Below are 125,075 nucleotides of genomic sequence, written 5' to 3'. Positions count from 1 at the left end.
CCCGGGTCAACGGTGCTCTGCACCGCTGTGTGTTACTGGTGTAACACAAAGTTAACCTGCGAACCCCGCGACAAGCAGTTGTGACACGAAAAGGCAGAGGGCAGCGTGGAAGGCAGCAGCAGGTCCGTTCACACGTCTGCCCGCTGCGCCGTGCCCGGGTGCAGGTGGGGCAACGTGCAGCAGCCGGTTGTTTAACACAACCGTTTCTTCATCTTCTGCTTTTCAGATCCAGCTTTTGCTCTCAGGTTTCAGGTGTGTGTGGTCTTACTCTCCCAGAACGCTAGCTGGGGCGGAAGAGGGGTTAAACTGTTGGTCACGGTTCCAGGCTTGCTGTCGTGCCCACGGGGTGGGCTCGCGCAGCCTCATGCTTCAGGGAAGGTCTGCGCGGGAGAGGTCACTGCGCGGAGCCAGGCAAAGCGTTTTCCTGAATCCCACACTGAATGAAAGGTGAGAAATGGGAAAAATTGGTCGGTGGTATTAATGAGCGAGCAGTGAAGTGATAAAGTGATTAAATGGACTAAAAGGTAAGTGTGAGCGTGTAGAGGGCAGGAGGCTGTGAAGGAGACGAGGGCACTGGATGCCACGTGAGTTCACTGCTGCTAAATGCAGGCACGGGATGCGAAGCAGCGCGGGCAGGAGAAGAGCTGGCGTGTGTGCAGCGCTGTGACTTCTGCTGGCTGGCTCCACGAGAAACGAGCGTTCCTTGAGTTCCCGTACGGAAATACAGCGACACGAGGCAAGCACAACGCTCGAGTGACAACGGAGTGAGCTGGAGGAAACAGTGCCGCAGCGGGGGCTGGGGGATGCCCGAGTACGGTTTGTGATGATGGGGAGCAGGAGAGCTCAGAGCTACAGGCTGCCTGTGGACAGGGAACCTGGGAGAGTAAATAGATGAGGTTTTAGCAATTTGGAAGGGGGATGATGAAGAGGAGCGTTTTGTTGCCATGGTGACTCATCGGCATAAGCAAGGCCTGGTTTGTAGTGAGGGCTGTCAGATATTTTATTATCCCAGGGATAACAGGAGAAAGTAAACTTGGTTTCACGTAAGCAAGTGGTCCTCCTGGTAAAAATACATAAATCAGACCTAAATACAGGTTGAGAAATTAGTTTAATAAAGGACAAAATGTTTCTTTGGGTGGCAGGAGCAATACAGGCACAGCTGGGAGCAGAGCTTGAGCTCAAGACAGGCTTCCCTGGGCTGGGATCCTGAACCTTGCGGGCACTGGTCCTACCAGCTGCTGGGGTGTGGACTGGATGCACCGGCTGGGGGGGACATGGTTGGGGGGGGTGTCTCAGCTTGAGGGGCAGCACCGAGGTCAGAGTCAGTCCCTGTGAAATTCCAGCGTGTTTCCTGCACCACTTTGCCCTGGCTGGGGTTGGCACGCGCAGGGAGGGGGCTCAGCCGGGGTGGGCCAGCAGATGGAGCCGGCGCTTTCCAGCTCTCCCGCACCCTTAGGGCTGAACTCCCACTGGCACCAACCCTTGGGATAAGCTCCCTCAGCGGCTCCCAGCTCTATGTATGGGTGCAAGCGTCCAGCTGGTCTTCAGCTCAGGGTGGGTCTCGCTGAGCTCAGCTCTGCTGAAGGTTTCTCCGGGGGGTGGTCACTGACGGAAAAACACTTCTCACAGCCGTGGGCTGAGGTTTCCGCCAGGCTGCCGCGCCGCTTGTGCTGGAAGTGCTGTACGTTACCCAGAAAACCACGGTCCTTGCAAGACAGCAGCGTTGTGCTGCTGACCCCATGGCCCCTGCATGGGCTGGGTGTGCTGCGCACTTGCACCCGGACACGCTCCTTGGTGAAGGGAGATGGAGCCAACGGCTCCTTGGTGGTGCCAGCTGATGTGGCAATGCAAAGCAGCCCAAAATTTTGATTTAGGGTGCTCAGAACTGAAAACTGGGATTTTTCCTTTTTTAAGCCAGGAGGGTGGTGCAGCTGCGGGATGAGGGCTGGGGAGGGGTGGCCGTCCGTGGAGGGTTGCAAAACGGAGCCACAGCCACGCTGGTGCAGCCTGGGGAGCTGCTGCTGCTGCCGTGGTTTATCCCCAGGTGGCAACTCAGTGCCGTGTGGCCCCTCACTCACCACCTCCCCCCCCCCCCCCCACCCCCCCCCCCCCCACCCCCCCCCATGGGATGTTTGCTTCAAAAAGTGACATATTCACACCCGGGTTGGGCGATGCTCAGCGGGATGGCCCACGCCTGGGTGGGCAGAGGCCGGTGCTGGCTGGGGATCGGGATGAGGCCGGGGGTGCGGGGCTGGGACAGACCCAAACTGGGGCTGGGGCTGCTCCCACACACTCCAGCAGCGCTGTGCTGGGGAGGAACCCCCGCACGGCCGTGCACCATCTCACACCGCACCGCGGGCACTGCCCACCGGCCCACGGGCCGTGCGGGGCCCCGGTGCTGCGCTCCGCGCCAGCCGCTGCCCACATCCCGTGCGCGGGCCGTGGCGCCCCGAGCGCCCTCGGAGCGATTTATTTTTAAGCCTCGTGCCCCCCGGTGCCCGGCTGAGCGCCCGGTGACACGAGACCCACCACCCCCCCCCCTCCGGTGCGCGCGCACGGCGCAGGAAGCAGCGGCGGCTCCGGCCCCGCTCCGCGCTCCCGGGAGCGGCGCGCCCCGCGCATCCTCCCGTCCCGCGGAGGGACGGGGCGAACCGGGCGGGGCGCGCGGGGCAGGAGCGGCCGTGCACGAGGGAGACCCGCGGTGCCAGAGGGCCCCCCCGCACCCCGGGGTGCCCCGGGCGGGGACCCACCGCGCTGGAGCAGCGCCCCGAGGGGCAGAGCGCGGCCGATGCCTGCGCGGCTCTGACGGCTCCCGCGCCATGGTGACAGCAGGGAGAGGCGGGTGAGTGGGGTCTGCACCGCCCCGCAGAGCAGGGGGTTGGGGGGTGTCAGCTCAGGACGGGGCATCGGGACAGGGTGCCCCACACACTGGGGTGGCAGCACCCAGAGCGGGGCGCGTGGCCAGTTGCTGCCCACCGTGGGCTCTGGGTGGGGAGGGCCTCCAGCTCGCCCCAGCTGTGGCCGCGAGTCCCCAGATGCCCCCCGGGGGGGGGAGGTGGGGAGGTGGTTTCCTCGAAGGGCTCCCCGGGGAGCTGCGTGCCAGGCTCAGCCCCTGCCCTTGCCCCTGCCCTGGCCCTGCCTTTCGCCGGAACCGCCGCGCTGGCATCGCCCCTGGGGCACAGGGTGGGTGACCGGACCCCGGAGCCCGCACCCGGCACGGCTGTGCCATGGGGCTCGTGGCCCCGCAGAGCCCCGACCCCGCGGCGCTGCCAGGGCCGGGGCTGAGCCGCTCGGTCCCGCCCGGCCGGCAGCAGCTGAGCACGGGGATGGGCGCGCTGCCCAGCCGGGAACCGCCGCGCAGGGTCCCGCCGGCGGCCGCCGACACGGCGCAGCCCCCGCTGCCCCCGCAGACAGGTAAGTGCCCGCAGCCGCCCGCGCCACGCACCGTCCTCCCGCCCCGGCGGCCCTGGGTGGTGCCGGGGAAGCCCTGAGCCCCCTCCCCTTCCCCGCAGCCCCCAGCAGCTCCGTGGCCCTCTGCGACTTCCCCTGCGGCGTGGGGGCAGCCGCCGTCCTGAGGATGGGGGAGCAGCTCCGTGTCCTCTCCGAGTAAGTCCCCACACCGCGCGGGTGCCCTCGGTCAGGGTGTAGTTTGTGAGGCCACAGCAGTGGCGCCCGTCTTGGGGAGGGTCCTCTCCCTGCATCCAGCAGCCTTGGCACCTCGGGATGGCTCATACCCCCTCCCCACAGGGACGGGGAGTGGTGGCTGGTGGCATCCAAGGTGTCCGGCAAGGAGTGCCACATCCCCAGCAGCTGCGTGGCCAGGGTCAGGCACAGGTAAATGCTGGGAAGGGTCCATCCCAGGGTGGGCCCCGGGGCACACGGTCCCACCACAGAGAGCCTGGCCCACCCCAAGGCCAAACCCCGGCCACTGCACTGGGCCGCCCTGCTCCGTGTCTCTCCCGGGGTGGTGCAGCAGCACCAGGGCTCAGCGAGGCAGCAGGGCCTGCGGGTGCCCCTCGGACATGTGCTGCTGCACTCCGAGCTGTCCCCTCGGCCCCAGCCGGGGCAGGACGGGCCCGGGTCTCCCTGCGCAGCCAGAGAGGCTCTGCCAGCACCCACTGCCTGCGCAGGTGGCTGTACGAGGGCGTCAGCCGGCAGAAGGCAGAGGAGCTGCTGCTCCAGCCAGGCAACCACAGCGGGTCCTTCCTGATACGGGAAAGCCAGAGCAGGCGAGGTGAGAGCCCTCGGGCCCCATCCCCTGTACCCCCTCCCAGCCATCCCCACGGGGATGCCAAGGGCATGAGTGGGGCCCCAGGGGGGCTGATCCTCCATCGCTCGCACCTGGTGGCAACAGTGGTTTCCTGGAGCCGCTGCTTCGTGCTGAGCCTCTGCCACGAGGCCCCAGAAGCAAAAACCACGGAGCGGGCTTCCTGCAGCGTTTGGTTAAGCAAAGGGAAAAGGCTCAGCCTTTGAAGCGAAACAGGGCCCCATGGTGATGAGGTGCCAAGGGGACCCCACGAGGGGATCCTGCCCAGTGACCCTGTGCGTGTGGCTGGTGCTCTATGGCCCCATGGCTGCCTGGGCACCAAAGGGGCCGTGGCTCTGGGAGTGCCCTGTCCCTGCACGGCACCTGAAAGCAGAGGCTCGGGCAGAGCCACAGCACCCGACACTGAGGGCACGTGGCAGGCAGCTGCCCAAGGTCATGCCCTGTCCTGGCACTCCCATATCCCCCAGTTCGGAGGTGCTGGTGGCACGAGGCTGGCACAGGGATGCTCACAACCACACAGCCCCGGGGGGAAGAAGGGTGCTGCCGGCCACCCCTGTGGGGTGGTAAGATCCCTTCCGTGGGAGAGCACAGGGCAGCAGGGCTGAGCAGGGCAGGTGCCCCCCGCAGCCCGGCCACGTGCCCCTCACCCCATCAGGCTGTTACTCGCTGTCGGTGCGCCGCGGCGAGCGCACCTCCTGGGACGCGGTGACACACTACCGCATCCACCGCCTGGAGAACGGCTGGCTCTACATCTCACCCGGGCTCACCTTCCCCAGCCTGCACGACCTGGTGGACCACTACTCTGGTAACACCTGGCCAGCACCCCCTGGCACCCCAGTCTGGGGTGGGGGATGCCCTGCAGGGAGGGAGGGGGGGATGATGGTAGGCAGTCCCCCACCTGCCTAGGTGCCCCGGGGTTGGGGTGGAGGTGGGGGGACGCTGCTGACACTGCCGGCTCCCTGCCCAGAGTTCGGTGAGGGGCTGTGCTGCGCCCTCAGGGAGCCCTGTTCCCCGGAAGGGGCGAGGGTAGCCCCGCTCCCCGCTGTGCCCACTGTTGTGAAGAAGCCAGCACTCAACTGGGACAAGATTGACAGGTAGAGATGGCTGGAGAAGGGGCTACGGCTCCCCCACTGCCCTGCCAGACACTGGGGGGTCTGGGGGGCTGCCTGCCCACCGCCCTGTCCACCCTCGCACAGCTCCCTCCTGTTCTCGGAGGCCGCGTCCCCACAGGAGGAGGACTCTCCCATCAGCCTGGGCCTGCGGGAAGCCATCAGCTCCTACCTCCTGCTGACGGATACGGCTGCCCCGGAGCAGGGGGCGAAGAGCAGCTGAGGGCACAGCCCCACATGGCCGCAGCCCCACGGCAGACGTGCGGCCCTCGTGACAGCGTTCACCTGGTTTCAGCCGATTGCTCACTGATGCCATGGGAGCCATTGGCCCGGACTGGGGACAGCTGAGACCAAGGCGGGTGGGGGGAAGGGACTACCCTGGGGCCCGTCCTCCCCGGCCGGGTGCTTTGAGATAGGGTGTTTGAGCACCCTGAGCAACACCCAGGGCCCAGGGGAGGAGAAGGCAGAGGCTGTAGCTGGAAGGAGCCCTGCCCGCCCCATGGGCTGCAACGGGGCCGCAGCACCTGCGCTCCTACAGCAGCGGGGACAGGGATGCAGACACCCAGCGCTCCAAAGGCTGGCCCCGGAGCAGGAACAGCTCGAGCCCGTCAGACCCCTCAAGTTCCTGCACAGACTTCTTTGGGGTGGGTGTCCATGCAGGACAGGGCCAGTGAGCAGCAGCTGCAGCCTCTCGTGCTCTCACCCATCTGTAACTCACCCTTCCACTTGTCGGGACCAGCAGCTGGGGGGGAACAGCCTCTTGCTGCACCCGCAGTGGCTGAAGCTTTTTAGCAGAGGACTCGTGCAGAGTTCAAGCCCCGTAAAACAGGATCCTGCTGGACACGCAGCAATATCCATTTATAATGTCTTAATTAAAGAGCATCTCATTCACAGTGGAGAGTTTGTGAATAAATGGTGAACGGGCAGCTGCCTCCATGGGGCAGCCCGGCAGGTTTCGCTCCTGCCGCAGCCATCGCCCCAGCTCTGCCACCAACTTTTCCCAAGCTGGGGCGAGCCGAGCGCTGTGGGTCAGCTCTGCTCCTCAATCAACTCTCTTTGGGCAAATTAACGAGCCCTACAGGTTTAAAAACGTTTAACATCCCAACTGCTGTTCTGGGAGCAACAGGGAAAGAGACGGGTCCATGCCAGGACTGGGTGATCCGAAAGGGCAGAATGAAACGCTCGTGTCCCGCCCCCACCTCAGCCGCAGCTGTAGGGACCCGAAAAGCAGCAGCAAACCTCGGCACAGCCGCACGCCTGAGCCTCTGCCCTTGGCAGCCCCTGGCAGCACAGCACGGCCCGGGGGGAGCGCCGAGGGCTCCTCCGCGCTGACAAGTGGGGGCAGAAGCAATTTCCCCCCGCTCCCTGCGCATGCAGTGGCCGCTGCAGCAGGACCCCCCTTCTCTGCAGGTTTCCTACTTCTGACACGCTCCAGTCTCCTCATTTTCATGTCTGACCAGTGTGCTATGGCAAACCCACCGTCGCATTCTCATTTCCTCCCACACAGCCCAGAGCTTCACCACCCCTGCCCCGCGGTCCGGACACAGGTCAGGGCTGAGCCCGCCACCCTACCCCGGGGCAGCTCAGAGGTTTTGCTTCCTTTGTTTCTGCCCTTAACCCACACTGGGTGAAGGAGGTTGGCTCTTGGTCCTCCTCCCTCCCACTCCCACCCAGAGCCAGGCTGGTGGATGCCTTTACACCAGTGATGGTTCTACCTCGGACTGGAGGCAGCCACAGGTGAGAAGCCACTTCCCTGGTATTTGGATCTGAGCCCTCCTTCTTCCCAGCCTCAAAAGCTCATTTTTCCAGGCACACGGTGGGAATCATCCTCAGGCACCCAACAAGGGGGACAGTGGCACTCCGGGCAACAGAGGCCACTGTGGGGGAACCCCCGGGTGCCCGGCCCGTGGTGCTGCCATCCCCATCACACACCACAGCCCGTCGCAGGCGCAGAGCCGCTGCCGGAGCAGGTTTCCAACAGGAGGAGGAGGCAGAGCTGACCCCACACCGCCCCGCAGACGGGAGAGGCTGTCCCGGACAGTGCAGGACTGGGACACGGAGGCTGTACGGGAACAGACCAGCCCTGGGGAGACCCACCAGTGCCAGCGCAGCAGTGGAGCCACTGGCAGCCTCAGCCACCCCCAGGGACCCCGCAGGGACAAGGGCTGCTGCCTGTCCTCCCCAGTGGTGTTCCCAGTGCCGGGATGCTCATGGGAAGCGGAGCTTCTCAGCTCCCTCTGCTGTGTGTCAGGGGCACAGGGACTGCAGAGCTGTGGCCACTTCGGCCGCATCAGCCATACTGTGGGCAGCACTGACCTCTGAGAGCTTTGGCACTGACTTCCTCCAAGCGACAGCACTTGGTGAAATCCAGAGGCACAATCCCACTGCTGAAGTCTACACTCTACCCCTTCACCCACCTGCAACCAAACTGTTTTGAGCATCTCTTTCAGAACAGCAGCTATGGAGCATTTGCTGGATCAAAGGGACTTCTGAAGATACTTGAAGGAGCTGCAAAACAGCCAAAGTATCTCCAAGAGCTTTGGATCTCTGTCGAGAAGACATGGCCTTTCTGGGAGCCTCCATTCTGTGTGGCATTCAGCAAACCAGAGCTCTGAGCGACACAGGAGGGCACAGACGCCCACCGCTTCGCGGGCCCTTCCCTCCCTGTCCCTTCCAGCGGTGCAGGAACTCGATCTGCACAACCACTGCGGTGTGAAAGCTCCGGGATGATACAACTTGCCCCCCTCCTCCGGAGCCCAGAACACCCAACATCCCTCATCGATGGGAAACGGGGTCCCCATGTCCATAAAACCTGGGTGTGGAGCGTTGACCAACAGCTCTGTGGCATCATTCAGCCTTTACTGACCCAACACCAGCAGAAAGACCCTGCAGGTAGAATATGATGAACTCCAGCTTTTTTGTGGTTTTGTTCTGGTTTGCTGTCTGCATGGATGTTCTAATAGGAAAAAAACGTGGTATTTTCTGGCTTTAACTACCCACCTATTTGAACACAGATTTTTTTTTTTGGGGTAGCTGTGGCAGGTGTTAACCAGACAGAGGCCGTATGTAGTTTTCCTCCCTTCACAAGAGAGTTGCTAAGCAAATACTACAGGATTAGTACTAAGATACAAAAAACTGAACTGTAGTAGCTTGAGGTGCTCACCAACACCATCGGAAAAACCAGAGCAAGCATCAGTCACGGACGCTTTCCCAATCTGATGGAACGCCAGTGCTGCCGGAGCAGGGATGGTACCGATGAGATCCACAGCCCAGATGACGATCAACAGTAGATCATATAATTAGGAGAGATGTTATTTTGGTCAAATAGCAGCAAGAACACCAAAATGGTTGTGTCAGGTTTCTCAGGCTGAGGGACTTCAGCCTGTCCACATGGAGGCTGACAGAGGACTTGGCGACTGCCTGCTGATGCGAGTTGGCCCCTACGAGCATCTTGAGATGAGGCAAGTAAAACAGGGAGCTGGGACAAGCTGAAATCAGAGGGCACGTGCTCCCAGCAACACAGCTGGCCACAGCACACATTTCAGTAAGTTATCTCAAATTCAGGTCACATCTTCAAGAACAGATTTCAGTGATCAGCAAAACCTGTATGACTTGACTGAACCATCAGTGGCAGAACCTTCACCAGGCTTCACAAGCCAGGCTCTGGCAGAGCAATGCACCCTCCGGCCTTAAAACCTGAGAGTTTTACGGGAATCTTGTTTTGAGAATGAAATCAGGAAGGGCAATTTGCTAGGACAAAGGAATAAACTTGTTTCCTCCTACTGGGAAAGCAGAGGGGAAGAGATGGAACCAGAAATGCATATGAAAGCACATGGCTGCCTGTCTCCGTGTCAGGCACATCCCCTGGGCCAGGCACTTCCCTCTCCAGCACGTCCCCGTGCCGAGGCGTTTTCTCTGCGTGGCTTTCCAGATGCACCTAAAAGCTCCTTTCTCTGCGCTGAGGCTGCAGCAGCAGCACTCCGACACCCGGCGTCACAGGCGCAGCGCCCACGCACCCCGGCGCAGCCCTCCCATGCCCACCTCAACTCCACCACGAGCCCACTGCCACCTGGGCAAAACGCACTTCCACCCGAAAATTGTACAGAATCAGGTCTGTTCCCCTCCGCAGTTGGCACTGCACAGCTGACAGCACTTGTCCCAGCTCCCCCATGTTAGGAACTGCTCAGGGAAGCTGCACCATGGGGCCTCTGCGCTCTCGGAACGAGTGCCCTGGCTGCACGCTCGCCTCCTGGCAGGGCAGTGCCACTCACACTTCAGGTGCCACAGTGCTGCGCCGTTCCGGTTAGAGCAGCCCCCAAGTCTTTTGTGAACTGAGTCACTGGAGGGGTGAGCCGGCCGCCCCCTGTCCCCACCGCGGCCCAGAAGCAGCCCTGGCAGAGAATTCACTGGAACAGGACAAAAACTGGGGTCAGACCACACATACTGGGTCCTAATGTGTTACGTGTACCAGGATCTGGGAATAAAATGTACAGGCTCCTCACTAAACCAATATCTAACACTGACCAATACATAACAGGTTACCTACTACGAATATTTATACAGGACAGATCTGGAAAACAGTATTTTCCACACTTCAGGAACAGTTAAGATCTATGTTCCTGTCAAACTACATGACCTGCATTTCAATACCATGTGAAGAAAAAAGTCCAAAATTGTTTTACTGAATAATCATTAACTGAAACAAAGACTTTACTAAAGACTTAACCAACAAAAACCTATTTATTTATTCCAAACACCAAGATACAGAAGTTTTCAAGTTTCGCAAATATTGCTCCAAAGCAAAACTCTATGTACAGCGCCCTCGGTTCTCATAGTGCATAAACACAAACACACTCATGTACCCACAGTGCAATGTTTGCTCATTTCACCAAGGCTCCACGTTGCATCCACTTACCAGTGATTTAAAGAAACAAAAAAGTGACCTGCCAGACCTGACCACTTGGTCCAGACTAAGAAATCATGTGGAAACTTGCAAAAACAGAGACAAAAATGAATCCAGGCAGAGCACAATAAAGAATCTTTCCCGAACATGAGAAACACTACTCTAATTTCAATAAATATTTTCAGTCTTTATCTGCAAGGGCTGCCCTGGCTCTACGAAAGGAAAACACGTCTCCGGTATTTGTCATGGGATTCGCCCATCACAACTGCCGTTTCTTCCAAATCTTCAGTACTGCCCTGAGCAAAAATAAACTGGCAAAGTGAAAACGTACAACGGACACACAAGAAGCAACTGCGTGGGAAGAAGTTCCACTCTGGAGTGAGACGTCTGCTCAGGAACCGAGCTGCTCGGATGCCCTCGCACTGCACGCGCAGCCGACTCGTTAACGCCAGGCCACGCGCTCCGAGGCGCCCGGCGGCAGCGCGTGCTCTGCAGAGCTCAGCCCGGGAACTCTTTTCTGGCCGATCTCACCTGGAAAACCCCAAAACCTCCACGGCTGTCCGGGGTGCTGCTCCCGATGCTGCTCTGGTTGTTCCAGAGCTACACGGCACCCAGGAACTCTGGTGTCATCACCAGGAGTGAGACGACGTGCGAGCACTGCTCTCGCCTTCAGAGGGTGAAGCGATTCCTAAATATCTCGTACGCTTTATCCCACCTGTGTTACACACCTTGTATTCCCTACATGCCAACTAGTACTATACAACTGTGAGACAAATTATTCCCTGAAATGAGGCTTGGCACAAAAGCCTTAGTTACTATCTAGAGTAGCCTAATTATTTTGTTTTCTGAAGGAAATAAAATATTCACTGTGTAGATACCGTTAACTTCTACGATAATATTGGATATTTCAAGTTTACATTATTCTTTGCAGTATACAAACATTACAGCTTCATATCCAAAAGTAATAATTTGTACAGTTACGGGCCTTTCAATTACAACTGTGCTTAAATTTTACCCTTTGGCGGTCCCACCACACGCAGTAAAACCAAGGTGACAGACCCAGCTGTTGAGGACACCCTCTCACCACAAAAACAGCTTACTATTTTCCACAGTGAACTTAACTCAGCAACGCTGGGGAAGGAAACCGAAGTCACCGTCGCTGTTCACGGAGCTCTGATCTGCCGCTGAAAGACTCGTGGCGTCTCACGTACTTACACCACCGTTTCACAAGGGACTGTGTGACGTGGCTGGAGCGTGAGCAGCATCCCCACCTCGCCTTCACAACGCAACACAAACCAGAAAATCCAAACTGAAGGTAGAAAAGGGACTCTGAGCGTACACCGCTTAAGAAGATAAGCCACTCGCTGCCTGCGAGGACAGCGCCTCATGCATAGATCGAGGCTTTATTTACACAGATATAGAACAAACCGATCCCCAACCACACACTCTCAGAGGGTTGTCACACCCAACGCGGTCAGGGTATGGAAAAAAGTCTACGTTTCAAAACAGAACCGGAATGGCCGTTATTAACAAACGGGCAGAGAACGACGGAGCGTCCGTTACAGACCTTGCTGAAGCCTGGAACGCCAGGCGCATCTCCAGTCTGTCACAGCGGTACCTCCCACCGCCCAAAGGTGTCCCACCAGCACTGCTCCAGCGGGCACGGCACGCTCCGCAACGCACGTCACCACAATGTTAACGGATTTCCCCGGTACCGAGTCACGCGATAGTGCCAGGATAAACATGGAAAACAATCATTTATTCTGAAAGTAAGTGCGACCCACCGGCGGCCTCCTGCTACGTCACTGAACGTAGCAGCAGGGGTTCAGGCCACTGTCACTCGCAAACCTGCACGTAACGGGTTACAGCCGACAGCTGGACATTGCCAAGCCTGGAAACTGTCACATTTCCTAGTGATTAAATACTGGGTGCTATTATGCATAAACCAGAAGGAACAAAACATGACACGAGTCACTTGAACTATGCAGAGTTATTTACAACCTCGGTCAGCTAAATGTTTTTGGCTCTTAGAACTCTGTTCTTCAGTGGCACAATTTTTAGTCAGTTTGACTATGAAAAAGTCGACCGTTCCAAGGAGCAACTTGTAAGGAGTGAACATGTAAGTGTAATTCATCAACCAACACCCGACCTCTGAACATAAGTGTCATCTCTCCCATCTCATTTTAATTGCCTAAGAAACTCGAAATTATGAGATAAAATAACTTTTTTGCCGTTCTTTGAACAGTGCTTCTTCACAAATCCCTGAAGTCCATCTGCATCACATGCAACCAGCATGCTCATTTCATGTAAATACACAGAGCTGTTGGCATCAGATGCTCCAACTTCGCACTCCGTCATCTCCCACGCTTCCTGGTCTCACGTGGAGCAGCAAAGCGCGATCTGTTGCACTTTGCCGAGGTCCGTTATAAGCTGCTTTATGCAATGTTTGAGTTGTGGGAGTCGAGCTAGTGGTTCTGGTGGTTCCAGCTCTCCCGTGTAATCCAGCCAGCTCTCCAAAACTGCAACGAAAAACACAACTGTCACTATTCCAGTTCTCAAAGAGACCACCTTAAGTCACAAAACAGGAATTCTTTAAAGCTCTTGTGAATCTTGAGTGCACACTGGGCAGTGTTTTTAACATGTGGTGTTTGAGAAATCAGAAATCCAGGCTCCTCACACCAGTCTGCAGAAAAAAAGCAGATGTTCCTAGGAGAAAGCAGGAAAGCAAAACTCAGGACTAGATATTGTGAAATCCGATGCTAAACTTCCTCTGATCTGCATCAATCCCAGAGCAAGAATACTGCAGTACAGGAAACTTCTACCATCAGAATACCTTTCAGATCAGCATTATATGCAACTAGGTGGTATTTCCACTGAAGATCCTACAAGGACAGGACTGTGCTAATGAAAGAGGCTTGTCGTCAATACAGAACACAACCGGCCAAGACAGAGCTCCGTAACAGAAGACAGGGATGAAATCAAAGCTCAGGCAGACTGCTGCACAACGCAAACCAATCCCTGCTCTACAGCTTCTCAGTGGGACACAAGAACCGCACGTACTACTGGCCAAAGACAACTCGGGCAGCAATGCAGCATGACCACCAGAACAGTGGCCACACTGAACTGGGATGGGTGCAGGGGACAGGACAGCACCACGGAAGGAGACTGAAACCTTGGGGACAGACCACGTCTGCCAAGACAAGCTGCAGGGGCGGTTGCCACGAACTAGATTACAGGCTAGATCAACCTAAGGGCAGCACCTGCTGAAGAACCAGTGGGCACTGCCCAACTACTGACACATCCAGCCTTGAAATCAGAAAATTCCTGACCAGAGCAGCAATGCTCCGAGCAGTCCTCCAGCTCAGCAGCAAATACAAAACACCTGACTTTTGCAAACTAGCTTCTTGATTTATGAAACAAGTATTACGATTACAGGCCTGATTGATCTTCATTACCTGAAATATTCCTTTAGTTGTTCAATTTTTCAGCACCTTACTGAACTACAAAAAGACGAGCTCACTTTGGTAAAGGTTAGAGAAGAAAGAAAAGCTTGCAAGAAAAGCTGCTGCTGTAACTACTATAAAACCAACCGTCAGACTTCAGACATTAAGAAAAAGAACTATCCTGGATTGTTTTAATGTAACACAGAGTTTAGAAGTTTCTCATTACTAGGAAAAAAATTTCAAGAGACATTTAAATAAAGAATTTGGAAGAGAAAGGAAAAGATAAGAGCCTCGTGCACCACAGAGGCCACCAAGAACAGGCTGAAACAGTCAGCAAGGTCCTGAAGAACAGGGAAGTTCATATACACAGAAGCACTATGGAAAATGACAAAAACCTGAAAGCAAAGATGACATGGAAGATATTCCAGTACATCAGCTGATGCAACTATTTAGAGGTGATCTAACCACAACTCTTCCCATAGAATTCTGCTGGTTTAACTTGATCTTTGTTTTAAAATCTGCCCCCCCATCAGTAGCATGTCTATTTTCTATCCGTAAATGCCGTAAATCTGACAGAGCAATGCTCGTCTCTGTCGGTCTGCAGAAGTAACATTCAAGGTAACGTGTTTTGAACAGGTAGTTCAGTTAAACCCAGTTAATTTTTGAAACAGGAAAACATTACCTACCATCTAGCTCCTTCTCAATGAAATCCATTCTGTGGATGACTTCATCCTGCAGAGATTCCACATGAGCTAACAGATTAAGCTGCCACTGCAGCTGTGAGTTCACAACTCCTTCTTTGTCTTTTTCCAGCAGTTTCATTTCAATAGCTTCCTCTGGAGACACTTTCTTAGAGGCAGACTCTCTTACCTAGCAGAAATGCAGACATTAATATTTATTATGGTGACACAGATTTGGTGAGCCAGACTGGCTGGAGCCTTAGAGCTACCCAAGCTAACTGCTCAACTGATCTTGGGCTAGTGGAGGACAGACACACGGACAAGAAATCATACACAAATATTAAGGCAGTGTGGGCAGGAAGATCCAAGTACAGACATGCTTTTATAGATATTTTGCTAAGACCTATTCGGTGCACTTCACAAGCACCTGATTTGGAAAAGATAACAGACACATCGCTGGTTCCCTGCCAACTTCCAGCTGGAAGATACGGCTTTTACTCTGTGCATCCCAGGGAACGTTAAAGCCATTTTTAACATGACAGCAATCAACTAAAGAGTGATTTTGCAGTGAGAAGGGATTTTTTCCTGAAGGAATCTAGTCTCAATTCTTCTAAAACTTTCATCAGAGCATCTAGAAAAAACCCACACTACCACCACTTATAAAACTTGACTATGCTGTCAGCAGTGTTGCTTCTACTCCCCTACTTTTTTCATCGTTCTGCTGAAATATGACAGGATTTACAAAAACTTTCCTAAAAGACCAAGGAACTGAAATATATGCCTTTCTGGGAAACATAAAGCAGTCTCAATTGATTCGATAGAGAAGTTAAAAAGAACAAATTACAGCTCACATATGCGACAAATAAAACCTTTTGATCTAAAACCAGGAGGTCGATATTTCCCAGAGGCTCCCCCACACGTGTCAGGCCATATTCCATATGACTTGGCACTAACGGCAGCACAATTTTTGCATTGTGGTGTAGAAAGGCCTCTGATAGACCTGAGAACAAGAACCAAGAGCTGAAAAGATAAAACTTGAGTGCTCCAGCAGGAAGAAGATACAGGACTTTAAGAATGATCACCATTGAATAAAGAAGATAATCAGTTCAGGCTATTTCCCCCCCCCCCCCCCCCCCCATGAAATGCTGCCTGAAGAACCCGGAATCAATTTAGTTAATGCTCCCATGTTTTTTTTTAGCAGTTACAAGACAGAAATAACTAAAAGCTGGAACACCAGTGTATTTGGTAGTACCCATACACGCTTGCCCTGTTTTCTATCGCGTTGCTAGTGTTTAATTTTACATTTAACACACATAAGAGTAAGCAGCAATTAACTACCAGTGGACCATAATGCACGTTCTACAGACTGTGCAAGTGATCTAAGGTCCAGAAGTCCTCTTCAACCTAGATTTTCTTGACTATTATTGGAAATGGAGGAGTTGATCACATGTAATATTTTAATTCATATGGGCAACCTAAATTTAACAGTATAGAAAAAAACTGCACACAAATAAACAACCTAAATACTACTAAAACGGTTAGAGTTTTGCACTTTGCCAGGCAAACACATCCTCTATGCAGAGAGGATTATTTTAATACAAATACCTTGGAGTAATTGTGTTTGGATTCATTTTCCATCTTGCAAATTTCTCGGTCCAGATTCCAGCCAAATCTCTCAGACAGGGCATCATCCCCGTTTTCCCTTATTCTGTTTACTCCATCATCCATGGCTGACCCCCTTGTTTCCACCACCAACCTCTGCTCTATGGCAGGGTAGTAGGCTCGAGGCTTCTGGTAACAGTGTTCACTCGTAATGTAGGACTCCTCTGCAGAAGGAACGGCTGAGGGTTTCTCAACTGTCCCGTTCCAAGTTCTATAACTGGCTGTCTCCTCTTTGCAACAGTTCTCCTCAATGTGAATGATGTGTTTGGCATGAATTTTTTCATCCACTGTGATGTGTTTCCACGGATGGCACCAAAGCTTTAGGTCAGGATGTTCTTTATTTCTGTTCAAACATAAAAAAAAGTAAAACACCCAACAAATCATTCAAAGTGACTGAGCAAACTATTCTATTACGTAAAGAAATGGAGTAAGAATATTGGAGCTACTACATGCTTTAGTCATCACAATTAGTAAAAAATACCCCAAATATTGTGAAATAATATAATTTCACTGACGTCCAATGTGCATCTTCCTACAATGTTCTGTTAGGTTCACTATTTTTATTTCTATAACACCGTATATAAGCCAAGTGTTGGCATTAAGAAAAAAATTGAAGAGTAAGTTTCAAATAGATACATACAACTTTTCACTAACGCTGCCCTTGAAGGAGCATTTTGCTTCAATATGTGCAATTTAGTAACAGCATAAACTGATTTCACTGGGATATTTTGGCAATATTTTGAACAGCTACATCATGTACACTGAAGCTAAACTAAGATTTTAACAATTTTAAACTCTGGTAAAACAAAAAGACGACTTTTTGTCTTACCAGAGATTAAAATTGTTAAAAGGTAAAACAAAGACTCCCTGGTTCTTGGTAAAACAAAACATGTCTGTCAGGCATGAAGACAGCAGTAAAAAGGAGAGCAAAACGGAATCCATCTGCCTGTCTTCCGAGGGCAGGCAGCTTATCTGCTAGAGGCTGCAAGAACACAGCAGCAGCAGCTCCTGACCCTAAAGCACCCGCGTTCAGCTGCGCAGAGAAGAAGGGGTCTGCCCCAAAACCCCACTCTGTGCTTCCTGGCAAAGGCAGATGGAATTACTCCACTAAGCTGATCCAGCTTTTTTCCAGCTATGAGCCAAACCACGACCATTTTACTTCCAGAGTAACTGCTTTCTCATCCCTTCTACAGTATCTAAGGTTACTTCAGTGCCTGTCAGAGGAAACTACAGTGAGAGCTGCAAGGACTTGCTCAGAGCACTTTACACAAGCACCTCTGCCTCCACAACTGCATGTCTACGGCATCCTTGTGAGCAATCCTGAAGGCATGCCTAGGGAAGCGAGAGCCAAGAGCTCATCTACCAAAGCATTCTATTCCAGCTCCACTGGTATTCTACACCTAAAGGCACTCTGGCTCAGCAAAGAGCAAGGGATAACTTTACAGAAGACAGAAAATTGCAAGATGAAGTGCCAGCTACTTGAGGATGAAAATTCAAACACTTCACACCGGAGCAACCTTCTACTGAAGGCTGGCTCTCCCTCCCATTGCACCAAAGCTGTCAGGGTCACCTCTGATCCTTTGCCACCTCCTTGAAACACTGAGCAACACTCCTAATAATTTCAGGCAGCTGCAAAGTCATCTCCTCTCCCTTAGAGGGTAGATCTGCATCAATATAATCATTCTTCTAATGCAGCAAGTTTTAAAATCCTTTCTGATTTACGTAACAATAAAGAAACTAGGGGCTATAGCTTTTAACAAGACCACCTAACAGGACCACAGCTCATCTTTAATCACGTCATCACACCAGACTTCAGAATGGGAGAGAAAAAGGAACAAAATCTTTAACAAGCATCACATATTTGCCCAGTGCTCCACACCTTAGTGCTCTGCACATCTCAATTTACAATAGGAAAGCCATAATCTAAAGTCTTGCTATTTAAGAAAATGCTTAAAGAGTGGTCTTACAATATTTCTGCTCCACCCTTGCCCAAGAACAAAGATACTACTTACAGATCTGACTAAAGGATACCATAATGGAAAAGCAAAACCTTATGTCAAAATTGCTCCTCTCTTGCTTTAAGCATTATTCCATTGTTTAAGCATTTCAGGTACTGCCCGTGGCCCTACTGCATCACCACAGATTACATTTAAGGGAAAAAGTGCTAAAGAACACTGGAAACGCTAAAAGCTTTGCTTTCCAAATAGCTGCTGCTGCGCAATTCGTCAACTAATAAATTATAAATATGGAACTCAATCAATTTAAAACTACTGGATTTGAGTCAGTAAAAGATTTTTGCAGTCCTCAGAACCCAAGGATGACTTTAAACAGGAAAGGATGGAGAAAACTTGATTTCCACAGTGAATACAGAATGTTATTTTTCTTCTTATGCATCTGCAACAATCTTTGCACAGAAATGAATTGCCACAGGTTGCGGAAGGTGCAGCTGTTCTCCCACTACAACAGAGCAACACATTATGCTGAACAAAACCATCTGATTTCTGCTGGAAAAGCTCTGATTAAGAATTACTGGAATGAAGAAGGTAAGTGTTAAAAGAATGCTGCCACAGGTTATAGGCCTATCCTCTTCTTGATACTTGAACCCATTTAGATCCTTCAGGCAAAGTTGTTATTAGTTATCCTCCTGTCTCCTTCATGCTTCCCCAACCCTTCTATACACAGTCAATTTACACCCCTCACCACGCTTAAATTTTTTAAAAAAAACAAGTCCTTTTCCAAGATCACATTAGCAATTCAAATTATGCTATATATCCACAAAGAAGCACAAAAATAGGACTGAATTTCTGGTTATTCTTCTACTATTTGAAATCCAATTCACATTGAGAACATGCCGACGGATACTTAAATACTGCTTACTGTAATATGCTCATCTTCAGCTGCAGTCCATGCAGTACTTCTATCACTCTCTGCACATCGCCAAGAAGCTGGTGAGTGGCTACTATCTTCTTGGCATTCTGGTGGGAATAATTTTCTTCCAAAAACGCTAAGCCATGCATGTGACCATTACTTAACCACTCCTTCTCATACCAATACTTTAAGCTGGACCTCTGACCTAGAGCAACAGTAATGAGTGTGTTAAAATGAAGCATTAACTAAGGCACATTAACATTACTGGTAGTAATTCTGATTATCTTAAAGTCTTGCAGTTGCGTATTTTTCTTATCAACAGTAGTAATAAAGATCCTATAATAGCAGACAAATCCATGAAGACACGAAGAACTTTGGAAGCGGGAAGTGAGATGATCTCAGTGAAAAACATCTGCCCAACTGTAAAAGCATTCAGATCCCAAATTCCAAAGGACATCCACACAGGTAATCACAGCTGATGCACAGAGAAAAGTGTATTTTTAGCAGAGCATCACAATCTAGTAACCATGGTTACAACTAAAGCCACAGTTTGAATACAGCTCTCTGCAGACAGAACGATGCAGCAAAAGGCAGTGAACTTCCCTTTTCCAGTAGTCTTGTTTTTAAGCATCGTACATGTATTAGTACAGTCATTCAAAAGTAAAATTTAAACAAATCAGTGATGAGGTTCTGATGGAGAACTTGTCCAAGACAGGGTATTAATAATACTAATTCTAGGTTAAGAAGTTGGAATATCAACAACAGCTGAAATGAAATCAGGTTCAATGTGATAAACGCATCAGTAAAAGTAACTGAAGAAGCCAAAGAAAATGGTATTAGCAGGAGAGAGAGGAATTTCAGATGCTTGCTAAATTGCAAAAACACAAACAAAAAAATCCAAGCTAAAAACCCAACAGAAGCCCACACACCCCCTGTGAAATGTATTGTTTCAACAGATGTTCTCAGAAGACCAGCTCAGCACCCGGAGAAACACCACACCGTTCACTGGCCCAGTTACAGCCCAGTCAGCACACCTACGAAATCAGAGGTAACGCTGGAACACAGACTCAGAATGATATCCACAAAGAAGTCTCCAATATAAGCAGGTTAATATTGACTAGAAGTTTCAGCAGTTAAGGAGAAGCTAAAAAAACACAGAGAGTTACTGGGCAGCAGAGTAAGAATGGGGGATCACACCACATGCGTATCAAGCGGCACCACTGCCCGTGCTGTTAATTTTGGCACGAGGAAGCAAAGCACATCTCTGAGAAACAAGCAGAACTCAGTCACAGGTATTTATTTATATGCTTTTGGATGGTAGTTATAGATTGGCAGCATAAATGGTTTCTATACCACGCCCTGTATGAACATCTGTGGCCATAAAGGACAATTTCAAACTTGAAAAACAAATTTTCAAGGCTATAACAGCTCAACTTTTCCGGCAGATATGCTGTTATCAAGCAAGAGATCTTCTAGGTACAGCCAGAACCACTTTGGAGACATTCCTGACATACCTGTATTAACCTATTTTTGTGTTAGAGAAGCTACTATCTGTGGTAGAATAATGAAGTTCGGTCCACGAGAATAAAATCGTGAATTTTAGAACTCCATGGTCATCTTAACACCACTGAGATGACCCAGCCTGTCCATGGCATTGTTTACTTGGTGATGTACCCAGACAAAAAGCGTAGGTGTTTAAGCTTCAAGAGAAGAAACAAGACAATACCCAACAACGTATGCTCTCTGTGGCTTGAGTGAACCCATCACATCATAAGCATCTTGGACAATGTTTAAGCAAGGGTAAATGTTAACAAATCTCTTAAAAATCCCACTGGACTCAAAAAAAACCTGTCTAAAATGACAGTTAGTACAGGTTTTAGGCATAATAATATTAAATGTGCTTTTACTTCCAGTAACATGAACAGTGATGTTACAAGTCCCAACACTAAACTGAGGAAAGCTCCTAAGTAAGAGTTTGCTGAATGGCTACGCCCAGTTTTAAAAGCAAATTATCTGCAGATTCATAAAGCCCATTTAGCTCATTTCAAGCCAACAGCAGATTCATCGAAATTGAGAAGCTGCTTTTGCAGTCAGAAAGTTGGATATGTTTTCCTTTTCTAAGAGAGGTAAAAATTATGCCCAAATTAAAAAAAGTTTCAGGATCTTCCAAGCAATAGTTATTAAAAGTGACTAAACTAATGAAGCAAATGAAGTGTTAATTGTCGTCAGTTTTCACCAAGAAGCATTCTGACAAAGTTTCTGAGTAAATACAAGCAGTTCCTGTGTGATGGCACAAGAGTCTGCAGGTGCACTTTAGTTTAAAAACTAACTCAAGTTGACACAAATCAAAGTGTCTTGAAAATAAAGGGTGAAAATCCTGGGTGCAAGATACTGTAAGAAAACTTAAATAAGCATTAAACTATTTTACTACTTAGATAACTGAATATAAACACAGCGTGTCTTCCTTGCTATGGAGTAAAAAAAACATTAATATACAAACTACACAAATCAATGAGTTAAGCTACCACAGACTTAGTAGTTTTAGCAAAAAAAAAAAGCACAGATCACAATCCAAAGATGTATATAAACCTAAAAGGTTTGTGATTAGACAGAGATCCCATTTTCTCACAATTTATGAACATGGACTCAAGCCTGAAACTCATGTTTCCACGTTCAGCAAGGCTTTATAACTTATGGAGTAGGAAGCCAGGAAAGATCCACATAGCGTAATTTTACCTGCTGCATAAGATGGACTAAGATATTTTAAAATACATTGACAGGAGTAAAAAATGTATTGCTTAATCTACCCTGACTGCGTTACCCAAGATAATTTGTATTTATATACTTGGATTGCAAGCGCCTTGCCATAACAAGCAGTAGCACATCACAGCTGCTGAGAACCAAGCCTGCTCTTGTTGGAGGAAAGCTGCAGTCACATCCCAGAGGATGTGCCCACGGGCAGTCTTTGCTTGAGTCTCTCCAGTGCTCCTGAATTCCTTTTCCACAGACAGACAGGACAATCCTTGTTAATGGTTAGTATGTGACACAGGGGCACCACAGCGAAAACACTCCTTTCCATCCCCGTTCAGTTGCAATCCCACGACATCGACTCCTGTACATTCACATAAATCAGACTTTCTGTATCTGTAACTCATCTCAATTAGCTATAGCAACAAACACAGGGGAGCAAAAAAAGTCGTTTAATCTTTGCAATATACACAAACTAATAAAATTACTACATATAAAAGAAGGCTCTGTAACCTTAAATTTCTGTACCTGGAGGATCTTGGCAAATATAGCAGGTGTATTTCTCAGGTACATTATCTTCCAGTAAACCCATACAGACTCCATGCTGCCAGCACAGACACTCTTCACACTGTTCAAAGCCAAGAAAAGCACATCAACAGAAATGAAGCCTACAGGAGCTCAGTAAGATTACCTCAATTAAGAGACACATCATCCACATATTTTAAGACAAAAAGGTGTATTAATACCCACCTCCCTCTTCCAGCTACAAGAAAATACATTAAAGAATCAGACTACAATAAAATTTGAAGGCTTCCCACACATTTTTCACATTGATTTCTGCAGAATGACAACAATTACGAAGTGGAAGCAGAGATATCCTGAAAGGTACAAAAACGTTCCCTTTGGAGATGAAAATCTTTCACAGGATGCACGCACACATAATCAGGACATAAAACAATATGCAATCAAGCTTGCTTTAGCAAAATATATCAAGTTTTCTGATTTAAAAAGTTCCCCTCTCAAACAGTAAATCACATTCAACTACAAAATCCAAGGGGTACTTACGTCAGATAGGACTAGTCAATATTGTGCTTTGCTGATCCTTGGATCTCTAACATTTTATCTACTTCAAAGGTAGCTCTACCAATATAAAACTCAAGTGCAGATGCAGTTGTACTAGCTTTAAAAACTTGACGTCCTTCCAGGTGTGAGCAACCATTCTGACAAAGACTGAATACAATTTGGCCATAATTTTCAGTGCAGTTATGCTATTTAAAATGCAATCATTGTACTTAAAGCCATATTGTTTTAGAACAGGAAAAAACTATATCCACATGTTCTGTTTCAGTCACTTCCTCCCCCTACACTTTAACAAGCAGACAAAACTTCAACTGCAGCCTAAAGACCACTGAAAAAAGGGACAAAACCCCAAATAAGAACATTAAGTCAATTTTGATTTGAAACTGTGATGTCGGTTCAGAATTACCATTTTCACAAGCAGTGAGAGAACAGATCATAACCTTTATTTCTCACAGCACACGCCACAAGTTAATGTAGAGATCTCGTCAAATCGGCCAAGGTTTTCGAAGTGAGCTAACACAAATGCAAACAGCAACTGCAAGCAACCTTAGACACGGCTCCATCTCCTAAAAGATGCCAGCTCGATAAACATCTCATGGGCTGAGCACCACTTACACCACTTTTATTAACGCTCTTCCTAGCTGCTGCCTTTCCTCAAGATAGGAGAGCCAGAAATGGATCACCAGTTTTTGGTTACATCATGGCAGTACAGTAGTGGTCTAGGTGTGGAGGAAATGGAAACACTGGGAACAGAGAATGTAAATGGGTGGAGAGAAATGAGTGTCCAAAGGACAGGACTAACAAAGGCCCTACAAAACAGGTACACAGTCCTACAGCAATAGAGAGACATTTCCAAAAGAGGCCAAGAGACCACACTCCTCTCATAAAGATGATTAGTAGGAGCCAGAAAAACGTTCTAAAAAACCAGAAAAAAGCCAGAAAAAAGTTCTAAAAGGAAGAAAACAGATTAAGAAAAATAGACTGTGTGCTAAAAATAAGAAGGGAGCTCCTGGACCTAGTTACACCTTCGTCCGATAAATCCCACCATGTAGCACAGGGCTACACGCAGTGATCTTTCCACGCAAATTTCCCCAGAACTCCAATGAAGCATCTCAACTTTTTTTATTTTACTCAACTCCTACTTAAATACCCACCCCATTAGGGCACAGGCCTTTCCTTTTATCTGCACGTCCTGCTTTGCAGAGTGGCTGCCCAGGCTCCAGGCTCTGGACACATCCTACATAGAAGCTACCCCCTGCCCAGGCAGTAGTAGGGAGGCTCGCAGCAAGTCAAGTAAGAGATTCTGAAGAGGAAAACCACGCAGACTGACACAATAACCTTTACATCAAAGTTCAACTGCAAAAGAAATAACCAAACCCAATGGATGTGCATTTAAAGCACTTTTCAGCTACCAGAACAAAAATATCCCAAGTCCATTTACGTCCATCACCTCCAAGGCCACCAACTCCAGCCCCAGAATTCTCTACATCACACACAACTTCAATGTTTAGGTATAAAAAACAAAAGGAAGAGACACTGGCAGTTTTTGTCTGGACTTTTTTGGGCCCAAGCTTCACCCTCCAAACGGAGTCCTGTGCCTTCAGCAGTAACGCGCAGCAATGCCAAGCTGCTACTTTCTGCAGGCTCCGTAAGTGAAACCTACTCCCCTCCTTGCAAAGTTAGAGAGACTGGAATGAAACAGCATTGAGCAATGAAAAAAAGTATAAAAAAATAATACATCCAGTTTTAACTTCTACTGAGGCAGGTACTCATTTTAAATGCAAACCCGTATTTCTGCACCCCAGTGTAAAGAATGGCATTCTTCATGCACAAATTGCTTGAGACAATTCATTTAAGGCAAGTTCAAAATAATGGAAGAAGTTTTTGCAAAATCTCTAATTTTCGGAGGTTTTATTATTAAAGACCTAAATGGAACAAACTCTCAGTTTAACTGTGTAAGAGTTAAACCTTAACGGACTCTGATCTTTCAAGAAAAATAAAGGTGCTGCTTATTTTTAAAATTAACATTTTTTCCTCATTATTTCTAAATTGGGCACATTAATGGAAACGAGCCCAGTTCAAAGTGAAAATGACTCATTCTCCTCTTGTAAGAGGGCATCACACACATATCCTGGGAGGAATGAGCCTCCAGTCACACGCATGGAGAAACTGCCCTAACTCTGATCCCAAGTCAAGGTCGATTGGCACAGAGGCACAAGCTCCAGCAAGCACCCCGAGTGCCAGCATGTTCCAGTCAGGTCTCATCCGAATAATAAGCAGGAGCAGAATAAATACCCCAATGGAGACAAGTGCAAAGGACGACAAAGTTCTTCTAAAAACCCACATAGCAAGAAAAGTTACACATTTTCAGGAAGATCGGGCAAGTCTAAATGCAAATTCTTCACGGCAGACACTTCCAAATTCAAGTGTCCAAGTGTCAAATTAAAGTCTGAGTAGGAAATAGGGAAGAAATCTTTCCTTCTTATAAAGTTATGACAGCCACACAGGATTCTCGCTCTACAAAGTCAAAGGGAAGTGTTAATCTTGGCACTACACCTCTGAAAAGCTGAAAACAGGTTCCCCTTGTCATAAATTCAGAGTTGTACGACATGGCACCTTTGCTTTGTATTGATGCACTGTACTTTAAAGAGCTAACTCAGGCATTTCTACACCTACAACAGAACACCAGATCGTTCAAAACATTTCCCCCAAAAACTACAGGCTGACAGAGTTTATGGGCAGCACAGCATCTGGCATTTTAAGAAACCGTTTGCCTAACCTACCTCCCCATAGTCTTGTTGCCAGTTCCTTGCTTCCCAGCTCCTATTGCTTCAACCCCTGTACTGAATGCAGGTACTCAGCACGCTCTTGATCTGTACCTCTTTTCCAGAGATAACCACCTGCTCTCCTAGGTAACTCTTTTATAACACAGGTAAACTGTTTAAAACGCTGGCTGACAGTTCTCTGCATTCTGCAGCCATAGACTAGTGTTGAGCTTACATTTGCCAGAAAACTCTTTTCCAGACCACATCTTCGTGTTTCTCATTGAGCCATCTCCTCAGCAGGCAGCCAGTCCCCTTTATTCCCAACCACCAGACTCCTTTTTCTCCTATGCACTCAGATACTATTTATCTAATTTTGGCCACTGCCCATCACTGCACCCTCTCCTGCCAAGGTGATCTTTTGTCCTGCGTTGTTCGGATTCAACACTGATACAAAGGTGTCCACTAAAATGAACTCAGCACTAAGGGAAAAAGTGTTGTACCTGCCAAAGCAAATCTCTATTAAACAGCACGGAAGGCCAAAGAAAACCACACAATGACGTTAGCTGTTAAACTTGACTACTGAGGACAAAAAATTTGGCTGCTTTAGCTAGCCCTATTAAAGCTTTTTACAATTGGGCTGTTGACGTTCAGAGCAAAACAGGCGTTTCTACTGTTCTGCTGCAGAATTCTTCACATTCTTCACTACAATTTAAGTGGTGCACCCTGTCTTCTCCTTAACAGATTTCTGCCTCATTCAAGCAATAAAGTCCAACAAAAAAACCCATCAGCAGCTGTGAGGTAGGTATAGATCAGCTTCTGTCTTTCCTCCTACTTCCAAACAGCAAAAAGAAACACAGTTCACATTAACACGCCAGCAACTGTCCCAGTAAGGGGTCCCATAAAGTCAGATTCAAACCTCACAAAAAGTAGCAACAGAATGCCTAGGAAAGTGAATTCAAAAGCTGTAGATGGGGGTGAGCTTCGCCTGCCAGAAAAATATTTCTGAGTCAGTGTCACGCCATATCCTTTCACAAATAAAACAACCTTATCAAAAGAATGCATTAATTACCTTAAAAACGAGCACAGTTGCCAAGCTATACTACTGTCACTTTGAACAGAGGTCCCACAACAGGAAAAGTTATCTAGACAGGAAGGGTGGGAGCCTTCTAAAAACCCCCAAAACAAACAAAAGAAAGGGGGGAAAAAAGGACAGTTTTTTCCTCATTTTTTCAGACAGGCAACTACAAAAAGCTTGTGATCTAGGTTCAAGAGCATCACACGCTTAAGCCTCTGCGCATGCTTCTTCTAAGACTTGGGAGGAATTACCAAAGGGGACCGTGCAGCTCACAAACGGCAGTGGCAAAATGAACTAGAGCAAAAAGTGCTGAAGTTTTTTACTTGATGTTTGACTTCAGTATTAAAATTAATAGGAACTGGGTGGAATAGCTCAGAGTAGTTATGTGGGGAATGGTTTCCTGATCGTCTACGAACAAAGTAAAAGTAAACAGTCAGGGCAGTTCCAAAGAGGCTTTTAGCAACAGCTTTAAGTGAGAGATAATAGACACTGCTCTGGCTGGAAACAGTTCTCTATAATGTTGGTTTAAAAAGAGCATGCTCATGGATGACAGACAAATGGCCTTCTGCTGATTAGGCACTCTGAATTTACAAACCACAGAAGAAGCTGCAGAATGAATGAATGCAGCTCTGCTTCAAAACAAAAGACTCAAGTCATGAGTTTTTGTTGTGCACCCCACCTAAAGGACTGTATGTTTAAGTTCAGCTTCCTGCCAATGTAGGTAAGTGGAAGGGTGCCACCATCTCAAGGCGATGTTCTGAACATGCTCAGAATTGGAGGGATGCAAAAAAGCCAGATAAAAAGTCACTGATTTTAAATATATATCCTCTAAACCTAGGAAGCATTCTAATTTTTAGAAAAATCCAAATCTAAAAGTGACAAGCCAACTGTTAGTGGTTTGTGTAGGATTGTCCCTCTTCCCCCACTTTCCTTTGAGTAAAAAAACCATACTGAAGATTTTTCACGAACTGTATCAAAAAGCAAAAGTTTTCCACTTTCATAGCAGCTGCTCACTCTGACAGGTTATCTTAAAAATTTTATGGTTTCAGAGGACCAGAACAATTTATTTCATGTATGGAATGTACCTGTGCATATTGCTGCAATAGCTTTTCCACTGACACCTTCCACTGTATTCACAGAAATGCTCATTCACCCTCCAACTTCTTACCTGGATCATGAAGTCATTTTCTTCTTTTACTTCACAAACACACCGAACAATCTCAAAATCACTTTCTTCAACTTCTTCGTCAGGGTTCGTGGTTACATCAACATCCTGACTGCAGTCATCATCACTCCAGAGCAAGCTATCCATAGATGACTCACTTAGGGTGTCATCCTCTGTACAAAAAGTAGTTGGATAAAATCCCAAGTAATTACAAAAAGGTCAAATAACTCAAAGATTTCATCCTGAGTATGCAGACATACAATTCTAAAAGCTTGAGTTCACCCGTAATTTAAGGAACGTTACAATGTTACTGCATTATGTAGCAAACTTCAATAAACTAAAGGTTAACTAAAGGTTACTACATAATTAAGTTTTATATTCTCATTATTAACTCCTTCAAATATTCCAGGTTAACAGCTTCTGTCATTAAATTGGTTTGAGGTACTGTATATTGACAGTACAAAGTCTCTTTAGACAAGAATAATAAACAAAACAAAATTTATGAATTCAAACAGGATTCATACTGGTTTCTGCAATTTGTATGGACTTGTGACTCATTACTTTAAGTGTAGAGCTCCCAAAAAGACACGGGGGTTATGTCTTAAAGAACCATTCGACCTCACAAAGTAATGTCTTCATTACAGAAACATCCAGAGCCCAACACAGATTTTAATCCTGCTTCAGAAATGATTTTCATTGAGACACCTGCTGAGGACACCTTTATCAACTCGGGGCAGTGCGCTGCTCAAGGTATTCTTTAAGCAAGCTCCCACGCTACTTAAAGCATTAATACATCTCTGTGGAGTGAATCAAAATGCCAAAATCTTTACTGAACATGCTAAATTGAGACGCTTACCTCAATAATACTAATGCAATGTCTATACCTTCCTTGGGGATAGAATGGGAGGGTCAGAGGGAGAAGATAAGGATTTTAATTATTTAGGAAATACTCTAATGAGCTGGATGGAAGTAGAAGGTAAAAATTTTAGTCACTCTTAACTAGGTCATGGTGTCTCACCTATATTTGGTAGAACTATTTTAAATACTTAGCCTCTAAAACAAGACTGCAGAAAAAGAACCACCAGTCTGTGGTATAAACGAGACCTTTTGGAGAAACATCTGCCTTCAAATGTAAGGGGCTGAGAACCCAATGCATTAGTTATTTTTCCTGTTTAAAAGTTTTATGCCACCTATGGGATACAACACTCTTTCCTAAGTACTTTGGAAGGAACACAACAGCCACATTTTTATGAGCTCTGTTTATGAAGTACTATGGAGACACTAATAAATAGTTACCCAAGAGCTTCTCATCATTACAAAGCTCAAAGTCATCATAACCGTGTATCATACTCTGTCTATACAGCTACACACAACCACAGCCAGTGGTCTCTCAAACGCAGTACACATACTCTATAAACTTGCATAGCATCTATTTTTAACTCTGAATGAGTTGTTACTTTGAGGAAACCTTAGGAAATAAATTTAATTACTGAAGTCTGAACATTGTTATTATAGAGTTAATAAGGTGCTGCAAACAAGTGTAAAATGAGTTTGAGTTCTGAAGTGAGGACAACAGTCTTAAGGCTTTCACGAAGACAAAGACCAAGAAAGTCAAAGCAAAAAGTATCAAGCTCTGGCAAACGAACTGGGTTCAACTTCCTCAGGTAGTGGAAACAACACACAGAGTCCTGTGTAAGAATAGCCAAATTTACATCAGGAGCATCAGCTCTCCTGTATATTAGTGCAGCTCACACCTTCCCTGGTAATGAAGGAGAGTCAGCAAACTGTAGAGGAAAGCATCTCACCATTTGTTTTCGATTTTCCTCTGTGCTGTCCAGAGTCAGAGCAGTGCAGCAGCGTGCTTGGGTGGGCAGATGATTTATTTGAAGAAATACATTTTGTGACAACTGATTTTTCAGGAGAAAGTTCCTGTGAAATATCTGTGTTTTCTTCACTGCCAGAGTATTCTGTAAAATTGTAAGTGTTAGTATCAGAAGCCTGTGGTCAGGAAAAGTTGACAGAAGAAAAGACAGCATCATGCAGGCATGTATAATTCACTGAGACAGTTTCCACCTCGATATCCTGGGACTCTAGGACTTCGCTATGCTGCTGAAAGCTTTGCAGGCTTTCTAGAGGCAAGAAAGTTATCATCAGAACCAGAAAAATCCTGTGCACTCAGTCATCCTTCGCTGCTGGCGTAAGTGAGAAGGGCTGAACTGGTTACTCAGACCTAACTGTTCTTCAGGGTGAGCGTGTCTACAAACGCTGCTGCATCACAGGCACTTCTACACACGCGTTGCCAGCTGGAGACCTCTCCCTCACATCCCACTGTTATTCACACGGGCTACACACACGTCCTAATCTCACAGACTACAAAGTGGACAGAAAGTACCTCTTCTCCTATTTTCCTAGTGTATGGAGGGAAGAGGATGTATGGTGGAAAGGAAGAGATCCAACTAGGAACGTGTGGGAGAACACCCAGGACAGCTCCTCTGCGAAGTACCACTCCTCACGCCCTGGACGGCACATAAACCCAGGCTGTCCTGCACTCTCCGGTCAGTTACCAGGGGAAAACCTTCAGCACTCCTGGCCTGAAGAACCACAAGGGCACCATCAAAAAAAGGTATGCAACATTTTAAAAGCCAAGGGCAAACGGACAAGCAGTTTGTGGGTACTACTTGTGCAAATATTGCCTAAGTTTACAAATCATACTTTGCATGTTACCAGTATATTTGAGGGCACCATATAATTATAAACTCACTAAAATTATTTGTTTCAGTACAATTCTGAGTCAGTCTGCCTGTGGTTCTTCCTTCTCCTCTACTCTCTCACGACAGCTTACCCTATTCCTTCATGGCAGCAAACAAAAAGATAAGGTATTTTCTTCCCCACCTCAAGCTCCTCCATAAGGAGTTCCAGTTTAACAAATCATGCATGCCGCACTGAACTGTGCTGCGCTAACGATCTCGGACACCCATCAATGGCGAGAAAGTTACCACGCTTGATCTGCAAACATTTCACTAGAGAAATCTTTCAACCAGTTGCTATTTTCAGAAGAGAAGAATCCAATCACCAAGAACAGCCGGGCCTGCATATGAAGTTCAAAGCGTAAAGTGGCCCAAGGAAAGCGTTCCCAAGCCTCCGTACAGGAAATCAACAGAGAAGGCATGTTCCTGCTACAACCCTGCTAACGTAGGTGGAACGGCATGTTCTGAGACACGACAGAGGGACACAGTGAGTAGAGACTTTAAATCAAGCTTTTACTTCATCCCTTCAGGAGACCAGACATTTATCCTTTATGAAAAACATTTTGGATGTGACAGGTTTAATAGAACTCATTGTCACAGCCTCTGAAATCCCATACTAAGTGAAGATGTAAGAAATAACGAGGTTAACAGCAGAAAAAAGACCCATCAACATTTCCAAACTCCATCATTCACACAGGACTCCCAAAACTAACTCGTATAACTGAGAATATCTGGTACATGAGGTATTTGGTAACAAATCAAAGGGACCTGCACCCCCTTTAAATGGTTAGAACTTGCATCCAAGCACACTTGCCAATGAAAAGCCAGACTTAGACTGACATAACCACTTGTATATCAACCATATCAACTGTTTCCTCTACTGAAGAAAAAAGAGCTTTACCAGGTTTAGTTCTCTTTTTCTTTTTTTTCTTTTTCTTTGACTTGGACCTTCCATAGTCTTTGGATTTTCTTTCTTTGTTCTTCTCATGTTCTTTAACAGCTGAAATTAGACAACATTCTAATTTAATTTTTAAGATGTATACACACTTATTCTACTTATTTACTTTCTTAAAGACCTCCATGGTTTCTTAAGACAATCAGGGCCAGTTCACTGCAAAAAACAACACAAAAACTTATTTGTAAGAATTTCCAGCTCTCATGATTAGAACGCTCTGGTTTAAGTTCTAATTTGGTTGTCCCACAACAAAATTACAATAGCATATGGGAGAAATCAACTCTACACCAATGTCCATTTACTGCTTACACGCTTCAGAGATTATTAATAAAGAAAATCCCGGGGGATTTGTTATATCCATTTTCTAAATCATGGCTGAACATTTCAGTAGCATTATGACAGGAGTCTGACGAGAACAAAACCACAAGCGTCTAAACTCTAGTACACTTCCTCAGTGAAATATTGTGTTTTCATTGAAAATGGAGTAACAACTGGTTCAGTTGGCTTCAACTGCTATTCTCCATCATGCTTTTGTGAGAATGAAAAAAACACCATAATTTTTGAATGATTGGGTGATATCTTTCAATCAAGTCCATCCTTAAAGCACGCTTCCAGAGCACTTGCTGTGAAATGTAACCCCAGTGCAAGGTAACGTGCACAAACCCTTGCTTTCTATATCCTAGCATTTGTTTACAACTCCTGTCTTTCAGATTCAGGTCTCCACAGCAGAATTTCTAGGTACTCATACAGTTCCTTAAGTAAACTATCCTGACTCAGCCAAGACTATACATGCAACCATAAAATCTGCTATGGAAGGATGCCTTGCATCTCAAAAGGGCTCTGCTCTTGGAGTGCTTGGCTGATTAAGCCACTCACCATCGTATTTAGAAATCTATCTTAATTTCTGACTCCTGATATCAGAATAAGCCCCTAAAGACACTCTATACTGTATCAAATCTTCATTTGAGAACCCTAGCTGGTCTGTAACCACTTGTGAAGCCAACAGCAGCATCAGTGTACTATGTTAACCTCTGCCCTACGTGCTAACAGTAGACTCCCCAAGTCACAGTCTAAGGCTACGGATTACGTACAAACAGCTCACTCAAAACCTGGAAATCTGTCACGTTTTACCAGCTATGATGAGCATGCAGGTGACACACCCATTAGCTCCTCCTCATGACAGTCTTCATCTCTGTATCTCCCCATTCTCTTAGTCCTTGAACATCTCCTGCTACTCTGCTGCTCAAGTTCCTCTTTTGGCTGGCAGCACAATGGGCAAACTTCACCCCTCCTCCATTACCATTTGTTGAGGGAGGTAAAAAAAAAAACGGAGAAAGAGGTTCCTACTTAAGTCTCAGCACAGAGCTTCCAACTTCCTTCTTACTTTCCTTTGTCCTCATCTCCTAGTCCTCCAATCATCAGGATCCTCAGGGCATCATTTCCTTCTCCCTGCTCATATACAGGGATGCAAATATGTTCTGCTATTTTATTCTTCTATAAAGGTAAAGAGATGATAACTGAGGTCAACATAGGTAGGAAAATTTTGCATCTTTTCACTTGGAAATTGAAATTGGCATGTCAGATCATCTGATTTGTTTTCAGATATCTGAGAGTGCAGAGTATGCTACTTCAGTCGCTATCAACATATCTGTGATAAATATGACAAAAAACTGTCACTTCATTCCACACATTTTCCCCTTGAGCTTGCCAGTATGTCTTAAAAATCTGAAAAAATCCAAGATTTGCAAGTTTCTGTATACAGCTGTCTTAACTGTACAACACGGTTAATGCTGGACTGTTTTTTCCTAAAAAAAGAAAAGCCTGCAAAGAACAAATATTGTAAGAGGGACTTTCCAAAGACCCTGTACTGAAGAACCTTTTTGCCTCAAGTTGTTTCTCGTAAGCACTTGTAAGTCTACTGAATTCTCACTGAAAAAAGACCAGATAAGGAGGCTACATCTAGCTTAGGCGCATCCTCACAGATTCATGTGATCAAAGAGGAAGGTAAACTGCCTTCTATGAGTTTAAAAATTCATCACACAACCACCACATTTTTAAAAAGGACTGTCTGGCAAAATCACCACAGACAAACTAAGTCCTCTCAATTTCCTTCAACAGCAGAGAGACTAATGAGGACCACGACGAGTACCCAGTCGCATTCTCCACTACCCCTGTGGAAGTCTACTCTAACCTCTCTGTGCCACACTCTCAAATAAGGAATGTCCTACCGAGTCAGCCCAAGGATGAAAACACCAACGGATCTCACTCAGACCTTCCTACAAGGGAAGGCAGCAAAGGGGCCCAGGAACCAACAGAGGTGGCAAGTACTGACTGACTAGAACAATTCCATGACAGGCAGGTAAGGTGACCTTCTCCAGACTGTCTCCAGAACAAAGCTCACCTGTTAGAGACAGAACAGCCTAAGCATGGGTTTTTTGTGTTTTCCTCATCACTGTGACTCAAATTCTCACCACATATCTGAAGGAAAGTGGTGATGGAGTAAATCTGGAAGTATGCTAAATATTATTTTTATATATTGCAATATTTTAAAAGATGTATTATTTAAATATAATAATATATATTATATAGCATTATATTTTATGTAAGAAAAATATAATATTTTTATATGCATATGTATTTATATACGGGGGGTGTGTATGCACACACACACTTCGCCCACTTTATGGCTGTTACTCACCTGTATTATAGTAGATTCCAGTACAAACAGTGTTTACACTATACCACTGAACAGTCAAAAGTTGTGAAGTAAAGTTGTTCAGAGATGTTTAGTAGCAAGGAATGTTGACTACCAGAAGGAGTCAAATACTATTTTTAAAAAACTACAAAAGAAGAAATCAGGTCACTCTGCCCCTCCTCCTCTTTTTTTTTTCTGCTTTATTAAGTTTAGGCATCTCAACAAGTTCAGAATTACTTAAAATATTTAATGATTTGGATGACCAAGAGTTTAACAGAATTAAGACACATGTATGAAACAAGCAAAAAATAAGAATCTTTTCATGCCCTTAAATACTTCAGTACTTTTTACATCTTAAAAATATCGCACGCTGACTGGGAAGATTAATCCCCAATGTATACAGCAAGAAAAGTTATAAAATTCCCTGTATTGATTCTTCATTTGAAACTACTGGAAAGAAAACCCCACTTACACTTTATACTACACATTCATAAAAAACTAAACTCTCTAAAAGAAGATATACAGACTACCTTCTGTCAATGTTATCAGTTCCTTACAATGCTTACAACTTTTCCAAAACTTTTCCAAGTTTAACTTTTTCATGTTAAACTAAAAAGGCCGTACCATTTTCAACTCTTCCTTTTTCTTGAGGCTTCCGCAGCGATCTCGCTATGTGGTTCTTGGTTTGATTTCTAACAGAATGTCGGAGACTATTTAATGCACTTACAGGAGTTGAAGTTCTTCTCTTTTCTATTTTTTCGTCTCTATATGGGGTATTCCTTAGGGCTATGTGTAGAGGAGCATCTACAAAGAGAATAAAGACGAAGTCCAAGCTTTAAGTACTTTCAAAATGTAGGTCTACTTCACCAGCAGCTGCTCTGCCAGTCCATGTGGAGTGTTTCTGATCAGAACTCAACTCCCAATCCTAGCAACTTGGCCACGGAAAAGCTTTTCAAGAGAAGCAGATTTAAAGGCTAACACCTGTAATGCTTTTGTTGGTTTGTTTGGTTTGTTTTTGATTTTTTTTTTTTTCAAAAAAAGAAACAGTGGACGCAAATGCATTCCCCAAAGTTCCGTTCTTCCAGAAATACTGCTGCCTTGAAGAAAGATGGAAAGAGAAACCATTTGGCAGAGATGTGGGTTAGGGAATTTTTATTATTAGAGAGAAAAGAAAAGGAGCCCTGTTAGAAGAACCACAACCTGTTCTCAGAAGCCTGCTTTGTAACGAGATACACAGAAGCAGCACAGAGAAGCTTCGCACACCCAAGGACAGGCCGATTGAAAGTACATTCCACTGAAGCAACAGTGTTTCACCTGAGTGAGATGTAAGAACTCAGGAACGCTATCTAAAACTGACAGCATCATGAAATCAGCCCTGGCTTCATCTGGGATTCCGTTTACTATTGAAGTCAATCAGTTCTCACCTTCCTGACTACAGCTAGCAACTCCTAATGAAAGACTCCAGGCACTGAAAAAGAGAAACAGAGCTGATAAAAGCTAAGGCTACATGGCATGTAGGACAGCCAGACTAAACGAGACAAGCACATTGCCATTTCGGAGTATGACATCAAGTATGTTGGTCAAGAAGACACAGTAGCCATGGTGAGAGCTTGCTGACCTTCATCAAGACTGTCCAGTTCTATCATCATAAGTTTCTCAAAAGTTCAGTGGATATGAAAGGCAATTTACTTCTTGTCTGAAGACTTACATGCTTCACTTGGACACTTCTAAGTAACTGTGAGCAGTACCTGAAAAGGCCTGAAAACTGAACGAAAAGAGTCCAAGAGAACATACTCAGGAGAAGAAACAAGATCAAGCACCCTGCCCTGACCAACATTTCAAGTTGAAGCTACGACAAGGCACAGTAAGAAATGTCTTTACAGAGCATTCAGAATCAAGTAGATCTCTTCAAGCAAAAGAAACTCCAAGATACAGAAATCTGACAGTCATCAGATGACTTTTCCCCTGGTCCTCTCACTCTGAAGTTGCATTAAAACTTGAAGGGGAAAAACAGATAAAGAGTCATTCGTAACTCTCTGTAACCAAGTGGTTACAGAGCAGTCACAACAGAAGACAGAAATCAGACCACCCCAAATCTCCACACAAGACTGTCTCCTCAAGGTACCTTTTGTCCAGCCAGGCAACTCACTGTTACCTTTCCCTGGGTGCTTATCTACCTCAAGAGCTGCAAGACTGTACAAAATAACATCCTTTGTCCACAAAGAATTACCAAAACCAGAAGATTGTCCTTGATGACATACCACAGTGTGCAAAAGTGTCAAAAATCAGAAAATAGTCCTTGATAAGATACTGCAGTATGTGTATGGCCTTCCGTTATCAACAGGGCTGAACTTACATTCTCTTGCAGGAATAAGTATAAAGAGGGTGGGTTTTGCTGTTGGTTTCTGTTGTTGTTTGTGCGGTTTTGTGTTTTTTTTGTGTGTGTTTTGTGGTTATTGTTTGTTTGTTTAAGTACAGGTCTATTGTTGTAGGACTTCTTGCTAACAGAATTTGCTTATCCGAGGACTTCCACGATTAGTGGCTTGAACAAGACATCACCAGTTGAGACAGACGAAACTTTTTCCATGGTACATGGTAGTTGAAAAATAAGATTAAGGTACTTCATAACCTGTTTGGGAACACCAGTGTCCTAACAAACTTTCTGAAATGTAAACTGTTTGAAGCAGCACAGGGTAAGAAGCCATGTAAATATCATTCTGCATTAAGTTCCAAAAATAATTACAGAACATCACCTCGGGGAAGGCCAAAATTACAACAGAAATACCTATACAAACCAGACAACCTTTAATCAGGCCTCCTGACCTTTCCCCCCCCCTCCCAACAGCTCAACTCAATTTCACGAATTAACATTTGAAAAAACCCACGGTCACCTTGGTCCCACCAGCCTAAGGCGTCCGGGCTTCCTATGAGCTGAAATCTGTGCACATGGTCTCTTGGTGGAACAAAACTGTATTTTGAGTCCATTAAGTTTTTTAGCTTTGTAAGACTGAAGTTTAAGGAGATTTTTGCCAAGAATATGTCATATCTTCTATGACATAGGAAGGTTAATACATTTCTGTAAGATTTTTCAGCCACCAGTAACACTATGCTGGGGGAGTTCAACGGTACTCAGGCATACACTGGATGTAATTTTCTTTAGTAACTGACAAAAAAATAGTTGTCAACCAATACGTTAAGTTTTGAAACACCTTTTGTTCCATTGATAGAAAAGTTTAGAGGGTCTGTGAGATCTTTGAGCACTCAAATATATTTTAGGAGTTGAGACTAAATCTGAGAAGATGAGATTAAAAAAACTGGAAAGTCACCCCAAACTTTGGCGAAAGTAAACGTTAAAACTCATGCCATGAGGAACCAAACCTGTAAGCCTTCTATGTTTAGCGTCCTGTTTCCTCTCAACACAACATTTTCAAGCATAATTTGGACAGGTCAATTTATAAAATCACCCCCAAAAGAATAAAGAGCAATTATTTACCCTAACAACTGCAACCAAGAACGTGTATTTAGGTATATGCGTTTAGAACTTGCACATTCCCCCAGTTCAGCCCTTCTGCTCCAGCAGCACCTGCTGAGTGTGCCATGGGCTTTCACCCTTCCAACTCCCTGAGCCAAGCTTCACCCTCCAGAAGGGTTTACTCCTCTGCTTCTCCCCAGTCACAGGAACTCCGAATTTGCAGTCTCAGTAAAGGCCAACACACAGCACACAATACACTGTTTACATGGACATCTCCAACTTTTTACATGGACACCTCCAACTTTTGTTAGCGCTGTAACTAACTTCTCTTGTGAGTCACCCCTCCCTGTAAGCACTCCACTGAGCCCTGCAGCAGCAAGATAACTGCACTGTGGTCTGTAGTGAGCAGCAGGACCATGCTCAGAGAGACTCCTGTTAGGAAGTGCACAGGAGACTCCTATGCGTTTCCTAAAGCTGTCTATCCAGGTCTCACAAAGACACCTGCACTTGTCTTAGAGACATCCCGAGGCATCTAAACTACAGCATCCCACACCTTCCTGATGATGCTCAACAAACTGATATCAAAACAGGTATTAGTACCCTTCAATACCTCTATGATCCAATATCATTAATCATCGCTAGAATTATACAATTCTCTGCAAACAGACCATCAAAGCCCTGCTGACATCCAGGGCAGTGAACAGTTTCACTGTTCTTCAACAGTGATGTTGGAATTAAATACCAGCAGATTAATTTCCAGCTCTGATGACACTACCGTTAACAGGAGATATGTTTATAAAAAAACAGAGATGAAGAGGCTGGCTGATGAACTGCCCAGTCTTCCGCAGAGTTCTTTCAGGAGGGAGAAGTATCCTCTTCCACACAAAGAGGTGGTCCAGAAGCCACGAAGGATCTTAGAAACTGACAAATGCGGATCTGAGATATGACACCACCTCAACCACGCAGAGGCCACAAGGACAGAGCCTTAAGAAACATTGTACGTAGCATGTCAAGATTCAGTGACAGATTAGGCAACAGCTTTCTGCCTGATGGAACATAAAAGATGTCAGACCTCAGCAAACACAGTTCAGCCTTTCCAGAAAGCAGAAACTGAATTCTCTCAAGTGTTACGAATCAAATAACATTCACCATCCACAGCTACGACATCATTTGCTGAGAACATCCATTGATACTTTCAAGAACGGAAAGCCCACAAAACGTCCTGGCTTACAGCTGAAGTATCTCACACAGTCTTCCTCCCCAGCCCGAACGCAGCATCTCAAGGTAAGCCACAAAGCCCATCAGCAGTTCTGCAGAACACGGAGGGTGTTAATGCAGATCTTCACCTACTCCCATGCGTTTGTAGGTCACCCACGCACACTCCACTGCTTAGCCAAGAGGCATCCATCAGCCAGTATCAGAGGAAACGGGAACCCCCGAAGGATCACCCTGAAAGGCCCTAAGCCACATGCCAGAGGTTCACATGGTAGCAGCTACCAGCTGACAGCTGGATGCCCTATATGTTTAATCTGTCAAAGCAAGTTTGCCAACCTGTTCCCTACGCAGGCAGTTAGGATCTTGTCAGCAACGTGAGTAACAACGAGACCCCTTTTTTCTTTACATGTATTCCTGGCATTAAGACACAATATGTCATGTTAATGCACAAGCAACCAACTTTGAGCGGGCAGAATTTTCCGACAATGAGGTCACATACAAAAATTTAAACCTACTGACAAAATGCATGTTTTTCTCTTGAAGTACCTCTTATGGACTCCTCAGTAGGAACAGATTTTCTACAGTCTCTGAACTGCAAAGTCACAGGTCTGTTGCTTTCTTTTCTTCCTTGTGGCAAGGAGCACAGCAGAGCCAAGACTGGCAGCAACTTGCCAGGCTCAGGCTGCCATTACATACCCACGTACCAAAACCGCAGCCTAATTACTGCACAGCGTTTTCAAAGTCTCAAAACCAGGTTGCCCTTCCCTTAGAGCAAGACACCTCAGAGGAACTGAACCATGTCCTGAGAGCGTGAAAGAAGTCAACTGATGAAGTCCTCACCAGTGTAACAGTTGTGCTGAGGTCAGTATCAAGTCTGTCAGCACCACTAAGTGGTAATTAAGAGCACACCAGCCACCTTAGCGAAGGTTTTGATGGCATTTCCTTGCACTCGTGTATCAACTTCCCTACTTGTTCACATCTAATGAGGTTAGAGTTTCTTGACAAATCTTCAGGACCTATGAAGTACAGAGCTTCTCCAAGGTCTGAGGTGAGGTGCATCAGCTGTGCAAGCACTGAAGTCTGGAGCATGTTGACTTTCAGATTTCAGAAAAACTGCTCAAATACAAGGGCATGAACTAAATTTTATTGTACCTCCAAATGAAAAGATTTTACTAAAACATGAAAGCCACCAATTCAGAAAGACTCCAACTCAAGGAAGAGACATTTCAGATGTTCAAATTATGAGTTGCAGGTACAAAGAATGAAATGAAGCTATTCCATGCCTTGTACCCTTGGAGTGGTCTAGGTCAGAAAACGATAAAACTTTATTTTTAATAACCTTTTGCAAGCACTTCACATGGACAGACAGACATATCTGAAAGAGCAAACAGGCACCTTCAGAGGAAGCTGTTTACACTAAGTGCTTGTAGGGCACAAGTCACAGTATGGCATGACATACTTCAACAGAAAACTAAGTGATTGTGCAGAGAAAGAGAAGGGACCACAAAGAAAAAAGCCTATCTGGAGGTTAATGCATGAGTGTGGAACATGGTTCCGCTCATTTTTTTATTACAGCAATCAATGAGTAACTAGCTGTCAAAAATGTTAACATAGTACACCACATTCAAGTTCCAAGTGATAAATTTGATAGAACATTTCAATCTGAACTGCCAAAAACTTAAGCAATTCTTTTCTGCAAGACAGGCTTTGAGAAGCCATCTGAAGCCTACGCTCAAAAAGCTTGTTTTAAGCTTATGTATCCACATACATTTGTGCAGGTCTTGATTCTCCTCTTTAACACAACAGCTGCAGGTGGCTCGATAACACACCTGAAGAGGTGTAGCAACCTAAGAGCTGAGGGCAGAAACGCCTGCATCTCCTATACTCCAGGGGGGCACAAAATCAACTGCCTTATTCTCTGTAAGGACAATTCTTTCAGTAAAAGCAATGGCAGCAATACTCATGGAGGCACATATTATAACGTGAGGTGGGGGAAGGTGGTTTCATCATAATGATCTCGTAATATTTCCTGATAAATTGAAGAGAAGAGGTATTGCATCCAGCAGCCATTTAAGTCTGCATCATTCCGTTCATAGTCAGGCACATCTAAAACACAAGCTAGGCAATGCTAGTTTTTTCCCCTCTGTTCAATGAAGAAACACTACAAAATTTAGAGAATTATCTGTCAAATTTGCCACTGCAAAGATCCTTCTTAAGGAAGAGAGAGAGAGGGCGAGAGGACGGATCAGTTCCATGTTAACCTTTCCACCTCACTCCAGTTTTGAAGCCAATGCCAAGTGGCACAATTTACATTTCAGATGTCAAAATTTCAGTCTCCATTTTAAAGTAATTAAATTGTTCCTTCCTGCATCCCACAACATGGTCATTGAAGACCACTTATATCCATCATCTTTTCTAAGGGTCAAAATTCTAGATTTTAAGCACTACAAGGAAAAGTTTCTCCTACTGTTCTGAATATTGTGTAATTTCCTAGAACTTTAGGAACAATAAGTATTTTCACTTTAAATCTAGCAGAGTCAAGTCCACTCCACCATTTATTTATACCTTAATGTGTAGCAGAAACAGTAAAGAGTCTCAGAACTCCAAAATAAAACTGGTGAGATAAGGACTTAAGTGTGATAAAGCTTCTAAAAACAAGAGTATCTCCAAGCTTATGCAATAATACAACTCATGATTTCTAAAGTCTTATCTGTCAGGTTTTAGTGCTTAAGAAAAGGTGGCAATTTCTATTTAATACAGTGAAGTATAAGAAAAGGAAGTTTGTACCAAAAGGTAAAAAGATTGAAATATATACACTTTGAACAGGAGAATTTTTGCTCACAAAAGCATTGTAAAGATGAAAAGCAAACCCACCATGTACCATACTTAATTATGTAAAAGGCCTCCGCTCTCACTAAGCGGTACATCCTGAAAAGCCTTTTAAAAGATGGCATAAAAGTGTTCAGTCAACACGGAAAAAGTCTTTCTTAGCAGGCTGTCTTCCTATACATGCCATTAAGAACAGAAAGGATGCTTGCAAAAAGACAGGAGAACAAAACACAAAATGCAACAGTATGAGCTTATAAACTTCATTAACTCTACTTTAGAATGTGTGGTACCCCCACAACAAAAATGAGAATTACGAACACATTGAGTCAAAAATCAAATGGCACTTAAATCAGACACAGGATACAACTGATACATCATGACATTACTTTTCTTCATCAAGAAAACCTTACTGTAGCTCCACAATAGCAGGCTTTGACAGTGAAGGTGACTCGTAAACTTCACGGTCCACCTTCCACCTTGATGCACTGTTCAACAGCTGTCAGCACAATCCAAGGGCTGAAGCACACCATCGAAAGAATCCGGGTTAAAAGTAACCATCCACAAACGAGGAATGAAAAGAGCAAGGGCTTAAAAATCAGCAAATCTGGTTACAACTCCAGACAATAAGGAATGACCTGCCAGTGCAGCCAAGATGATGACAGCAAGCCAACAGTGTGCACTTGGGGGAAAGGATAAATGAAAGGGTCAAGATCTTGAGTCACTAATCAATTCATTCCAGATAATCACAGGAAAACAACTTCTCAAACCAAAATAATTGTGTCGTTACAAAAAGCAGATGAGAAGTCTGTTTGTGCAAAAGCACGTGACAGGCAAGAAGCCTGTTTTGATCACTGTGCAGTTGTTAGCAGCTCTTCTTCACGAAGCCTCGTCTCAGTTGTGTTTAAGGCAGTACTCTGGTTTCATTTAAGCTGCATGCAAAGCATAATACAGGCCAGCTGGCACATCCTAATGCATTTAAGGAAAAATCTTCCTCTACTTAACCAAATCTTATGCCTTTGCATTATTCAAAGTTACAGAAGTATTTGATGTATACAAGTTTACATGTAGTAGCAGTACATGTAGTTAAGTTCCACTTATTTTGTTAGGAACAGGCATTAGCACTTCAAACAGAAAAAAACAAGTTTGCTGGACACATTAGGAAAAGCAGACATGAAGCAAAGTAAGGCTAGATATATTCTGCTGTAGTGATAGCTCAGTGAGCAACTTGCAAGACTTTGAAATTCTTAAAGAGAATATTAATGAAAGATCAAATGCAAAGACAAAAAACATCAGGGAATTCAGCAAAGAGAAAGCTGGATTTTGTATAACAGACTCAATGAGAAGACAAAAGAAATGACAACTTAACAAAGAGAAGTCAGTCAAAGAACAAAGTTTGTATAGGTTATCAACATCACCACCACAGTTCACAACTCGACCTAGATTGCCACTCTGGCATTATGCAAGATTAGGAAGAAAGTGCTTCAGAGAATGAGATGGTGAACCTGAAGTTAATGTGATTATGAAGGCTGCAAAGCAGTTAAAACTCAGAATTTATATACTTCCTAACCATTAAGTTTTTACCTCCTTCCACAACTACCCATCAGTTGTGTGAGGATCTTCAAGCACATCTGTAGCAACTGCATTTGTTATTAGGACTTTTCATCCCACAGGTCCAGCAATGAACTGTAAATACTGCAGAAAGCTGGTACTCGATTTCTAGCTAAGCATATTCTTGAAGTCAGACCAGAAAATGTGAAGACCATGTAAGAAATGGGAGAGAAATGGAGTTCCCGGACCGCTTCCTTAATATGGAAAAGGATAAAAGCCTTTGAACTATAATACTACTTAGATATTTGTCAAGTCAGGGAGGGAGGAAGATGAGAAACTCGAGGAATTGCGATTTCGAAAGAAGAACAGAAGTTTAATACTCAAGTGAGCTGTTACAAAGGAGTAAGACAAGCTGCACAGTCAGTTCATTACAGAACATGATCCGTATTTCTAGAAGAGGGACTTTCTTCCATTTTATCGTCTCTAAAACATCATGTTCAAACGTTACACTGCTTCTCCACAGAGAAAAACACTAAGATGGAGCCCTAAGGAGACTCCTTCGGCCCAAAGGAAGCATCGATTTCTGCTCTTTCCTGCTCCTCCTGCTTGCTGCTGTTTAAAAAAAGGAATAGATCAGCAACATACTTACACAATGAACCAGCTGTGGTCCGTCCTCTTTTTGACCTTTCTTGATTAGCTTTCTCAGAAGCCAAAGAAGCTCTGGTTTGAATATTTCTTTTTACAGGGTTCTGCTGTGATCCTGTAGCCTTCTCCACTCCATGAAAGTATTTCATGTGATAATGCAATAACTTGGCTTTGCGGAAGGATTTTGAACAGTCCAAGAACTTGCATCTAAACTTGTGATCTTGGTCAACAGTTGCAGCTTTTTTTGATGCAAGAAAATCTGCTCTCCTACAAGGTTTTGTTACTGTAAGAACAAAACAGATAAATTCCCCCATGCATTTGCTATATTTATCAAATGGTTTCCCAAGAGTTAAGAAACGGGCATGCATTCAAACATGTTAGCTATGAAATGCTAAAAAAATAAAATTAATGCTGTACCTGCCTTTAAGGTCAATATCTTTTAGGGGAAAACTCTATCCTACAGTGCTCTTTAAAACTGGTTGTCACAATGCCAGTGTTTTTATGAACGAGTTAGTGCCAGACAACAGCCTTTTGCTTCCAAGAGTTCCTTGCCCAACAGCTAATATCACTGTATACAGTGCTACTATAGATATGAGACTGAATTACTCAGAAATTGTGTATTTTAGTCAGAACAGTGAAGATTATGTTCTATCAAGTAGGTATTTAATTGTTTATAACTGTTCACATCTTTGGTGAAAGCACTTTCCAAAGAACACAGTTCTGCTGCTTTGCTCACAACTATTCTGCTACCTACTTTCTGGATGCCTTGTCCTGCCACCAAAGCCTGGTTACTTCCAAGAACAATGGAAGTGGTATGTCAAAACTACATTTTTCAAGTAAAATTGAAATTTATTTTACTTGAAATAAATGGAAACTTATTTCAATTTTCAAGCAGCAATGAAGGAATGAAACTAAGGAAAATCACTTACATCTGTTAAAAAACATCTCCTATGAGCTACAGTTAATCTCTTTATCAAAAAACTCCCAAGTCTTCAGACTTAAATATAAGAACGTTTTACATCTGTTTTGCAGAGCACTGCTGTACAACCCAGGGCTACACCTAAACTTAACCTGGTAAATTCCTATTTCTTCTTCCAGCATTTCAGAAATTCATGTTTAATTCATGTTTTTGCTAAGAAATACACAAAAGAAACATTTTGAACTAAGACTAAATCAGATTACTGTCACCAGTATCTGTACCCAATACAAGACAGGAGAGGCAGACATTTGGAAACACACAGATATAAAGACATCCAGGCAATTATCCATCACCAATATGGAAGCAGCATCAAAAAAACCCCTCACCAACTAGAGGACAATCGAAAGGTGGCGTCATTTTTACAAAACAGCTTCCAAAGACAATTTGTTTTGCCAGTACTAAAATACAATTTCCATATTTACAAGTATTTTCAAACTTGGAGGGTTAAGTGTTTAGAGCTAAGACCCAGACCTAGAAATAGTGATGCAAAACTGAAGGTACGCACATGAATGAAAATTAAGACATTATATTAGAAGTAGTTGAAAACAAGGAACAGAAAAGGATCCAGAAACATTACAAACAAGAGCAAGTGTAGAAAGAATAAGGCTTTCCACAAGTGTGCATATGCAGTAATGCATGCAATGGGAGTGTTAAAAGCTAGTGTCAACACAGCCTTGATGCCAGCACACAGGACAGCTTGTTCAGAAATTTTTAGCATGTAGCAACAAAAAGGTGAGTGTTACTGAGCTGCATACTTAGAGGTTACATCACAGTGAAGAAAGGCACCCTAGATAGCTGCATCTGAAGCATACACAGCTTCTAAGGACTGTGACATGACAAAGCAACAAAATTTGCTTTGAAAAGTCATTCATAGACAAAAACCAAGTAACTACTATCTACAGAGGCTGATGTACAGGGAAGGATTAAGAAGTCATGTGCACATCAGACTGGTTAAAAGAAAGTATTCAGTTAATTTTAAGAAGGAAACAGTAAAAAAATTAAGATATTGGTTTTGATTTGATTGGGTGTATCACAAAGATAACGACAAGGAGCAAGAGAAAGACATTTTGGCATAGCTGTATTACGAACATCCCAACAGGGATGCTGCTATAAGCAATTATGGTAATAAGACTGCAACAAAGACTGCCAATACCCAAACTGAAATATACTGTACGTCAGAAGTTGTGAAAAAACATTTGAGGAACAGCCAGTGAAATGGCCTGTAGTTTTAGTGAAAGCCAGTGCAGAAAGGTTCTCTGGACTATAAAGCTAAAAACCAGCGTTCAGGACAACGAAAGAGAAGTTGTTACTATTTAATAACTAACAAGAAGACAGCAAAACTTAACCGCTGCAGAAGGGGGCAACAGGGTCCGAAGACTTAGCCAAAAAATACTACAAAGACACAAGGGAAACTATCACACCATCACAAAACTGTGATGCCAAGATCAGTATCCAAGCTCAGAGCACCTCCCCTCCACTGAGATGGACAAATTCTTGAGAAGATACAGGGGAATGGCGTCTAACTGGTCAGCTACAAGTTAGAAAAGGAGCACAGCATCATGTCAGCTGAAGTTTAGAAACAAAGGTAGCAGAGGTATGGGGTAAGGGGAAGGAAAGAAAACAAAAAAAACACCTTACTGCAGCATGCAAAAGGAATCTATTTGGATTAATAAAACCACAGAAAATCCCACACAGCTGGAAACAAAGTTACTACCATCTCCATCACATCTGAGGGCATTTTCCTTCTTTAGGAGTAACACAATAGAACTCCCTGCTGCCAGGGCACAGCAGGAAGCTGATGCCCAGCTCCACCACCCCAGAGAGTCTCCAAAGAGCCTGTGCTCCCAGCCAAACACTCTGAAGTCGACTCATCACAGCAACACCTAAAGGAGGGAATCTCCACCCTTACGCACATATACAACACACGGTACTAAAACTGGTTTCTATGGAGAGAAGGTTTTGCTGTATCAGCTTCAGATTTTCAGGCACTTGTTTTCCAGAGAGGCTTGGTGGGCGCTTTCTCTGAGTAGAGAGGAAAGTTAATCAGAGACCTGCCACTTGCTATTTCTTCCATGTTTGTAACCAAAATTAAAACTCCTCACCTGGAATTAAATTAGCCATCACAATAGTAAGCACAGAAACTCAAGGCCAAACAATGCCCCCTTTAACTTTCACTACAAAGAAGAAAAAAAGAAAAATCCCTTCAGCATTCGAGTCAGTAACCTTTCCCACTTCTCACTGCACTATCCAAGGTTCAAACCAAGACAGTGCTTAGCAGCGAGTTCACAGTAAAGCATCACCATGCCAAGCTTCCGAGTCCACAAGAGATTTCCCCCCCATCACCAATTCTTGGTTTGAGCTGACTCCTGCTGGGCCAGGAATGTTTGGCGGCAGCAGCACAGTACCTTGACTGAAGGTCTGCCATCCTGAGGCATCTTCTGCACAGCACCAGTAAGCTATCCCAGAACACCAACAGATATAGAACACTTAGCATCCTCCCCCAAATAGAGTTCCTAGCCATTAGATCCTCACACACAACCGCCTGTTAAACTCACAAGACTTCTAGTCTCTATCTCCTGGTCCCCACAGAAATACTGAGCAAAGATCAAATTATTCCTTCACCTGCTGTTAAACTGAACACAGAGCGTCTCTAAAACATATGTTCCCCCATGCTTCCATCTGTATTATTTTGCTTGTTACCATTACCTTCCTTGAACTGCAGACATAAATGTTATGTATCTCAGGGGTAATCACAGCTGATTCTGGATAGCGATGACAAAACCTCATCTTTCACGTTTCCATCTATTTACACCAACATGAAGTTGACCTGTGAGGTCTAATATTACTGGTTCAGTGCCATCAGCCTCAAAATTCTAAGAACCATTTTGGGGCCAGTGCTTGGTTCAGAATACACCCATTCTCACAGCAGCCCACATTTTAAATATAGCTGCCTATTAGCCCAGCTGACATTTTTTTACACTGTGCTTTAGATCACACCACTGAGCCAGCTTCCTCACTAATTACTTATTTCTTTGGTCTTATTTTTCCTGAAATCTTTGTTGTTTTTCTTGAGCTCACCAAAAGCGCTCCTGTCCAACATTCTAGCAGTAAATTACGTTTCTTCCTTTATTTTAAAAAATCTCTGTCTTTAAAGATCTCAGTTGTGAAACAAAGAACATGTTGTCTAATTGCTCTTCTCAAACTACTTCAGGTAAGGACAGCATCCAAGAGTGTCCAGAATCCACTCAACTGCATAAGGCAGATGCTTGGTGTAATAAACAGATACAACACCAATAATCACAGATCATTACATGTTCACAAAGTGCTGATTTTCAAGCCTGAAACATTACTTGACACTGCAAGAACTACTCAAGACTATTTCCTCTGATCCTCCACTTGTCATTTTCTCCCTGTGCTGGCACTAGATTTGTAACAATAGAAACAGGGAGGTTTACACTGGACAAAAAGCTTGTAAGCATGCAGTGCACTACTGTGCAAACCTCGACGTACCTTCGGAGGGGGCCAGCAGCTGCGGGGATGTAAAGGCTCTACCTGCACTTTTGAGGTGTAACTGAAACTGTGTCCAGATCGTGGTGTCTAGCTGTAAGAGTGAGCAAGGCAGGATAGACTTCTTTATGTACTACATTGTTAGGCTTTAAATGACAACTTCTACGCTACCTTGAAGGAATCAAAGCCTACCTAGGTAGGCTGCAGGATACACAGCTGCTCCCTCAAACTGGATGCAAAGGTATTATGCTTCTCCTTAACTGAAGCCCAAAGCTAAAAGTGACAAAATGAGAAAACGTGGTAAGTATAAGGCTAATGGAAGCTCTGCTGCATGTTTATGCAAATAAAAAAGTAATGTTAAGAGTTCTGGGAAATACAACTACAAACACAATAGTACGTCTGTGCAAAGCAAAGGCAGCCCACCTTTGAAGTCAAATCCATTTGTAAGGGCAAAGCCACACGACCAGCTGCAGAGTGCTTCCAAGCCTGCTTTCACACATATGGAACAGAGCTTTAACTGGCTGCAAACGTTTGCCAACAGACTAGACACCTAGTTTTTTGAAAAACAACTTGATTTGGCTAAACCCTAATGACCAAGTCTAGTCCCTAAACATTAGGGGAGCCAAAAGCCAGCAGAATTGGATTTTTATCCTCTAGTACATGCAATTACTTAGAATTTTGCTGAAAATTTTAAAAAAGGAACTTGCGTTTTGACAAGCAATGCTATATTACCCTTTCAGAGCAAATCAGACATACACATTTTAAAATGTAACAACTATATACTGAAAATTGTATTTGCCACTACAAATGTCTGCAACTACTATAAATCTGAATCATCTACCAACCAGTGAGTGAGAAAACACTCTTTAAAAAGAACTTTTGCGCTTAAAAATTCCCGATATTCAAGCACTATAAAAATCATGTTCTTCCTATATATCATGCAAGTTAAAACTAGTACTCCCAGGGCGCATCACTGTCCCATGCCGTAACAACACTACTGCAACACATGGAAGAAAATAAAGGTTATTAATTTTATCATGTTTTGTAGTATTGTCCTAGAAGAAGAGAATGAATTCCCATCAAGTGACTAGACTTAAAGCCTACAGACAAATAAAAAAGTTAGTACTGAGTTACAACGTTGCACTTATTCTAAGTATAAGAAGTTATCTTTGACCTTAACTTCCACACATTATTTTTTGGGAATCTTGTACCAACGAAAATAACACCTTTTTGGACCCACACCACCTATTCTGACAATATACTTCTCCCCTTTCTAAACCTTAAATATCTTTAATACACATGGCAGTCTGAGAACAAAATGACACACAGTTAATAGTATTTGGAGAGATGCCTGTTCCCTTGATAGTTACCCACAAAATAACTTAACTCAGCTGTCAGCCTCTGACACCAGTTATTTTTAGGACAGCATGCTCAGACCTTTTCACCACCCCCTTCACGAGCAGTAAGCTACTGGTGATGTTAGTGTTCCCCCAGCAGGCAGCTCATCGGCACTGGAACGTACAGACATGATCCTACAAATAAGGCAGAAGCACGTACAGGAACGCATAAATCCACCTTAAACTACAGGAGATTCATCCGTGATAGGATCTACTAATTTTCTAATAACATTTTTAATGCTGGTTAAGTATAGAAAGGTAGATTCTTGTCCTTGGATTTCAGGTGATAGTATTAATTAAAAAAAGACCTTGTACAGCTCTTATTCCCCATCCTTAAGCGTTTTCTCCAACAAAAACACCTGTTTGCCATATCTGGATGTCCACCCAATGTCTGGCATTTCTAATGGTAAATGAGATGGCTTTAATGACATGAAACGAAATCCTCACTCAGAAACGTGGGTTTTCAGACACCACCACAGTGCTGAACTTCAGGTCACAATTCCATGAGAGCATATATTCCCGAATTAATCTAGCTCACTCCAGTGCCAACAGAAGCATCAGCATCAAGAGCACACGAGCTGTATGGGAGGCTTTGGGCAGGTGAGTGAACCAAGTCACATTCCCACAGCTTTATGTCCTGCATCCAATTAAGCAAGCTCAGGAGAAGCCCACACCCCATCAGCGTGACTGATACCACATATCTAGGTGTCACATATTCACCAGGAATTCTCCTCGGTTTAAGCCCAAATCAAATGTTCAGCCATATATACATTAGGAAGTCAGGTGGAAGTGGTAATAACAGCCAAAGACCTCCAAAGGTATCGCAGTTTTTTGAACTCCTGATGGTTCAGCTGCACACCAGCATTACACTGGTGTCCTGCCCCCTCTACCTGCCACCAAAGTTATGCTCCCCAAGTGCTGGAGAAGCAGAGTTGATAAATACTACCGTACAAATTTCAAATGTACAAGTGAATTCCTCTCCCTACCTTATGAAACACAGCATCTCAGCCCAACACACACGACACGTTCAAGGGGATAAAACAAGGCAATTGTGAACGGCATCTGTGATCTCAAGTAGATGTAAGTATGCAAGTAGAGGAAAGCAAAATCTCATGGTATTTTAGCCTAACTTAAATATGTAAATCTGTCAATCATTTCCCTAAAGTTTTCATGGAAGGAGAAAATATTTCCCCCTCAGCAACAAATACACACAGAGAAGTAACATTTTACCCAACCAAACCCGTTTTGTCTATCTGTTCTTTAACTGTCACTAGAAGTTATTTGTTTGCTGTAACCCCTAACACATACTGCTGAGTACATACTCGGCTTTCTACATATTGAGCTTTCACTACATTACAGACCTGAACTCAGAACCCTATATTTTTCTTTTTTTAAAAGAAAGAAGCCTTCTCTGAAGATGACCATACAGCTGTGACAACACCCCAGTTCACATACACCATCTAAAATGTTTAAAACATCTTTGATTTCATAGTTACTTGAAACTGAGACATTGTGAAACACCCTGAGCATCCTAAATGAGTACCTAAATTAGAAAATAGACGCCTTTGCAGGAGGTATTTTTTAAAAGAAAATATTTGACCACTAACCTCAAAGCTTTGTGATTACACACGTTATAGTATCAAGTAAAATCACCTTTATTTTTGAGAATATTGTCTGACTAGTTCTGGATTATTTTAGAGGCAATGGCAGCAAATGCCTTCTTAACACTGCATTAACTGTTTGGAAGAATATCTGTAACAATTAACGCAGTTTTTTCCACACTGTTAATACAGTGTGTTCTTACAAAAAGCCAAGATTTATTATTCTCCAAATTCTCAGACCTTATCAACGTGTGGGAAAATAACTGAAATTGGCGAAAATTGGAGAAATACAGCTTTTCAAAATTTAGCTCAAAGGCTGCAATATTAGAGCGACTTTGAAGTGAAACACAGTTGCTGCTCCCAGGAGGGACATGGCCTGCTGGACACAGCTGCTGCTCCCAGGAACAAGCAAGGCCCACACAATGTCCTTGAAATGGGGAGTAGAGTGATACGGAGATACCACTGCTCACCCCCTGTTACAAACAAGGCCCACACAATACCCTTGAGATGGGGAGCAGAGCGATACGGAGGTACCACGGCTCATCCCTGTTATCAGGGATGAGGGAGCGCCTGGTGACAGACAAATCCAACCGTTGTTTTAGCAGTAATGGCAGGTTAGCCACTGAATCACACCTCCACCCCTCACGAGAGAAATTTTCACCAATCCTAATAGAGTGATGTATGACTAGAGTCACTCGAGCTCCACCTGAAAGTAAAGAAACAATATAAAATGGCAAAAGACAAAGGGGATGCTAGGGAGAAACCCCCCCCCCATCAGAATGTCTGGGATCAGTCGATGGGCTGAACCTCTCTTCTCCCCCCCACAGGGACGCCTGTTGGGTAAGAGCTCTGTGTTATGCATGCTTAGTTACTAACACCTTGCAGCTATTTAGTATTATCACTGATCAGTAATAACTTTATATTATCACTGTAGTATTTTAATTAAAGTTGTTTTTGTAGTCAGTCACTATCACCGGCTATCCTCGAACCTGTATTCTGTCACAAATAAAATAAATATATATATATATATATGTATGTTTCCGGAAACGTTTGACTTATTATAAGGAATTTGGCCCATAATACTACTAGTGTCAGTCCCTAATAAGCGGGCGAATCACCCTCCGATTCACCAAGCTGCCAAGGGAAGGCAGGGGCAGTCAGACCCAAGGGTCTCGCCTGACTTGGGACACTGATAGACTGGTCTTTTGACCTCAAAACGTGACACAACGTTACGGTTTGTCAATCTGTAGTTCAACAAGTACCTAAAAAGATTATACAAAAGAAAAGCGTCATCTTAAAAATGCTGCACTTCAAACTGAAAGTTTGCAGGAATTTACAAAATAAAAGGCTAAATGGTTATCAGCTAAAAAACACACTGAGAAATGTAGCAAATTTGTCATGCAAGATCACTGAAGTTCAAAAGCATATTATCATTCTGTTTTCCTACACAAAGCATGTCCAAAAGGTGACTGAATTCGCTGTAGCAGGAAGCTCTGCCACATCTTCTCTTCTGTTAAATAGCTTGTCAGAGGCTGAAAAGTGAGTATTTTCAGGCATATTAGAAATTCTTTCAATTTTCAGAACTGCTATGACCTGCTATAGCTCTTAGAAGAGCTGTGTCTAAGGTGCAAGTCCTGCACGCTTCACCTCGGAGCAATTCAGTTCACCGTGCCTGTACCTGCACACCTTCTCCCACGTCTACAACTGGAGTCGCAACAGCCACCGTCGCTCTTTCTGCTGGCCTGAAGCGCAAGATTCCAACAGCATCAAGAAGCATCACTGCTTTTCAGCATTTCTTTGCACTCCCAGTGACACAAGCATCTGCCATCTTTCTGTTAAGAACTCCAGGGACATCTTCCAGAGATCCAACGAAGGAGGAAAAAAAATTAATGCTCCTTCACTGCTACGGCAGACAGTCCCTCCTGCCATCCACAAAACCTACACCAGGGTGAAAATTTGCAAACTGGACATGGCTGTTCATCTTAAATTACAAAACTACATTCAAGGATGCCCGTTCAGTTTCAAGGGCACCTCGGAGGAGAGGAACTTCAAATTCCAAAGGAAAAGAGCTATAAACATTGCTGGCACTGTCAGGGTACCAGTCTGGCTAATCCAGACTACTACAGCAGTACCTGACAAGCCCTCGTAAGGGGCTTCTCCAGGTGTCAGCAGATGAACTCAGGGAAACCAGTGACGTTATGCTGCAATTGCTCAGAGGAGGTATTCAACTTAAACTTTAAAGTGTACGTTAAATTGGTTCTACCTACTACAAGACGGGGAGAAACAAATTCACAGCCACTGGAAAGAGCAACACTTTTTACATCCTTCCTTCGCTTCGGAGATTGGCAGGCAGGCTGTCAATAGCTCATGTACTCAGAGCCAACACAGAGTAACGGCGTTCCCTCGGTATTGCAGAGATTAATGTTCTGTTCAGGTACAACCCAAACAGTGGTTTTGCCTTCATGAACCAAAGCAAGCTACAGCCCATCAGTTAAAACAGAGTTCAACCCAAAGTTGAACCTTTACAGATCGAAAAGGACACAGCCACCTGACTAGCACAAGGAACCTGCAGCCACTCCGATCTTCTGAACTTACAGCTAGAACGTAGGGAAGGAAAGGCACGGCCCCAACGCACAGCAACCAAAGAGACTCTGGATAAAGCACAGTTAGAAAGAACACAGGTGGATATATCATCTACCTGGTTAGGAAGGAGAGCAAGATCAAAAGAGCTCCGACTTTTAAATAGTAAAAGACCATTTACACATCAAACCCAAGCAAAGGAAAAGAGTAAATTCCTTCCTGCACTGAAGATGCACATCAGTGGCAAAGGGAGAGGACATCCCACTTGTACAGTTACACGAGAGTGTGTGAAAGACGACACGTGCAAGCAGGAGGGTAAATTTGGCATAGCCAAACAGGATGAAAACTAGAATATACAGATGACTAGCAATGCTAACCAACTGTAAATCCCTCCAAATTCTGTTTCACTTAAAATTAAGCTTCTTTAATACAGCATAAACTAGAGAACTTGCCATTCAAGTTTCTCCAGTTAGCTGCAGATCCAAGTATTAAAGTTAAGAAAAATAACGACAGGACAGCACTGTTTTAGCACAGTCCACTATCTGTCTAGGAAATTTTAATTTGAAAAAGCAAGGTAAGCACAGTCTCCAGCTAAGAGAAAACAGAATACATACATTATTAAGACAGACACTGAAATGTTTGAACTATTTCATAAATTTGCATTAAAACCTCTAAATAGTCTAGGGCTCAAGTATAACAGAGGCCAAAATATAAGGATATAGAAATGCACAATCAGGATTCCTAAATATCAATGCTACCACATACCTGTAGCACAGAAATTACAAAATAACTTGATCTTTTAAGATGTTAGTTCAACTTAATCCAGAATTACAAACATTTAACTTATAACCTGAAAGCAAGCATTGGTTAATTTCACCATTCACATGCTAAAAATATTACACCCAGTCATTTAAAAATTATGATTTCCATTTTCTGGAAATTGCAATCAATCTCCAAAGCATAAGATCAAAACCGAGTCCATAAGGAAGAGAAATAAGTGTTTTCCCCCATGGTTATCTTTGCAAGAAGACACAATTTTTGTTAGTGACACTCGTACAAGCATGAAACATCTGGTGTCAGCTGCCTTTCGAAATGCATTGATATAAAATATAAAATCAAAATTTGAACCTGTAGCAGCAGAAGGTTCTGGAGTTCTGACAGTAACAGAGGAAGACTCAGCGTCTTCAACTTTTTCTTCCTGTAGACTGGCATCCGTACTGAGTGCTGTGCTATGTGATGTGTTTCCAGGAGATCCTTGTTCACTGAAACTTTGGTCAGATTCAACAGGAATTTCTAACTGGACTAGAACGGAGGAAAAAATTTTCGTTGAGTAAAAACACACACAAAAGCGCCTTCTAGAACACTGATGTGTGTGTCCGTAACACCAGAGCAGAGACAAATAGCCATCCATGCTCAGGCTGTCATGACTGTCATGAGGATGGAGCCAGGCTCTTCTCAGCGGCATCCAATGATAGGACAAGGGGAAATGGATATCAGCTGGAACGTAGGAGGTTCCACTTAAACATGAGGAAGAACTTCTTCCCAGTAAGGGTAACAGAACACTGGGACAGGCTGCCCAGAGAGGTTGCGGAGTCTCCTTCTCTGGAGATGTTTCAAACCTGTCTGGACGCGTTCTTGTGTGATCTGATCTAGGTGGTCCTGCTCAGGCAGGGGGATTGGACTAGATGATCCTTTGAGGTCCCCTTCCAATCCCTGACATTCTGTGATTCTGGGCTGCTCACCGCTGTATCAACACAAGATGAAGTTTTCACAACATACCTACTTGAAGCAATCCTCTGAATTTAGAGCTGCTTAGAAACACAGGCTGCTAAACCTTTACAGCCTAAAATGGGACTGGTCTCCTCACACCATTATCAGCACTCTCCCTGAAAGGGAAAGGCACTGAAGCACAGGGCAGAAAAAGGAGCACCATCTCCACCCAGTCAAAGAATAAAAGCATCTTATTTGGTGGGTTTAGTGTTCAACAAGAGGATTAAACTCTAAATTTAGCATTTGGGTTACTTCTTCAATCTAAAAGCATTAACACTTTGTAATTACCTCATTTTCAAAAGTATAAAAGCATCCCTTAAAAAAAAAGGAAAAAAACACAATCACAACATTTCCTTTAAGATATTTTACAGTCTATGGAGCTCTCCTTTCACAAGGCCAGTTATCCCTCATCTGGAAAAGCTCCCATCATGCAAGGGAAAGGCCAGGGTTACTGATGGAGAAGAAATCAAAAGCAAAAGGCGGCAATCACGGCAGCAGAGAGAGAGAAACTTCCTTGAGTTTTCTCCACACTGCTGATGGAATCAGGTTTTAACTGCAGATACCGAGCCTGCAAGTTATGCAAGTGAAAATAGTGTTTGCAACAACCCGATGACTGCCATGCCACCACAAATCTGCTGCTTACCCCTCTCAGATTCCTTTTGGTTAAATCCTGCATCTTTCAAAGGCTGAATTTCCGTTGAAGCTGTGACATGGTCTGTATTTAAAATCTCATGGCTAATACTGGATGAGAGTCTTGAAGATCGTCTCCTGATCTGGTCTCTTTCAGGGTTATCTGAAGAGTTCTTCAATTTTCCCTGAGCTGGAACAGACAAATTTAGTAACCCTGTAACTGCATGGTACCATTTGCTCAAAAGCAAACTTTAAAGACCTCCCCTCCCAGTGACAGTCTGAAAGCATGTTCTTTAAGGATTGAGGTTAATAGCAAAAGCTGGACAGCCCTGGTGATTAGACTTCTCCATAAAAGCAACAATTATATTGACAGTTATAAATAAGCATAAAAATAAAGCAGAAACCTATCTTATAGGTGTCTCGACTTTTTCTTTTAGTGACAGATTTGAAGTAAGAATAGAGATCAGTATCTTACTGGTAAAACACTGCTTTGAACAGCAACTGTCCCACAGACGTAATACCAGAAGTTAGATGAGACAACTCAGACACAAACAAGTCTGACCCTAAGCTGGATAACGTATACACACTGGAGCTTAAAGACTCTGTGGTCCTAAGGAAGGGAAAGACGGTCGTCTTCAGATCTTCAGCTCCTTGTTCATGATACTGTTATACAGAATGTAATTTTCTTTTCTCATCAACACACTCAAGTTCTTCAACATCACTACACTAGAAGCTATTAGACTGCAGTGACATAATATTTATTTGGTATTAAAGTTTCTTTGCTAAGCAATGTGCTAGATCCTCCATCTAGTAACTAAAGAGTTTCTACAACTAGAAAAAGGCTTTATAACCTCCTATGTGTTGGAGGCAATATGCCCTATGTCTATGAACTTCTCCATGAAGACTTACAGCTTGTGGCTCCTTCATCCAAAAACAGTTTCCAAGATTTGGGAGGGAATTTGAGCATGATGCTGCTACATATGAAGGCCAATTTAGGATAAACAGGTGCTGCATTTCAGCCATTTCAGGTATCACAGTTCGAGGTTAATACTACAGACTTATTTTTCCCCCCCTCCACTTAAGCTTCAAGAACTTACATGTACAAATACTATGAAAGTTGAATACAAAAAATACTCACACAAGTTTTTTTCAATCCTGGGACGCTTTGATGGAACTTCACCTCCTTTAGGTATTTTCCGATGTCTTAACTCCAAAGTTATGGGCTGCAGTGTCTGAGAACTTGGCTCTACATATTTAGATAGAGAACAAAAATTGTCTGGATATGAAGCTGCAGAACTCTTTAACAAGCTTCCCAACTTCAAATACTGGACTTGCACAAATACAGTTTCACCCGGCGTTCCGAAGTCAATACACCAGCATCTACTCCTACTGCAGACATGCTTTATAATGTATGAAGATTACTTGTCTCAATCTAATCTCTGACCAAACCACTGCGGCTACAAACCTAACAAGCACGCCCTCAGCTGTCCTAACCAAGGCCGAGCAAAGATGAGTTTAAAACTCTTCCATAGTTTCTAGAGACTTAGGCTGTGAAAGAGCGAGATACTTTTCACTTCTTTAGGTACGTTTGGAAGGGTTCTGACATATGGTCTAAACATTTCAGTTTAGCTACATACCTGTCGGAGGTGTTATCGGGGGTCTTCCACGTTTTCGCTTAGTTTCTTTCGCGTTTTCCTGTGGACTCTTTACATTGTCATTCTCAGGCTTCTTCTCAATTTGTGTATCTACTGAATATTCCATATCATTCTCTGATATATTCTCTTTATCTTCTTTTCCATTCTTAGATATATTCTTTTCTGAGACCTTGCCTTTTTCCGAGATGACTATCAATTTTCCTTCTTTATCAGGTTGCTTAATTCTCTTGTCAGTCTTTAATGTCTTTTCATCCTTGTCTTTCTTTGCATTACCTGTTGCTTTCCTCTGTTCTTTAAATTTTTCCCGCTTTTCAGGAGATGACGGAATTTCATTACCTCTTTCCTTAGGCTTAGCATTACCCACAATATTCTAGAATAAACAGAATGACAGATGCAAATTAACTTATTGTCATCTGAAAGTCCTCCTCCACCTTTGCATTTAGCAGTCTAGCATCCTTGTCCAATTTTTCAAAGGATAAAGCCATATACTCTATTACAACCCACAGATTAAAACTGAGAGGCACTTGAACTGTGCCAAGGACCCAGGCAGCTTTACAAGGACAGTGCAACAGTTCCTCTCTTTTCACAACTCAACAGCGTAAGAGATTTGCTGTTTCTTCTATCTCATCTGCAGGCTAAGGCCAAACCAGCTCGCGCAATACTACCTAAAGCCTACTTGGAACACCGACGAAAGAGTGGGAGTCAAGAGCACAGAGAAGGCCAAACGGCCCAATCACTTGGATGTAAAAACTGTCTTCCTTTCACGAAAGCGTCTCCTTCAAGATAGACCAGTATTTAGGTTGTAATTATCACTGCTATTTACACATTTAAATTTAAAACCAAAACTTTATGCTTTGTCTTTCTCCAATTTGTGTTCAGCCTGTAAGGACATAAAAATCCTTCACAGTCCCTGGCCAGTAAGCTACTGATTCAACGGTAATCTCACTTCCCCACAGTTCCTGCACACCAGCAGCAAAGCAGGAAGAACACCCCTGTAACACCACTCACTGCTACTCCACATCCTTTCCATTCTGTGATCAGGTTTCATATTAATACCACCCATGGCGGAATGTTGATTTTGGGGTTTTTCCCCTTCCAATGATCCTGCTACAGGCTGTCCCAGAGTTTCTCTGCTCTGATGAACAGAAACCCTCTAACTTTGTGTCTGGATTAATAATTTATATTTAGTCATGTGTCAACACTGCCTTTAGTTCAACTAACTTCCCTCTTCCTGTTGCCTAATAACTTGAAGCACTGAAGAGCAACGATACTTCTTCCCAGCCATAGTTCTGCAAGGCACAACAAGCTTAAACTTTGAACAAGGATCAGAGGACAAGAAAGTCTAAATATCTCTTGATATCTCTTTGGGGAAAGAAAGCAGATCAGCTGATTTCAGTTGAACAAAGTTCTGAGAATACACATAAGAGTCACTGTCTCCTGTACTACCCTAGATATTGCCTATTCCCACCCTCCATCTTCCTGTCTATATGTGGCTTACATGAACTGATACCTTTTAAGATTGCCATTTTCAGACCATGGTCCTAAGAAATAATCTTGATGCAATAAAATGGTGAATGTTCAATCTGCTCCACCCTCTACGGCATTATTTCAATCATAGCTGGCACAGAGGTGACAAATCTCTTTTTAAAAATGTGAGATCAAATTGCTGTATATTCCATGAAAACAACTAAGCAAAGAGGAAGAAAGTCTTTCACCTTCTTAGGTGTCTGAGCACTTTTACCAGATATCAAAAAATCTGTCTTCTCTAAATTCTTTAAATGCCACAGCTATGGGAGAAGTTTCAGTGGAAACTCAAACCTTAGCAAAAAAAACAAAAAAAAAAACCACCCCACACCTCAAAAACCAACTCTCAGACATAAGGTTTCATCAGCTGTGCTGCTCATAGAACCATCCGATTTGAATCAAGTATGTGGTACCGGAACACACATGAACCACCTTAATCAAATTATTCAAGAAACTGAACCATAAATACTGTGTGTCTGAATTCCCTCTCGATGGTACTCAACTCTTAAAAGCTGTGTGTCCTTACACAAGTACACCCACACTGTGCAGGTCATTAGCATTTTACCACACATGAAATAACTTACATTCACAACAATCTTGAGCTCTTCTATAGCTCAACTCTTTTTTAACTTTACTTCCAATTGTGTAAACAGAGCTCACTAGGAAATTCTCCCCTTATGCTTTTTTATGCTGAAGAACAGAACAAAGTGTTCTAGCACAACTTATCTCTTTGGTTAAGACAGAAATCTTTCCGATCAGCGGTTAAAGGGAGAAGAAAACTTAAACTCATTTCAAAAATACTCAAAGCTATGCGGAAATATGAAACTCCCTAAAGGAGAGACAAAAATATTTTGTCTTTCTTATGCAGAATATTTCTTAAGATTGTTCAACTTCCTGTATTTAAAGTTAAATATGGTAGAAATATTTCTCATGGCAATGAAAATCCCTCAGGTAGTTCCCGTGTGCGTATTAGTTAACCCTCAACCAGGTACAAATATTACCATTTGAAAGCTATTAAGAGCATTTTGTGGCAGATCCGAAATAGTTTTCCCTCCCAGCCTGGCACAAACCTGAAGACCTCCAACGCCTCTTCACAACAGTGACACATTTAAACTGTACCCGTTAAATACAGATTCCAATAATGAATATTAAGACTTGCGTTGGGGAGAAGGATTCAATTTTTTGCTCAAACCTAAAAGTGCCAGAAAACTAAAAGCAGAAGGCATGACTAAAACAACAGGCTACAGTTACCACACAGGAATGTATGGCAAAATCTCAAACATAAAACCATTCCTGTAATGGAAATTATTCTGAAGCAGGTACTTAAGAAGTTTTAAGCAAATTACACAGGACGAGAACTTGTCAGCTTTTCCTACAAAGTGCCTGCACATGAAAACTGAAGTACAAAGCAGCACTTCCTTCCTCCTCACCACGAGCAGGATGATTTTTTTTTTTTTTTTTTTTTTTTTTAGAATGGCTCACTACTAGTTTCCATCAGAAGCTGAAGGTTGAACCCACAGCACTGAGCAGGTGAAGGGTTGGTAGAATAGCCAAAACATAGAAGCAGAATGTGGTTTAGCAAAACCAGCTTATCTTCTCCGAGTTATGAGGTGAAAGATTACTCCACAGCTTCCTTAAAAGTCTCAAGACAATCAAGTAGTTACTTTGGGAAAGAATAGTTTCTGACCACTCCATAGTTCCCATTCCTTAACTTTTAAGACGCATGTATTTAAACCAAATCTCAAACAGGCTGAACAACCAAAGTGTGTTCCAACAACCTACCACTAGCTTTAGTATGTACATTCTGAATCTTCCAATGATTTTCAGAAAACTGTTTGATTTATATGCCTATGACTTCTTTAGTTCAAGTGGTCCATTCATGAGAACATGAACCTGAGAGCTTTGCAAATCATACCATGAAGATTTACATAACCTTTTCATTTTAACAGACTTTATTTCAAATATGTTGTACATTAGCAATAGAGATGTTTCATTTGTTTCATATTTTATAATTCATCAAATCTAGCCACCTGAACTGTTAATTTTAGAATACACTAGTAGCACAAACAGTACTTACCTGATCTTTGGAGAAAGCTTTGACATGAATGTTTTTGACAGTCTGAACTACACCATCATAAAACTTAACAGTGTATGTACCTAAAATTTGAAAATAAAGCATAAGAGTTTAACGATCTGAAGTTATTTAACAGAACATCTGCTAACAGCTCCAATACTCTAGCTGCATATTTACCTCTAGATCAAAGCTGCCTTATCTGTGGTGTTACAAACTTCAACAGCAGAAGTCATATCACAGGCCAGTTAAGGGAGAAACAGTGAAGTTACCAAAAATAATTACAGCAAGCATAAAGGCACATGTCTAAGCTTAGAGGTTCTCCTTAGGTATATTTTTCTCACAACACCTCAAGATATTTCTGGTGGAATACTCCAACAGATAATTACACAGACAACTTCTCCTTGACCTTACAAGGTACAGTCAAGCTAAAGAAAGTACAGCCCAAGAACAAGTCTTCACAGTTACTTATTGATATTCAAAAAAAGAGAAGCATGGTTGTGCTTCCCCCCCACCTCGTCCTATTTGTAAAGGCTTTTTGCAGCTCTGATACTAGTTTTACTGCAGCTATATGCATCTCTTGACAATCAACTTAAGAAACCACCACTTTTCCCAAATATATATTTAAAGCAATTACTGACTGGATATCCCAGTAGAAAGTTCTTTTATCTCATGAAAAGGATAAGAGGTTAAAGTTCATGGTAGACTAAAACATATAATTGAGAAAAAAAACCCAAACAATCCACAACCAAAACTTTTCAAAGTTGTTTTTCTGTCTGCTATACTGTCTCTCCACCTAAGCAAAAAGGTTAGAATATAATTAGAAATGCATTACTAACAAGCATGACAAAACCAAGAGTGACTCCTTACCATCTTTGTTAACAGAAGTAACTTTGGCTGGATAGAAGCGACAATCAGACCAGCATGCCAATACCTGATCATTTATATGAAATCCCTAAAAAACAGTAAAAAGTGTTTTCTTCTCAGAATTACTGAAACATACAACTTCATTAAAACATCAAAATTCTAAGTTTTCCAATATTTAAAATAAGTCATAGAACTTACACAGCAGGCAACACAGCAACAGTGAAGTATTTCAATGATCATAACTCGTACAACCGCACATTGAACTGTTACATACTGAAACGTCCTCTGTTTTCTACTTACCACACAACCTTCTTCCTCATGCAATCCTTCTTTTCTTAACTGGATCTTCTCTAAGGGACGCAAATAAGGACTGTCCCAACAGAACCATTCATCATATCTATGGTTCCAGCGTTTGAAATGGATAAGTACTTTTCCTTCTTCATAATCAATTTCTTCAATGTGAGCTGGATACCTGGTCAAAAGGTAGATTAAAATATTTCAATTGAGAATAAGGTACGCTGTCTCAGACACTTAACTACAGTACAAAACACCACGCAAACAGGGCCTTCTGCACAATCAAAAGCAAAGTATGTGAAGACCTGCTCGATCAGGTGTGATGGGGAGCCGAGTTACTACCCCTAACACCTTTCAGTTTCTACAGTCTTCATGTTATTTGATGTATCACTCGTATAAGCAATAAAGACACTACAAAATGACTATGAGCTCAGCACAGGACAACTCTCAAAACTCAACAGCAAAGGCAAGCATTGGCTGCAGGAAGAGGAGACAACTAAGGAGTTCTTAGTCCAGGGTGGAAAAAATATCACTAGAGATCAAGAAGTCAGAAAAAACTTCCCTACACCTAGAAATTTCACATATACACAGAAGTGATAGCTTCGGCTCCCTCTTATCAAGAGTCACACCTGGAGGTCAATACACTCACTTCTCTGAGATATCCATCAACAGGCATCATGAATCATCTTCCCAGTGTAACAGCAAAAGTCTAGCAGGCACCCTAAACTTAAACTAAGTTTTAGATTCTCAAAGTCATATTTCATCTGCAAAGTCCTGAGACTTAAAGTAAAAATCTCTCAGTATAATAGAAGTACAGGAATCTGAGAAGAATCAAATCCAGTTATTTCTAATCAGGAAAACTTTATAAACTACGCATTTCTTTAATTGCATTGGTAATTTGTAACTTCAGTAAGTATTTCAGAATCGTAGCATACTTCATTATCCCAACTGAAGACAACATCAAGTATTGATGTTTTCCCCTCCACAATATTAGTGCCAGGAGAAAATCTTCACCTGTCGGTATTTTCAGTTATTTGTGGAACAAAGGCAAAGCCCCACGGAATCCTTAAACAAAGGGCTAGAATTCCTGAGTATTCTTTACCTGATAAATCACACTTAAAAAGACAGAACAAGGGCTGGAAAGAAATGGCATCTCAAAAGGATCAAGCCTGATGCTAAAAATAAAACCTACACGTCAGAATTAAGACTTTAATGCACCACAGAGCAGCATTTTACAATTCCAGGCACATGAAAAGCGAGCTACAACTGAAATCTTTCAGGAGATCCGAGATGCATCCAGTCACAACTTGTTCCAAAAGAGCCACAAACAGGCCACGCTGGAGCCCTGCACCACAACCCCAGACTATGCCCCGTGCCTCAAGCTACACCATTAGTTCATCCCAGTATATTGCCAAAGCACGTGCAGCAAAGGCTGCGGAGGAGAGGAAGACTAACGTGAGATACTTACGGCATGAGCATCTCTAACTGGTTACCAGTTCCCGAGGAAGGAATAACTTCCTTCACACGACAGTCAATGTATTTCATATTTAGGTAACTCCGAGCACTGCCCTGGAGTTTGCGAGGGGAAGTATCACATATAACAACATAGTTCTATTAAACGTGTTTTTTTCTTGGATATCTCAGCAACTGCCCATCACTAAGTACAGGTAACAACAAAAAACACTACCCAGTTCCCTGCAGAGTGCAGCAAGAACAGGGGTAGGCATCTCCAGGTGCCCTCAACAAGAGACTAGCCAGAAGGACGCTTTTGCCATCAGGACTGCAATAGGCCTAGGGCATGTCCAGATTCCCAGAGATCAAGAGGGAAGCTGATAAAAGTGAGAGTACTGGCTCAATAGTAAGCTAACAATCCAGTCCACGCAGACAACCACCTCTGGCAAACACTCTCGATCCACTAACCTCCCACTGAAGAGACAAGCCCAAGCAACAAGAGCCAAGTAAGCATGAAGCAAGACTGTTCCCTGCTTCATACTCAGTAAAAGGAGGAACCTTCTCCACCAGAAGAGCCATCATCCCAGAACCATGCACCAGTATCATCTGCACCTATCCCACCTCACCTTCTAAAGACTCCCTGATGGGGGAGAAATGCCGATTTATCACCAACAGCAAAAACACAACCTGAGACCGAGTTTCAGCTTGTTTGACAGCCACTGTGGGTGAACTGGAGCTCTCAGCCAGCTCCTAGATAACACACTGCCAAGTCTGAACAAATCTTTTTCTGAAGCAACCAACATCAGTAAACACATGTTCACCGTGCTTGGCTGGAACTGCAAACCTATTAGAAGCTGTGCTAGATCTATCCGCAAACCTTGACAGCCCCCTCCCTGATACCACCTTCCTTTCAGATGCAAAACACAGCACTGAACTTCCAAAGGTTCCTCCAACGTTCGTTCCCTAGCCTTCCAAGCGTTGAGCAAGCATGCCACATCAGGAGGCACAAGTCCTCACAGATCTATACAGAAGTGGTACAGCGTATCCATACATAAGCACCAAAAAGCCTGTGCACATGCCAAGGGGTGGAGGCAACTTAAAAGAAATTCAGACTTGTTTATCAAGAAAACATACTGTGGGAGGACACGCATAGTGGAAGGCCGATAGCTGAAGCCTGGCTAAGGCCAGAAAAAAACATGTGCCCAGGGACAGTCCAACACACCCTTCCCCAAACTACAAAGGAAGCATTTAGCTGACTATCAGTCTTTGAGATCCTGGGTAAGAAATCCCAACTGGTACCCATTTGAATATTTATCTAACACACTGCAATAAACAAGCCGAAATCAGACACAGCTTGTTGCAACACTGGGAGGCCAAAACAAGCAGTTTTGCAGCTCAATTCAAAAGGAGTGATGAGCTTGTACCTTTCAAGGCCTCATACACTGGCTAAACAGCAAGGGAAAGCCTCCAAGACACCCAAACTACCAGCTTTAGTTTTGGTAAGAACCCAAGTGACAATCAAAACCTCCAACAGCGTAATTCTAACCAGACAGGGCTTGGCAATGACTGGCAACTTCAAACTACTGCTGTCAGAGCACAGCAAACGTTATGAAAATGGGTTTGTTGTAGAATCAAGTGTAAAACGATCCTCTACTGGTAAATATCTGGAAATTCAGGATCAGGGTCCAGACTGAAGGACTTCCTATCTCTCAGTTCTGGACTAGCTTGTCTCCCTTCTCCTTTCCTATATACCAAAACAGAATTACTGTAAACTTTCTCTCTGGGCTAGGGCACGACAAGCTTACTACTGTCAAAACAGCACTGAGAGAAAAGGAAGCATCCAGGAGAACCAGTGCTATGAAGGACAATAGCAACAGGGTTTCATCTTCTCAGCATTGAGACTAAGTCCTGACAGCATGAAAACAGACCTGGGACTGTCCAATCTCTACCTTAACAGGGCAGCACAATAACAATACTAATCTCATTCTCAATACTCAGGAGCCTCAGCCAGAATCAAAAGTCTCTTCATATCCATTTTACTTGCACAGACAGAAGAATTTGAAAGAGGTGTCATTACAACAAGGTAATACAAGAGGCGCCATCATTTGCCTACTGCAGGCATTCACCACAAATTCATTCTCTCTTCGATAAGAGAGGATGTCTGCAGCCAGCCAGCACTGTAGAGTTCAAATGAGCCAACGCAAAACGTTTTGAGAACTCAATTCAGCCAGGACAGCATGTGCATGTACATCATTACAGCTGGCCTCTTCAGGATTTCTCCATTTAGGACTATACTACTGGAGCAGTCCCATTACTCCATCCTCTGAACTCCAGCACTGTGTACCAAGAGACCTTTCAGTGCGCACGAGACACTGCCTGATGGCCACAGCTCTCCCCCTTTGCTGCCCTGAGGCCAACAGCCACTGTCACAAGCCTTTCATGACAGCTTGGATGCATCAACTGAGCCCTAAGAACTAAGCCAAGTACCAAAAGTACTCACTGTACTCCCTGGAGTTCGAGTCTAGGAGGTGACAGACAACTGCACCAGGAACTGAAGTGCACATCCAATACATTATGATTCCAGATACAACAAAACATCCTTCAGTTAGAGCTCTGAAGATCCAACATTCCCTTTGCACTTTGGCAAGGAGCAGATTCTGCACTGGCCGCTCCACTGGCATACACAAATTCTTTTCCTCTTCAGTAGGGTTGGCATCACCATCCTAAACATCCTGAAAGTCCTGAACAAGCATTTCAGGGCACAAGCCACTGCCATGAAAGGCAGGTCAATGGGGCTCTGAGACGAAATACCCTCCAAAGCACTACTGCCATTTGAGAAGCAATACTGGCCCACGAATTGACTGGTGTGTTTGGGTTTGGTACTGAACACAAATCAAAGCCAGCCCTCTGATCAAACAAGGACTTCTGCTGATGTTTAAGTGCCAACACAGCAACAAAAAAGCACACACAAGAAAAGCTTGGACCTCTGAAGGTCTAGCACTAGGAAAAGCAAGTATCAGCAAATGGAAAGTTTTGTAACCACAAATCCACACCTGAGGAGGTGCGTTAGCCTGTCACCACTGATACTGCTAAGAGAAAATAAGTTCCCAGCTTATCTGTGAACCAAATTTTGATTGACAAATCATGAAAAGAGAAACACATGCAGATCGCCAGTCAAGGGAAACATGGACCTTCTGACCCAAGTTTCAAGAGCTCAGCAAGCAAGAACTTTCAGAACTGGAGAGTTAATAACTCAGTTGTGAGATCAGAGAGTTGAAAAACACTGAGCATAAGACAGGTCAGTTGAGATCACACATTTCTAAAAACCAAATAACATGGCTCGGTTTTGGATATGGAGCATATGCAAAATTTCAACTTAAGCCAAGAGATTTGTGGAAAGTACAGTAGGTGTTGAATTTGCCCCCAAAATTTTCTCATGTAAGAGCTGTGTACTCCCATACTTTTGAGACTCTGTTGCTGTCCAAACATGTCAGAAGGTCACAGCCATGGACACAAGTTATTAGTATAGACCATGAGTAAGGCTAAACTGCATCCTTAATAAGCCCACATTACAGACGAGCTAAGAAATCTCACTTTTGTAGGCACAACTATTTTCTTGCTGTATAAACAAAGCTCGAGAGCACAAAAGATGCATGCAGATTCAGATCAAAGCCCTACCTACACAACTCTTGGTTACACAGGAAAGCCAACATAACATGTAAGTACGATTTAGTGTTCATACTTCACGTTCTTTCCATAAAGAGCTATGTTTACTCATTTTCACAATTCCAAACCCCTTGTATCTGGAAAGCAGACAAATACTCTGCATGCAATCAAGAAGTTCTGGAACTAGTCCCGTGTCTAAGGCAGCGTTTCATCCTTCTGGGATGTCCAGATGGTTTTCAACACTGACTTCTGCACGCTTAACCTGCCAGCAGGTTCCAGAGCCTAAAGAACAATCATGTGTAATCCATGTAGACTCTTAAATAAAAGTCAACTATAGCTGACTTCAAGAGAGAGAAGATATCTTAAGGATCTAACAATACCCAGTTCATTTCTATATTTAAGAAGTCTGTCTCCAGCACTTTTCATCGTATGCCTCTTTCACTGATCATTATTAAATGCTAATTTTGGAGCTGACTTCCTAAACTGAGCAGAGTTAGAAGGCTCAAAGTTAGCCTAAGTAACTAGGCTACTTCTTCTAGGCCCTTCTTCCCCTTCCTGCTACAGTGGTTAGTCAAGAGAAGTGTTCCTCCTCACAACCGAAGTCCGCGAGAGGCTCCACAGCAGATTTCATGGTGCGTTTCCTCACCCAGTTCTTTAATTCTAGAGCTGACCACCCTCACATGAGCACAGGCCGTAACAATTTCCATCAGACTTTAAAGCCTATGAATTCACATTAGCAACAGGAAAGGAAGCAGTGAGGAATTACCTTGGGTGTTCTGTACTGCAAAGGATTTATCTCCTCCTGACGTCTGCTCTGCAAGCTGTGTATAGCATGGAATTTAAAATGGGAATTCAGGAATACCAGAGTCTGAAGTCTCACTGGAATTACACGCAGTCCTATTTCCCAGACACAGACAGCACCAGTACACTTAAGGGTAGCACAACGCATCAGCATCTGTCGCCCATTTCAACCACTGGTATATAAACTTTTATAGATTAACTACTTTCCTACAAACCAATGACTAGGACTCTAAATATTGTACCAATACAAAATGTTTAAGATATTAAAGACTTAGAGTTAATATAATATGAATGGTTTTAAAAAAATACCAGTTTTTTAATCTGTCACGGGCTTCCAACTGGGCTCCCACCTCAAAGTTGATCCCTCTTCTATTCGGAGGATGTTTTGTCATTTTGTAATATCAACACTGCTGATTTTATTCCCCTGAAAAATGCAATTAAATATCAATCACTAATCAAGACATACACAAAATAAGCTTATGCACCATAATCCCCAAAAGCTAGATTTTAAGGGACCTCTGTATTTTTTGTTTGCAGGTGGGCAATTATCTCTTAAACAAGGGTTCTCAAGTGACAGTGTGCAGAATCATTCCAAAAACGTGTTCAAAACGGTAGCTACTGGACCATGAAAGATTGAAGCTGAACCTTTGCCAACCGGTCCAAGATCCAGGTTAATTAAGAACTCTGCAACCCAATGTTTATTCCCAACTGAGATAGAAGTTTTATGACATCCTCTCCCCCCTCCCAGTTTTCATGAAAACAAATCCAGTGAAGGGGAAGTGGGCAAACACACACAACGATCTTCCAACAGCTAGGAAGTTAGTGAAACACTCAACAACACTACGTCACCTTGTCACTACAAACGCAGTAGAGTTCAAAGACGTTAGAAATATGTAGTTTCTTTAACCAATTTTAGAAGGCTGTCTATACTGCTGGCATATTTGTATTGCTTTCTTCCCACTTCACCATTTTAACCAGAAAATAAAAATAGTCTTCCCAACAAATGTAAAGTTTAAGAAATCTTGCCAAAGTAGTTTCTCTCAAGGTACATCTAGCAGAAAGCCTGATCAGGAGCTGTTTTTTCCCCAAGTTTTTTGTCAGTCATTTCCCACAATTATAAGATACAAATTAGGATCCATTCCCGCAGTCTTCAAGCTCACAAGACTCAAAATATGGTTAAGTTTTATTCAATACTGTACTCCTTACAGGAAGGCTATATCTTGAATATTCGATTAAAGATGTATAAAATAGATGCAAGTTCAATTAAAAAAAACCACCTTCTAGTCTGACACTACAAGAATAAGGAGACACGCACTGTTAAGAGAAATAAGCAGCAGCATTTTGGTTCACGCAAATCAAACAGCACCAATATCAACTGAGCTGCATCTATAAAATGATTATCATTATTTTATGAAGAACTACTGAGTTCAAGTGTAGTTCAGAAATCACAGATCTTTAGGAAAGTCATAAAGCTTCTATCGCAGGGAAAAGCTACTCCATTGACACACTGTTTAAACGAGGCCATTTGCCAAGGGCTGCCCCTGGAGGCAGTCCCACCACCTCGAGCATCGTAACCACACTGCAAAGAAGCTTCTCTACCAGAAGATGATCTACTGTCTTCCTCTAGAGCACTGCTTTTAGACTTATCTTCACTCCTGCTAAAGCAGCATGCAACAGTATAGGGGGGGGAAATGCTACTGCCTTCAGTTCAGTTCACGACACAGTGATTCTCACCGAAGGAAAAAATATTCCAGACACTGAGGAACTGAGAAACATTGCAAGTTACTTTTCTAGAGTATCTGATAACAAACTGAGTTCACCCAGCATGGACCTGAATCAGTCCAGGAACATGGGTAGAGATTGGGGCCGGGGGGAATTGACCTGCTGACCTGCCACCTCCATAACCTAACTGGGAAGGGAGAGGAGGAAGGGAATTAAGGAAAAGTTAGGATGGTTGGGGGTTTATGTTCTGATGAAAAACAAACAGTAAAAATTAAAAAAATAACAACCACCTGGAAATCCAAGAAGCAAGTGCAAAGCTATATATTTTTTTAAACGGTTTATCCACCCACACCTCAAACATCCACTACTTTCTCTGCAGACTTACATCATTAAAATACCACTTTCTCGCAACAGAATTCCATGCCTCCAAATATGGAACAGACACACGTTTTGCTTAACACTTGTAGGAGAAATTACAGCTGCAAGATGACTTGTCCCAGTGTTTCACTAAGTAGGGACATGCGAAATCCACGTACTCCTAAAAGTGCTGGAAGTACATTATCGAAGCATTCTGCTGCGGTCCCCTTCGGGAATAGCTGCAGCCCTGAAGAACAGGAGCCGTTTCAGCTCACCTATATGAGGCTGGAAGAGGAATATACACGTCCTGACTTCAGTAACAGGATTTCATACAACAGGGCTTCTGTAACAAACATCAGTGTTGGTGAGGGAGGCCTTACTATGCTTTCAGTCAAATATTGAAAAAACTACAAGTATCACAACTAAAGAGAACTCTGAAAAAACAGCAGAAGCCATTTGACCACGTTTCCAGAGGCTGCAGATTCTGTAGAAAATCTGAACGCTGTCCACTTGCCAGCTGGAGCCAGCTGGACACCAGCATCTGTCAGAGCACACACGTCCCACACCTAACTCCGCCGAGCTTGTTAAAAAGCAGCTGAGCAGAAAGTCGGGAGAGAGAAGAAACCGTACAGGCAAAAATCTTGTATCATCACCCCCTTCCCCAAAGTCTTCCCCCCTCTCCCAAGTTATAAAACTTGGGCTGCTTTCGGTTTTCTCTCACATCCCACAAGCGGATTTAACTCAGCCCAGCAGTTCCTATACTTGGCATGCCTTGCAAAGCAGGCTTTTCCATGTGCAGCTAAGTGCAGCAGCAGCTTCCTCATGCAGATAAATACTTGGTAGAACGTTACACAAGATAAATTACTCATTAGAGGATCTCAACAATTTCACCCTGAAACATATAACCTTAGAGCAAGACTGAAAGCGTACGATACAGCCTTCACTGGGAGCCATCCCATAGACGGCTCTTCACAAACGGGCAGCCCTGCAGCCTATCCACATTTCACAGCATGACCTTGACCACACACTGATCTTTGTTTCTCAGAAGGCAAGCACTGAACACAGGCGCTTGCCTCTGCTGCGAGATGTTATGTTTCAGCCTCTGCTTCTCCTGCAAGGACTCCTTAAAAACCCTGAACTACATCAAAACAGGTTGTTAATAAACAACCCCAGACTGATCAGACACAGTCATAGCTACAACTTGGAAATAACACTTCACCAGAACATATTTTCTAAAGTGTTCTTCAGCAGAAAATGAATTTGTACTAACTTGGTAAGTAAACTGAGACACAACCAGGCTTTCTACTTCCATAACTGGAATCCATTTTTCTCAAGTGCCTAATCCCACAATTAAAATAAGGCATAGTTACTAGGCCTCCCCCAAAGCTGTATAGCTTTTCTCCAAAGCTTCCTATTCCACCATGAGGATTAGAACTGTTTCAGGAACAAATATTCCAGGATCTAGACCAGTCACTACTTCCAATAAAAAATATTTCTAAATCTACACCACTAAATGCACACACTTCTGTTGTCTAAAAAGGAGAGTCTTTTCTTCCCCATAGAAGTCACCATGAGGTAATTCAGCTTTTAAAGACTTTGTTATTCACGTACTTGAAGGTACCAATCAAGAACCCACATTTATAACAGGGCAAAGCAGAGGAGAACAAGCTTACACTAATATTGATGCCTGCAGGGATCACGATTTTTGTCTTTCAAAACAAGCTCTCTGCTCTGCTGACAGCATGGGTCCCACATACCCACACCTGGAGTCGTTCTTATCTCCCCCACTTTAAGCTCCATCAGTGCTGAGCCCCAAACCTGGCACATCACTAAGCTCCAGAAGAGGGCTCCTCTGGAAACTGGAGAAACCTTCCATATGATCACACAGAGCAAAACCAAGCAGTTATATCACACTTTCACTAAGAACGGCCTCTACTGTCTTCTCTCTGGAATCCGCAGAATCACTGCAGCCTTTTTCAAAACCTTACCTACCTTTGCAAATCCTGTTTTCCAAATCCCTGGTAAGTATGATTAAACCATCCCTACGTACTATCACACCAAAACCCCTGCCTTTAAACCAGTCCCACTTCCAACCTTAGCACTGTATCAATTCAGTACTTCATCAGTAGCTCAAAAGGCAATTCACATCTACAATCCAGCCGTTATCTCTGTTCCCTGATATACCTGTGCCAAACCCAGGGATTCAACCCCCACCCCACCCCTCACATCAGAGCACAACAGAGAAAGAGAGGAACTCCACGAAAAAACAGCGCTCTGGCTTGATAAAGAAGCACAGTAAGCTTTGACAGTTTGCATAAATATAAATTTTCAGTGCAAAGTAGTATTAATTTTATTCTGGATGGTAAGCTTGCTGTCCAATTCCCACGAGGCATTCTACATCACTGCACAGTAGGTAGAACACACAGTGGGTTAACAGAAAGCACTAGCAACACCAGGGAGGAAAAGCAACTAGCAAGAGATTGTCCTGTGCTCACCGGAGATGCAGCAGAGGTGTAACTGAACTGGAGCACTCAAGGCAGCCCCAAGACGTGCAGTTCCTACACACACGTGTTTTCCTTCACACATAGCATACAAGCAGTTTCTGTGCCAAAACAGGTTTACAGTCAACTCCACAAAGCCTAAGCTGACTCTGCCATTCGCTCCAGCACCAGTGTTCCACAACTGCCGGCGTGTCTATGTGCCCATTTTGAAACTGCCGAGAGTAAGCCCAGTCACATTTTCTACGTAAGGTTTTCATTGCAATAGTTTTGACCTTTTACTTATACCACCTGCATACAGGATACCAAGCCTTGTTCATCGGTGATAAAACGATGAAAGCCTCACCCAGTTCACCCCCTACAACATGCATGCCCCCATCAGGAATGGTCAATCCAGAGAAGTCCATGGTCCTCACCACAATCAGAAGACCTTGCAAGTGGATGACCACAGCCATGCTGTGCTGAAACCACACACCTGCAGATGAGAAAAGGCAACGGCTATGTCAGACTGCAAAACAGTACTTACAGACACCACTTATATTAGACAATCCTAAGGGCATCTTATGAAGACTAAGCACAAGTCTCTCAAACATTTAAACACCACTTTTAAAAATTGTTTTGGCGCTGGCTTGGGAAGCTTATTACAGCCAACTTATATTGCCTGCAGACAAGGAAACTCGGCCTACCAGGTTTTGCCTAGAGCAGCACAGTCACCATGAAGTATACTTCACTGCATTTTACTCTACATATAAAAGCAGAAATAAAACCCCACACTTTTTAAAAGTATTAACCAAGAAACAGTTTCTGTACTAGTTATTCACCTCAGGACCCCCATGCTCCTGCCTCATGTTTTGTTCATGCATGCCATTTCATAGCAAGATGAGTAAGTTTTAGGACACAACAGTAAGTTTCAGAAGATGTCCTTACCACTGGTATTTCAAAACACAACGCCCAACATCTTCAGTAAAGTGCTGTGTTTTTTTAACACAACAGGAGCAGAACCAGGAAAGAGCCAAACTGGACATGAAGACCATTACACATTTCAACAAATTCCAAGGAACACCGCATCACCTACCTTTTTCTACCCAAGACATTTCAAACAAGACATTGGACTGCATGCAGTTCTTATTTGCATCACATAGGATCCTCAAATAGATCTGAACCAGCACTTGCTTCTTGCTTTACAGGTTTCCCAGATTCAACCAACAACTATACAGGCAAACTCTGACCGAGCAACACAACACTGAAATTGGATCCTGAACTGACACCTACAATTTCCATAACAACGATACTGTACTGCTAATTCCTCAACACTGAAACATTCCCACAAAGCATAAGACTTGGTATTTTATTTCAGACTCCTATTTTTCCTCTATTTTATGGAAGTAGACTTGTCAGTAACAAAACTGACAGCAGTAAAAAAAAAAAAAATCTACATTTGCTCTCCTCTTCAGGCATTGAGCAACATTTACTCAAAGTACTCAGTGACAAAAGTAAAAAAATGCCAGCAAACATAACTTATCCTCCCCAGACAAGATCCTCATGCTCTTCCTAAGTTTACAGGACATAGAAAAATGTAATTTTCATCCTCTCAACAACATCCCATATAACTGTGCTGTCAATTCAAATTGGTGGTGAGACCAACACAAAAGCAGAAATTATGAATGTGGGCAGTTGAACACAATAAAAAATATTTTTCTATAATAAATCCTATTTGAATTACCAACTGCAATTAAAGAAATAAGTACTTATTATTGAAAAGAATTCTTTTCAATCATTTGATCATTTCTCATTTAGCTGTTCTGGTTTCCCTTTTTATCTTGTAACACACTAAAGGTAAAAGACACACACTCTTAAACGCTGAACAAGCAAAAAGATTTGGGAAAAGGTTTAAGTCACATGAAACAATGCAGGCTTCTCTTAAATAAAATAATATTCAAGAAAATCTTCTTTAATGCAACTGCCGTTTTTTCCTCCAAGTGAAAATATGCAGAATACAAGGATTTAATTTACAGAACCCACATTCTCTGCAAGAATTAAGAAAAACCTGTATTTTAAAGCAAAACTTCAAAAGCTCAAAGAAAAGCCACAATTAACAAAACCAAGGATCCATGCCTATACTCACCAAGAAGAAACTCCTTGCTTATACAGCTGCTAACATTCCAAATACAGCGGTACAACTATAGGAAAGGAAAAACAAGAGTCATGTGAATTCTGAGACTAGAAGTAGTTTAGAGTTCAAAAAATATTTTCTCTACAGCCAATGATATCCCCATCGTACAATAACACCTCTGGAACATCAATTTAATCTAAAAATACTTCAATAAAGAGGGTCAGCAGACTGCTGCGATTCAAATTAGAGAGAAACTTAGAGATCCTTACAGACACTCCCTCTGTACAGCCACACCAAATTTCTTCATTACTTATTTATCCTTTGCCAAACAGGAGCCACCAGTACCTTTATCATTACTGCTACTTTGGTGCACCAGCTATTTCAGAATAACCCCACTGACTATGTAAGCGGACAGTGTAACTACCAAACCTTGTATATGCAAGGAACTCAAAATTCAAGGTACTGTCTGCAGACAAAGAACAGATCACTGGTATGTTAAATTCATCCTATGGGCCAAGCTGCACTTAAAGAAATTACAGCCTACAGTTTTATCTTGTACATCGAGAACGTACGATCCCAGGTGAAATGACAGGCTAAAGATCCACCACAATCATAATGATTTCACCATGTCTTCCAATGAATTGCTAAACATGAAAATAAAAGAGTTCCTACTGTTGGGTGTCCACCCTCCTTTAACTTTTTTTTTTTTTTGCTTTCCCTTTCTCTATTATTCCAAGCTGCAGAAATTCTTAACTGCTCCCCCTGCTTTTCTATCTAACCACTATTTGGCAGATAATACTTCTAAGCAAATGTATCTGAAACATGCAGAGATACTTAAACACAACCAATGTGCCCCAAATCTACCACTCGTTTTTCCTCTCAGGAATTTAATGAAAACTACCACTGAGAAATCCCTACAAATATCACTGCATCAATTACACTCCTATCACCCAAACAATCTTTAACTCCAAGGACAGTACCTAAACCCAGAGAAACTTCAATTCTGAAATACTAAGTATGAGAGGCAGGCCATAAACAAAACCAAAACTTCCAAATCTGAGTCAAAGAGTCAAAACGACTGAGTGTTCTAGATTTGGAAGTACATCAAAATTCTTCTGCAAAACAATTTCAGCAGACTGGGATTTGCATGACTGAATCCATCACTTCTGATGTAGCATACAATTCAGATATTATCCACTCATACTGGTGGATTTCTGTCGCACTGCCATGAGGGCTAATATACCATCTTTCAGTCCAGGTTATTTAAAAAAAACACCAAAACCCTAGGTCAGATATTAGCCTTCAACAATCTCAAATTACAGGTAAACTTGTATTTAACAAGCATGGCTTTTCAAGATGCGTCATGGTAAGACTGACGCTTTCTGAATATTTAAAAATATATTTCAAACTATTCAGAGACACAGGAAAAAAAATACACAAACACCTTTCTTGCATGTTTTAAAGTTAGTACAAACATTTAAGTGGCTCTGAAGTATTACCACCTACATCCTTTCTGAAAGCAATACCATGGTATTCTAGAAATCCACATTTGAGATAGAAATTTCATCCTTAAGGCTATATGTTGGTCAGTAAGCTGACCAATTAATTCCTTGGTTTTGACCAGATGTCCTGCTCCCGGCTTTGAGGTTGCTCTGGGTGTTCCAGCAGCACACTACACACTTACAGCAGACTGCTGAACCTAAGATTTTTCTTATCAGTGAGCATCAACATGTATTTTAGCTATCAGAGGAAAAGATTATGACCGAAAATGGAAGGAGCCAGTAGGAATGCACAAAAATGATCTGGTAACAGTACCTGCAGCAGTAACTGGATTGAGACTTCTGACTCTTAGAAGAAGTCTACCTGTAAAAACATCCATAAAAAAAATTTGAGAAACATTTTTCACAGATGGTTTATAGTACCTGCAATATTGGCCACTGAAAATCCCACAGGACACTGTTTCCAACCAGTCAGTATAAAGTGTTCTGACAGACACTGCATTCTCAGTTTCATTATTCAACTGCTTCCTGACCAGACTGGACAAATCTACCCTAGTTGTTGATAAGGAGGAGGATATTTTCATGACAGTCAAGTTAGAGGAAAACTTGCAAGTTACACTGCCATAAGCTGTGATGAAAACTTATGTCTTCATTTAAGATACTGCATTAAGCAGACAAATCATCTGTGTATGTGCCACACTGTAGGAAGTACGTGACTCTGCCCTTTTATTACAAGAAAGAAACGGGTGCACTTCATGGCTGCTTGTAGATTTGTCCCCCCAGCTCAGACATGAAAGGAAGGCAGGAAAAACAAAAACAAAAATAAAAAAAGATCAGTGCATCTCTTGGAAGACTGATGACAGCAATACTGAAACACACAGGTGCAATCCAAGCAAAAGACCGATATAAATACAGTGGATCACAACAGAAAAGCCATTAGCAACCTGCATTACAGCAAAGAAGCAATTAAATCTGGTATACTTGCAATCTCTGTTACTCTAACAGAAGCCTTTAAGCTTTAAGCCTAACTAAAAACACGAACTCAAACCCTATCCATGGCCCTGCCTCTGTGCCACTGATGCACAGGAATAGGCTAAAGACGCTCTGTTCTACATCTGGAGCGTGTTCAAGATAGTTTCCTGACTCAAACACTCTGTGGAACAGGAGAATACCCTCCATCTCCTTGGGAAAGAAGTGCCAAGTATAAGTAGCAGAAAAAGAAGCCCATTTTGAAACCAGTATTTTAACATAAGCAACAAGATCAGGAAAGCTCTTTGCTGCTAACTTCATACTGAAAAAAAACATCCACCCCACACTAAGCAGTAGTGCTACCCTCTTTCTTTTAATCAAGGCTACCTGGCTAAAGACACAGATAAAGACAGTTATATCTCTTTTTTAACCAATTTCATAAGCCTACCTGAAATGAAGCTCTTAAAAAAAAAAAAATAAATAAGGCAGACTGCAGCTGGCTATACTGAAGCAAGGCTGGCTGAAAGTTCTCAAGCCCAGTAGAGCCACACAACGGCACATCAACAAACTAACAGGCCTCAAAAAGCAGCAATTATATTCCAACATGCATTATTTTCTGCCACACACATCTGCAGTCATCAGCATGGACACTTAATGCACCCCCACACACGATCATTAAGTCTGGTGCTTGCAACCAAAAAGAACTAAAAGCCACTGCTCCGAAATGTTTTTTGAAATACACAGGTCATGTAGCCATTGGCATTTCAACAGCAAGGACAAACCAAGACCTCCAAGTCACTACTACTTACCTGAAAAAAGTCTTTTCCTACAGGAAGCACAAGAAGTCAAAATAAACCTGCAGGCAAGCAAGGAACAAAAAGAAGACGATAAGGAACAAACTGAAGCAAAAAAGAAAAGAGTAGACTTGTTCAACCGTTGAATGAAGTATTAATAGCACTTCACAAGATTTCTCAATATGATGCATTAAGCCCAAAGCATATGAAACTTTTCTTTTTTCTTTTAAAAAACCCCATTGCATCCACACAATTAGCCAACCCTCAAGAATGCAGTTTCAGTACTGATGACAACCACTTGTAGGGCTGAACAGTAAATCCTCTCCCCCCACGTACATTCTCATCATCACACGAGTGCTCACATCTGCGCAGGACAGTGCCAGATGGACAGAGATGAGGGGACAAGTGGCAGGACAGCCTTCCTAAAGCAACAGCATCAGCTCCTGCCAAGGTCTGACAAATCACTGCCACAGACAATACTTAGCTTCCAGATATGCTGTTATCAATAAAATACGCAGTTACAAAGAATTTATCATCCCCTACAGTTAAATTAGGGATTGCAGCCTCCTTTCCTGACCAATGGGGAGAATTTAGGTCAATATCGTTGCCTAGGTTGTCCAGAACTACAAGAGCAAAAGAAAGCACTTCAGAGAACTTATCCAATTAAAGGCAAGAATTAGTTACATGCCGCTTACATTTCAGTCAAGGCAGCACTGTTAGGAGCAATTACTATTCTAGCCTCATTGCCAACTTGACCTTAATTAATTACTCTGGATTACAGGCAAGCAGATTTTACTCTCAGACTGCTCAAGTAAAATTTTGTTTCCACTCAGGAGACATCAACACAGTTATGAGTTCAGATAAACCGAACCCTTCCACGAGATGACTTAGGTCAAATAATGAGTATTCACCTAAGCCACCTTCAATTCCAGAAGTATTAAAAAAAGTCACACAAAAATTAAAGAGAGAATTATATTACGAGTGATCTTCATTGCAAGTCTTCTCACTTGGCTTTTTTTTAGAAACTGGTCCTGTGAAAAGATCCCTGCTCATTATAGAAAATCAAATGAGCCCAGATCAAACCCATTTGTTACAAAGATGCTCAGTTACAAGCTTCTGCACAGATCCTACAAAGGTTACGCCAAGTCATTAGCAATGTATTTAACGTTTGGTTTTATCTTCCTACCGCACGCAAAATCAAACTGCACACAGAAAGATGACATTTGTTTTATCCAGCCTGGACTCGCCAACACTCAAACATCCCTCCCGATCTGTTCACAAGCATTTAGGCTAGAAACAACAGCTTGGGATCACAGAAACATCTCTGGTACCAGGAAGATTTTCCATAAGTACAGGAGATGTGACTAGCGCCCAAAATCGTGCTGACAACGTGCTCCGACTGACCAGGCGCTGCAACGGCGGCGGTTCGCAGGGCCGTGCCAAAGCAAGCGGTAGCATGAGCCACCCCTGAGCCCAGGGCTGTCAGCAAAGAGAACGCGGTGCCTCCGGACCCAGCTACTGAACAGGTGTGACACGAAGCAGGTCTCGAGTTCGCACAAGGATCCACCGTGATTTCTGCTGCTTAAAGACACTCTGAAGGGGCAAAACACAGCGGGATGGAGCGTGCTGCAGACTTCACCGACACGGAAAGGCCCGAAGCTGACGGTACCGCCCACGGAAACCATCCCGGTGGCGGTGCGCACGCTGCGGGGCACGTCCCTGCCTCACGCGGGGCTCCTCCCCGCTTCGTCCCCCGGGGCCGGGAGAGGAGCGGCCGCCGCGCCCCGCGGAGCCCTCCCGGGACGAGCCCCGCCGGCACCGGCCCCGCGCCGCAGGGGCGAGGCGCCCACACCGGGACGCGCCGCCGCGCCCACCGGCCGCGCAGCTCCCGCCGCTCCCCCACGGCCCGGGGCCCGCGCGGCTCCCGGCCCGCCGCGGCGCCGCCCGCGCCCACCGCCGGCAGAGCTCCCGCGGCCCGGCCGCGGCTCCGGCTCCGGCCCCGGCGCCGCCGCAAGGTCACTCGGCCGCGCCCCCCGGCCGGGCCCTCGGCGCCTGCGCTCGGCCCGCACATACTCACCTGCCCGGGCCGCTCCGCGGGCCGCCGGGCGCGGGCGGACGCGCGGCGAGAGGGAGGGCGGGAGCGGGCGAGGGCCAGGGCCAGGCCGCGGCCCGGGCGCCCCGGCCTCAGCGCGGCAGCCCGCGGCGGGGCGGAAGCGGCCCCCGCTCGGCGCCGCGGGCCCGCAGCGCGGGAGGCGCCGCCCGGCCCGGCCCGGCCCTTTGTGCGCGGGGCCGCGCGCCCGCCGCGCCCGCCCGGCCTCCCTCCCTCCCTCCCTCCCTCGCGTCGCCTCCCGCCGCGCCCCGCCGCGCCGCGGGCCCGCACAGCAGACGGCCCGGCCCGCCCCGCCCTTACCGAGAGGCTCGAACGGCGCCGAACCGCCCCGCCGCACGCAGAGCGCAGCGCCGCCGGCCGCGCAGCGCCACAAAATGGCCGCCTCGCTGCGGCGCCGCCGGGGAGGGGGCGGGGCCGCGGAGCCCCTCCCGCTCGCGGCGGGGGCGCGGGGGCGGAGGGCGCGCCCTCCCGCGTGGCGGCGGCAGTCGCGCGCGCCGGGGGCGGAGGCGGGCGCGGTGCGGCCCCGGAGCCCCGCGGGAGGCGCCGTCCCGTGGCGCCCGCCCGGCCTCCCGCCGCCGCAGGGGGGGCACCGCCGCACCGCGCCCGGGGAGAACGGGAGCGCGCTCGGAAACGGTCCGAGCGCGGTGTGGGGTGGAGCGCGCTGTGCTCGGGGGCGGGGCAGCGGCGATCCGTGCCCGGGGAGATCCCGGGAAAGAGCCGTCTGGCCCTGCTGCTCCGCCGCGGACCCGCCGGCCTGGCTGCGAGCGCTCCCGCGGCGCCCGCCGGCCACAGCCGCCTGCTGGGCTCGGCCCCGCCGCGGTGTCCCGGGGAGCCCAGGCCCGGGCGCTGCTCCGGGGTGTCGGACCAGCAGTGCCAACCGGGTAGCGCCCCTCAGCCGCCGGCCACCCGTTGGTACCGCTGGAGAGCTGCATCCTCTGTAGCAGCGGGATCGTTACAGCCGCCAATCAATGTTTGGTTTTGGTTTTTTAGTTTTCTGCCAGGCGAAAGCCTAAAGCAGGCTGACACAGAAGGGCGAAGATCTTTGCAGACTGAAGCTCTTAACCGCAAATATTACGGTGTTTGTCACTGTGGGTGGATAAACCCTTCTGGTTCAGGGGGTTTTCCTGGGATAACCCATCATTTTCTGCTCAGAGGCCGTGGACAAGTGGATGATTGTTGCCTGCCAGGTTTTGGGATTGAAAGAGTAACTGCTGTGGCCGGGATGCCTGCAGAAGCGGGGCTGGGGCCGCGGGTGCTGCCAGGCTCCGGAGGAGGGCATGGCACAGCCCGGAGCTCAAGTGCTTTTCTCTCCCATCTTCCTCCTCCTGAATAGCCACAGGAGCTGCTGTCACTGCACAGATCCGGCTGCTCCCATGACATCAGCCTCAGCCCAGTGCCATGAGCAGCACAGGACCCAGAGAGCTGAAAGGACGGTTTAAAGCGGAGTGGTCCCCATCACTTGGGTGTTAGCGCTTCTCCAACAGAGCCTATGAGCTGTGCTGGGAATTCGTGGAAGCAGAATGGTTTGCTAAAAATACTACAAGAGGGAAAAAAAAAGCATGGCACCAGTTTGGATTTATATTTTAACCTGGAAATCTCACATGGAGTTTTAACATTGTAGGTTTCTAGAAGCAAGAGAAAAAAAAAATGCAGAAAGAATTAAAAAAAAAAAAAGCAGCTAAAAAGCTACAAAGTTTTGAGGGAAACATATATTTATTTATTTTTTTAACAAAAGTCAACATAGTGTTTGTGCCTTGGGGCTTTTGAGAGCACTATATTTCATTCAGGAGCGTTCAGCATTTGGAAAAACCACCAGTTTTTAGCACATCTGCCAGGAGCAGGCACACGTCAGGAACGACTTCCTTCTCCACAGAAATGGCTCTGTCTAGATCCCACTAGTTTTGAGATGTGGGAAGTAATCCTTTGTTCTGCTGTTCCCAGCACGAGCGCGGGGCTTTTGGCAGCCCAGGGCTGTGTCTGTGCCAATTCGTGATCCGTTTCTCCTTGTGCACTGTCCAGGACTCCCACTTCAGCCTCCGATGCCAGGGGCCGTGGTTGACATTATGGGAAACCCTCGGATGTTAGACATCCCTGCCGGTTTTGGCTGGCCACGGAGCGGCAGCCCTTCCCAGGGAACCGCGCTCCTCCAGCGCTGTGCTGCCTCTGCCTGTCCTCAGCCACGGCTCAGGCAGATCCTGGCCCCCTCCGAGAGTTTCTGCTCGGTCAGCTGGATCAGTTGGGCTCCGGTGTTTCCTCGCACATCAAGGAAACCAATACATACACCTATGGACACATGAAGCTTTGCAGCTCGGGAAGGCTCTGCCTTTTCTGGAAAGCAATTCTGGTCTCGCGTGCAAAGCCTCTATTTCTGCTTGGCATGAGCGGTGCCATGAACCCCACCTGGTCTGCTGTCAGGGAGCAGCAGGAGCGGGATGCCGTGCCGGAACAGGCGAGCCAGAGCCAAGCTGGCAGCAGGACAGGCAAGGCACTGCTGTGCCCGGCACAGGCCAGCTAAACGGGAGCTGAGCAGATCCAGTGACGATGACCAGATGAACATGCAAGTCCCACAGTGATAAGGCAGGTCCAAGGTCGAGAGAGGACGCCAGTCCATGGGTTGGATCAGTGTCCAGATCAGCACAGGACTGGCTGACTGGGATTGTGCAGCCATCAAGGGTGAGGGTCTGCGATTAGGCGACATTCCTGAAGAAGAGGGAGGAAGCTCCCAGGGAGGCGTCCTCCAGCTCTCTCCCATCAAGGCCAGCTCTACGGCTGTGCTATCAAAGAGCTGGCCTTGAGCACAGGCAGCCACACTGCTGGCACTTCCCTTGCCCACCAGAGAGCTGAGCATGTTGGCCAGCATCCTCATACCTCAACAGAGAAAACCCGGCATGTGGCAAGGGCAACGCACCCGGCCAGCCTTCTGCCTCCACGTCGGCACCAGAGGAACAGTGCTCAGGAAGCACCTCTTGCATTGACTATAAAAGGAGACACAACCAGCTCCAGTGAGTGGTCTGCAAGGCTGGAGCAATGCCCTGCAGGAGACTCTCCCCTCCTCCCTGCCCGGCCACCCAAGAGGCCATGGTGGCCGTTGGGAAGGGTGGCTCTGTGCCTGCAGGAGTTCATCTTTGCTGGCACAAGGGCCTCTGCCAGCCTCTGGCTGGAAGCCCTCAGCCACCTCCACGCAGCCCACGCGGGGTCAGTGCAGCCTGTGCAACTGCAGGAGCTGACTGCTCTGCTGCGGGACAGGCGGTGTGTCCTGCAGGCCATCAGCCCTGGTGGGATTATAGAATCATAGAATCATGGAATCATAGAGTGGTTTGGGTTGGAAGGGACCTCAAAGATCATCTAGTTCCAACACCCCTGCCATGGGCAGGGAAACCCTCCACTACACCAGGTTGCTCAAAGCCTCATCCAGCCTGGCCTTGAACACTTCCAGGGATGGGGCAGCCACAGCTTCTCTGGGCAACCTGTGCCAGTGCCTCACCACCATCAGAAGGAAAAATTTCTTCCTTATATCTAACCTAAATCTCCCCTCTTTCAGTTTAAAGCCATTGCCCCGTGTCCTGTCACTGCACTCCCTTGTCCAAAGCCCCTCTCCAGCTTTCCTGGAGCCCCTTTAGGCACTGGGAGGTGCTGGAAGGTCTTCCCGCAGCCTTCTCTTCTCCAGGCTGAACAGCCCCAACTCTCTCAGCCTGTCTCCATGCAGAGGTGCTCTAGCCCTCAGATCATCTTTGTGGCCTCCTCTGGCCTCGCTCCAGCAGCTCCATGTCCTTCTTGTGTTGGGGACCCCAGAGCTGAACACAGGACTGCAGGGGGGTCTCAGGAGAGCAGAGCAGAGGGGCAGAATCCCCTCCCTCGCTCTGCTGCCCACGCTGCTTTGGATGCAGCCCAGGACACGGTTGGCTTTCTGGGCTGCCAGCGCACGATGCTGGCTCATGTTGAGCTTCTCATCCACCAGCACTTCCAATTCCTTCTCCTCAGGGCTGCTCTCAATCCATTCTCTGCCCAGCCTGTACTTGTGCTTGGGATTGCCCCGACCCACGTGCAGGACCTTGTACTTGGCCTTGTTGAACTCCATGAGGTTCTCACAGACCCACCTCTCCAGCCTGTCCAGGTCCCTCTGGATGGCATCCCTTCCCTCCCCCGTGTCCACCACACCACACAGCTTGGTGTCATCTGCAAACCTGCTGAGGGTGCCCTCGATCCCACTGTCCATGTCTCCAACAAAGATGTTAAATAGCACTGGTCCCAGTACTGACCCCTGAGGAACACCACTCGTCACTGGCCTCCACTTGGCCTCCTCATTAGATGAGGGCCAGCACGAGGCAGGGGAATTTACAAACTCATGTGGACATAGTCCCTGCCCTCCACACCAAAGTGCGTGCAGCAGTCCGGGGATGTTTTCTGCGTCCAGCTCTCCCCACCATGCCTCACCCTGCTCGTAGCTGCTCTTGTCAGAGCGTTGCTGGAGGTCCCTGCAGGTCTAGCTGGTCTCCAGCCCTGGTGCCAAGGTGCACGTAATGGTGGGAGATGAGGGACTCACCAAGTCAGTGCTTTGCCCACAGCAGCACTCCACATCTGAGCAGTTTGTACCTCAGGACAATTTCTCCCCCCTTCTTTGTTGGCCAGAGCATCAGAGAGGCTGGGAATCGGCTGCAGATCTGCAGGGCAGGATGTCCATCCTCAGCTGTGCCCTTGGTCAGGGCAGGATGTCCCTGTGGAGCAGTGGGGGAGACATGCGAACAAGCGGACACTTCTGCATCGATGCACACAGACACCCGTCCTGCTGATTCAACTGTGAGTCGGGGGGAGCTGCAGCCCCCTTCATCTCCTCATCCTCTTTGGGGCTGCCTCCCTGCCAGCGATAGAGACTCTGCTCTGTAGGCCCCTCCATGGCCCCTGGGACTATAGGGTCTGGCTGTCCTGTGCTCTTGCGGATGTTTATCCTGCCCTGAGAGCGGGGAGGTCGCACGCGCTGCAGGGACACCCCAGCCCAGTATTTGGGTACTGTTGGCAATTGCAGCACCTTTGTCTTCCCCAGCAGCCACCAAGGCCAGGTCATTTCAGGGGAAGTTGTACCTCGCAGCTGAAACAATCCCACAGCTCATTGCCCTCAGAAGAGAGGGCCCTGCTCCTCCTCCATCCCCCACCCTCCACATCTCCCCCACGACCCACCCAGTCTCCCCTGCTGCTTGTGATCTGAGCGAAGCACCAGACTGGCACAGACAGGATGGAGGAAATGGGGCTGTGGGTGGAGATGAGCTGACGTAAGCACTAGTTCTCCTTTGGGAGAAGTGGGAGCTTGTAGACCAGCCTGAGTCTTGGACTTCTGAATACCTTCATCGATCTGAGCCCTGAATCCTGCCAGCACCCAACCTCGACAGCTGAGGCTGCACAGTCCTCAAGTCCTCAGACACAAGCTTCCTGTATAGTACCAGTAAACACAAAGCACTTCAGACAAAGTGGGATGGCTTTGATGGTGAGGAGGAAGCTCCAGGTGAAGGCTGGGGCAGGAGGAGCCCCTGGGAGATGCAGGTTCAAACCTTCATGGGCTGGGCGGAGTCTCCAGCTGGTGCCCCCTGCTTGGAAAGGAAAAATCCAGCTGATGAGTGACTCCATGTGTCCCAAAAGTTTTCCTGCATGGCCACCTGGAAGCACTCAACTCGGGCAGGGTCCATATGTGGTCCACCTCACTCTGAATGCCTGAGCTTTTCTCTGTCCCCTCTTCACATCCGAGATGGTTCCCCAGCCGCTGCACCCACACCCAGTTCTCTCCACCATTACCGTGGCTGACAAACGCTACAGGACCACAGGGGCTCCAAAAGCAGCAACGCTCAGCAGCCAGACCAGCTTTCTCCATCTTATTGTTGCTGGTTGCCTCACGGAGTGTGAGTGTGCCCGAGCCTGAGCCCTGCTCCGCAGAGCCCCAGCACAGCGCCAGCTCCACTAGCCGGTTCTGCCGAAGCCACCGGCACGTTGCTGCGCCCACATCAAACCTGCGCTGGGGCGGCGTCAGGACAGGGACCCTCCCGTCTCTGTCTCCCGCCGGTGCTGCAGGGCTCCTGGCATGGGCTGGCCTGTTCCTCTGGTCTCTGCCTTCCCACAGGGCTGATGGAGGGCACAGCTTGACAGGCTAAAAACTGGCCTCCCACTGCTCTGGATTTTTGGGGAGGTGGCACAACCTCTGGGCACTTCTGGTTTGAGGGAGAAATGGAGGAGGAAGACTCCTTACATTTGCAAGGGGAGGAGAAACTGTAGGAAGCTCCTCTACCAGGAGCGGTGGCGAGTGAGCAGGATGGGTGGCCTTGTAGTTACCATGTCCTGTAAAACACCAAGTGGTTGCCAAAGCTGAGCCCTACCTTCCTCCAGCTCAAGCTGAACCTACAGAGAGGTCCAAAATCCACCTGCAATCCCCCAGCAGCTGCCCAGACTCCTCAGGAGCTGGCGTGGAGCATGGACAGCAGGCCTGAGGGCACGGTGTCTATCAGCTGCAATAAGGAGCTGGGAGAATTGCTTTTACCTTTCTTGCTTGCAGATTCCCAGGACACGACCGTGGAGACAGCAAAAGGCTCGTGCCAGGCTCTGTGAAAAGGAGGCTTAAGCTGGTCAGAAATCCAACAGCACCAGCAAGAGCACCCAGCACTGCAAGGGCGCTGGCCCCACCAGGACACGTTACCCTCTCACCATCAGCGGCAAGTCTCAGCCAAGCTGCAGGTGCCTCCTCTCTCCGAGGAGGCAAAGACAAGGGAGCTGTGTCCCAAGCCACCCTCGCGCACAGGGTCTTCCTGCACTGCTGGTGGGTGCCGAGAACAAAGCACAAGCTCTTTAGGAGCCCAGCTGCTACTCTGGCCGTTAAGGTTTTAAGCAACCCAGGTGACAAGGCAGGCCGAGCTCCTGCAGGAGCAAGCCCACGTCTGAGCCCGAGCTGAAGCACTTCGTGGGCTCTTTCGATTCAGCCCAGATCAGCTCATGTCACAGCAAAGCCCTGGGGAGCACCCAGGCGTTGACGCTGCAGACGTCCCCCCAGGAAAGGGCTGCGTGAGCTTCCGATGCTGTTGGTCTTCCTTCTGCTCTTGCTTGTCATTGCCCCTCTCCTGCCTGTCCCTCCTGCCAGCAAGGCTGGTGTGGACCCAGTGACCTGGCCAGCACAGGTGATCTAAACCCGCTGGAGTGACCGAGCAGCCCATACCGGCTTCCCCTGGAGTGCACTGTCTTCTCCCAGTGGTGCCATAACAGCAGCCACCCCTACAGCCCCGGCAGCCCCGGCCCGACCCAGCGCAGTGACTGGGCATCACACGGCTGACGCAGCCCCACTGCACTGTGCACCCAGCGCGAGTGTGGAGCACCGACATGGGCTGCTCCCAGCTGCTCCTCGGAGTGGGGATGGAGGAAAGCTCAGAGAATCCTCCAGCCTGAACGTAAAAATGTGCCAGGTGGATCAGACCGACAGCCTGTCCGACCACATCTCCACCTGCAGAGGCTGTGCAGGGCAAGCCCACACATGTGGCCACCCCCCACAGCCCACTGGCAGCACCCACAGCGCCGGAGGAGGGACCATTATTTGCAGCATGTCTCTCTCTGATCCTCTGACCGCCATTTGTGGAGCTATTGCCCATAAACTTCTCTAATCCCCTTTTGACCCTGACAGGCTCCAGAAGATCCTGTGTAAGGAAGCATTTGTCTGTTATCTGTTTTAACCTGTAATCTTCCATGTTTCATCAAGTGACCCTTTCATCAAGAAGGGAGGGATGCCATCCAGAGGGACCTCGACAGGCTGGAGAGGTGGGCCCGTGTCAACCTCATGAAGTTCAACCAGGCCAAATGCAAGGTCCTACATCTGGGTCATGGCAATCCCAGGCACAAATACAGACTGGGCGGAGAATGGATCGAGAGCAGCCCTGAGGAGAAGGACTTGGGAGTACTGGTGGACGAGAAGCTCAATATGAGCCGGCAATGTGCTCTTGCGGCCCAGAAGGCCAACCGCGTCCTGGGCTGCATCAAGAGGAGCGTGGCCAGCAGGTCAAGGGAGGTGATTCTCCCCCTCTACTCTGCCCTCGTGAGACCTCACCTGGAGTACTGCGTCCAGTTCTGGAGCCCCCAACATAAGAAGGACATGGACCAGTTGGAGAGGGTCCAGAGGAGGCCACGAAGATGATAAAAGGGCTGGAGCACCTTTCCTATGAGGACAGGCTGAAAGAGTTGGGGCTGTTCAGCCTGGAGAAGAGGAGGCTCCGGGGTGACCTTATAGCGGTCTTCCAGTACCTCAAGGGGGCCTACAAGAAAGATGGGGAGAGGCTGTTCAGGAGGGCCTGTTGTGATAGGACAAGGGGTAATGGTTTTAAAATAGAGGGAGGTAGATTCAGATTGGATATTAGGAAAAAATTTTTTACCATGAGAGTTGTAGAACACTGGAACAGGTTGCCCAGAGAGGTGGTGGATGCTCCATCCCTGGAGACATTCAAGGCCAGGTTGGACGAGGCCCTGAGCAGCCTGATCTAGTTGGAGATGTCCCTGTTCCTTGCAGGGGGGGTTGGACTAGATGACCTTTGAAGGTCCCTTCCAGCCCTAACCGTTCTATGATTCTATGATTCTAAGTGTCCCGTAGCAGCTGCCTGAGAGTTAAGAATAACAGAACGAGCCCACCGCTTGGTTTCCAAGTGCTTACGTCATGCTGATTCCCAAATGTTATTCCTGAACACCAACATCCAGGCTGAAATCTGCAGCTCCAGGTGGGCACGATCAGGCTTCAGAAATTCACAAAAAAGACAAGAGACAACCATGGAGATCATATTTATTATTGTAAGAGGAGAGGCTGCTTTACTGATCCGTACGTACAAATCTGATGGAGAAGAAAAGAATGTCCAGTGTCATTTATCAGCCTATTTTACAGCCCTGGCGAGAAGCGTTCGCTTGTAATAGCAGCAAATGCCTACGGTTCGATTGCCGGCTACAGCGACGTGCAAGGAGTAACACGGGTCACCTACGTGGCCGCTGGCTGCAGGCGAAGCCCGACACGGGCACGCGTGTCTGCAGCCCAATGAGAGGGGCAGGCATGACGTGGCTGCTCCAGCTCCCGGTGGGGCAGGACGTGGCACCCCGAGCCTGGCCAACAATTCAAACTTCCGTATGATCTGGCAGAGCCGGTAACCCCCTGCCTGTCTCTGCATTTCTGGGAAAGTAGCCCCACATCTGAAGTACAACTTGTTCAGTGATTCAGAGGGTCAAACCGAGCTGAATGGCTTTGAAGCACTGGGATGGGATGGGATGGGATGGGATGGGATGGGATGGGATGGGATGGGATGGGATGGGATGGGATGGGATGGGTGTGTGAAGCAGATCCTGGCACATTTTAGGTGGCGTGTTTGACAGAGCTAATCCTGACATGGGAACAAGATTTCCTGGACCACTGGACCACAGAAGCTTTTGGTACAAGCAGAGGAACCACGCCCTTTGTTCAGCTGGGCACAACTTGAACTCACACTGTGGAGCTCATCGGAGCAAATGTGTGCCCTGGAAACCCTGCTCACACGCAGCAAGAGATCCGAGCAGCCAGCAGGCTCGGGGCACTCTGCGTGGCACATTATGCCCAAACTTTTGGTACAGATTCAGACATCAGCTTTAAACCTCACTGCTGGTGGGGCTTGGCTCCCCGCTGCACTCAGGAGAGGATGATCCAGGTCCCCACTTGAAAGGGAGGGGGACGCAGAAATGCAAATGCAACCTTGGTGCTACCAGCAGACTTGGCATTGCATGAGTAACCATGCAGCTTTTTGCAGCAGACCTGCCTCCAGCAGGGAAAACGCTTCGAAGGAAGAAAGCGATAGCCCAGAATGAGAAATTGCTGCTTGCCAAGGAACATGCAACAGCATCTGGAGGCTGCAGGGAAATCCATCCGCTGCCTCTGGAAGATACTGTCCTTGCTGTGCCGCAGCGGTTTAGCAGCAGCAATGAGAACGCTGAGCTGCCCGCCTGACACAGGCTCCACTGCACCTCAGCTGCTCAGACCTGCCTCTCCCCTGCCCTTCCCAACCCCTCTGCAACTCCCCGGGGAATCTGGTGGGACGAGCACGGCTGCGACAGTTGACTCCAGGCAGCATCAGCATTTCAGGAGCACACGGCAATGGTGCTGCTTTGCCTGGAAGGGCACCTCCGAGCACAGGAGCACTTCTCACCGTTGGGCTGAACCAGGCGGGTGGGCAGAACTGGTATGCAGGCCCTGACAGAGCGGTCTGGGAAGGACCTGGTACCAGGAATGAGGGGTGCTGGAGCCGTGGAGGCTGCTCTGAGCACGGTCTCAGACGCTCTTCAGGAAAGCTGGTGTCAGCTCACGCTGCCCTTAGCAGAAAGGAGCTGCACGGCCAAAGCCTCCAGAGGATGTGGCCCTCCCTCTTTAAGAGGATGCCAAGGAGGTCGTTTACCTGTTTGTTATCAGGTGTGTGGTCTCCCTCTTGTCCCCAGCCCCTGGCATGGGTGGGTGCTGGTTTAGCTCAGCACAGGGCTGGTCCCACATGCTGAGCACATGCTGCTGCGCAGCTCTGAGCTGCCTGAAGGAGATGGTGAGGTGGATGCTGTGTGGATCCAGCCTGCCAGGGCTCCCAGCGGTGGGATGTCTGCATATCCAGCCACCAGCAGCAGAGGCTGAAACACCTCCTCTCCCTGGGCTGCAAAGTGCTTGCACTGACCTGGGCAGTCCAAGGAATGCCTCTGCCTCAGCCTCACCTTCACATCCCTCTACAACGGCATCGTGGGGTGTCAGAAAAAACCTCACCCCTCACCCTGACAGTCTGCAGAGGTGAACCAGGCTGGCTCCGTAGCAGTGGAATTATCCCCAGCGAGGCAGTGTCTCCCCCAGGACCAGCTCATGCCACAACACAGGAGTCATGTCCTCCTACCTGAAGCCAACTCTGCCTCCAGATGGGAGATGGACAGTTCACTGCCCCAGGTAGCAGTTTCTCACGATGTCACAGCCCTTTTAATGAGCAGCCAGTCCTGCAGCTCCAAGGAGGAGGGCGGCCCCCTCTCTGACACACACTGGAAGGCCAGGAACCACTGAGTCTGGCCTGGCATGTCCAAGGACTTCCCAATGCTGAACAGCCTGAGCCTTCCAGGAGTGTCTAGATCTTGTCCTGGAGGTCATATGCTGGGAAATACTCCAGGTGTGACAACAGCAAGGACAACGAAAGAAACCTAAGTGGAGGGGAGAAGACTTCAGGTGCCTAGCGACTCCCCAAAGCAATGTCTTGGACCCCAGGGCCAGGAGCTCAAACCAGCCCTTTGATGAAGCTCGTGTCCAAGTGCACTATCAGCATGCGAAGAAAGGACATTTCTTTGCGCGTGTTCTCAAAGATGACGCGAGGGTCGTCAGACTGGCAGCGCAGGCAGTTGGGGGCCATCACCATGGCCAGGTTATTCACATCCATCTTTGTTCTGCCCACGTTTGACGGCTGAGCAAAGATCTGCAGGTAATAAGAAGACATTCAGCTGGAGCAGTGGAAAAGGGCAAGAAACTCCAAACACACGGCCTAAGAGGTGCATGGACAGCAGAGATGTGGCCTCCGTGAGGGACAATGCCCTAACAGCCACACATGCACAGGAGAAGACCACTATGCTCTGACATAGCTGACAGCACGGGAGCCTCAGCAGACAGGGAATATCTTGCAGATCTCAACCTTTGGGACCAACCCCATGTTCCACAAGTTGAGGAACATTGTTTATGGCTCCCATAAGGGCCAAGGCCAGCAGACCCCCCTCCACCAATCCTACCTTTAAATACAGGTGAGAGGTCCTAAACCCCTGCCGATGGCCTACCACAGCTGTCCCACTATCTGTGCTCCGTAGGACAGACAGGGGGCTGCCTACCTGCAGGAAGTGTATGAGGTAACACAGCACCAGTCTGTTGAGCTCCGGCAAAAGCTGCACCACGGCCACGGCAGCATCGGGGTTCTCGTAGTTGCTGATACACTCTTTGTAGAACTGCTGGGGGATCACGGGCTCCTCCAGCTCCCGATACCACAGCTTGAGAAGAGAGGCTGGGCAGAAAGCAGGGTGCATGAGAACAGCTCTAGTTACCTCCCCACCACCTTCAGAGGCACACTTGGCAGCGAGACTGAACGCCTCAGGAAACAGAGGACAGAGAAGAGGTTCTGCACTTGTGCTGCTTCACCTTATTTCAGTCTTGGCTCTGAAATTCTCAGGCAGCTGAGAATGGCCACTTAGAGGGAAATGCTGGCTCTCATCTACCTGCTCCTCCAGGAAGCGGCTCTGGGGCCGCCTAAAGAAGAGGACAACGTGACCTCGGAGCTGGAGTGCTGCTCCGGAACGACTCCCAGCCACTCTGCAGGCTGCCCAGCTCGCGCAGCCTCGCTCCGTCGGAGCCAGCGGGATGGCGAGGTTCCCCACCACCCCCAGCGTCTTACTGTGGGCAATATTTGGAAAGGCACAACGAAAACCCAGTTGGTGAAGACGGCCTGCGTACATGTCCCCAGGCAGCAGCACACCTCCGGGGCTGCTCCCCTCTGCACTCCACCATGGCTGAGGCTGCAGCACACGCACCTACCTGGGATGTTGGGGTCACTGAGGCCGCTTGGGATTCTCCACTGATCCACCTGCAACTTCAATGCGTTGACTTCATCTATGTCACCAGGTATCCTGCAAACAGAGCCACAGCAAAGGCGCTTTACAGAGCAAGCAGGGCAACATGCCTGGTGGGGCAGCCAGCCAGCGAGCCGTGGCTCCGACGCTGCTCCCAGGGCTCTGGGGAAAAGGGAGCACACACCAGTGGCAGCTCCAGAAGCAGCCTCAGAGGGAACGAGTTGCCTGTTTTTAGACACAGCTTTAAAGTGGGAGTGGAAGAAGATCTTGTCTCCTTCCCACTAGCTCAGACATAAAGATTCTGTCCTCAGGAGTGATTATTTTCTGTAACTGGGCCTCTCTGCAGCATGTTCAGTCCAAAGATAAGAAGCATCTCTGGCCAAATATCCCAAGATATCGGAAACCTTTACAAGGCAAAGTTGAGTCTTTTTCTAGCTACTTTAAATCAAGTTTACCTACTGAAAAACTAGCACAAGTCTTAAATAAAACAAAAAACCCCAACAAAACCCAAACCCGAACAAGAATCCCCTATGTTCACCATATAGATTGTCTCTCTTGACTCCTCACGTCTTGTGCATCTTCAAGGCTGATGTGCTGCATTTGATGAACTGCTCTGCCAGGAACCCAAGAGCTCATCCCTTCCCCACACTGGCCAGTTACTACAGTTGAAGGTGATGCAAGTTCAGTGCCTCGCCTGGGTACCTGCTGTCCTAAGTGGTTCAAGTCACATCTACACTGTCCCCTCCATGCACTTGCATGCAGTAGCATTTAGCACAGAGGTGATTCCTGAACCTGGGAAAGGTCAGCGGACTGCTGTTCTCAGGGAAAAGGAAGCACGTGGAGGTCAATCTTGACTTCAGCTTTGAGAAAAGCTGAAATCTTGATTTCAGCCTTGATTTCTGAATCTTGATTTCAGCCTCTCAGCTTGGAGGACTGACATGCGGGTGGCTCAAAAGTCACACAGTGCCCCAAAAGCTCACCTGAAAATCCCCTCCGTCTGCTCTCCTCCCAGAGCCAGGACCTGCTGCGACAGCTGCGTCTGCACCCAGGGCAGCTTGTTACCCGGGTACATGTCCTGCTGCCGCAGCATGATTTCCTCCAGAGAGCTGCCGAAGAGCGATGGCGTCACGATGGCATTCCTGGCATGCATTATCTCTTCCACTGTGGGTTTACGGAGGCCCTGAGAACAGAGAAGAGCTCAGTGCAGCTGTGGCAGCCAGCCCACAGAGCCACAGCGACCTGGGGATGGTGGTGGCAAGTGGCCAGGACGGAGAGGGCTGCCCGTGCTCGTGGGCACCTCGCTGGCCTCCTGGCAGCACAGCTCTTGCTCTGCAGCCTTCACTTCCTAAAATCATGGGGGGTTCAATTCATCAGGCCCAAGAGCAGCAGAGAAGCTGCTGCCTGTTGGCAGGAGACCGCTTTGGAGAGTGGGGGCTGGTTTTGCAGGGACTCTGTTGCCGTGTTTTGCACAGCAGCGGGGCTGCTCCAGCTGTAGCTCTACCTGCTGGCATGGCAGGAGGAAGGATGGAGCCTGGCCGGGCCCCGGCCGTGGTGTCAGCAGAGGGCACACGTACGCTGGCCTGGTGCTGGGTGAGCGCTTGGCCAAGGGACAGCTGAAAAACAGCCCTTTGGAGAAGGGAATTCCAGGTTATGTCCAAGTCCAGGGAAAGCTTCGCTCTCAGAGGTGCTAAAGCTGTCTGAAAAGCGGGCACTGGGACCTGTTGCTCCTGAAAGACACTGACACTTGCAAAGGTGTTTGAATCTCCCCTGGCAGAGACCTGGAGAAAACGCAGAGCCCGGTGCCAACGGCCATTCGACAGCGACTCCGTGGCTGAGCGGGAAGCGTGATGCAGAGAACGCTCCCGGCAACCCCTTGGAGGGCGGCAGCTGCCGGGGCTGTGGCTGTGTACGATGCACGCCCGGTCGTTTTCTGGAGCCTTCGTCCCTCCCGAGGTATTTGAGCTATTTGCTCACTGTATGTGGAGTCCAGAAGGCAGGGAGGCCCCAGAGGGATTTGCAGAAATAAAAGACAAGCGGATCTGGCTCGGAGACCTAGGACGGACAGGCTGGGGCTGCCTGCCAGCTTTCACAGCCCCGTGCAGAACTGTGCGGAGGAAAGGCAGGAGGGAGATCTCCAGATAACAGAGCACGGAGGCTCCCCTCCGTGCCAGCCATCTCCGCTGCATGACTTTTTGAACTGGGAATGAACAACTCTGCAGTAAACCAGCTGCGAGACCCAGCCCATGCAAGCTCTCAGTGGCAACGGGAGACTCTTCCCTCACCTGAAGAAACTGAATGATGAGCATCCGCTGCACAGACAGCTCCTCTTACCCTGGAGACAGGAAAACATCAGGATTGTCCTCCACGTCCCTAAAGCCAGCGAGTGCCCAGCTGCGCAGCCGCTGGCATGGCAGGCACCGCTGTCTGCCAGGAGGACGGCGGGATATGGGCAGCAGCCTTCTCCCCCACGTTCATGGGAAGATGAGCCCGGAGCAAGGCTCCTCCGCTCAGTCTACCTCCATTTCCCATTGCTGAATCAGTGGTAATCTGCGAGTCATGGGACCGGGACCGACTGCTGTGGGAGCAAGCATGCCACACACGCAACCCACGGGCACTGGAGCCGGGGCAGCTGCTCACCTTTTTGCCTCCAGTGACAGCTACTTTCTGAAGCTTCCGGTAGCAGTATTTGGCGTAGGTGCTGATGGGGAGACCTGGCGGGAGGGAGAAAGGAACAGTCAGCCCACAGCACCAGGCACCCACCACACCGAAGCCCTTCAGAGAGCACTGGTGCAGCAGTTCCCAGTGGCACAAACAGCTGGGCAGGGCAGAGATTGCCCAAACTGCCCACCGAGTGCCCCGAAGCCACCCGGACCTGCAGCCCCATGGCAAGTGGCGCCAGTGCAAGCCGGTGCTTGGGCTTGGAGGGATTTGTCTCCTAAGCCAAGGCTCGTAGCTCTGCACCTCCCACCCCTGCTCCTGCAGATCTCCATCTCTGGCATGAGGAGCCTGATCCCGTCCCGTCTCAGCACAAGGTGCCCATTCAGCATTCACAGCCTGAGCCCGCGTGTGAGGGCAAGTCCTTGCTCCCGGCGGCGTGGCCGGAGCTACACGGCTCACGGACACGGGGCTGGGTATTTCCATATTGCCAGATCTCAGCCAAGGAGCATGCAGAGCCAGCCTCCTGCCAGGAAAGATTTCAAAGTGTTTTAAACAAATTGTTTACGACCCTAGAACTGCAGTGCCGGACTAGGGAGACAGGCAGCAGCTGAGAAAGGCGTGCGGGGCCGGAGAGCCAGGGCCAGCAGCAAGAGCGAGCTCAGGATGCACGGAGAGGTGCAGGAGGATGGCAGGTCTCCCTCATCCTGCCAAAGCCCTGCAGAAGGCTTCCTCCCTCATCCTGCCAAAGCCCTGCAGAAGGCTTCCTCCCTCTCCTGCCTGCAGCCTCCTCCAACCCAACCTTGCACCGTGAGGCTGGGGTGTGCTCTGCCACCTGAGGAAAAGTGGGCACGCTGCAGCCTGGGAGCTTCACCACAAAAGCTGCTGCGCTCCGCAAGAACGGCTGCTCCGGCTGCGCTCGGTTCAGCGCTCTCGGAGGGTGAGCGGAGCCAGGATTCACAAAGCCAATCCCCGTGTGACACCAACAGAAACGTCTGCGCTGACAGAGCCCTGATTTCTGGGAGAGTTGTTCCAAAACCGTTGGCCTTTTGTTCTTTTCCGAGTCAAAACCAAATTGCTTGCTGAAAGCAGTGAACGGATCTGCCCTATTTGGTTCCCTGCCAGGCTCAAAGCTCGCAGCAGAGTTCAAAATACTTGTGGCTTTTCGAATCTCCATTCTGGTCAGATGCTGCGCATTTCGGATCGGCCTTTCACACACCCTATGGCTTAGGTAAGCTGGTCAGGAGCCTGGAGTTCCTCAAACCTTCTCGATGTGGAGGGAGGACAAGCTCTTCCCAAGCAGAACAATTCCCAAAGGTGAGAGACGCACTTCTCCCCGTTCCCCTCTCAGCCACCGGACAAATCGCAGTCCTCGGCTCCCCACGACGAAACAAGCCCCCTCTGCTTCCACCCATCTGCTTGACTGTCACAGCTGGAGCAGAGCCTCTCCAGAACGCCGGAGCAGTGCTGAAGGAGGTACAACAGCATCCCCCTCTCCCGCAGGAAAAGGGAAGGAAAGTCAGTTTTAAGAATTTCTCTCCCTTGGGAATATCAAAAGCAAAATATTTCCCGTATGCAAAAATCTTACTAATCCCAGGCATGATTTATACTGGAAATGTTCAAGGATTAAAGAAAACAAAACCAACGAGCTGCTTTGCGATGCTTTGCTATTTCAGGTTTCGGCTGCTGTTGTTAGAATGTGCAGACACACCCCGAAGCAAAGCGTCGTCCGCTTCGCAAAGGAGGGAATGGGAAAAGGACCAGACTGTCTCTGCATCACAACAACGTCGCGGGAGGCAGCGCAGTCAAAACTAATAACAGGAAACGTTTTTTCGCACTGTAATTAGACCATGAAACCCATAATCACCCCAAGAGTTTAACAAGGTTTGCAAAGGAACTGGGTGCCTCGAAGAGCCTGCACGGCTGGCGCGTGGGCAGCAGCCAGACGCGTTTGTTTGAAGGCTGTTTCGTACCTTCCCAGAAAGCTCCCCAATCCTGGGAAAAGCCTAAAACTTACATCCTGTGCTTTCTGCAGCGAGGCATCCTGCTCCCGACGACGGCCACGCTGCAGCCTCTGACCCAGAGGGGACCGTCGGGGCCGCACGTGGAGCCAAGCGAATTTCCAGCAAACGACCTGCAAACCAAACTCGTCCCGCGCGCGAGAGGCCGGAGCTGCTCCTGCCCACGGACCCGAGGCGCCAGGAAAGCAGAGGGAGCCCTGAGGAACGGGGTGACGGCGCTCTGCCGCAGCGGGCGCAGGACGAACGGCTCTCGCAGGGGCTCACACCCCGAACGTGCGGGCGCCCGGCCATGAACGCGCCCGGCGTCCGAGCACGCGCGGAGTGACAGGGGTGAAGGAGATGAGCAGAGGCCAGGAGGCAAGCAGCGAGCGGGAGAGGGAAACGCAAGGCAGAGGAGCAGAATTTAGCTTTAGTCTCCGCTTCTCCAAACCGGTGACCTGACTCGACCATCTGGCTGCTTTTAAAATGCTCAGCTGGAGACGGGCTTCTGGCATTTCGCTCACCACGCGTGGTCAGTTCTCCTAACGAGCGGGCCAGGTACTCTCTCTGCTCCCCAGCTCCCATCCCGCAGCGCAGCAACGGGCACCTTTGCCTGCACGGGCTGGAAAGGGCTAACATCGAAGGCAATTCCACTTCCCTGAGCACGTCCTGTATCTGTGGGATCCAAGTTGATCTGTTATTTCCTGCGGTACCACGGGAGCCCCAGGAGCTCGGGAACAGAAGACTGCTAACAACCCACACAGTGAAAAATAGTTTGCAAAGGAAAATATTTTTCCATGTGGTGGCCTAGAAATCCATGTGAGGAGCTTCTTGAAGAACCTCTCCTTTTATAACAAGTTAAAATCCAGGCAGGGCACACGAAGGAACACAGCTTCTGGAACAGACTTGAACACTCTCCTGCCAAAAAATGTCTTAAAAAATGCAGCAAACAATGTGGATTCAGAACCCAGCCATGGGACACGTATTTTAGCACAGCAGAAGCTTTTGTCTTGGTATGTCTCTGATCTACTGCAGTCTCTCACGGCGCTCAGCCTGGCACAGGCTCTCAGCCTGGGGCCCTGTCTCACTGTGCTCCTCATCAGTGGGGTAGGTGCCTCCTGAACAGCCCAGTGGGGCTTTGCAGTGGTGCTGCTCTCCTGGCTTTGCTCTGCCCAGGTGTCCCCGTTTCACAGCAGTGTTTCAGCTTCTCTTCCTCATACCACCAGTGCATTCTTCTGCATTTCAACACTGCCGCTCCATCCCCATTCCCTATGTGGCAATTGCCATGCTTCGTCAGCCCAAAGGCCCATACGAGTCAGCAGCCTGCATCTGCCTCCAGGAGGAGAAGAAACACATACAGCATGTCTGAAAAATGAGTATTCCCCAGTGAAAATCTCCAGGCTGACAGCAGGTGGGAGATACCCTGAGGCAGTGTTGCACCTGGACCATTAACCATCCACTGACAGACCTCCCTTCTTTGAGTTTGTCCCATTTCTTCCTAAACCTGTTTATGCTCCTCACCTGCACAACACCCTCCTTTGCTGACTCTTGATGATTTAATTTTGTGCTTCAGGACAAAAAGCAAAAAACACTCTGAAGCGCGCTGCTCAACGACAAAACCAGGCAGTTTCCAGTTCTTCTGCTACAACAAACGATGAGAAATTTTCTTCCTCTCGCTTTCCCCAGGCGACCTGTAGTTTCTTTCAGCCCACTGACCTGACCTCCTCTCCTCTTCTCTCCTCCAGGTCCAGCTCCTGCGGGGCTTCCCCTGCCGCACTCATCGGCCCTGGAGGGACCACCGGCTTGAAACAGCTACGTAAGAGCCCGCGGCTGCACACGCAGCTGGGGACGTCTCCTCCAGGTACAACCCTTGGCTTTTGTCGACACAATTTTCTGTGTCGCTTGATTGCTCCATTATTCACTCTTGCAAGATCCCTCTGCACGTTTAGTTTTTACAGTCTCGAATAATTTTGTACCAACACGGAGCTGCCAGCTCATTATTTGCCTCCTTGTATGGAGCAAAGCCTGGCTTACATTCCTGCAGGATCAGCAGACAAGCCGCCTTCTGAAAACCCATCATTCATTTCCACCTGTTATTCTTCTGCCTTTCAATGGGTTATTGATCGATGAAAAGATCTTGCACCACTTCATATTTCGGATACTCACAGAGGATTACGCTGGAAGATGAACACTGCAGAGGTAAGCATGGGAAACTTCAAAATTATTTCTTTGGGTGCATGTCAGATGACAAATGTTTACTTATAAGCCTCTGCACTGAAGGAAGTGTGTGTGTGTGGGGGGGAAATCACTGCTTTAACTCCATTTTTCACCAGAAGACATACGTACATGCCTACATATCTACTGCTGTCCGAAGAGACTACATTTAATGTCCTTATGGATTTCTCTGCTAAATTGCTGCTACAGCATCCATAAGGATCTAAATATTTCAGAGCTACTAACGAACTTCTCACAACAGCCTTGAAACTTCAGGGAGCTGCGACCTACCCACCCCTCCCACGCGTGGCAAGAGGGGCCAGTGGAGCAGACGTAGCCATGCTGAGGAAAAGCCTGACCTCTCCAGCCAGCAGCAGACAGCACCTGGCATGTTCCTGCAGGATCCTCCCTTACTTCAGGAGCAGCTCTGAGGTCAAATGCCAGAAAAAATCCTCATCATTATCGATTACTTGTGAAAAAGCTGGTTTCAGCGACCTGCCAGCCCTCCTGCCTCCTTCACTGCGCCCCTTGCCACCTTCGCAGAAGCCAGCTGGAGCCACAGAGCAGCTCGTTTGTTCTGAAACTCCAGTTCGCTGCCAGAGAAGCTCCATGTGCCAGAAAGCGGCCGCAGTCCAGCGAAGGGAACAGCATGTGACCCGTCACCAGAGCCCAGCTGAGGCCACACAGGCACTTCTGACTTCCAAGTGCTTCATTCTAGAAACTTCGTAAAGCTATCATGGCATGCCTTTTCATAGAATCAAAGAATCATGGAATCGTTTGGGTTGGAAGGGACCTCAGAGATCATCTCGTTCCAAACCCCTGGCACGGGCAGGGACACCCTCCACTACACTAGGTTGCCCAAAGCTCCATCCAACCTGGCCTTGAACACTTCCAGGGATGGGGCAGCCACAGCTTCTCTGGGCAACCTGTGCCAGTGCCTCACCACGATCAGAAGGAAAAATTTCTCCCTTAGATCTCATGGAAATCTCCCCTCTCTCAGTTCAAAGCCATTGCCCCGTGTGCCCCGTGTCCTGTCACTACACACCCTTGTCCAAAGCCCCTCTCCAGCTTTCCTGGAGCCCCTTTAGGTACTGGAAGGTGCTGGAAGGTCTGCCCGGAGCCTTCTCTTCTCCAGGCTGAACTGCCCCAACTCTCTCAGCCTGTCTCCATAGCAGAGGTGCTCCAGCCCTCAGATCATCTTTGTGGCCTCCTGTGGACCCGCTCCAGCAGCTCCATGTCCTTCTTGTGTTGGGGAACCCAGAGGTGAATGCAGTATTCCAGGTGGGGTCTCAGGAGAGCAGAACAGAGGGGCAGAATCCCCTCCCTCGCCCTGCTGCCCACGCTGCTTTTGATACAGCCCAGGACACGGTTGGCTTTCTGGGCTGCCAGTGCACATTGCTGGCTCATGTTGAGCTTCTCATCCACCAGCACCCCAAGTCCTTCTCCTCAGGGCTGCTCTCAATCCATTCTCCACCCAGCCTGTACTTGTGCTTGGGATTGGCCCGACCCACGTGCAGGACCTTGCACTTGGCCTTGTTGAACTTCATGAGGTTTCTACAGGCCCACCTCTCCAGCCTGTCCAGGTCCCTCTGGATGGCATCCCTTCCCACCAGCATGTCCACAACACCACACAGCTTGGTGTCATCTGCAAACTTGCTGAAGGTGCACTCGATCCCACTGTCCATGTTGCCGACAAAGATGTTAAACAGCACTGACCCCAGTACTGACCCCTGAGGAACACCACTCGTCACTGGTCTCCACTGGGACATTGAACCATTGACCACAACTCTTGGAGTGTGATCATCCAGCCACCGACTGGTCCACCCATCAAAACCATGTTTCTCCAGTTTAGAGACAAGGATGTCGTGTGGGACAGTATCAAATGCTTTGGATAAGTCCAGGTAGACGATGTCAGTTGCTCTTCCCCGATCCATCAATGCTGTAACCTCATCATAGAAGGCCACCAAATTAGTCAGGCAGGATTTGCCCTTAGTGAAGCCATGTTGGCTGTCACCAATCACCTCCTTGGTTTCCATGTGCCTTAGCATAGTCGCCAGGAGGATCTTCTCCATGATCTTGCCAGGCACAGAGGTGAGACTGACTGGCCTGTAGTTCCCTGGGTCTTCTTTTTTCCCCTTTTTAAAGATGGGGGTTATGTTTCCCCTTTTCCAGTCAGTGGGAACTTCACCAGATTGCCACGACTTCTGAAATATGATGGATAGTGGCTTAGCAACTTCATCCGCCAGTTCCCTCAGGACCCGCGGATGCATCTCATCAGGTCCCATGGACTTGTCCACCTTCAGGTTCTTTAGATGGTCTCGAACCTGATCTTTTCCTACAGTGGGAGGTTCTTTTCATAACATTTCATATATATATATAAAAATATATAAAATATATATTCTATTTTAAATACCACTCCAGCACAAAGACAAGCACTTGCACAGAAGAGCCGGCTCAGCCCACAGACAGAGCACACCCTGTGCTGACCATTTCTGGGGAGTTGTCCCGTAAAGATATTTAAGTCCCTCTGAGCACGAGCAAAATGACTTTTTGAAGGCTCAGAATGGGCTGGACAATCCTGGGCCTGAACAGGAAAGGAAAAAGACAAATCCCTACCAGAAATACAATCCCTCTGTGTAATTTCAGATCTCTGCTCTGAATCCCACTGGAGAGAAGCGATAGATGCTCTTAGAATCGTAGAATCACAGAATGGTTTGGGTTGGAAGGGATCTCAGAGATCATCTAGTTCCAACCCCCCTGCCATGGGCAGGGACACCCTCCACTACACCAGGTTGCCCAAAGCTCCATCCAACCTGGCCTTGAACAATTCCAGGGATGGGGCAGCCACAGCTTCTCTGGGCAACCTGTGCCAGTGCCTCACCACCCTCAGAGGGAAGAATTTCTTCCTTCTATCTAATTGAAATCTCCCCTCTTTCAGTTTAAAACCATTGCCCCGTGTCCTGTCACTACATGCCCGTGTCCAAAGCCCCTCTCCAGCTTTCTTGTAGCCCCTTTAGGTACTGGAAGGTGCTGGAAGGTCTCCCCGGAGCCTTCTCTTCTCCAGGCTGAACAGCCCCAACTCTCTCAGCCTGTCTCCATAGCAGAGGTGCTCCAGCCCTCGGATCATCTTGGTGGCCTCCTCTGGACTCGCTCCAGCAGCTCTTACTGCCAAGGCTGCGACCACGGGGCCTCCTCAGCCAGCCCCCAGGTTGCTGCTGCCTCGGGGAGCGGTGGCACAGGGAAGGCGTCGCAGCAGTGTGCAGCTGCGGTGTCCGTGTTTCATGCACTGGCCTGCTGGCCTCAGGTAGGGCTCAGCAATGCCGGAAGCTGGACTCCAGCTCTCCCAGATTAAAAACACCGAGGCCACATGATATAGACAGTGCTGCCTGATATGAATTCACAGAGTTGGCTCAAGTTTCCTAAAAGCAATGCAAAAAAAATAAAACGGAATGGACTTTGTCTAGCAAGACCTTAGCCAGGTAAAGTATTATCCTGCAGCCAGCAGTTAAAACCTGAGGCTGCAGCACTAAGTGAGCTCTTGTTCGTTCGGAAGAGATGCCATTGCAAGCCCTGGACTGCAGAGTCCAGGAAGCGCGGCCAAGGGGAAGCCAACACTGGAGAGAAAAAGGCAGTGCTCTGCCAGACAGCAGTGTCCTCCCTGAAGGTCCTCAGCTTGGGTGGCGGTTTACAAAATCCATTGCTACAATTGAGATAGGTTCTTTTCAACAGGCTGCCTCGTAGGCTTCTGGCACTGGAAGGTGCTACAGGAAGCACTGTGGCACATACAGACCAGCTGACTCACAGCCCCAGGTCTACATGCAAATTAAAATCCCTTTTCTCACGCACTGTGAGTGAAAGGGGTCCTCCCCCTGCCACCACACTGCTGCCCGTCCCGTGTGCTGCCCAGCTGCCACCCGCACTGCTGATGCATGCTCTGGTCAAACCTCCCACACTGGCCACCTGCACTGAAGTTTCCCAAATCTCTGTCTATGCACTTCAAGAAATGGTCTGATTTTCAGCACAGCCTGAGTTCAGCGCAGTCCTCCCTCTCAGCTCCCTGTGTGCTGTGCCCCCCCTTACCTTCATCCTCAGTGTTTTGTTTCCTCTTTTTCCTGGATTTTGAGTTCTTCTTATTTTTCAGATCCACAAGCTCCTTGATGCGCTGGGCAACTGAAAATTTGAAAGAGGTTCTGGATTAATAACGTGGAATGATAAAACACCAAAGCCCAGAACTGCCCTTACACATGGCAGCCAGCCGAACTCCAGCATGAGGAGGTCTGCTTGGGGAAAGGTCCTCTACCCCAGCCAGCTCCAAACGGACCTGAGTGAGGGGCCCAGAACATCACTCAACTTCTCTGAGTGGCCAAATAGTTGAGAAGGGGCTCCGGGCAGCAAGCTTATACTGAAATAAACTTACTGCCTGAATACCAGCAGAAGGAACAACCCACTCAAATGGTTCAGTTTACTCCTCCTTGCTGCCTGGACCCTGGTGCTGGCAGGGTGATTTTTCACTCGTGGGCCAAGCATAGCTGGAAGGAATGGTTTTGGGGAGAAGTGACAAGGGTCTGGGGTCCCCATGAAAACCCAAACCAACGCTGCACATGCAGCAGTTCAGTGAAGGAACCCACGTTAAGGCTACAAGCACGAAACCAGAAGGTGAAGGTTAGCATTGCAACAGTGCTGCCCCCAGGACCCACCTCCACCACCGCACTCAATGGCAGGGGCACAGACATGCGTGCTGGGGCAGAACTTCTGCACCTGCCCTGGAGATCTGGGGGGGCTTTAACCTATGTTTGAAGCCCCAGGCAGAAATAGCTGCTCTGGTTTCTTGCCTGAGACTGGACAAAACACAGCGAGCACCACTGGAATAGTGACAAATCGGCTTTCCAGGCTGCCACTTGTTGTTTTGCTTTGTAGGTGGTTTCCCCTCCCCACCCCACCCCCCCCAGATCCTGTAGCAATTTAAAATTGGGGTAATAACTGAATATATGCTGGGCTGGTCCCCAGGGCTTCTGGAAGACATATAAATCGCATTGATTCACCACAAAAGCCAACATCCTCCAGGATCCTCGACTATTTGCCAAGCTAAGACCTGTTTGTCGTGTTTGCAATGGCTCCCTTAAAAAATTCTGTATTAACATCTTTCTTTTGCCTGCTTTAAGGAACTTCCAAGTAAATCGTGTCTTCAGAGAACCCAAAGAAACTCTGCCCTTGATGGGTCTAAATCAGGTCTTTTCAGTGCTGATCTCGCCACGCTGGTCGGAGAGATAAGCACAGCGTAGGGGTGGCAATTCTTTGCCAGGCACAAGTAAGAATCGCAGGGAGATGAGCTGGTGGCAGCTTCATCCCACCAAGGAAGGATAGACTCGCCCAGACATGGTGCTCTCCCTGACAGCACTGGCTGGTGACTACCTGTTTTTCTTTAAAAACAGACAGTCCTGAATAAGTGGCACAAGCCACCAGAACACTGCTGGGGACAGGTGGGCGTGCATGAGGCACTTACTGTTTTCATCACTGTCAAGGTGGCGATAAATGTAACCTTCCAGGTAAGACTGAAATTTGGGTGATGGGGAGAAAAAGGCCAGGCTGATGGCCATCAGTTCCCAGCCCCATGCCAGACTTCGGTAGCACATATTATCTGTTGTCTGCCGGATCAGCTGTATGTAGAGCTCATCCCGTAAACCTTGCATGCTCCAGCACTTGGTGACCGTGACCAACGCCACGTGATTCCGGTCCATGCGAGTCTGACGATCTCCCATGTAGCTCTGCACCAGTTTGAACATCTCGCATGCCTCTTTTTTGATGGCACGGTTGCTAGTGATGAGCATGGGTTTTTTGATGGAGCCGCCATTCCAGGACAGCATGTTGGAGATGGAGATCCTTCGGCGGAAGATGCCCTGCGTGTGCATGTTCAGGTTTTTGGAAGCCCAGTCTGCCATGCTGCTCTGAGAGATGGGCTTCCGTAGGGTATTGTAAGGGAAGTGGTATCCCACACAGCTGGCAGGCTGGCCACTGCTCTCCTGCTTGGGGTCCAACTCTATTGTCCCAGGCTGCAATGGAGAACAGACATGTTAAAAGCAGCCTAGACGACTCCTCGCCCTGTTAGGAAAATCATCAACAGCGAGTCATGAAGCAACTGTGAAGTGATGAATCTGTACAAAACACCATTTTGTGCAGAATCAGTGGCTGATATCTGTAGTTCTGCAACAGCCACACACTGATGCTGTCCCCAAGGGCAGTGTTGGGACATGGAGTAACAGGGCTGATTGTCCAAGTCGTCCCAGAGCTCTGGGGGACAGCACAAGCAGGAGCTGGGCTGACTCTCACAGCAACAGCACAGCTCTGTGCCACCAAGCACACACCAAGGAGACAAGTTTCTCCCCACTCTTCACCTCTCAGTTCCTATGGAGCCACAGGAGCCCAGGAGGTGGGTGGGGAACAGGAGGTGGCACAGACTAGACAGCCACCGCACTGTTAGCACTGTTTCCTTCTCAACTTTACCCTTTCTGGCCCCTGTGGTCCCACAGCTGGTTCCTGCATTTACTATTTTTCCAAGTTCTAGCAAAAAAAAAAAAAAAAAAAGAAAAAGACAAAACCAAATCAACATGGCTAGCGACCATCAGGAGCTGCTGAGCTTTGAGCAGCCTATGCCTGGACAGTCTCTGCATTGAGGCATTCAAACACGTGTCTCAATTCCACCATGACCTTCCTAACGGAAATATTGGCCAGACACGCAAACGAGGAGAGGAGAATCTAAGAGAGCCACGGCGGAGGACGGGCACAGCTGTTTCGATGGCAGGGCGCTCACCCAGGCAGGATAAATGGCGTTTGAGTTGGTGAAGTGAAGGAGACTGGATAGCTGCGTCAGCCAACTCCCACCACCACCGGAGCTGGCTCTGCCATTCCCCACCATGACTCCTGTCAAACAGGCCCTGGTCCTCAGCGTCAGCAGTGAACATACAGGCTGTGGCTGCAGACCCAGAGCTTCTGCCAATACCGCTGCGCTGGATTTGGGGACATCTCCATGATGGGCTCCCTACCATGTTTTCCTATCCAAGACAGGCATAACCTTCCCTAAATTACATCAGAATTGTTCACAAGTACTAGGTTGGTTTTTGTTCTCAGAGAACCAGCGACAGCTGCTCCCCACCCGCAGTCCGCAGTGATCAAACTCCTCTGCTCCAGGACAAGTCCGCTGATCACAAGTTCACAGAGATAAGCAGCAAAGACCTTCCTTCCTCCCAAGACTCTGTGTGCAGTTTTTACATGGAGCCCTTGTCCATCCTTCTTCCCCAGCGATCACTATGGGTAACTCCATAATTAGAGCCCTGGTAGTACTGATCCCAAGAAAATGATGTGTAATAACTACTTGTGAGAATAAGGCACTTATTATGCCCATCCAGAACTGTCTGGTTTGGATGGAAGCGACAGCCTGGGACACATATTGAACTCAAACACCCAACAAGTTGTTTTAGGAAACAGACTTTTTTGTTAGACTTGAAATTCCCACACATAGCAACTAAGAGCTAAACAGCCCACACTTCGCTCTGCGTTCTCCAAGGAGATCTCCGGCAAGTAGGAAAAAGCCAAACAACATAATCTGGAGGTTTTTGGGTTTTAAAGGGAGACACAGAAACAGAAATCCTGAAACTTTTGGTTTTGCAGTGGAAAAAGTGAAATAAACCATGTGTTTTCCTTCTTTGCAGAGCACCTTTAGCTTGCATGCCATACTCTGCTCTGGTCCTGGCCTGCAGTCAGCCCCAAAACACGTCGTGAGTGTTCAGAGCAAGTCAGTGTCTTCTTCTAGTAAGGAGGAACTGGTGAACTCACGACAGAGGCTTGTGCAGTCCAACCCTTCCCTACCTTACACCAAACATGTACCTACATGTGTATGACGGGATCTGCACACACCACACTCCACCTCTTACTGCCAGCCTGGGGCACAGTCATTTCTCCTGCTTTTCTACTTTGTTTTTTTTTTTATCCCTTGAGTTACTCCTCCATCTCCTCACCCTCTCTGAATTCACTCAACACGCTGCCTAAGAATCCCTGCCCGCAGTTCTTCTCTGCCATCTCCATCCTCGGTCTCCTTCAATCCACCTTCCATGCCCGGGGCTGGTTTTCCTCCTACCACCTTAATTGCTCCTTCAGCGTGTTACTTCTGAGGATCCACCTCCTCATACTCTCTAGAGGTTCAACAGGCTCTCGGTTCTCTCCTCATCTCTCTCTAGAGTTTATCTCTCAAATCTCGTTCACACAACTACCCAGCTATTATCTTTGTGCTGACAGCACACATCCACCTCTGCTCAGCCAGTCCTAGAACTTCCGCCCACCCTACTTGGATAATGAATTTCCTCGTCTCCCGACTCTGCTCTCCATCACGTAGGCCCAGCACGGGACATTGCTGGTGACTCAAGCCATATACTGCTATTTTCAGGCAAGGCAGCGATTTTGCTGCCATATTCTCTGTGACCTCCTCTCCTTCTTACTTGGACTCCTACATCTCAGAGAATTTCTGTAAACAGAGTATTTATTTAGCGACTCGTTGCCTTTACCACAACATCCATCTCATTACATCTTCCACTGTATTCTCCTTCTCTATCCTACTGCACATGAATTATTTTTCTTCACTTTCAAGGCTATTCACAGCCTATCCCAACCCACCATCTCTTGTGCGTAATCAAGATATCAAGTCTCAGCTCTCCCCCTCAATGCAATGAGGTGCAGCACATCCTGAAGACCAGGTCTTCCAACAAGCCTAAAGAGGCTGTGAAATGAAATTGCTGAACTATTAACTGTAACATACGAGTCATGTAAACTCAAACTGGCCCTGTGCCTGAAAAATGGAAAACGTGGGAACATGACATCAGTTTTAAAAAGGGTTTCAGGTGAAAGCAAGGCACTGTCGATCGGAAATTACAATAACGCATGAATCTGATACGGCTGGGAGGTGTCAGCCTGGCTTTTAGAGAAAAGTTGCAGCTCACAGGTCTACTGGAGCAATCTGAAATGGTCAAGGAGCTTTGCCAAGTTTCTTCATGAAAGGTCATGGTCTAGTAAACAGGAGAAAAGACAGAACAAAGGGTTAAAATAAATAGTCACTTTTCATGCTGGAGAACTGTTACCAGCTGTGCCTGGCAGAAGAGATGCAGAGACTCAGGCTCTTCAGTAGGAGTGAAATAATTGGAAGAGTGAGCATAGAGAAAAAGGGATATAAAATTACCTATACAGAACCTAAATCTGAACTAAAACCCAAGCAGGAGGTTCCTTCAAATCCAAGTAGGAGAAAACATGGCAAACTGAACTCTGCAGAAGCTCTGTGTTACAGAGAAAAACTGCTCCAGTTGTGCAGGCACGCTAACAGGCTTTAAACCAGCTGTTTCCAACGACAAGATGCTACAGTCACTGTCACCGGTTTTCTGAACAATTCCATTCAAGGCTCAGGAACAATCAGAAGGGAGAACAGCATATGAGGAACTACTAGAAAAAGAAGAAAGGAAAAAAAAGAGAAAACACTGCCATGTGGCCATGCAGTGCCCTGTAACCATCATGCCTGTGTCCTGTAACCCACCAATTCTGGCCATCCCAGCGCAGAAAGGACACGTGAAGGCAAGGGCTACCAAAGAAGACACGAGTGCCAGTAAAACGATCAGGCAGTGGATTTACCCAAATCCCACAGCAGAGCTACCTGCAGTGCTGAGGGTTTGCTGGACACCAGTCCCTCCGCAACTGCTCCTCCTCTCCTGCCACTGGCCTGAAATGGGGTCCCCACCTGCAAAGCTGTGAAGCTTTGTGACCTGTTTGTTGTTCTGCAGGCACAGACATGTTCTGCCTACAGCACGTCCTCTAAACCCACCCAGGAGCAGACCAGGCGCTGTGCCATGACAGCCCAGCAAAGGCTGGATTTAACCCGGTGCAGATGGGGACGTACCTGGGAGGAGTGGCGTGTAGCATCTGATGAAGCCAAACTTGTCTGGCTGGTCACATTCTTTTCTAAAGAATCTATTTTCTCAAAAGTCCTCTTCTGCCTCATCATGTCCTGTGGAGCAGCCACATCGTTAGGAAAGCTGCCCCTGCTCTCCAGGCCTTGTCTATACAGAGACCTACTACTAGCCGAGACGTCGTCCCTTGAGCTCCGGCTGATGCATTTTTTCAAGTGGTCAGACTGAAACCTGACTTTGCTGCTCTCTGCCAGGATGCCACCCTCCAGACTTTCAGCATCGAGGCTGGCTTTGCTTCCCCTGCAAGCCGCTGACCGGCCCACCACAGCTCGCATCTCAGCGATCAGCTTATCATTCAAAGCTGTGAGCTCGCTGCTGCTGCCCACAGAGCCAGGTCTTCCTTGACCTGTCCCTTGTCTCCTTCCTTTCCTTTTTCTCAGGCTTGGAGAAGGGCCTGTCGAATAACCAGAATCCTGATGGCTTATACCAGTTGGGTACTCTTGAGTTTGCAGGCTGTTCTGCCGACTGTGGTGGGCTTCCATGTTCTTGAGGACATTGGCTTCCAAGATCTTCCAAGATTGCTTGAAGCTGTCCTTTGAAGTAAGCTGACCCGGCAGCTTTGTAGAGGCATCAGCTGTTGCAGCAGCAGAGTGGGGGAATTTGGAAAACTGGTCAACATTGACCATGTGTTTTATATATTCTCTGCCAGCCGGGCTGTACTCGGTGGAAGAAGGATTTCTTCCGTGCTTCTTTGCAGCTTGCTGCTGTTGCATACCCGGATGCTGCAATAATTTGGTTGGTTGCAGATGCTTTTTTAAGCTATTGCTTGGCGACCTTGGTGGAGACATCCCACTTGTACTGACGCTTTCAGTGTCCATATCTATGGGTGGTTCATCATAAATTGGAGACTCTAAAGATGGCTCATCGTAGATAGGTGCAGGGGAGGCATACTTGGGGGATGCAGGCTGGGGGGTTCCTGTCTGGCTCCTTGGAGGTGTTTGAGAAGTTGGACCATTCATCAGCACTAGGCAAAACCCACCATTCTCCGTCTTTTTAATCTGCATAGACTGCTTTGTTTCTCCTGTAGGCGTGTGCTTTGTGGCTCCAGGGCTCTGAGACATGGATTGAGGCTGAGCATATATGGCTGGTTTTGGAAGAGGTTTTTGGCTGTTGGCTTCTGGAGCACTCTGGAACTGAAGGGAACTGTTTGAAGAGCTCTGTACCTGCCTCAAACTGTTCACTTTGACCAACATGGCTGCTTTTGTGCCTGGCAGAGGCTGCCAGTGGGTTGGAGTCTCCCTAAAGAAAGAAAGATACAAATACAGGGAATTATTTAAGAGTTACATTAACTGAAGCATCCTCTACTTCTACCCAGATACCTGATTGTTAATCTCAAAGCGCCTTGAGATTCCCCACCCAGTTCCTCAATAAGCTTGTCATTGTTTTTTCCTGGAGATCCCCCTTCCCAAAACAGAAACACATCGTTGTTACACAGGTGACAAATTTCTGAGTCATGAACAGCAGAACGAGATGAAACAAGTTCACCATCCTATAACCTGTCTGGTATCAGCAGCACTGAGATAGGAAACAACCTACACTTCCCAAGGCTCGTTAGCCAGCACGGCTCTCAGCACAACCAGCTGAACACCAGTAAACTATTCCGGACCACTCAACCAGTGCATTGGAAAATAATCCCAAGTGTTTGCCTTCAGATTGTCAAACTATGATGACAGTCCTTCCACACCATGTTGTTTTTCTGATCTAAGTTTCCAAATACATGTTTATTTTGCAGAAAAACCTATGAGGTGTATGGGAGGTGTACACGGGCGTACGTCCTTGGCTCACAGGATGTGTGATACGCTCCCACGCGACCCACCCAGCCTCTGTGCAAAGCATCCTCCCAGTCTGGTCCAGATGTCCTCACACCTGGTTCTCTTGGCCAAACCTACTGGCTCTGCTCAGCTCTGATGGCTGTGAAATGCTCCTCTGCAGGGAGCATCCTCTGACCTGCGGTGGTACTCAGGATCCACCACAACCCAGCGTGCCCACTGCAACATCCCAGGCCCAAAGGCGCATTCCGCAGTGCAATAACAACCTGCTGTCAGGATGCAGCTACTGCTGGTCTGTCTTTGCAAGCTCTGAGGAAAAGGGAATGGAAAGGCTCTTAAACCAGAATGAGCTTCCACATCTTCAAAGGCACCACTGTCCTTAGGAAGGTCCCCTTGAACCTGGCCCCACTTTGTGCCCTCTCTCCATGTATCCGCTCCCAGCTGGCACTGGGTACAACCTGAGGGCACACTGCGCATGCCCCACTGCGACAGGAGATGTTCCCAGAGCACCTTCACAGCTGTTTTGCTCTATTTGAACCGGAACACTTGTGCCCCACCCCAGACGGCTGACCTGTCCCGCACGGCCCCCGCGCTGGCGGACAGACCCACCTCCACCGAGCTGCCTCTCAGTGATGCCACCCCCTGCTTGGGCCTTCCCTGCCAAGCCCCAAGATATCCAAGACATCCCAACTCTCTTCCACTCTGCTCCTGCTCTCCAGAGACCTTTTAGCTGCCGGGTCCCAGACCCCCCCTTTGGGACAGCTTCCCTGGGGGCGCTCTGCCCGTCCTCCCCCAGTGGCTCTCCCAGCACACTCTGCTCTCCCCACACCCCTCCCTGACAGGGCACATTTGCCCCACAGCAGCCCCACATAGAATCATAGAATGGCTAGGGCTGGAAGGGACCTTCAAAGGTCATCTAGCCAACCCCCCTGCAAGGAACAGGGATATCTCCAACTAGATCAGGTTGCTCAGGGCCTCGTCCAACCTGGCCTTGAACGTCTCCAGGGATGGAGCATCCACCACCTCTCTGGGCAACCTGTGCCAGTGTTCTACAACTCTCATGGTAAAAAATTTTTTCCTAATATCCAACCTGAATCTACAGTGGTACATCAGCGTGGGTGCCCTATTTCACCCACTTCCCCACCGGTAACCCGCCCCACACCCAATATCCCACCTCCATTCCCGATCACTCCGGTCCCAAGGGGGTGACGTGTCCATTACCCATCCACTGCTTACATATTGTTGGCAAAACCTGCTCTCCAACGGCACCGCGTCTGTGAGTCCCGCCTCGGCACAGTGGTGCCGGAAGCAGTGCGGGTGAGGCCAGCGTGGCCCGGCCGCGGGAGCAGCAGCTGGCTCCCAGCCAGGGTCCAAAGGTCCCCACCACCCTCCGGCCGCACCGTACGGCAGCGCTGCCCTCGCAGGGCCGGGCTCCTTCTTCTGGACAGACACACGACTCGGCCTCATACAACTGCCTGCGTGACCGGAGAGGGTGTGAGAGAGGCCTGCCGTCCTCTGCTTCCCATCCCAGGGTCCCCCTTGCTCTGGGGACCTCTTCCAGCATCTCCCGCTATGGCACAAAGGGGTTTGTTTTAAGGGAGCTCCTGACACTACTTCAAGATGGAGATGCCACCGCCATGAGGAAGGACTGTCCCCCCCCCACCGCCTCCCGCTCACGGCATCGCAGGACTGACCTGAGCCCTGTCCCAAGAGCGGCTGCTTGGGAGACACTACGGGATTTGGGATTGGCCTCCCTCCACCTGCCCAAGCTGCCATCAAGCACAGCCCCCGCTCTCCCACTCCTGTTTTGCCATCAGCAGCTTGTCCTCTACCTGCTTCTCCCTGGTGGCACGATGCCTGGAGCAAGGGGGTGACTGCCGGCAGTGCCAAGCGAGGACGCAGGCATGGAACAGCCAGCGGTAACGGCAGGATGGAGGTGGCATTTGTAAGGACACATGGCCCTGCAACCCACCAGGCACCCCTCCCTGGGGGCTGCAGGGACCACTCCTCGCACCAGTGCATCCCTCCTGCAAGCGGCCGAGCCTTGATCCCAAGACACAGTTGTTCCTCAAAGAGCTCCTGGACTAACAGGAAGAACCAGAGCAGCAGCGTTTGGTAAGTTTTCAAACAAGCATTTCTGACCCCCTTCCACCCACCCCTCTGCTTAGCTGTACCAGCAGCTTGTTTCGTGGCAGGGAGGCGAGGCTGGCGAAGAGCCCTGCCAAGGACAAGCAGGATGAAGCCACTCGTGGGCTCCTGACTCGGTGGGCAGGCCAGGAGCGATCAATGGGAGTGATTTTATCTCAGAACTACGGCCGGAGCAGCATTGCACCTGGACCAGCACTATCCAGCCATTGGGTCCCAGGGGAGAAGAGCTGCAGCCCCACAGCCCCTGAGCAGCAGTTGTGTCCCCCGACTCGAGACACCCCCCAGGGTTGGGAAACAACCCCGCACCTTGCGTCCCACGGGCCACCTCCCGAGGTTCTTCCTTCGCCCACAGCGCCACGGCTCCTCGCTGCCCGGAGTCACTTCACCCAGGTGGGAGGATGGCATCCCATGCCTCAGCGCTGCCCAGGAGCACAGGCGGGGCCTCGGCACGGGCTCAGCCATGCAGGCGAGACGCGGCGCGGAGCAGCAGGAGCTCCATGCTGGTGCGGGGCTCTTCCTGCGCCTGCTCCGCAGATGCCCCGAGACCAGCCGGCAGGACAGCAGGACAGGTTAGACAGACAGTCACAGCAAGGCAGCGAGGCAAGGGGTTCTGCCGGGAGCAGCAAGCCTCCCTGCAGCAGGTTTTTGGCACTTGCCGTCTGTGCCCCAACAGGGCTGAAGAAAAGGTCCCAGGCCACCCCGGACCGTCTCAGACCAACTACTGCAAAGCCCCGGAGCCAGCAGAGCCCAGCGGCGCTCGGGCAGCTCTCGGGGGATGACGGCACAGGGACCTTCTGCACGACGGCCTCGCCGGGCGGCCTCGCAGGGCGGGCTGCAGCGGCGCAGTCAGAGGCGGGAGACAAGCGAGGCCACCGTGCCACCACTCCGCCTGGCTGCGATTCGGGATGTGAGGACTGGTCCAGGTACCCAATCATTTGCCAGGGGTTCCTCAGCACCCACCAGGTATCGATACCTCCCCGGGGCACCCCAATGCCCGCTGTGTGCCCATGGGCACTCCACCTTCAAGGAGAGGGTATTGCACCCAGGAGCTTTGCTTTTAGGGCTGGTGTGGGACTTGGGCATGTTCCTCGTGCCACAGTAGTGTCTTTGCACAGCTCAGTTGGGATATCCAGAGGGGATCTCACAGGGACGGAGGAGACAGGGGAGCTGTGCCACTCCAGTGTCACTGAGGGCAGAGGATGCCAAGCTCCAGCCTGACCAGGAAGTTTGTAAGTGAACATGATGGAGACGTGAAACCTCTAAATATGTGCCATATCCCACTTCACCTGCCAGTCTCATCTCAGCCACAACGTGCTGTCTCCAGCCTCCCCAGCCACCAGAGGGAAGAGGCACCACCGCAGAGAAGACAAGGCTTTTTTGAAAGGACCATTTCCACTGCTGTGAACCACCTCTTGGGGCCATATCTTCCCTCAACCCCATCCCCACACCGCTGAAAAGACAAAGCAGAGGAGAACGGGGACTTCCTGACTTCCCAGCATGGAAAAATGTTCAGCCTTTGCCTTCTGAGCAGTGAAAGCCCCGACGGAAAGCAAAGTCAGTGGTGGAGAAACGTCCCAGTGCAGCCTCTCGGCCATGCTCTTCAGCCACCAGCAGCAGAGACGCTGCTGAGTCCCTGGAGACGTTTCCTTCGAGGAATGCTTTCAAGCAGCTCCAATATAAACACTGCGACCTAGCACTGGCTTTCCCAGCCTGCACCGAGCTCCAGCAGGCCCAGCATATCCGGCAGCTCTTCCCAGGCTCTGGAGCTCCATTGTTTGCTCTTCCCTCCCAGAAGCCTGGAGAAAAGGCCCCTCACCTCAGCCCTGCCCTTTCCAGCAGTCGTTCTCCCCGAGCTTTGACAGAGGTGAACGCACAGGGATGTCAGCATTTCAGCAGCGCTGCCGCCGCTGCGGCCGGGGCCCACACCAGAGGCGGGGACGGAGACCCTGCAGAGGCAACCCACCCAAACCCAGGTCTGCATGGCCCCAAGGAGAACTCTGAGGACGCGTGCAAAGTGGTTGTGTTTGCACGCCCTGCCTCGAGGCAGTGGCATAAGAAGGAAACAAGCCTGCACTGGGAATCCTGATGGTGTTTCTTGCCCAGGTGTAAAGAAATCAACACCAGCGTTACTTACACTGGGCCTCGAGAGACGTAAGCCCGTGATGAGGCAAACCAGACTTGGAAAAGGCAGAGATAGCCTCCTAACCACCTTCACAGGCTTCACGCCACACATCCCCTCTAACTCCCCTTCCCAGCACGGTGAGACCAAGCCCCTTCTCCCTCTCAGCCCACGATGCTGAGCTGTGGGGAAGGTGGGCGAGGAGGGGATGGAAGGAGGATGCAGAAGGGACCCACGGCTCACTTATTCTGGGATGGGATGTTCCTAGGGACAGGGGATTTCTACTTGGAGGACTTTGAGATGCATTGTTATCACAAGGGGAACCTCAGAAACCCCACTCTGAAACAAGTACCTGACCCTGGGAGAGCCACGGGAAGAGGCGGAGGAGGGCCAGCCTGCACAGACAGTGGGGCTGGGGACAGCAGGGCCCACTCCCCACTCGTGGCCCTGACTGGTGGCATGCCCGAATGCTGCAGACCAGCACACAGCAAGACTGTCCTCTCTAGGCCTTGGCCCTCCTCCATGCCCAGCCCCTTCTCACCCAGGAGGCCCACGGAGCTCCGGCAAACCCCAGCACAGCTGCAGCGGCTCACAAGATCCTTCCAAAATGCCACTGGCTGCTTTCAGCCCCAGGCTGGTCTCACAGTCCCCAAGAGAACACGTCCATCCTTTGCAGAGCTTTCCATCTTGTGAAAGGATCATTCGGCCCCCACCTCCCCTGCAGAGGGTCCATCTTCCTTCCTCCTCCGCAGGATCCTAAGCGCTGCGGAGGGGTTTGGAGCTGTAAGGCCAAGTGCGTCCTTGCCCCAGCAAGGGAGGAGCAGAGCCAGTGCTGGGCTGGGCAGCCCCAGGAAGCATAGCCAAAAACTGACATTCGAGCAAGAGCACGTGCACGGGCAGAAGAGCTTCTCCAGGAGACTCCAGGGATTGCAGCACCATCCTCCCATCAGCTGACATTTCCCGGGGCGGGGGTCAATCCCAGGGCCAGCGGCTAGAGAAGGCAGCACCGAGCCTGTGTGCTTCAGAGAGCTGGAAGAGCAGCAGCGAGCAGTGGGGCAGCGAGGGAGAGGGTGGGATTGGCGTGCAGAGGGAAGGGGCAGCACGGAGCAGGGGTGCAGCACCCGTCTGCCCGGGGAGCGTTTCCGCTCCGGCTGAGGCTGTTGAGAGCAGCACGCAGAGGGTTCGGCAGCACTGAGCCATGGTGGTGGGCACGGCAGGTTTAGCAGTGCTGACAGAAGGTACAAGAGAGGAAGGGTGGGAAAAAACAGTCTGCTAAAAGAAAAAAAACCCTCAACCACAAAGTATTACTGAAAAAAGGACAAAATCCCTTCCCCCAGCTCTCTGTGGCATGTGCTTGCAGGAGGCCCCTCTTGGGGACCACGCTGGTCTCTTCTTGTCTCTCCATCCATCATGGGATGACAAACATGAAGGGAAGAAAAACAAATCTTTTGTGCTGCCATTAGAGACAAAAGCAAAACCATCTGAGGCACAGGTACCTCTGAAGATGTCAAGTGCCACCAGCAGCATTCAGCGTATTCGCCCTCTGTTTATACAGCTGTCTGTATCCCTGCCGAGGGAAGGAACAGGACACACTTACACTTGTCTTTGGAGAACAACGCAGAGAACAGAGCTGACAAGCTTGGTGTGTTTCTGCTGTTGCTAGACCAGACATCATAGAATCATAGAATCGTCTGGTTGGAAGAGACCTTCAAGATCATCAAGTCCAACCATCCACCCTGCACTGTCAGGGTCCCTAAACCGTGTTGCTCAACACCAAATCCACATGGTTTTTAAACACCTCCAGGGATGGCGACTCCACCACCTCCCTGGGCAGCCTGTTCCAATACTTCACAACCCTCTCTGTAAAGAATTTTTTCCTGATATCTGACCTAAATTTCCCCTGGCGTAACTTGAGGCCGTTCCCTCTCATCCTGTCACTCATAACGTGGGAGAAGAGACCGACCCCCATCTCCCTACAACTTCCTTTCCGGTAATTGTAGAGAGCGAGTTGTCCCCCCTGAGCCTCCTCTTCTCCAGACTGACCAGTCCCAGCTCCCTCAGCCGCTCCCCGTAGGACAAGTTCTCTAAACCCTTCACTAGTTTTGTTGCCCTTCTCTGAACCTGCTCCAGCACCTCAACATCCTTCTTGAAGTGAGGGGCCAAAAACTGGACCCAGTACTCAAGGTGTGGCCTCACCAGTGCTGAGTATACGGGGACAATCACTTCCCTCCTCCTGCTGGCCACACTCTTTCTGATCCATGCCAGGATTCCGTTGGCTTTCTTGGCTGCTTGGGCACACTGCTGGCTCATGTTCAATCAGCTGTCGACCAGCACCCCCAGGTCCTTCTCTGCCGTGCAGCTTTCCAGCCACACTTCCCCAGGCCTGGAACGCTGCAGGGGGTTGTTGGGGTTGTTGTGGCCCAAGTGCAGGACCCGGCACTTGGTCTTGTTGAATTTCACGCAGTTGGCCTCGGCCCATCATTCCAGTCTGTCCAGGTCCCTCTGTAGAGCCTCCCGACCCTCAGGCAGATCAACACTACCTCCCAATTTAGTGTCATCTGCAAACTTGCTGAGGGTGCACTCGATCCCCTCATCCAGATCATTGATAAAGACGTTAAAGAGAACAGGCCCCAACACTGAGCCCTGTGGAACACCACTGGTGACTGGCCACCAGCTGGATTTAACTCCGTTCACCACCACTCTCTGGGCCCAGCTGTCCAGCCAGTTTTTGATCCAGCAAAGTGTACACCCGTCCAAGCCACAGGCAGCCAGCTTCTGCAGAAGAATGTTATGGGAAACATCCCAGCAAGGCCATTAGATCCCACCTGGGAACATGTGCTTAGGGCTCAGCTCTTTGCTCCTCGTTTTCTGAGCTGGCAAAAGGCAAGAAATCTCTCCTCATGTGGCAGACTCAGGTAGGGAACTCGTTCTCCACGCCGTAACCAGACACGCAATCCCTGCTCACAAAGAGCAGTGACGACACATGATGGACATGCAAGGAAACAGTGCTCAGCCTCCATCTTCCAAGCAGCTTCCACAGACAAATGCTGTTGGCTTACCGGTGTGAGGATCTGTAGCTCCCAAGCGAGCTGCCACTCACACCTTTTCCAAGCACTTGCTCTTTAACAGAGTTTGTTGCAGGCTCAAAGTGCTGCAAAAACTGGGGCTTGGGATGGAGTGAGGGAAGACCCCTTCCCACTCCCCTTCCTTGCAGCAGAACCGGCAGTGACACCCGAGATGCTGCCTGGCACCAGCCTGGCTGGCAAGGAATGGTAAAGCAAACCCCTGCCCGTATCGCATCGCTCCTCTTCCTTCTGTACGAGGGTCCATGGGGGTCCTCCCTGCCGAGAGGGTCAGGAGCTAAGGGACGGGTTAGAGCTGGCAGCGCTTATCCCTCGAGGCACGGCTGTTCCCGTCCGGAGAGCCTGAGTCAGAAAGATTTTGGATCCCGTGGAGCTCAGGATATGTTATGCCCTATGCAAGGCTCTAAAACTCGCTCCTCTGGAAACATGTAGTTTGTTGGTGCCAGTCCCAGCTGCCCCAGACCACTGGGCTGCAGAAGGACGAGGAGGGGAAGCCAGTTGGCTCATGACAAATCCCACATGCCTGTGGCTCACCTGTGGTCACTGGGGAAAATGGAGGAAACTGGGGTTCAGCTTAAGGCATTTCTTACTGTTCGGGTCTCTCCTGGCAAGGCAGGGATCATCTTCTGGATGGATCTGGAGCTCAGAGGGGATTCTCATGGGGCAGGAGGCACTGGAAGCATCACAGGCACCAGTAAAACTCCAGTCTCTTTCTGTGCATCACCAGTGTGACACAGATCTGAAGTAAATGCAGGAGCATCTCACTGGGGGCAGGAGACATGCGATAAACCTCAGTTTACAGCACTCTAGAGCATATATTTTCCAAAATCACCATCCTACATGGTTTTCATCTTCTTGGCTTTTTTCTTCTCTTCTCGCCAGCACCAGGCACACACAGAGGCAACCTCAATCCACAAACCCAGCTGTTGAAGCCTGGCTCACTGCATTGTCCAGAGGTGGAGACAAGGAGTGCTGGCAAGGATGGCAGGAGTGCCAGGCTCACCGAGCTCTGCTCTAGCCCCGGCGTGAGTCACTTCTCAGTGTGGCTCAACTCTGCTCACTGCACGGCCTCCGGGCTGTGGGTATCGCATTCTCGGGAGCAGGATAATACCCAGACAGGGCAGGAGGGAGGCTGGGCAGCCTCAGGCAGTGCCCCAGGCGGAGGGACCATCCCCTGCAGACTGGGGAGGGGATGCTTTTGTGCAGCTGAAGCTGGCGAAGTTTCAATACAAACATATATCCCCCTCTCAATTGTTGTCAGACTGGTTTGAGTGTAAGAAAATCTCTCAGCCAAACAAAACGGCATATCCCGTTATTGTTCTTTCACTTTACACTTGATGTGAGCAAATAACTGTGCCCAGGAGCTCTGTCCCTGCAGCCCCACCTCCCGTCCCCACCAAAGCTGCACGCGCACGCGAGCAGCGGAGTGAGTGGGGAGGGAATGAGCCAGAGCAGCCGGGCTCACGGCACCCTGCAGCACCCTAAACCCTGCACAGCAGCTCAGCCATCCCAGCAAACCCCACCACGAGCGCCCGACGGCTCTCATCACTGCCTGACACTCCTGCCCCTCTTCTTCTGTTTAGCACGAGGGGCTCTGGAGCACTGACCTATCTTCAACGTGTGTTTCACGGCCTCACGCAAACAAGGCCTGGCCCAGACTAGGAGCGTTCAAGCAGCACGGCAGGGGTGCGAGCGGGCAGCCGTAGCCCGGAAAGCAGAGGGCGTACGGCAGTGATCACTGGCCTGGCAGCACTCTGCCCCACCACTACACCTTCTCGGGGCAGCATGGCTTGCTGGCCCATTTGCCAGGCAACCAGTGCCTGCCCGGCAACTGATGCCACCTATTAGATATAAACAGAGAAGATTAAAGCTCTCCCTACCTGCCGGGGTCCTTCCTCTTCTCTGCGGCGCAGTCCCCCCTTGCCCTTCTCCATCTCCTGCAGCAGGGCCATTTGGATGGGGGTGCTTCTGCCGTCGCTGCCGGTGCTGCCCCGGTGCTGTCGCACCCGGCAGTCGGGCTGGGAGCTGCGTTTCATGGCCTGGAGCTGTGCCAAGGGCACAATGTCGCAGCCCTGGGGCCGGTGCCACACCGTCTGCTGCGTGATGGCATTGTAGTAGTAGAAGCGGTTGTTGTTCTCGTCGAAGAGCTCCCACCACTGCTTCTGGTCTGACTGGCGTACCTTCAGGTTGGGAGGGGGCTCCCAGCCGCACTCGCCAGTGGTCAGGTTAACGTACATCCGCTCCTGGGAGCGGGGCTCGATGATCTCCACCCAGTCCGAGCTGCAGGGACACAAGAGCAGCGTTAGTCCGGAGGCAAACGGGTTGTCTGCGAGTCCTGCAGAGCTGCTGCCTCTGAGCCAGGCAGCTGTGCTGCAGATCAAGGCATTGCTGGGGGCTGTTCAGCAATCTAAGGAGCTCAGGGAAAAACAAGGGGAAGGTTTTGGGATGGGGTTGAGCCAAACAGGCAGCTCCTTGGCACAGGGAAGGAGAGGTCACTCCCACAGCCCAGCCCAGCCATCAGCTCATGTCACCCACCAGCCCGGGACAAGCGGCATGAGGCAGGCAAGCATGGTCTGCTGGTGCTCTGGTAACTCACAGCCAGGGCTGGGGCAGTTGCAGGAGTGCCAGCGCCTGGCAAGGTGCGTGGGGAACTCGCTTGCGAGAGCTGGGAGGATCCACAAAGCAGGATCTGCTCCTTTTGGGAGCTGCACCCTGTCGTTAAGGCCACCTCAACAGACCAAACCCCTGACTCCCGACAACATGGGCAGCCCGCCCACGTGAGTGCCTGCTCACAGGGCTCACAAGCTGGGGGGCTGCAGGGGACCTCTGGGTCACCTGGTCCCTGCTCAAAGCCCACACTTGCTTGCCCAAAAGATAAATGCGGGGAGTGACTGCTGGATGAGACCATCTCCATCACAAGCCCTTCCCTTCGTCCCTTGGCTGGTGGGACAAAGCCCTCAGTAGCCCTTTGGGTGTAAGGTGACCCAAGGGACATGCACAGCCTGCTGCGGATCCGTAACCCCTCTGCTGCCCAGAGGAGCCCCTCCAGCCCCAGGGTCCCTCACCAGCACCCACGCTGGCTGAGCCTAGGGCTCAGCAAGAGCGCGATGCAGGCAGTGCTGTTGGGCTGGTTTTCAGGTGGATCAGTGCAATGGTTCTGTGGCAACAGAGGTGTTGGGCAGTGCAGTCCTCACGTGTGGCACAGCAGCTTTTAACACTGACCCACCTACCCCAAAAAGCTGGTCCAGGTGAGAGCACAGGAGCTCAGCAAAGCCAATGCCTCCATGATGCTTTAGCCAAAACCATTTGGGCTGGCCCAGGTAAGCAGAAGGCAGCGCAAACCCCAGCAAGGTCTCCTTCTGCGTGGGAGAGACGCTGCCTCTAAAGCGATGCTGCCCCTGGCAGCGCGCTCGAGTGGGTAGCTGAACACACAGAGAAACTGTACACGTGCCCCCGGCTCCTTCTCGCCCCCCGCCCCCCAGTCCTGGCCCTCCACCCTCCTCCTCCGCCCTGTGGCAGTAGAGGATGCAGGACAAAGGCCCTATGTCCTGGTTTTAGCTGGGACAGAGTCAGCTCTTCTTTTTAGCAGCTAGAAGAGCTCCGTGTTTTGGTTTTACTCAGAGGCTCGCTCTGAGAAGAATGCTGATAGCAAGCTGGTGTTTGTGGTTGGCACTGAGGTCTCAAGGACTTTTCAGCTGCCGTGTTCTTGCCAGTGTGCAGGAGCACAACAGGAAAAGGGGGGAGCACAGTTGGGACAAGGGGTCCACGACTCTCCTTATGATTTGTACTTGGACTTAAGATTGAGGCCAAAGTGGCCAATTAGTATTCCATACCATGCAGCGTCATGCCCAGTATAAAAGTGAGGGGCAGCCGGACAGAAGGGCTTTTGCCCTTCCGGGACTCTCACTTTCGGACTCTCGGGGTGTTTTCCCTCTCTCTTGCTCTCTGTCTCGGGGCCTCCCGTTCATCCGGGATTGCCGTATCTCGTTTGCATATGTTTATCCTTGCACATATCCGTACATATATATATTGGTAGCGGTATTAGTAAATTGTTCAATTTATCTCAACCCACGGGTCTCTTTTCTTTTTCTTCTTTGATTCTCTCCCTCATCCCTGGGGGTGGGGGAGTGAGCGACTGTGTAGCGTTTAGTTGCCGGAGCGGAGTGGCCTAAACCACAACACCTTATTTAACCCAAGTTATTTTTGTTATTTTTGTCATAAAAGCCGTATGAAGAGGACGGATCCAGGGCCACTCTTGAAGCCCACTCCTGCCCAGTGCCTTGGGGGCTGGCCCCACCACCACCTCCGGCTGCTCCCCAGCAAGGGCACAGCAGCAGGAGCCATGCCTGGAGGAGCAGCAGAAGGGAGATCCTGCTGCATCCCTCTCGCACGTCCTCCACTGCCAGCCCGCGGTTCCTCGGAGGGGTCTGGGTTGATGGCGGCAGCACCGCAGTGTCCGAAACGTCAGCCTGGGCTCCCGGTGCTCGGCTGTGCTGGCACAGTCGTGGCAGAGGAGGTGTGTGCTGGCAGGGCAGCGCAGCCCTCAGCTCTGCCCCAGCTTGCTGGGAAGCTCACTGTGTCCTCTCCCACCGGGCAAATCTGGGAGGGGGTTTAATCGTATGTCACACCTCCCCGCTAGGAAAAGCGCAGGTGTATTCAGTGTGAGCAGGCCAGCGGGCACCCCCAAAAAGCAGGCTGCTCCCTGACCCTTTGAGGATGCAAAATTGACAGGTACAATGTCAGTTCAAACCAAGATAAACCTGAACTGGCTCTGAAAAGGTGCAGTTCTCCCCACCATGACATCTACCACGCACTGCTGACCTCCACGCAGCCTCCTGCAGCGCTGATGTTCAGGCTGCCACAGACAGGCTTCCTGAGGAAGCTGATCGGGGTGACAGCCACATTTTTTTGTGGCATAGGTCCATCTCCATAGAATCATAGAATCATTTAGGTTGGAAAAGACCTTTAAGATCAAGTCCAACCGTTAACCTAGCACTGCCAAGTCCACCATTACACCATGTTCCTGAGGACCACATCTACACCACTTTCAAATACCTCCAGGGATGGAGACCCAAACACTTCCCTGGGCGGCCTGTTCCAATGCCTGACAACCCTTTCGTGAAGAAATTTTTTCCAATACCCAATCTAAACCTCCCCTGGTGCAACTTGAGGCTGTTTCCTCTCATCCTATTGCTTGTTACTTGGGAAAAGAGACCAACACCCACCTCGCTACAACCTCCTTTTAGGTAGTTGTAGAGTTTTCAGCCAGATCAGCTCACCTGGCCCAGGCTATCACCACCATGGCCATTCTCACTCAGTCCAACAAGCAGCTTGTGGGCACAGAGCACAATGCCTTTCCCCATGGCACTGATTCCTGCTGGGCTCTCACCATTGCCAGAGCAGGGCAGGGCACTGCCAAGAGCACGCCTGTGAGCAGATCTCAATTGGAAAACCCTGTGTCCAGAAAACATCTGGTTTGCTGTTTGGTATTTTTCGGTCAGAACTACATCAGTTCCCCTATTTGACTTCAGGTGCAACATGAGCAGTTGTGCCAGCGCCCTATCCCACCTCGAGCCACGGTAATCACTGAGCCAGTCCAACTATTTCCATGCAGTTGCAATGTCCAACCATAGGAACAAATCAGCAAATCACTGCCATTATCAAGGGCATTGTCAACTGCAAGGAGGTGTCATCCATAAACAGGGCTTACAAGGGGAAAACAAGAGCAGGAGCAGGACCCAGAAGTGCTGGGAGGACAGCAACACAAG

At 47.9% G+C, this 125,075-nt stretch overlaps 3 protein-coding genes across 7 annotated transcripts; 1 reads left to right on the top strand and 2 right to left on the bottom strand.

The window, feature by feature from the left end:
• Positions 1-3,326: 3,326 nt before the first annotated feature.
• SLA2 (Src like adaptor 2) lies at positions 3,327-5,599 on the top strand. Of its 2 annotated transcripts, none has more exons than XM_086623027.1 (7): positions 3,327-3,414; positions 3,513-3,606; positions 3,748-3,834; positions 4,131-4,234; positions 4,923-5,072; positions 5,235-5,361; positions 5,464-5,599. In XM_086623027.1, the coding sequence occupies exons 1-7, from the start codon at positions 3,327-3,329 to the stop codon at positions 5,597-5,599; spliced, it is 786 nt and encodes a 261-aa protein (XP_086479153.1). The 2 variants fall into 2 exon arrangements, with proteins under 2 accessions (XP_086479153.1, XP_086479152.1); XM_086623026.1 differs by having other exon boundaries at positions 3,327-3,418; positions 3,493-3,606.
• A 6,826-nt stretch (positions 5,600-12,425) lies between these two features.
• PHF20 (PHD finger protein 20) lies at positions 12,426-81,070 on the bottom strand. Of its 4 annotated transcripts, XM_086622674.1 has the most exons (23): positions 81,028-81,070; positions 78,633-78,679; positions 77,171-77,218; positions 75,368-75,422; positions 73,589-73,717; positions 68,975-69,089; positions 62,753-62,924; positions 62,456-62,540; positions 61,592-61,671; positions 57,973-58,360; positions 57,474-57,581; positions 56,349-56,525; positions 55,064-55,237; positions 43,876-44,154; positions 34,787-34,966; positions 31,414-31,512; positions 29,571-29,732; positions 27,769-27,938; positions 22,209-22,308; positions 18,942-19,137; positions 16,008-16,407; positions 14,409-14,592; positions 12,426-12,798 (listed from the first exon to the last, which is right to left on the bottom strand). In XM_086622674.1, the coding sequence occupies exons 6-23, from the start codon at positions 69,055-69,057 to the stop codon at positions 12,656-12,658; spliced, it is 3,180 nt and encodes a 1,059-aa protein (XP_086478800.1). In that variant the 5' UTR covers positions 69,058-69,089; positions 73,589-73,717; positions 75,368-75,422; positions 77,171-77,218; positions 78,633-78,679; positions 81,028-81,070; the 3' UTR covers positions 12,426-12,655. The 4 variants fall into 4 exon arrangements, with proteins under 4 accessions (XP_086478800.1, XP_086478801.1, XP_086478802.1 ...); XM_086622675.1 differs by lacking the exon at positions 34,787-34,966; XM_086622676.1 differs by lacking the exon at positions 43,876-44,154.
• A 10,888-nt stretch (positions 81,071-91,958) lies between these two features.
• LOC104383682 (rho GTPase-activating protein 39-like) lies at positions 91,959-124,615 on the bottom strand. The gene is given in 11 exon segments (XM_086623124.1): positions 91,959-92,183; positions 92,587-92,756; positions 93,284-93,375; positions 94,299-94,498; positions 95,956-96,029; positions 104,268-104,357; positions 105,691-106,237; positions 110,119-111,427; positions 121,188-121,225; positions 121,227-121,587; positions 124,587-124,615. Coding segments are annotated over 11 exon segments (3,105 nt in total). The 3' UTR covers positions 91,959-91,988.
• Between the last annotated feature and the right edge of the window lie 460 nt (positions 124,616-125,075).

This window comes from Tauraco erythrolophus, chromosome 18 (genome assembly GCF_009769465.1).
Source record: "Tauraco erythrolophus isolate bTauEry1 chromosome 18, bTauEry1.pri, whole genome shotgun sequence".
Taxonomy (NCBI): Eukaryota; Metazoa; Chordata; class Aves; order Musophagiformes; family Musophagidae; genus Tauraco; species Tauraco erythrolophus.
This window is presented reverse-complemented; position numbering and strand designations above follow the sequence as displayed.

Excerpts from the sequence above, each read along its gene's own strand:
- SLA2 (XM_086623026.1), top strand. The coding sequence starts at position 3,327 with ATGGGCGCGCTGCCCAGCCGGGAACCGCCGCGCAGGGTCCCGCCGGCG. Across the intron at positions 3,607-3,747 it reads CAGCTCCGTGTCCTCTCCGA|GGACGGGGAGTGGTGGCTGG; the intron begins GTAAGTCCCCAC and ends CCCTCCCCACAG. Across the intron at positions 4,235-4,922 it reads GGAAAGCCAGAGCAGGCGAG|GCTGTTACTCGCTGTCGGTG; the intron begins GTGAGAGCCCTC and ends TCACCCCATCAG.
- PHF20 (XM_086622674.1), bottom strand. The coding sequence starts at position 69,057 with ATGACAAAACATCCTCCGAATAGAAGAGGGATCAACTTTGAGGTGGGA. Across the intron at positions 57,582-57,972 it reads CCCGATAACACCTCCGACAG|AGCCAAGTTCTCAGACACTG; the intron begins GTATGTAGCTAA and ends CTAAATATGTAG. Across the intron at positions 34,967-43,875 it reads GACCACAGCTGGTTCATTGT|ATGCTCCTCTACACATAGCC; the intron begins GTAAGTATGTTG and ends TTCTCTTTGTAG.